At 35.4% G+C, this 138,474-nt stretch overlaps 15 protein-coding genes and 2 pseudogenes across 21 annotated transcripts; 6 read left to right on the top strand and 11 right to left on the bottom strand.

The window, feature by feature from the left end:
- Nucleotides 1–13,426: 13,426 nt before the first annotated feature.
- Nucleotides 13,427–13,813, bottom strand: LOC122313690. The gene has a single exon (XM_043128869.1). The coding sequence runs from the start codon at nucleotides 13,811–13,813 to the stop codon at nucleotides 13,427–13,429; it is 387 nt and encodes a 128-aa protein (XP_042984803.1).
- A 1,002-nt stretch (nucleotides 13,814–14,815) lies between these two features.
- LOC122313688 lies at nucleotides 14,816–17,255 on the bottom strand. Its single transcript, XM_043128867.1, has 3 exons — nucleotides 16,069–17,255; nucleotides 15,482–15,882; nucleotides 14,816–15,015 (listed from the first exon to the last, which is right to left on the bottom strand). Exons 1-3 carry the CDS (start codon nucleotides 17,253–17,255, stop codon nucleotides 14,816–14,818), a joined length of 1,788 nt encoding a protein of 595 aa, XP_042984801.1.
- An 8,067-nt stretch (nucleotides 17,256–25,322) lies between these two features.
- LOC122313687 lies at nucleotides 25,323–27,259 on the top strand (annotated as a pseudogene).
- A 21,003-nt stretch (nucleotides 27,260–48,262) lies between these two features.
- On the top strand, nucleotides 48,263–56,421 carry LOC122313764 (CDP-diacylglycerol--serine O-phosphatidyltransferase 1-like). 3 transcript variants are annotated; one of them, XM_043128978.1, is made up of 13 exons: nucleotides 48,263–48,642; nucleotides 51,646–51,845; nucleotides 52,777–52,842; nucleotides 52,936–52,995; nucleotides 53,074–53,164; nucleotides 53,372–53,426; nucleotides 53,581–53,660; nucleotides 53,791–53,907; nucleotides 54,059–54,143; nucleotides 54,849–54,940; nucleotides 55,324–55,577; nucleotides 55,699–55,787; nucleotides 55,941–56,421. In XM_043128978.1, exons 2-13 carry the CDS (start codon nucleotides 51,679–51,681, stop codon nucleotides 56,066–56,068), a joined length of 1,284 nt encoding a protein of 427 aa, XP_042984912.1. In that variant the 5' UTR covers nucleotides 48,263–48,642; nucleotides 51,646–51,678; the 3' UTR covers nucleotides 56,069–56,421. The 3 variants fall into 3 exon arrangements, with proteins under 3 accessions (XP_042984912.1, XP_042984913.1, XP_042984914.1); XM_043128979.1 differs by having other exon boundaries at nucleotides 48,302–48,405; XM_043128980.1 differs by lacking the exon at nucleotides 48,263–48,642 and adding an exon at nucleotides 50,758–51,050.
- A 795-nt stretch (nucleotides 56,422–57,216) lies between these two features.
- On the bottom strand, nucleotides 57,217–57,969 carry LOC122313686 (dodecanoyl-[acyl-carrier-protein] hydrolase, chloroplastic-like). Its single transcript, XM_043128865.1, has 3 exons — nucleotides 57,814–57,969; nucleotides 57,651–57,719; nucleotides 57,217–57,561 (listed from the first exon to the last, which is right to left on the bottom strand). Exons 1-3 carry the CDS (start codon nucleotides 57,967–57,969, stop codon nucleotides 57,217–57,219), a joined length of 570 nt encoding a protein of 189 aa, XP_042984799.1.
- Nucleotides 57,970–59,067: 1,098 nt separating this feature from the next.
- Nucleotides 59,068–63,412, bottom strand: LOC122313765 (annotated as a pseudogene).
- A 2,469-nt stretch (nucleotides 63,413–65,881) lies between these two features.
- LOC122313763 (protein DETOXIFICATION 12-like) lies at nucleotides 65,882–70,645 on the bottom strand. 2 transcript variants are annotated; one of them, XM_043128977.1, is made up of 8 exons: nucleotides 70,489–70,645; nucleotides 69,173–69,497; nucleotides 67,465–68,009; nucleotides 67,279–67,365; nucleotides 67,078–67,134; nucleotides 66,739–66,977; nucleotides 66,446–66,651; nucleotides 65,882–66,154 (listed from the first exon to the last, which is right to left on the bottom strand). In XM_043128977.1, the coding sequence occupies exons 2-8, from the start codon at nucleotides 69,443–69,445 to the stop codon at nucleotides 66,095–66,097; spliced, it is 1,467 nt and encodes a 488-aa protein (XP_042984911.1). In that variant the 5' UTR covers nucleotides 69,446–69,497; nucleotides 70,489–70,645; the 3' UTR covers nucleotides 65,882–66,094. The 2 variants fall into 2 exon arrangements, with proteins under 2 accessions (XP_042984911.1, XP_042984910.1); XM_043128976.1 differs by lacking the exon at nucleotides 70,489–70,645 and adding an exon at nucleotides 69,847–70,283.
- A 2,671-nt stretch (nucleotides 70,646–73,316) lies between these two features.
- Nucleotides 73,317–75,014, bottom strand: LOC122312460 (histone chaperone ASF1B-like). Its single transcript, XM_043127070.1, has 3 exons — nucleotides 74,715–75,014; nucleotides 74,298–74,413; nucleotides 73,317–74,163 (listed from the first exon to the last, which is right to left on the bottom strand). The coding sequence occupies exons 1-3, from the start codon at nucleotides 74,821–74,823 to the stop codon at nucleotides 73,816–73,818; spliced, it is 573 nt and encodes a 190-aa protein (XP_042983004.1). The 5' UTR covers nucleotides 74,824–75,014; the 3' UTR covers nucleotides 73,317–73,815.
- Nucleotides 75,015–85,369: 10,355 nt separating this feature from the next.
- LOC122314300 (ATP synthase subunit beta, mitochondrial-like) lies at nucleotides 85,370–89,810 on the top strand. The gene is made up of 9 exons (XM_043129803.1): nucleotides 85,370–85,927; nucleotides 87,167–87,242; nucleotides 87,350–87,438; nucleotides 87,555–87,672; nucleotides 87,754–87,857; nucleotides 88,000–88,158; nucleotides 88,272–88,496; nucleotides 88,590–88,901; nucleotides 89,345–89,810. The coding sequence occupies exons 1-9, from the start codon at nucleotides 85,445–85,447 to the stop codon at nucleotides 89,456–89,458; spliced, it is 1,680 nt and encodes a 559-aa protein (XP_042985737.1). The 5' UTR covers nucleotides 85,370–85,444; the 3' UTR covers nucleotides 89,459–89,810.
- Nucleotides 89,811–90,285: 475 nt separating this feature from the next.
- On the top strand, nucleotides 90,286–93,433 carry LOC122314301 (fruit protein pKIWI502-like). Its single transcript, XM_043129804.1, has 5 exons — nucleotides 90,286–90,937; nucleotides 91,369–91,468; nucleotides 91,599–91,694; nucleotides 91,780–91,860; nucleotides 92,917–93,433. The coding sequence occupies exons 1-5, from the start codon at nucleotides 90,393–90,395 to the stop codon at nucleotides 92,977–92,979; spliced, it is 885 nt and encodes a 294-aa protein (XP_042985738.1). The 5' UTR covers nucleotides 90,286–90,392; the 3' UTR covers nucleotides 92,980–93,433.
- Nucleotides 93,434–94,125: 692 nt separating this feature from the next.
- On the bottom strand, nucleotides 94,126–100,746 carry LOC122314299 (pentatricopeptide repeat-containing protein At2g13600-like). 2 transcript variants are annotated; one of them, XM_043129802.1, is made up of 2 exons: nucleotides 100,610–100,746; nucleotides 94,126–98,859 (listed from the first exon to the last, which is right to left on the bottom strand). In XM_043129802.1, exon 2 carries the CDS (start codon nucleotides 98,715–98,717, stop codon nucleotides 96,546–96,548), a length of 2,172 nt encoding a protein of 723 aa, XP_042985736.1. In that variant the 5' UTR covers nucleotides 98,718–98,859; nucleotides 100,610–100,746; the 3' UTR covers nucleotides 94,126–96,545. The 2 variants fall into 2 exon arrangements, with proteins under 2 accessions (XP_042985736.1, XP_042985734.1); XM_043129800.1 differs by lacking the exon at nucleotides 100,610–100,746 and adding an exon at nucleotides 99,610–99,773.
- On the bottom strand, nucleotides 94,291–95,302 carry LOC122313679. Its single transcript, XM_043128853.1, has 2 exons — nucleotides 94,929–95,302; nucleotides 94,291–94,801 (listed from the first exon to the last, which is right to left on the bottom strand). Exons 1-2 carry the CDS (start codon nucleotides 95,300–95,302, stop codon nucleotides 94,291–94,293), a joined length of 885 nt encoding a protein of 294 aa, XP_042984787.1.
- Nucleotides 100,747–100,886: 140 nt separating the features above from the next.
- Nucleotides 100,887–113,285, top strand: LOC122314298 (vacuolar-sorting protein BRO1-like). Of its 2 annotated transcripts, XM_043129798.1 has the most exons (8): nucleotides 100,887–101,570; nucleotides 101,862–102,812; nucleotides 107,034–107,123; nucleotides 108,546–108,614; nucleotides 110,063–110,203; nucleotides 111,005–111,053; nucleotides 112,281–112,384; nucleotides 112,494–113,285. In XM_043129798.1, the coding sequence occupies exons 1-8, from the start codon at nucleotides 100,887–100,889 to the stop codon at nucleotides 113,016–113,018; spliced, it is 2,613 nt and encodes an 870-aa protein (XP_042985732.1). In that variant the 3' UTR covers nucleotides 113,019–113,285. The 2 variants fall into 2 exon arrangements, with proteins under 2 accessions (XP_042985732.1, XP_042985733.1); XM_043129799.1 differs by lacking the exon at nucleotides 107,034–107,123.
- A 385-nt stretch (nucleotides 113,286–113,670) lies between these two features.
- On the bottom strand, nucleotides 113,671–117,574 carry LOC122313678 (loganic acid O-methyltransferase-like). The gene is made up of 4 exons (XM_043128852.1): nucleotides 117,467–117,574; nucleotides 117,001–117,248; nucleotides 114,326–114,923; nucleotides 113,671–114,206 (listed from the first exon to the last, which is right to left on the bottom strand). Exons 1-4 carry the CDS (start codon nucleotides 117,572–117,574, stop codon nucleotides 114,033–114,035), a joined length of 1,128 nt encoding a protein of 375 aa, XP_042984786.1. The 3' UTR covers nucleotides 113,671–114,032.
- A 20-nt stretch (nucleotides 117,575–117,594) lies between these two features.
- LOC122313677 (loganic acid O-methyltransferase-like) lies at nucleotides 117,595–118,739 on the bottom strand. Its single transcript, XM_043128851.1, has 3 exons — nucleotides 118,665–118,739; nucleotides 117,886–118,125; nucleotides 117,595–117,732 (listed from the first exon to the last, which is right to left on the bottom strand). Exons 1-3 carry the CDS (start codon nucleotides 118,737–118,739, stop codon nucleotides 117,595–117,597), a joined length of 453 nt encoding a protein of 150 aa, XP_042984785.1.
- A 3,412-nt stretch (nucleotides 118,740–122,151) lies between these two features.
- On the top strand, nucleotides 122,152–122,715 carry LOC122313676. The gene has a single exon (XM_043128850.1). It carries the CDS (start codon nucleotides 122,152–122,154, stop codon nucleotides 122,713–122,715), a length of 564 nt encoding a protein of 187 aa, XP_042984784.1.
- Nucleotides 122,716–128,134: 5,419 nt separating this feature from the next.
- LOC122314352 (repressor of RNA polymerase III transcription MAF1 homolog) lies at nucleotides 128,135–133,158 on the bottom strand. Of its 2 annotated transcripts, none has more exons than XM_043129875.1 (11): nucleotides 132,973–133,158; nucleotides 131,218–131,344; nucleotides 131,031–131,101; nucleotides 130,889–130,938; nucleotides 130,499–130,572; nucleotides 130,351–130,413; nucleotides 129,906–129,993; nucleotides 129,238–129,300; nucleotides 128,856–128,935; nucleotides 128,706–128,777; nucleotides 128,135–128,624 (listed from the first exon to the last, which is right to left on the bottom strand). In XM_043129875.1, exons 2-11 carry the CDS (start codon nucleotides 131,247–131,249, stop codon nucleotides 128,525–128,527), a joined length of 693 nt encoding a protein of 230 aa, XP_042985809.1. In that variant the 5' UTR covers nucleotides 131,250–131,344; nucleotides 132,973–133,158; the 3' UTR covers nucleotides 128,135–128,524. The 2 variants fall into 2 exon arrangements, with proteins under 2 accessions (XP_042985809.1, XP_042985807.1); XM_043129873.1 differs by having other exon boundaries at nucleotides 131,218–131,326; nucleotides 132,973–133,157.
- Nucleotides 133,159–138,474: the final 5,316 nt, after the last annotated feature.

Below are 138,474 nucleotides of genomic sequence, written 5' to 3'. Positions count from 1 at the left end.
TGAGTAATATTACTCTTTTCGATTATTCATTAATTTAAAGAGATATTGGGATGTAGGGTTTTCTCCAAAATTTATTAAGTTTTTTACAAAATTTTTGAAACAGGGTTTCTTGGAGTTTTGTACAAGTGAAGACACATATAAAAACATTTTGCTATAATTACTGAAACATTACTGTTGAACTCAAGATTTCAAGTTTTGTGTAATTATATATTTACACATGGATTTTGATGATAACAAATGAATTCAAAGAATAAAGGAGTCTCAAGTTCAAGTTATCTACACAATGAAGTCAAGCACATCAAGGAAACAAACATGAGCAAGAAGGGAACAAGTTCACATTAAAGTCATAGAGTAATGTTGTAAATATCTTAAAAATTCGAAATTATGATTAAGGCTCAAAATTAATATTTTATCATAAAGCATTAAAATATATTTTCCACATGTGCATGAATATTTTGAAAATTAAATTTAAAAATTTTGAAAGATGATTGATAGTCATCTTTCACATGTGCATGTCTTGATTAAAGGGTTGAACTTTGAAAATATTAAAGATGATTGATTGTCATCTTTCACATATGCATGTTTTATTTGAATATTTTCAAAAGTGATTGATGTTTTTTTTGACTTATGCAAAAGGTAGATGTTTTTGTTTGAAATATTTGAGAAGTAAAGTATGCTCCTTTTATCATATGCAAAAAGTAAAAGCTTAGGTTTGATTTTTTTTAAAAGTAAAGTGTGTTCATTTTGTCATATGTCAAAAGTAAAAGATTAGATTTGATTTTTTTGAAAAAGTGAATGATGTTGTCTTTGACATGTGAATCTTTTTAAATTTGAATATGAAGTCTCATATGCCTATAAATAGATCATTTGAGAGCTTCACATTTACAACATCCAGAGCATACAACATTCATTCAAATATTTCATTCTCTCTTCTCTAAGTATTGAGCCTTAATCCTTATTCATTTTGAGAGATATAGTTTGCGCTGTATTGTTCTTATTTCACTCATTGAGGAGTGTTTTCTGATAACCTACCCACTATCAGCTCTTGTATCAGTAAAAGGGTGTGTATAACCCTTGTGCGTGTAGAAAATATTCTACACAGGGAATAGTTGAATCACCACATGTAAGGTGATTGCAAGTGTAGAGGGTGTTCTACATGGATCCTTTGTAGCGGTGTTGTTCAAAGGTGTAATAGGTTTCTATCTCCACCTGAATGAGGTTGAATAGTGAATTTGGGAATCCTCGAGGGGTAGCTTGAGGCGAGGACGTAGGCAGTAGGACCGAACCTCGTTAACATACTGAGTTTGCTTTTCTCTTACCCTTACTCTTTATATTTATTGCTACTTCGTATTTTGTTTATATTTTATATTGTATATTTAATTTATAATTGTTATTTTTTTTAATATAACTCAATTCACCCCCCCTCTTGTGTTAGTCATCTGGGCAGGAATTGGTATCAGAACTAAGAGCTCTATTATAAGATTAACTATCTTTTGAGTTAAGATCTTATGGCTAACATTACAGCTTCATTTGGTGAAGGTCAATCTAGCAGTCGACCTCCACTCTTTTGTGGAGACAATTACTCATTCTGGAAAGTTAGAATGAGAATATTCCTTCAGACTCAAGGTCGAGAAATCTGGAAATGCATTGTAAATGGACCATATATTTCAACAAAAGTGATTGATGGAGTAAAGGTCAAAAAGGAAGAAGAAGAGTTTGATCGTGAAGACGATAGACTTTATACTTTGAATTTAACTGCTATGAATTTATTATTTAATGCTCTCAATGGAAATGAATTTAATAGAATAATGACTTATGCTACGGCAAAAGAAATTTAAGATAACTTTGAAGTTACTTATGAAGGAATGTCGCAAGTTAAGAAATCAAAAATTTATATTCTTACTTATGAATATGAAATGTTTAAGATGAATGATGATGAATCTATTTCTAGTATGCACACTCGTTTTACTAACATCATAAATAGCTTGACAGCTCTTAGCAAAGTTTATTCTAAGGTGGAAATAGGAAGAAAACTTCTCAACTCTCTACCAAAACGCTGGGAATCAAAAGTGACAGCAATTCTTGAAGCTAAAGACCTCAAGAAGCTCGAAGTAAATGAACTCCTCGGGTCACTTATCACCCATGAGTACACATTGAAAAGAGGAGAAAAATAAGGAAAGCCAAAGAAGAGCTTGGCACTTAAAACTGTTCCTCATGAAAATGAAAGTGATGAAGATGAGGACAATAAAGACAAAGATGAAGAAGTTGCGATGATAACAAGAAGAATTCAGAGGTTCTTAAAAAACATAAAACTCTTCCGAGGAAATCCTTCAAAAAGTTTTCCAAGAAAGATTCAGGTAAAAATGACAGTTTAATTTGTTATAAATGCAATAAGCCTAGTCATATCAAGCTAGATTGTCCTCTGCTAAAGAAAGATCGAAACAAGGGCAAGAAAGCAATGAAAGTTACATGGGATGATGATTCAAGTAACTCAAATAGTGAAGCAAATAATAGAGAATCAGCAAATCTTTGTCTTATGGCTAAAGATGACATCGAGGTAACAAATCTTGATAATATTGAAGATCCTTCATATGAAGAATTGCAAAATGTTTTAGAAGAGATACATGAGGAATTTGAAAAATTGGGTATTAAGTATACTGCTTTGAAAAAGAAAAATTCTTCTTTAACAAACGAAATTGATATTTTAAGAAAAAAAAAGTATCATTTTGAAAAATGAAAATCTTGAGTTGAATAAAAAGAAAACTGATTTAGAAAATATTGTTGAAAACTTTACAAATGGAAAAAGAAATTTTGAAAAACTTCTTGGTAGTCAAAGATGTGTTTTTGACAAAGCAGACTTGAGATATATGCCAAAACAAAAATATGAACTTTATAAAAAAAATTTTGATAATCATTCTTCATCAAAAACCAATATTCAAAATTCTTTTCATAAAAATAATTTTGTCAAAAAGAGATATTATTATAATCATTCAAGTTCTTCATATATGTCACATGCTATTTGCAATTTACGTAATAGAAATGGTCATAATTATCATGCTTGTCCTATTAGAAGAAATCATACAATGACTATTAGGGCTATATGGATACGTAAAAATCTTGTTTCTTCTAATACTAATAAATAAAGGATCCAAAGAACTTAGGTACCAAGAAAAATTATTTTAATTGTTTTTATAGGTATGCATGAAGTCATCCACAAGCAAAAATAAATGGTTTTTAGATAGTGGATGTTCAAGACACATGACAGGAAACAAAACTAAGTTCTTTGATCTTAGATCTAAAGAAGAAATACACGTGACATTTGGAGACAACTCGAAAGGGAAGATCGTGGGAATAGGTAAAATTGGTAATGAATCTTCTCTCATAATTGAAGATGTTCTACTTGTTGAAGGTCTAAAACATAATCTTTTGAGCATAAATCAATTATGTGATAAAGGATTTACAGTTACTTTCAAAATGGATAAGTGCATTATTTTGAATGATCATGATTGTAATATTTGTTTTATTGCTTTTAGAAGTAACAATGTTTATACAATCGATTTTGAAGAAATTACCTCACAAAATGCAATTTGTTTTTCAGCTCAAAATGAAACTAGTTGGTTATGGCATAGAAGATTAGGTCATGCCAACATGGAACTTATTTCCAAACTTTCAAAAAATGATCTTGTGAGATGTTTACCAAAAACAAATTTTCTTAAAGACAAAATTTGTGATGCATGCCAATTTGGTAAACAAATAAAAACTTCTTTTAAAACCAAGAAACATATTTTCACAACTAGACCATTGCAACTGATACACATGGATCTTTTTGGACCAAATAGAGTTGCAAGTCTAGGAGGAAAATATTATACATTTGTTATTGTTGATGATTTCTCTAGATATACTTGGGTCATCTTTCTTGCTCATAAAGATGAGGCATATAATGCCTTTACCAAGTTATGCAAGAGAATTCAAAATGAAAATGGCTATACTATTTCAAGTATCCAAAGTGATAGGGGAAAAGAGTTTGTTAATAAAAATATTGAAACATTTTGTGATGAAAATGGTTTTGTACATAATTTTTCTGCTCCTCGAACTCCTCAACAAAATGGGGTAGTAGAGAGGAAAAATAGATCTCTTCAAGAGATGGCAAGAACAATGCTCAATGAGAACAATTTGCCTAGTTATTTTTGGGCCGAAACGGTAAGTGCTGCATGTTATATTATAAATAGAGTTATACTAAGGTCTAAGTCAGATAAAACCCCCTATGAGCTTTGGAATGAGAAAAAGTCCAACATTAGTTACTTTCATGTATTTGGATGCAAATGTTTTATTTTGAATGACAGAGATAATTTAAGCAAATTTGATGTAAAATCTGATGAAGGTATTTTTCTCGGGTATTCTATTAATAGTAAAGCTTATAGAGTATTCAATAAAAAAACTTTAACTGTACAAGAATCTATGCATGTAGTATTTGATGAATCTAATTCTCCACTCTCAAAGAAATATATTGATGAAGAAACAGGAGGTATAAATAACACGGAAAGTCTCAATCTCAACAAAGAGAACACAATAGAAGAAGTTCAACATGAAACTATCAGGAAAGATCATAAAAATTTAATACAAGATGTAACCAAACAGTGAAAATTTGTGAAAGATCATCCAGTAGAACAAATTTTGGGAGAACCTTCATGAGGTGTAAGTACTCGATCATCTCTTAGAAATATTTGCAATCATACTGCTTTTCTATCTCAGATTGAACTCAAAAATATTGATGAAGCACTTCTTGATGAATCTTAGATTTTAGCTATGCAATAAGAGTTGAATCAATTTGAAAGAAATGATGGACACTTATTCCTAGACCAAAAAATCATACTATTATTGAAACAAAATGGGTTTTTAGAAATAAGAAAGATGAGTCCGGAATCATTATTAGAAATAAGGCTCGACTTGTAGCCCAAGGTTTTAATCAAGAAGAAGGAATCGATTATAATGAGACATATGCACCAGTCGCAAGATTAGAAGCTATTCGAATGCTACTTGCATATGCTTGTTATAAAGATTTCAAACTTTTTCAAATGGATGTTAAAAGTGATTTCTTAAATGGTTTTATAAATGAATAGGTATATGTTGAGCAACCTCCAGGTTTTGAAAATCATATTTCCCCAAATCATGTTTTTAAACTCACAAAAGCTATATTTGGACTCAAACAAGCTCCTAGAGCTGGGTATGAGAGACTCAGTGGTTTCTTGATTGAAAAAGATTTTTTAAGAGGAAAAATCGACACAACTCTTTTCATTAAATATGAAAATGATGATATTCTTTTGATTCAGATTTATGTTGATGATATAATATTCGGTGCTACTAATGAAAATATGTGTCAAGTTTTTGCTAAAACTATGCAGGAAGAATTTGATATGGGCGTGATGGGAGAACTCACATTCTTTCTCGGATTGCAAATTAAACAAGTAAAAAGTTGGACATTCATCAAACAATTAAAATATATTAAGGAATTACTGAAAAAGTTTGGGATGGAATGTGCTAAGGAAATTGGAACACCAATGAGCCCATCAACTAAACTTGATAAAGATGAATCTGGTAAGCCAGTTGACTCGAAGATATATCGAAGTATGATTGGTAGCTTATTATATTTAATAGCCAGTAGACCAGATATTATGTTTAGTATATGTTTATGTGCACACTTTCAATCATCTCCAAAAGAATCACATTTAATTGCAGTTAAACACATTCTTAGATATCTTAGTGGTACAATTAACTTAGGGTTATGGTACCCTAAGCACACATATTTTGATCTAATCAGTTACACAGATGCAGATTATGCTGGCTGTAAAATAGATCGAAAAAGCACTAGTGGAGCATGTCATTTCTTAGGCCATGCACTAGTTTCCTGGTTTAGCAAAAAACAAAATTCTGTTGTACTATCTACTGCTGAGGCAGAATATGTTGCTGCGGGTAGTTGTTGTGCTCAAGTTCTCTACATGAAGTAACAACTTGAAGATTTTAAACTCATGTATAATCACATTCCAATCAAATGTGATAATACAAGTGCTATAAATCTTTCAAAGAACCCAATACAACATTTTAGAACTAAGCATATTGAAATAAGATATCATTTTCTTCGAGATCATGTGAAAAAATGCGATATAGTACTAGAGTTCACAAACACACACGATCAGTTAGCAGATATTTTCACAAAACCTTTACCAAAAGATAGATTATGTATGATCAGAAGATAAATAGGTATGATGCATGTTATGAATATTTCTTAAAAGATAGACCAGAGTCAATAAAATAAAGAGAGATTTTTTAAATACTTTTATATAAACTTAAGATTCTTAGCCTCATGTTTGAGACGTTCATTCTCTTTATACAATATCATATCATTCTTATCCATGGGAACTGGCAAGCGGAATGAAAAATCTAATAAAGATTTCAACTGTTTATTCTTCTTCCGAATGATTCATTCCCTTGTCTGAGACTCTTGAACAATTTGTTGAAGTACAATAATTTGTTATTTGAGCTTTTCAACTTCATGATTTCTGACTTGTAGCCGCTGAGAGAAAGCACAAATAGAGGAAAAGTAGCGAGTCCCAAGACTCACCAAGTCGTAAATTGCATCGGAATCTGACTTATTAGCCAAATTATTATTTTCTTGCTGCACCATGACACCAATAGCAGCTACAGAAAGGACAGGAGGTTGAGGTGCAGAATACCTCATGGATGGATCTAGAGAAATGTTAGAAGAATGAGCCATTGAGAAAAGAATTGAAAGCTTAAAGCAAGAATGTTGAAGGAATGCAGATGAGTTATAGAGATGAGAAGAAAACTTGATGCGGATTGGATGAATTTTAAGACTGATTTTATAGAGATAGCATAAAGAACAAGACGAGCTATCATCCAAGTCAAAGAGCAATGTGATTTTTTTTTTACCGATCGGTGAAAATGACATTTTTTTTAGAAACTCGGAACCCTCAATCTCGTTTGTTAACAACATCAGACGATTTTTTTTTCTAATCTCCAGCCACACTTGTCGAGTCACAGATGGATAACTTTTTCAACTATCTATAATTTCTACTAACGCACCGTTTTCTTCAGTCCATTTACTTGTTGCGGATCCTTTTTAATGATGCCAAAAAGGGGAGAAGTGTTAGACTAGAACATTACCATTGTTTGAATTGCTAAACTTGTTATATATGCTTGGAATTATATTCATATTTTTGCTTGAAAAACTAACGCACATTCTCAGGAGAAGTTTAAGTATTAATACAGGCTTCAGGTTCTATCAAGTATTTGTCATCATCAAAAAGGGGGAGATTGTTGAACCCAAGGTTTCAAGTTTTGTATAATTATATATTTACACATAGATTTTGATGATAATAAATGAATTCAAAGAATAAAGGAGTCTCAAGTTCAAGTTATCTACACAATGAAGTCAAGCACATCAAGAAAACAAGCATGAGCAAGAAGGAAACAAGTTCACATTAAAGTCATAGAGTAATGTTGTAAATCTCTTAAAAATTAGAAATTATGATTAAGGTTCAAAATTAATATTTTATCATAAAGCATTAAAATACATTTTCCACATGTGCATGAATATTTTGAAAATTAAATTTGAAAATTTTGAAAGATGATTGATAGTCATCTTTCACATGTGCATGCCTTGATTAAAGGGTTGAACTTTGAAAATATTAAAGATGATTGATTGTTATCTTTCACATGTGCATGTTTTATTTGAATATTTTCAAAAGTGATTGATACTTTTTTTGACTTATGCAAAGGTAGATGTTTTTGTTTGAAATATTTGAAAAGTAAAGTATACTCCTTTTGTCATATACAAAAAGTAAAATATTAGGTTTGAATTTTTTGAAAAGTAAAGTGTGATCCTTTTGTCATATGGAAAAAGTAAAAGATTAGGTTTGATTTTTTTTTTAAAGTAAAGTGTGCTCATTTTGTCATATGTCAAAAGTAAAAGATTAGGTTTGATTTTTTTGAAAAAGTGAATGATGTTGTCTTTGACATGTGAATCTTTTTAAATTTGAATATGAAGTCTCATATGCCTATAAATAGATCATTTGAGAGCTTCACATTTACAACATCCAGAGCATATAATATTCATTCAAAACTTTCATTCTCTCTTCTCTAAGTATTGAGCCTTAATCCTTATTCATTTTGAGAGATATAGTTTGCGCTGTATTGTTCTTATTTCACTCAATGAGGAGTATTTTCTAATAACCTACCCACTATCAGCTCTTGTATCAGTAAAAGGGTGTGTATAACTCTTGTGCGTGTAGAAAGTGTTCTACACAGGGAATAGTTGAATCACCACGTATAAGGTGATTGTAAGTGTAGAGAGTGTTCTACATGGATCCTTTGTAGCGGTGTTGTTCAAAGGTGTAATAGGTTTTTATCTCCACCTGAATGAGGTTGAATAGTGAATTTTTGAGAATTCTCAAGAGGTAGCTTGAGACGAGGACGTAGGCAGTGGGGCCGAACCTCGTTAACATACTGAGTTTGTTTCTCTCTTACTCTTACTCTTTATATTTATTGTTATTTCGTATTTTGTTTATATTGTATATTGTATATTTGATTTATAATTGTTATTTTTTTTAATACAACTCAATTCACACTCCTCTTGTATTAGTCATTTGGGCAACAATTACATTTAAAAAAAATTGGAAAAAGTCAATTGTATTTTTCAAATTTTTGACAATGAGACTTTGAAGTTTAATATTAAAAATTAAAAAATTAAAACAAAAATTATCTTAAAAATTTGTATTTAAATTTATGTTGAACTCTACCCATCTAGTATCTAATTTTTTATTTCAATAGACCATATATATTAAAACATTTCTCAAATACTTTGAAAATTTATCATGACCAAATATATCTCTAATGTCTGTGATATTAAATATAATTATAGATTATGTAAATATTATTTAAATATTTTATGATTATAAATATTATTTATATATTTTATAACTACAAATATATATATATATATATATATATTAAAAGTCAACATGATGATTGGGTTGCAATTTGAAGGACAACTTGATAATCACAACGTGCCAGTAAGGACTGTTTGGTAACACTACATGTTCCTTGTCGCATTGCCACGGCGACTCCCTCGGGCCCCAACTGCGAATTCTCCGAGAAAAGCTGGCAGTTCTTTCTCGTACCCTTTATAACTCAAGCTCCCACCCACCAACCCAGACTGAGAGTTCTCGCAAACCGCTGCCTTTATTCGGAAACCAACAGACCCCAACTCGATTTTTCACTCTTGGTCAATCAATGGCCTGCGCGAGCTTTGAGAAGCTAAATGCGTCGTCGTCTCAGTGGATAGGACAGTAGTCCTTCACCCAATGCCACGGATCGTCAACTCGCTGAGTCTCCGTCCCGATCCGCTCCAAGGCTTACACAGACGAACTCGCCTAACGAACTGTTGTGAGTCATATAATTTATTTGAGCCGCCCTCTCAACCCTTGGGGTTTTGACTTTTAACCCTTGCCTTTCTGACATCTATTTCTGATTTGCATACTTAGCGTTTGGATCAGTCTACTGTGATGCTTGTAAATATATCGCCATGTTGAATTCTTTCATCATCAAATTTACAAACACGTACGAGGCTTGGTCATCTTTTTATGTGTATTTGTTCATTTGACTTGGATCTTTTTGAATAACACACATATACGTAAATTCTAAATGGATTATATTATTTATCTTGTTATCTACCCCTTTAAGAGTTGCTTATGGGTTTATAATCTCAGTTCAAGCCCGTACGTGGGATGCTGAGATGATTTTTGCATATCTATGTATGTCACGTATGTGTATATATATGTATTACTTTAAACCATATCATCCTCTGTCAAACTGGAGGAAGTTATACTTAATTGGTCAAACTTGGTTCTACAACCTTTGTTTAGGACGCAAACAGTATACGATTTTCCATACAAGTCCTATTGTTCTCTTATTGAAGGTGCTGCTGATTTCTAAGTTTTATTGTTCTATATGGTATACTTCTTGTCATCCTTTATCGTTTTTACCAAAATTATCTATGTTAGAAAGCTTTGAAACAATTTGGATATTTAAATTATTTTCTGAAGATGCTATTCCTGCGTTGACACGGTTGCATACTCGAGCTCAAGAGTAACAATTGATTAACAAAGAATGAGATTAATGGTAGTTTATTATGTTTGACTTCTTTTGGTTTCTTTATTGATGGTGTAGAAATCAATTGCCTCTCCTGGTCGTGGGATCCTTGCCATTGATGAATCTAACGCAACCTGTGGGAAAAGGCTAGCCTCTATTGGCTTGGATAATACCAAGGTCAACCAACAGGCATACAAACAACTTTTGCTCACCACTCTTGGCCGAGGTGAATTCATTTCCGGGGCCATTCTTTTTGAGGAAACACTGTACCAGTCAACTTATAACACCCCATTCCTGTAGGATAGAAACGTACTAACAAACATGATAAAATGTCCGGTAAAAAGACTAATTACTCTTAAATACCTCATTTATTGGAAAAAAAAAAAACTTAATTGAAAGGATATAAATAGTCTTGAAACTTGAAACTGAATAAAGCAAAACATGAGCTAGTCTTAAACAAGACTAGTTATTGAAATGACATAAAATAAACTTAATCCTTGTGTAAATGACACTTATTCATCTCTAAGTCCTTATACTAAATCTAATCCTGGCCATCCAGCTCTACATCATCATACTCACCATCTGTGGCAATCAACATAGAAGAAAACAAAAAGACAAACAACAAAAATGAGTCGAATACTCAGTAAATAATACATCATACAGAAAAATACTATCTAGCTTAGCATAAATTTGATTTTTAAAGCCTTATCATAACTTTCATATAACATTCATGGATTAACATGAGCGGAAACATTCATAATCATGGCAAACATGAAGCCTGAATGCATGAGTAACTTGTTTATCTTGAATTGTACTTATTTCATGGTGAACCACGTTTGAATCCATGGCACCACATAACTTGTCATGTAGTGAAACACGCTTGAATCCATGTTTCACTTAACTTGCATAACATGAAGTGAAATACGTTTGAATCCGTGTTTCACTTATCTTGCTTGACGTGGAGTGAAACATGCTCGAGTCCGTGTTTCACTTATCTTGCTTGACATGGAGTGAAACACGCTTGGGTCCGTGTTTCACTTATCTTGCTTGACATGAAGTGAAACATGCTTGGGTCCATATTCACTTAACTTGCATGACATGGAGTGAAACACGCTTGAGTCCGTGTTTCACTTAACTTGTGGTAACCACACTTGAGTCTGTAGTACCGTCTTAGCATAATTGTGGTAAACACGCTTGGGTCCGTGTTACCTTAAAATGTTTATTTTTCTTGATGCATGATAATTTTCTTGGACTTCTTAGACTTTTCTAGCATGGCATATTCTTGTACATGGCATGGCATAACATGATATATTCTTGTACATGGTATAGTATAGCATGACATGGCCTAACATGATTTAATCATTTTATGACATTTCATGGCATGCATGATCTGAGAACTAATGAACATGTCATACATGATCTGGCTATTTATTACATGGCATGCTTGACTTAAGTTATTGCATGAACAATACATGGCATATATGGTCTAAGTACTACATGAATGAAGAATGCATGATCTGGCTATTTTAATTCATAGAATACCTATCTTAAATTATTATGTGATCATATCATGACTTCCATGTAATTTTAGTAACATTCAATCCATCAATCAACAATCCATAAAAGCATAACATATATATAGGCTTACTTTCATGTAAATCATCGTAATTCATAGAAGTTTGTGAAAACGATCTAACCTTGACTTGGCTCTTAGCGCAACGTAGATAACCATCAAAACCATATCATATTATCATACCCACTTATAATATTTACATTACGCGTACATTTATATGATCATACTATTTACCTCTTAGCGCTGCTTCCGAAATCTCACACCGTAGCTCATGACCTATACGAGACACTAGACGTTACTAATCTTTCTAGAAAACGTGTAGTAGCAATCTAATTACTTAAAATCTTACCATAGAGATAATTTAATAAATATTCAAATATAAAAAAGATTACCTAAAATAATATTATTCCAAAGCTCATATCATAATTTTAATAATTTTATAAAACTTAGTTAAAGGTCAATTGAAATATTAGCTAAGATAATAAGCTAAAACAATATAAAAGAATTCTTTAAAATATGCTTAAAAGCCTTTCAATATATTGTATAAAAGAATGAGTCTAAGACTAATATATTTATTTAAGTAAAACTTTAGTTTGATTTAAGTTTCAGCCCAGCCCCAATTACAGAAAACATTTAAGGTTACTAGAACCGTTTCTGTAAATACAACCAGCCCAATAAAATAATCAAGCTCACAAGAAATCAACTCACTTAACTATTAAAATAAATTTCTGAAATATACTAGAATCAAGCCCAATTTAAAACAAAAGTCCATATTAATGAAACATGTCTAATAAACCTCAAGCCCAGCCCACAAGGAAAAATAGCCTGCATATATGATCAGGTTTAAAACAAAAAGTCTGCCTAGTTACTAGAGGGTAAAGAGGTAACTTCACCAAAAGTTCCTTTATGAGGCAGTTTACGGAAAGGTTAGGTGCAGCGGGTTGAAGGGCATTTGTGTAATAACCAAAACTTGTATGTGCTTTTCAGTAAAGTAAAAGAAATAAAAGGATATGAACAAAGCAAATAATCATTTGCTGGAGAAAGAAGGCCAGCGATGGGATCTAAGGCTTGCTAAGGAAAGGTAACGTGTGACAAGAGAGAGAGAAAAAAAGGTGGCAGACTGCAGTGGCTTACCAGATAGTGGGGTGTTCAACGAAGTGGTTGACTGGCAGTGTCTGTGCATATCTGAAGGTGCTCTGATAAGGTGGCTGGGAAAAAAAAAAGGGGGTTGTGCAAGTGCTATCTTTTTTCTTTTCCCTCTTTGTCGACTAAAATTTCTGAATGATTAATCTGAGGGTCTGGTGAGATTTTATAAAGGTGAGGGAAAGGGTTTTACGTGAGTTTTCAGAAGATTAGCTAGAGTTTTTAGGGGATTAGCTAGATCTGATTTGGTTTTGATCTTAGAATCTTTTCAAAAAATTTTAAACCTATTCGATAATAACAGAGAATACAAGATAAAAGGAAACCACCTTAAAACTCTAATTAATCTGGTTCATTATCTTATTTAACAAATAAATAATTATAAGCATATGAAGATAAATAAATAAATAAATAAGTAATTAATAAAAAGAATAAATATAATCATAACATAACTAAATAATTTATAACTGAATTAATCTAAATTCTAGGTTCGTATGTTACAATCTCCCCTCCTTAAGAAAAATCTCATCCTCGAGATTACGTACCTCAATCAAACAAGTATGGGTACTTGTTCTTCATGTCCTCCTCTAGTTCCCATGTAGCCTCTTTTTCCGTGTGGTTACTCCAAAGTACTTTGACCATCGGAATGGTCTTCTTACTGAGGACTTGAGTCTTTTGTGCTAGGATCCCAACTGGAAACTCCTCGTAGGTGAGATCCTCGCGAACTTGGAGAGGTTCATATTCTAAAATGTGTGTCGGATCTGGTATATACTCCCGAAGCATAGAGATGTGAAAAACATCATGAATGGCAGACAACTGCGGTGGAAGATCCAACCTATAAGCTGCAGCTCCAATCCTCTCCAGTACATCAAAGGTTCCTAAATATCTCGGACTCAACTTGCCCTTCTTTCCAAACCTCATGATTCCCTTCATCGGCGCAATTTTCAAGAATACTTTGCTTCCTACCTCAAATTGCAGCTCTCGACGCCTCTAATCTGCATACTTTTTTTGTCGTTCTTGCGCAATGGCGAGCCTTTTCCAAATGACAGCTATCTTTTCACACATATCTTGAATAATTTCCTGCCCAAGGATTCTACGTTCTCCAACCTCATCCTAATAAAGGGGTGACCGACACTTACGACCATAAAGAACCTCATATGGGGCCACCTAAATGCTCTCTTGGTAACTGTTATTGTATGCAAACTCGATCAGGGGTAAGTATTTAATCCAACTGCCCTTGAAGTCCATCACGCAAGCTCTAAGCATATCCTCCAAAATTTGCACTGTCCTCTCTGACTGCCCATCTGTTTGCAGATGAAAGGCTGTACTATAGGTCAATTCTATCCCTAACTCTTTCTGTACACTTCTCCAGAACACTGAAGTGAAACGAGTATCCCTGTCTGATACAATCTTTGAAGGGATTCCATGCAACCTGACAATTTTGCGCACATACAACTCTACCAATTTGTCTGTAGAATACGTCATCTGAACTCGTATGAAATGAGCTAACTTTGACAATCTGTCAATAATCACCCATGCCGCATCCTGACCCCCTAGTGCCTTAGGAAATCCTAAAACAAAATCCATACCAATTTCATCCCAGGTCCAAACCGGTATAGGGAGTGGTTGTAATCAATGTTTTGAATACCGTACTGGATGTCGTACCGGTCAAGGCACTGGAACGAAATATTTCGGTACCGGTATCGTTTCAGAATAATATTTCGGTACCGATACCGTTTCGGTACCAGTACTGTTTCGTGTACCGTTTCGGAATAGTTTATACCTGAATAAATTATATATATATATATATATATAAGCATTTACTGTATTCCAAAATAATAACAAAATAAGTCATAAACTCAATACTTCTCAATACAAGTCTTAAGTTTTAAGTTACAAACTAAATAAGTTATTAATCCAACCATTAAAATAAAATTACTCATCCTCATCAAAAAGACAATAAGGATCAAGATTCAACATGTTAATCAAAATATTTTCATCAATGTCACCACCATCATCAGCATCAACACCAACATTATCAACGTCTTCCTCATTTAGTGAGATTAATGGCTCCTCAATACTTGCCCAATCCAAATTTTCTCCATCAAGAAGCTCAGATTCTTCACTCACCCATTCTTCCATCAAGTCAATATTTTCAAGATTAATTGGATTTAAAGCATTTCTTCCCTTTTTTATGCTCCTGTCAAAATAAAATCAAACATAATTGAAAATATTATATATATTTTCAAAAGTAAAAGACATTAATATTAAAAAAATTTACCTCTCTCGCAGCTTCAAGTTATAACGAACAAATACTAAGTCATTCAAATGTTTATGTACTAATCTATTTCTCTTCTTCGAATGAATAAAATCAAATGTACTCCAATTTCTCTCACATCCAGTTGCACTACAACATTGACTTAGTACTCGAACAGCAAACCTTTAAAGCATTGAAACTTCGCAACCAAATTGGGTCCACCATGCAACTATAACAATAATGCAATTATAAATTATTGATTAAATGCAAGTAAAATAAAATAAGATAAAATTTAAAGTACAAAATCACACTATTTAACAAATGATATTGATAAATGATAATACCTGGATTAAGCTTATCACGCTGGCAGATTGCTAAAGAATGTCCAAACTCACCTACTGCATTATTATACAAGTCAAGTTCTGCAATGATCTTGTCTTGATCATCAGGATCAAGTTCTATCTTCATAACACAACTGTTAAAGCCTCTTACAACATCATTTTTTTTTAAAGCTGGGCTATAGAAAATTCCAGGGTTAAGAAGACAACCAGCTGCATGTAATGGACTGTGAAGCTGCTTATCCCATCTAGAATCAATGATCCTGGTGAATGGACTGAATATACTAACTTGGTTATTACATCTTGCTTTTATGTTCTCTTTGGCTATTTCCATTGCATCATACAAGTATCCCATTGCAAGCTTCTCATCCCCGTCAACAAGTCGTAGAACACGAACCAAAGGCTCACTAATTTTAATAATAAATTGACATTGAGTCCAAAACTCTTTATCTTCTAAAACAATCACAGTTATCTCTTTCCCTATGATGCTTTTAGAATGACTTGATGCAATCTATTTATCACAAGTAAACATTTGTCTCAGTTCTTTCTTAAACAAGAGCAAGCATTGGATACTTAAAAAATTTGTCGCAAACCTTGTAATTGCAGGACGACACAAATCATGACCTTTGGTGAACTCTTGTCTCATCAATGCCAAAACCCAACCATGGTTATAGATGAACTTTGTTATCTTTTTTACCTTTTTTATAGTATCATCAATAAGGGGAAAATATCTTGGATCAGAAAAATTTTCCAACATCAAGTCTATGCAATAAGCTGCACAAGGGGACCAGTAGAAAGAGCCATACTTTTGTTGTAACTTTTTTCCTGCAGCTTTATAACTTGCATCATTGTCCGTTATGAACTGCACAAGATTCTCAGCTCCAATTTCTTGAACAACCTCATTAAAGATATTAAACAATGTTTCAGCATCTTTTCTAAGGCCAGATGTATCAACAGACTTCAAGAACATTGTACCTTTCGAACGATAAACTAAAAAGTTGATTATTGATTGTTGCTTCTGATTTGTCCAACCATCTACCATTAGTGTACAACCGGTGTCATTCCAAATCTTCTTAATTTGTTGCAAATAATCTTGAACCTCATTCACAGTCATTTTTAACAAATTTCCTCTCAACTCATATAAAGAAGGGCCCTTAAATCCTGGCCCGATAGCAGTCATGGCATCGATAACTGATTGATAAAACTTGGATTGAGCCGTATTGAAAGGCAGATTAGAATCAGACCACGAGCGTGCTACAACCATCTTTGCTTGTACAAGCATCTCATTCGAACACATAGAATTCTTAATTGAAGGTTGGGCCCCAGGAGTTGTTCTTGGAGCAAAAAATCTACTTAATCCCCCCACTGACTTTCCAGTTCCAGATTCTCCCGACTTCCCCTTACCTTTTGAAAGCTGAGACTGTCCCTCCATATTATTACTATCATCAATATCATCAGATGTTAAATCTATATCGCCTCCAATCTCTGAGCTTATTTTTCTTTTCTTCTCTTTGCTTCTTTTCATTTCATCAAGCAACTCCTTCATTTGCCATTTTACATCTTCAGAGACCTTTTTACATGCCTCTACATTACCTGGAATCCCAACTAGATGATACTTCAATCGAGTGATCCTGCCACCTCTAATTACTTTATTACAGTATAAACATTCAGTATTATTTCTTGCCCCTGGCACTACACGTGCATGGGCCCATGCTGGATCTTCTGATCTTACAGGAGCAAGTGTTGTAGATGTAGCACTGGTTGATTGACAACTAGACATTTTTATACTCCTATAAAACAACCTCATAATTCAACACTTATTCAAATTTAAGTGTTCAACACTTAATAGACTGAAACTTAACATAATTTATTAAATGGATTAAAAAATACTGCTGTCATTTGTAAATTAATTAGCCTCAATAAATTCAAGTTTCTATACATGCATGCATGCGTATATATATATAGATATATATATATATATATATATAGAGAGAGAGAGAGAGAGAGAGAGAGAGAGAGAGAGAGAGAGAGAGAGAGATCCAACCTTTTCAAGGTCTAAGATCCTTTCATAAACTATGCTGACAGAAGAAACGCCAGAATCATGACTGTGATCATGAGAGTGGTGATGATCATGATTTCTATATATGAATACCAATATAACTGTTATAACTTATATATTTATATAGTTATAAAACCTAAAAGAGTAACAATAATTTTTTTTTGTACGTGAGTAACGATAACTTTTTATATTAATTGATGACCATGATGCTAAAAACAAGTAATTAGACACATGTCCACAGATTAAAGTAGGAGATTTTTAAAGAGGAATGACATATGATAAATATTAAACAACTGTTGAACAACATATATCCATTGTTGATACACACACCTCAATAATAATAAAGAAAAAAGCATTTTATGTACGACACAAAAAAAATTACCGTGCTTATGGTCGTGATCATGATGATCATGGTTGTGGTAATATCCTTTAAAAAAAAATCATGGTGTTACTTTTACTTGTACTAAATTTTCATTTTCAGTGTTGAGCTCCTAATGAGTGGCTAATAAATCTCTATTCTCTTTTAGGCAATTGAAGGAAAAAAAAAAAAAAACAATATTCTGTATGGGAGTAGATACTAGATAATAGATCAGATAGCTAATTCTTATTGCTAAATCATGAAATGTTATTTTTTTTTTATTTCTTATAAAGATTAAAAAAAAAAAGAATTCAAGAAGTTAAAACTTGAAAATTAAAATACCTTCATCATCAAATCCGAATGGCCAACCAAAACAATAGCAAATCAGCAAGTAAAATGGGACAAGCAAACCAGCAAGTGTACTGCATAGGCCAAGAAGAGAAGGAAAAAAAAATATTACAGTGCCGGCAACAAGATCAGATCATCAGAGAAGAGAAAAAAAAAATAAAAAAGAGAAATGGGCCAAAATATAAAAAGCAACTAATCAATTTAATGAGTAGTAATTATTAATTTATTATCTTTTTATCTATGCTACCTGTAGTGGAGAATTGGAGATTATGGACTCCACTGCACGGTGCAAAGGAGAAAGCAATTCACGCATAGGGAAGAGGAGAAAGTAGAAGTAAACCTAAAGATTAAATGCCTAAATGACATAAATGACCTTGACCTTTCACATAAATTACAAAATTGCCATAATAGTAAACCGGCTGAAACTTTTTTTTAGAATTTCAAATTACGTATCGGCCGAAACACATATTCCGGCCGAAATCCAGAATACTAGCCGGTACAGTCCTGTACCGGCCGGTACACCCGATATTTTTACCGGTACGAAATACATATATTTCTGTACCGGTCTAGATACTGGTACGACATGTACCGGCCATACCGGCTGGTATGGTACGGTATCAAAAACACTGGTTGTAATAGCCCGGATGGCCTCTGATGCTCTGCTTTGACCTGTTGACAAGTTAGACACTGGGCCACATAATTAGCTATCTCACGTTTCATACCGCTCCACTAGAACTGTTGCTTCAAATCTCTATACATCTTAGTGCTACCAGGGTGAACTGTATAGAGTGAGCAGTGAGCCTTTTTCAAAATCACATCTCTAATCTCTCTAACATTCGGAACACAAATTCTTCCTTTAAACCTTAGAGTGCCATCCCCAGATATTGAAAATTCAGGCCTTTTGTCTTCTGGTACCTCTCCTTTGATCTTCACTAAGCCTGGATCACTATTTTGGGCAACCTTTATCCAATCTATTAATGATGATCCCAAAGTCAGATTGCTCAACTGAGCCTGTGTGTCCATAATCATCTCTATCCCTGCTCTTTCCATATCCAAAAGAATGTGCTTCTGAGGGGTGTACATAGAAGCGAGGGTACTAGAGGACGATTTTCGACTCAAGGCATCTGCCACTATATTAGCTTTACCCGAATGATAGTTAATGTTACAGTCATAATCCTTTAAAAGTTCTAACCATATGCGCTGTCTCATATTCAAGTCTTTCTGAGTAAAGAAATACTTTAAGCTCTTATGGTCGGTATAAATCTCGCATTTCTCTGCCATAGAGATAGTGTCTCCATAACTTCAAGGCAAACACAATAGCTGCAAGCTCTAGGTCATGCGTCGGATAATTCTCTTCGTAACTCTTGAGTTGTCGAGAAGCGTAGGCAATAACCTTCCCATGCTGCATTAAGACACATCCCAAACCCTTAAGAGAAGCATCACTATAAATGATAAATCCTGTAGTGCCCGAGGGAACAGTGAGTACAGGTGCTGTGACTAGTCTCTTCTTCAGCTCCTGAAAGCTTCTTTCACAATCTTCAGTCCATATAAATTTCTTATTTTTCCTCATCAGCTTAGTCATCGGGGCTGCGATACTGGAGAACCCCTCGACGAACCTCCTGTAGTACCCTGCAAGACCTAAGAAGTTTTTGACTTCATTAACATTGGTTGGTGTGACCCAGTTCACAACTGCTTCAATTTTCATCGAGTCTACTGATATTCCTTCTTTTGACACGACATGCCCCAAAAAGGTAATCTCTTTCAACCAGAAATCACACTTCTTGAATTTTGCGAACAACTGTTGCTTCCTTAATATTTGTAACACAACCGTCAAATGTCCTTCATGATCTGCTGGGCTTTTAGAGTAGATTAGAATGTCATCAATAAACACAACAACAAACTGATCTACATACTCCCTAAACACTCTATTCATCATGTCCATGAAGGCTGCTGGAGCATTCGTCAAACTGAATGGCATGACTAAAAACTCATAGTGTCTGCAACGAGTTCTGAACGCCATCTTGGAAACATCTTCTGACTTGATCTTGAGCTAGTGGTAGCCTGATCGTAGATCAATCTTGGAGAAAACTTGGGCCCCTTGTAACTGGTCAAACAAATCATCAATTCTTGGTAAGGGGTATTTGTTCTTCACTGTCACCCGATTCAATTCTCGATAATCAATGCAGAATCTCATTGAACCGTCCTTCTTTTTCACAAAAAGAACCGGTGCGCCCCATGGTGACACACTAGGGCGGATGTAACTCTTCTCCAACAGCTCCTTCAACTGCTCCTTAAGCTCTTTTAGCTCCACCGGAGCCATACGATAAGGTGCCTTCAATATAGGTGCCATCCCAGGTAGGAGGTCAATTGAAAAGTCAACCTCCAGGTCCGGGGGCAACCCCGGAAGATCCTCCGAAAACACATCCGGAAATTCCCTGACAACGGGGATATCTTCAAGCTTGGGTCCCTCTACAGGTGGTGCTAAGACACTAGTCAGAAACCCAAAGCATCCTTGTCTTAGTAATCTGGTTGCTTGCAAAACTGAGATCAATCAAGGTGGGGAGTTTCCTCTCTTTGCACAAAAGTTGAATTCTTCTTTGCCCGGGGTTTTGAAAACTACTTCCTTTTTAAAACAGTCTACACAGGCGTGATTTCGGGATAACCAATCCATTCCCAAAATTACATCAAACCCCATCATATCAAAAACTACCAAGTCTGCTAGAAGGTGCCTCCCACTAATATCTATAGGGCAATTCTTAAGTATGGTGTCGCAAACTACGTGCTCACCGGTAGGTGTCGCAATGAATAGGGGACAGTCAAGCCTCTCAGGTACTTTCACATCCAAGCATGCATAAGCACTTGCTATAAACGAGTGCATGGCACCCGGGTCAAACAAAACAGTAGCAAAACAAGAGAATAGTGGAAGGGTACATGTAACCACGTCGTTAGATGCCTCAGCATCTCCTGGTGTAAGGGCAAAAACTCTGGCTAGTGTCGTAGCCCTCTAGCCACTCCCTACAGCTAGAGGTGACACAATCTTCCTTGGACAATCTCGAGCCATATGGTTTGGTTGCCCGCATCTGAAGCAAGCGTTCTGACCCACTAAGCAATTTCCTTGATGCCTTTTCTCGCAAATCTTGCAGACGGGGTTTGCTAGAATAGTCTGACGTGACTGTGGCCGATGGCTGGGAGCAGGCTTCTTGTTCTTATTGGGCTCGGGAAGTGGTTGTTGGCGTTTCCTTTGATTGAAGATCTTTGCATTCGCCCTCATGTCTTCTTCAACTAAAGTGGCCCATGTAACTAAGTCGGTGAAGTTACGAATCCTCAGGGGTATCAGACGACTTCAGATCCTTGGATGCAAGCCTCGCTCAAACTTTTCACACATCTTTTCCTCATCAGGAATCAGATAACTTGCAAACCTCGATAATGCCACGAAAGTGGCGGCATAGCGCTCCACCGTCATGGTTCCCTGAGCTATGTTAATAAACTGCCTAGCTCTTGCCTCCCGGAGTGCAGGAGAAAAGAATCGGTCCAAAAAGACCTTTTTGAAGCAGTCCCAAGTGATGGGTACCCCTTCACCAAGTTCAAGCTGCAGTAGCTCCCGGGTAGAGGTCCACCACTCATCTACCTCATCAGCCAGCACATAAGTGGCATACTCTACCTTCTGTTCGTCAGTACAGAACAGAGCTCTGAAAATCTTTTCCATTCTTTTTATCCAACTCTCTGCATCAAGTGCTTCTGCTTTGCCGTCAAAAGTCAGAGGGTGCTATTGCGTAAACTGGTTTAGGGTGCAACCGACCCGGGGATTCCTCACTCCTAAACCCTGATCATCAGCAAGGTACCAAAGAAGTCTGGTAGTAGCAGCAGCCAATACCTCAGGATCATTTGGTGATGGTTCTGTGGAGCCTTCAGGGTGCTCATTACGCCTAGTAACCGGTGTCATTCTAATAACATCGTTCATGCAATGAGTATAACTAATACAATCAATCAACAATGAAGCACTAAAACAATAATTAAAACATAATCATAAAGATCCTCGTGAACCTCGAGCTGGCCAGTAGTCGTCCTAGGTAATTTCTATCCTAACTTTTTTTTTTTATATATATAAACAAAAAGAGTCTACAGAATCTCTCGACCTGAGTTCTGATACCAATTGTAACACCCTGTTCCTGTAAGATAGAGACGTTACTAACAAACATGATAAAATGCCCGGTAAAGAGACTTATTATTCTGAAATACCTCATTTATTGAAAAAAAAAACTTAATTGAAAGGATATAAATAGTCTTGAAACTTGAAACTGAATAAAGCAAAACATGAGCTAGTCTTAAACAAGACTAGTTATTGAAATGACATAAAAGAAACTTAATCCTTGTGTAAATGACACTTATTCATCTCTAAGTCCTTATACTAAATCTACTCCTGGCCATCCAACTCTGCATCATCATAATCACCATCTGTGGCAATCAACATAGAAGAAAACAAAAAGACAAACAACAAAAATGAGTCGAATACTCAGTAAATAATACATCATACCGTAAAATACTATCTAGCTTAGCATAAATTTGATTTTTAAAACCTTATCATAACTTTCATATAACATTCATGGATTAACATGAGCGGAAACATTCATAATCATGGCAAACATGAAGCGTGAATGCATGAGTAACTTGGTTATCTTGAATTGTACTTATTTCATGGTGAACCACGCTTGAGTCCATGGTACCACATAATTTGTCATGTAGTGAAACACGCTTGAGTCCGTGTTTCACTTAACTTGTATAACATGAAGTGAAATGCGCTTGAGTCTGTGTTTCACTTATCTTGCTTGACGTGGAGTAAAACACGCTTGAGTCCGTGTTTCACTTATCTTGCTTGACATGTAGTGAAACACGCTTGGGTCCGTGTTTCACTTATCTTGCTTGACATGAAGTGAAACATGCTTGGGTCCATGTTCACTTAACTTGCATGACATGGAGTGAAACACGCTTGAGTCCGTGTTTCACTTAACTTGTGGTAACCACGCTTGAGTCTGTAGTATCGTCTTAGCATAACTGTGGTAAACACGCTTGAGTCCGTGTTACCTTAAAATGTTTATCTTTCTTGATGCATGATAATTTTCTTGGACTTCTTAGACTTTTCTAGCATGGCATATTCTTGTACATGGCATGGCATAACATGATATATTCTTGTACATAGTATAGTATAGCATGACATGGCCTAACATGATTTAATCATTTTATGACATTTCATGGCATGCATGATCTGAGAACTAATGAACATGTCATACATGATCTGGCTATTTATTACATGACATGCTTGACTTAAGTTATTGCATGAATAATACATGGCATATATGGTCTAAGTACTACATGAATGAAGCATGATCTGGCTATTTTAATTCATAGAATACCTATCTTAAATTATTATGTGATCATATCATGACTTCCATGTGATTTTAGTAACATTCAATCCATCAATCAACAATCCATAAAAGCATAACATATATATAGGCTTACTTTCATGTAAATCATCGTAATTCATAGAAGTTTGTGAAAACGATCTAACCTTGACTTGGCTCTTAGCGCAATGTAGATAACCATCAAAACCATATCATATTATCATACCCACTTATAATATTTACATTACGCATACATTTATATGATCATACTATTTACCTCTTAGCGCTCCTTATGAAATCTCACATCGTAGCTCGTGACCTATACGAGGCACTAGACTTTACTAATCTTTCTAGAAAACGTGTAGTAGCAATCTAATTACTTAAAATCTTACCATAGAGATAATTTAATAAATATTCAAATATAAAAAAGATTACCTAAAATAATATTATTCCAAAGCTCATATCATAATCTTAATAATTTTATAAAACTCAGTTAAAGGTCAATTGAAATATTAACTAAGATAATAAGCTGAAACAATATAAAAGAATTCTTTAAAATATGCTTAAAAGCCTTTCAATATATTATATAAAAGAATGAGTCTAAGACTAATATATTTATTTAAGTGAAACTTTGGTCTGATTTAAGTTTCAGCCCAGCCCCAATTACAGAAAACATTTAAGGTTACTAGAACAATTTCTGTAAATACAACCAGCCCAATGAAATAATCAAGCCCACAAGAAATCAACTCACTTAACTATTAAAATAAATTTCTGAAATATACTCTAATCAAGCCCAATTTAAAACAAATATTAATGAAACATGTCTAATAAATCTCAAGCCCAGCCCACAAGGAAAAATAGCCCACGTATATGATCAGGTTTAAAACATAAAGTCTGCCTAGTTATTAGAGGGTAAAGAGGTAACTTCACCAAAAGTTCCTTTATGAGGCTGTTTACGGAAAGGTTAGGTGCAGCGGGTTGAAGGGCATTTTTGTAATAACCAAAACTTGCATGTGCTTTTCAGTAAAGTAAAAGAAATAAAAGGATATGAACAAAGCAAATAATCATTTGCTGGAGAAAGAAGGCCAGCGATGGGATCTAAGGCTTGCTAAGGAAAGGTAACGTGTGACAAGAGAGAGAGAAAAAAAAGGTGGCAGACTGCAGTGGCTTACCAGATAGTGGGGTGTTCAACGAAGTGGTTGACTGGCAGTGTTTGTGCGGATCTGAAGATGCTCTGATGAGGTGGCTGGGAAAAAAAAAAGAAGGGGTTGTGCGAGTGCTATCTTTTTTCTTTTTCCTCTTTGTCGACTAAAATTTCTGAATGATTAATCTGAGGGTCTGGTGAGATTTTATAAAGGTGAGGGAAAGGGTTTTATGTGAGTTTTAAGGAGATTAGCTAGAGTTTTCAGGGGATTAGTTAGATCTGATTTGGTTTTGATCTTAAAATCTTTTCAAAAATTTTTAAACCTATCCGATAATAACAGAGAATACAAGATAAAAGGAAACCACCTTAAAACTCTAATTAATCTGGTTCATTATCTTATTTAACAAATAAATAATTATAAGCATCTGAAGATAAATAAATAAGTAATTAATAAAAAGAATAAATATAATCATAACATAACTAAATAATTTCTAACTGAATTAATCTAAATTCTAAGTTCGTATGTTACACAACTACATATGGGAAGAAATTTGTTGAGTGCTTGCGTGATGAGAAAATTGTTCCAGGCATTAAAGTTGATAAGGTTTTATGTCTATAGTGTGCCATACACATTTATTACGTGCTTTATTTAACATTGTGTTATTGGTAATCTACTTGTTTGGTTCCCATTTTTTAACTTATTGGGTATCAGGGTTTGGTTCCCCTACCAGGATCAAACAATGAGTCATGATGCCAAGGTTTAGATGGATTGGCTTCAAGATCTGCGGAATACTACAAACTAGGTGCTTGTTTTGCTAAGTGGTAAGTCTATGACTATTCTTGGTCAATATTTGTTTAATGAGTCATATGTGAAGCTTTCTATTCGGTTCAGGGTGGCTAAGAAGTTTGTCTCAATATTGTCTTGTTGAAATATCCAGGCGGACAGTTGTTAGCATTCCTTGTGGCCCTTCTGCTTTAGCTTTTAAGGAAGCTGCATGGGGACTTGCACATTATGCTGCCATTTCTCAGGTATGTCTTAATTTTTAAAGAGTTATTTTTTGTGTGTTCATATAAATGTTTGTACTGGAGTTAGTAATGGAGGAAATTGTTAGAAGACAGTGTGGGTGATTGGGGTAGTAGCCTCATTGTACTAATCACAAATAAAACCATTTTTCACTTTGTCAGTCTCTATATCTCATGCTTGCAAGGCATTGGAAATAAGATATGATGTGTGTGTGTGTGACCTTTTCTATCATCATGGGCCTTACATGTGATTTTTAGCGATTACAAGATTCCAAATTGTATAACCTTTGTTTCTTTTATCATTACTTTTTTACCCTTTCTTTGTTTCATTATTCTTTTATAATGAATAGGACAATGGTCTTGTGCCAATTGTGGAACCTGAGATTCTTCTTGATGGGGACCACCCAATTGAGAAGACACTTGAAGTGGCGAAAAAGGTCTGGGCTGAAGTCTTCTACTACTTGGCTGAAAACAATGTAGTTTTCGAGGTAATCCTACTTAAGCCCAACATGGTAACCCCAGGGGCTGAACACAAGGCAAAGGCTTCTCCAGAGACCATTGCCTAACATACACTCACAGTGCTTAAAAGGAGAGTTCCTCCAGCAGTTCCAAGAATCATGGTAAGAATGCCATCACCCTTTTTGATGATTTCAAAGTTATACATCTTCCCTCACATTAGTGTTTAAAATATTCTTAAAATGGACTTGGATTTAGGACTTTTCATGGTTTATATGGTTTTGCAAAATTCAAATTAGCCTCGTGTCCTAGCCATTGAGGCAAGAAAGTTGTCTTTTTTTTTTTTTTTTCTTTTTTTTTTCTTTTTTTTACTAAGATTACAAGTGTTTTTTGTGTGTTGACATTATATGTTGTTATTGACTTCTAGTTGCAGACCTACATGCATTTGATTTCCTCACCAAACTAGTTGATTTTTTTGCTATGTTTACTTCTTCGTTTTTATCGGGAGGACAATCTGAAGTGGAAGCGACCCTGAACCTCAATGCAATGAACCAAAGCCCAAACCCATGGCATGTTTCCTTTCTCATATGCTCGTGCACTGCAGAACACTGTGCTTAAGACATGGCAAGGACGTCCTGAGAATGTCACGGCTGCACAAAAAGCACTTTTGGTGTGTGCAAAGGCAAACTCCCTGGCTCAGCTAGGAAAATACTCTGTTGAGGATGAAAGTGAGGAAGCCAACAAAGGAATGTTTGTTAAGGGCTTGAGCCAAAGCCTATAGTAACTCATGCATCTTGGCCATGGAGCATGTACTTTCTGTTTTTGCAATTTTTTCCTTCTTAGCTATGTATGCTGAGAAGAATTCCGAGCATATCAACTTTTGCGTTTCTTACTCCCCTCAATTAAGACTTGAGAGCTGAATAATACTTATGAAAAAGATCTCGTTTTTTAAGTAGGAAGTTGGGGTTAGTGAAAGCAAGAATACATGAGTTTGTCACTTTGTCTGTCTGAAGTTATGGTCTTGAAATTCCATGTATCTTCAGATTTTTTTCTTGTTTGATTCCATTTTGACTTGGAACGTTTCTGTTTTCACCGTTTTGAAAGTTAGGGGTTACATTTCACGATAAAGGTTGAATTCGAATCGAGTTTGTCTTGTGTGGAATAAGGAAGTACAAAGTTATGAAGTTTTGTGCATTTCATTTTTTCACTGGTTCTTTTGTTTTCTTTTAGTTGAGTAGATGAATTCCATCAAAATATATATCGAATTCAACCTTTATGGTTTTCTGATGATAGAAGAAAAGCCATGCTCATGCTATTGCTCTATACAACGTGTACAAATCCAGACCTTCGGCATTAAAAGTGACAGCTCTCTCTCTCTCTCTCTCGAGTCTTCAATTCTATATGGGCTCTTAGTTTGTTTACAGTTTATAGTTATACTCTCCCAAACCCCTTCAACTGCCTTGGTTAGTCTCCCAAATCTGAATAAACCATAAGATCCGGGCCTTAGAACCAGTTTTTGCCTAAAATATTCTGCCACTTGGTTTACCTCTAGGTAGACATGCCTTACCTGCTAGGGGTGATACCCACATGGTGCGGACATCCCATATACCCCACCCCCCACCCCTATTACCACCTACAAGATCAAAAATTTGCTAACATGCAAAATTCCCTCTCAAGAGTCAAAACTCTACAACAAACCAGTGCACGCTTGCTTCCACCTACAATAAGCCAATTCATAGAATATGTAAATCAAATTCAGACCCAACATTAACATAATTCTATTCAAACACATTTATATCCATCCAAGCCTTGCTCGTACGTATCTTGACAGAAGTATCTGTTCCAACCCCAAACTGATGAGACAAAACTCCATGCATGTATAAGTAATTATTTTTCTAAATGGTGAATTTTGTTCGGGCAAGGCTCGAGTTTTTCTTAGAGCTAGACTTTCTGAGGGCGGGACGTGTCCCAAACACACATCCCTTGTGTTTGGGACGCGTGTTCCACACTGATGGGTCTAGTTTCTAGAAATAGAACCAAGCCAAACCCAAGTCTATGGAGAATTAAAGCCCTCTGCCTTTGAATTGACATCCTTGGCCACTAGGCATCCTCTCCTATGGTTTGCCGAGGGGGCCAATTTCTTACCCTGACCACAATCAACGCTACTCGACCTGTCTTGACAATATTGTATTCCTTGTAACTTTATGACTGAACCTCAAAATATGACATATATTTGGCTGTACTCGAACATGTACACCTGTGCCTGATAGATGAGGTAAATAATGTTGGAACCAATAGAAAGGAACCTGACCCATATGAGATAATATTAGACAGGCCAGCTGGGAAGTTTGGCCCTCCATGTCCACGAATCCTAACCCATAAATTTTGGACCTCATTAAATTAAGCATTTGCTGGGTATTAGAAAGCGAAATTGCAAGTCAGAACTAACTGCAAAAGGTGTTTTTATGTCTCAAAACTTTATGTTCCTCACAAGTGCTTTTATTCCGATTTTGTGATCTGTTGGATTAATGACCCAAAATGTGGCCCCAAAACATGTGACACTGCGTCCTCGTCATCCTGTTGTATGGTTGCCATTTGCCGGGGGAGATAATTTAAGAGGCAACGAGTTTTTTTTTTTTTTAATTATTATAAAATATACTGCATTCATTAATAATATATATTATAACTTTGACCTGAATATATTACAAACCAATTATAACATTAATAACTCCCCAGTATACAACTGTGACTAACATGATCTAGTTCATGTTGTAAAACTCTACAAACCACCATCTGAGAGACAGTACAAATTTTGTCTAAGACAAAGTTAACAAATCTCATACTCTGTTTAAAGATGGAGTATGAGACATACTCTATAGATAAAAGTCCAAGAAACTATGTGTTTTTTTTTTTGTTTTTGTTTTTTTTTTTGGTTTTCTAAAACAAAAGACATAAAATAAATTAAAGACTCAAGGGAAAAAATGAATTACATTTTGGAAAGATATAGATCCGTATTTTTAATTTTAGAGGAAAAAATACAAGCAAAGAGACTGTGATGGCATGTGAGAGTATCATGAGAGTATGGCGTCAATCAGGTCTGAAGTAACCGGTGGCCTTGGACCCAGTAATTGTGGCGGCAAAAGAGCACCCTTAGTGGTAGCGTGTGGATTTCACATGCCCACTTTGGACAGTGCGTGTGGCTCACACGCAACTCTGTTCATTGAAATTTTTCGCATGTTTGAAGGATCAGTGCTTTAGAAAACTTGCTGTAGGGTGTGTGGTGGTCACCAGAGAACAGCAGATCGGCCCTCCGCCATACTTAACCCTAAAAAAGAACAAAAAAAAATGAAAAATGAAAGAAGAAAACTAGCTAGAGAGGAGAGTGAGGAAGGATGAAGGAAGCGGGAGGAGCGAAACTCTCTACGCAGGTTTTGATTTTGTAGTAGTTTTTAGAGAGAAAGATGACTCATTCTCTCTAAACTAGAGCCGGCTCTTAGAGGCAATGAGTTGAGATAAATAAATAAATAAAAATATTAGGGGAGCCTTTCATTCTTATATTGATATATTATAATTTTTTTATTTAATAATTAAGTAAGTAATTATTAATAAAATTATATTTTTTAATAACTAAAAATGTTAAAATTATCTTTAAAAAAATATATATTTATATTTGTGATCAGTGCTTGGCGGCCAGCCAATCACCGTCCAAAAAATGAAAACTGGAGGTATGGGTCATATCTGTAGTGATCAGATAATTTAAGTTAAAAGGGGAAAGTGTGGAGCTTGTCAGCAGGGAAAGATACAGTATTTGATTAAACAGGTTTGGTCTATATGGGGGTAAGTTTGTGATTTGCTCATCCTAGCCGAAGATCATGAATATATAAATGATTGCATGAGGTCAGTCCCCTTAGGCCTTATCCTCAGCACAAACAGAAGATAAGAAAATAAAATGATTGCATCCGGATTGATTCCTGACACTACATGCCTGCCTTGGATGGGATCCAAGACTAACAATATTAGCTAAAGTAACTTGTTATAACCTATGATCACATGCAAAGGGAATTGATCTTTTAATGGGATATAAACCAACTAACAAAAAGTTATCTCAATCTCAAATATACTTTTGACTTTGATCCCATCATGAAGTAGATAGCTAGGACTTAGGATCAATCATCACATGCAATGAGAAATTTCAAAATTTTGTTAGGTATAAGTACACTTCATACATCGAATCGTGTATCGATAATATTTTTTATTTAAAAAAATCTTTAAAAGAGGAAGAAAATCTTTTATCTTATAAGAATTATTTTCATCTTTAATTTATATTATTTCTTTAAATATATACCTTACATATTAATATCAATACACAAATTAATACATAAAATGTGCTTATAAGAAGATTTTTTTTTTAAATTTAATTGACTAGACAATTAATAATTAATTATAAGCCTATACATAAAGGGGCGGGAGGTAAAGGTTGCTACGTCCACAGAGAAATTTTACAAATAATTTTTACGGATCACTTTAAAAAAAAATTATCTTTCACCATTTTTAAAAATTATTTAGATATTTTTTAAAAATAAAAAAAATTATATATTCATTTAAAAATGTTTACTTAATTACTAAGTAAAAATAAAAAATTAAAAAAAATTGCGATAGATGATTTCGATATATCATCTTATTAAATATATACCTTATATATTAATATTAATACAAGAATTAATGCGTGATTGTAAAAATATTTTTTTAAAATTAAATTAACTGAATAATTAATAATTAATTATAAGCCTATCCATAAAGGGCGGGGGTAAATGCATGGGTGATATTGATGATTTGAACACTTCAGTAGACATATATGCATGCGTAAAGACCAGATCACATCATTACATGCTTATTAATTCAATGATGAAGTGGGGTCCAACAACGTCTCAAAGTAATAACATATATTTCTGTAATAAAAATTTTATATATAACCATTTGATGTATTTTTTATATATTTTATTAATATAATTAATTACATCATTTATTTAATATAAAATAATTATTTTATCTAATCAAGTTAATAATATTTCTAAATAATACACAATAATAAAATGCAAAAACATATCCATACACGCACATGATCAAACAGATCACATATATATGACACTATATGAATGAATGAATTATTTTCTTTAAGTCGAATGATATTAAAATTTAAAAAAAAAAAAATCAAATATTGAGACAAATTAAATAAAATCCGATGATTGTGCATGCAGATTTGTTCATTCTTTGAAAAAAAAAATATATAAAATTTACATAAAAAAAATTTAATCTTTTAATAATAAATTTCTTTTTCTAAAAGAAAATTATGCGAAACTTGCTCGATAGAGCACTTCTCGACATACGTAATAACAAAATGTTGCACCGCTTGCAATCTTTTTCTAAAAATATTGGTCCCACCAAACTACAAGACATGATCATTAATTAATAATATTCCTACCCAAAAACAAAATAAACTAAACACGTGTTGCTTGACTGCCTTGTGACAAGTGCTCGTGCATGGCGGCTCCTTCCACCTTATTCGTATCCTTTCGATCTCTGTGTTTTACATATTCGTTCGTGGGTAGGTTTGGATAATGACATAATGTGTTGTGTTTGTAAAACGAGAAATGTTATATATATATATATATGTATATGAAAAAATTTATTTATTATTTTAATTTTTATTATTTTTTTATCATCTTATAATAATATATTAAATGATAGATTCATAAATAAAATATAATAAATTATTTATAATCATCTAATACTACATTATAAAATGATAGGAAAATAATAAGAATTAAAATAATGAGTAGTATTACTATATATATTCTTTATTTAGAGACTATAATATAGATATAAGTAATTTTATTTTTAAAATATCTTAAAATTATAAAAATATTTCTTTCAAAATATTGTTTTCATTTAATAAAAGGTTTATACATATCGTCTCTACTTGAAGACTACAAATAAATTTTCTTAAACTAAAATCAGTATATATCTTATTGGATACGTCACTTTTGGGCCTTTGATTTCGTGCCTGTTCAAACGCACGCGAATCATCTTGATTTATATATAAATTCTTTATAATTATGTCAATTTTATATGATAATTTATTTTATAATAAAAATAATTTTATAATTCAAAACATTTCTCAACAAATGAAAAGTGCACATGTGAGAGGGAAAGAAGATCATCAAGGGGGGCTATCACCGGCCAATACTATAAGAAAATGGAAAAAACCACCAAAAGGTTTCATAAAGGCCAATTAGAATGCTGCACTACATGAACGAGCCAAGAAAATGCATTGGTGTTATAGTCCAAAACTGTAAAGGGAAAATATTGACTTTACTTTTTGTTAAAAATAAGTTTAATTCAAAACCAGTGTTAGCTGAGTGCTTTGCTTTATATAGAGCAATGGTATTGTGTCAAGAACTAAATCTTTGTAATGTATTCTTTGAAAGTGATGCACAGAATATTGTGAAAGCAGACAATAATAATGAAGAAAACTAGTTTTAGTTTGGACAACAGTGGATAGTGGATGATATTAAAGAGTTACTTAACAGAATAAAGGATTTAAAGGTAGTATAGATACTATCTATACTACATTAGATACCTAGATCAAGAAATGGTGTTGCACACCAACTTGCTAAACTAAGTTTTCATTATGGTAATGAGATTGTAATAATCGAGGAGGATTTTATGATTATCTTAAGTAATGTCTTGTTGAACAAATTCTGTATAATTGATCTTTTATTACCAATGAGATATTCATTTCAAAAAATAACTGGATTCGAACCTTCTCTTATGAATAAATAAATAAAAACAACATGAAGATAACCTCTTAATTTCTTAACCATGGGTTGAGATAAATATGGAAACAAAATCATTAATTTTTATTACCATTTTATTTATATATTATATTTAATAAGATGAGTCTACAACTCTACGCCCACTGCTCCTAACTTCTACTGGGAGTCACTGTCAGTTCTAAATAAATTTTTTTTTCCTTATATATATATTTTAATATTTTTAATTTTATTTAAAAAAAATATAATATTATTAAAAAAAATTTAATCACTAAATAAAAATAAATAAAAAAATTTGAACGAGCGCCTGTTTTTTATTTAATAAAAAATTATAATAGAAAATAGCATTTTTCTATTTAATAAGAGCGCCTGTATTTTATTGGGTCAATTGAATTGCTGACAGGGGGGAGGATTAGGATACAAAATTCCATAATAATTGCAGAATTGACACCTAAGTGTTTAGTAAAATCAGAAACGGTATTTACGAAAGCAGCCGACCATTACTGCGTTCGTACAATAACAATGACTCATCACTTATAGAAGCGGGTGCTTGCAGCCTTTGCCCAACAACAACAAAAAAAATATGTATATATATATATTAAATAAATAATATTGGGTCGTAGGTTCAAAGCCTACAAAAAGCATTCCATTGGCCATCATTCATCGCCTTTGAAAAGCACATCAGAATCATAGAAAAAGAAAGAAAAGAGGATTCCCCAAATCATGTTAAAGACAATTGGAAAATCTGTTTGATTTTTTTTTCTTATCTTGTTTGCATGTAAAAGAAAAGGGGATTTATCACCCATGATTTGCACGAAGTTAACTTTACGGAGCAATATGAGACATGTGGAAGTCATTTTCCTTTCAAAAATATGAGCTCACAATTTTTATGTAATTTAATAATAAAAAATTGATTTTTAAGAAATTTGTTTGATTTTTAATCTAGACACTATTTAAATAATGAATAGAGATGAAACTTAAAATTTAAATAAAATATTATTTTTAAATATTATTATTATTTTAAAAGAAAATAAGTGTGAACCATTTGTAAATCTATCAATACTCTTTTCTATAATTGGGATGCAATAATAATGATTGAAATTTACCTCGTGTTAATTATTTATTTAAAAAGAAAAAACTTTCATGATTTCAAGATTGCAAGTAATCTCTTTTTTTCAAAAAATAAATAATTTTCTTTTCACATATATATATATATATATATATATCTATATATCTATATATATATATATAGAAAATTTGCTCAACAAAATAACCTCCATTTTCACTCCTTTGTATAAATGCAACTAGCAAGTAAACAAACAAACAACTCCACTATGAATAAATTAAGAACTCACTAATTATGACTTGATTAGAAAATTGAATCCATTGACAAAAGTTTTCAAACTATCAATCATAACTTTATGAGAAATCAAAGTTGAGTAATCATTACATAGTTTTGAAGGATGGGTAATGCTAGCGTACCGCCTAACTTTGACCGCTGGCTTGTCTTTTACCACAAATCTAATTTTTATTTTTATTTTTATAGTTTTTTAACATATTTAAATATTTTTAAAAAGTAAAAAAATGCTAATACATTATAAATCAATTTCTTAATCATTAAGTATAAAAATTTTAAAAAAATTAAATATATAAGTGGTCAAAATGATAGGCAAACTCAAGCAATATATTAACATTTTCCTTTGAAGGATAGATCTATAGTTCTCTAATCTTTTATAGAATTTTATAGCATTACGCAAATAATTTTAATTACATGACATTTTGTAATAGGATAAAAATATTTCGTCATTCATATTTCATAAAATTTTAATAATCTTCAATCAAAATTAAGGTTAAAAGAGCACAAATATAGAGACACATTTCAAAAAATGTTATCCTTGATCAAATTAAGATTTGCTAAAGTCTATGTCCGTATTTTATAAGGTCTTTTAAAAATGTTAGATACAAGCTAGAACTATCATCTATTTCTCTCTAATTATAGATCTTAAACTCCCAACAATAATCAAATTAAATATCCCTGAAGGCATGGATATTGAATCTACAAGCTGGGTTCTGCCCTCCCAAAGGTTTTTTTTTTTAAAAAAAAACTTTTAAAATATTTGAAATAATTCTTTTTCTATATTTTAGATTTTATGGATTAAACAAATGAAATTTAAAAAAGGAATTTAATTTGATTTTCATTTTTTATCTATATTTTATTATTATTATCTAGATTTCTATAAATTGAAATATAAATGATAAAGACTGAAATCTTATATACTTATATATATATATATATATATATATATATATATATATATAAATAATAAAGATAAAAACTGAAATCTTAACGCAAATAGTATTCAACAAAGCATACAAACTTTTATACCATAACGTCTTAAATATTGACTCATAAATTAATCACTAAAACTTATTTTCTAAATTTATTTAAAAGTATATCTTTAATTTTGTCCATATTTTCAGATAAATTAATTTTTATTAAAAGAAGTGCTATATATATACAAAGAGATTATATAAAAATAAATCCATAAACTGACATAGTTTTATGTAATCCGTTGCAATAAAAATAATTTTACAATCTGACGTACCGCATTAAACTATATCAGTTTATTATTTTACTTTTATATAATCACTTTATGACTAAAATATTTCTTTTCGGCTAATATTATTTTTTTTAGAAAAATACTATAGTCACAAAAAATTATACAAAAATAATTCTACAAACTAATATAGTTTAATATAATTCGTTAAATTATAAAATTATTTTTATTATAAAATAAATATAACTAATTACATAAAATCATATCAGTTCATAAAATTATTATGTAATTTGGCTCTAGCACTCATCTCTTTTTTATGCAATTAAGGAAGGTCGCAAGGTGTAGGGGTGTTATTGGTCTACTTTAGTCCGGTTTTAGACATATTTTAGAACTGAATTAGTATAAACCGGTTTTGACATTTAAAGAACCGACCCCACACTGGTTATATCCCTAAATTAGTACTTCTGATTTTACCGATTCTTGTCCGATTCAATTTGATTTTTCTAGTATATGATATAGTATATATATTATAGTATATAATAATATGGTGATAATATATTGCAGTATATTATAATATATATTATAATTGTGTATTATATGTAACAGCCCACTAGAAATTCAATTGTGAAATTTCTATTGACTTTATGAACCTCGTGAAAACTCTATAAGCTTTCATGAATCCATTAATCATATAGGTTTTAGTCTAACTACATAGTTAGTGTTATTACTCATTATGGTATCAGAAGTGTGTTTTTGATTATTGGAGATAGTTAGAAGTGTCTAAATGTATTATGGTTTGTACCATTAGATTCGGATGGTTAATTAAGGTCTTATGGTGCAATAACACTTTTTCATGTTCTCGGACGAAAAGTCTGTTCAAAACTGTAGATATTATTGGATAAAAATATCTTGAGCTAATTTTTGTAGATATTATTAGATAAAAATATTTTAAACTAATTTTGTGGATATTATTGGATAAAAATATTTTAAACTAATTTTGTGGATATTATTGGATAAAAATATTTTAAGCTAATTTCGTGGATATTATTGGGTAAGAGAGTCCTACACTTAACTCTCATTTCGGGTAAGAGAGTTCTACACTTAACTCTCACTTCGGGTAAGAGAGTCTTACACTTAACTCTCATTTCGGGTAAGAGAGTCCTACACTTAACTCTCACTTCGGGTAAGAGAGTCCTACACTGAACTCTCACTCCAGCCTCATCTCTTCCATATCTCATCCATAAGTATCTCCAGTCACCCCTCCCCACGAAATTATCTCATTTACATTTTCCATTAAAAGAATACCAAACACTCTCACTCGGACAACTTTTAGGATTTCTTTTGCACACCTATTTTGAAGCTTTTATAAGTGTTTTATCATAAAGTATCCTTCATATAAGTTGTTCCTTTTTTAATCTAGTTTACGTGGATATCTTATTTGTCTCATTTGCAGATCATTTGGTCAGTAAAATATTATGTAAACTATAGAAAGGTCATTCTAGGAGATAAACTGGAGAATATGTTATAGTTTGGAGTTTTTGACCAAGCTAATGGATAGATATTGGTCCGAAATTTTTATGGAGTATTGTTAACATGTGTATATGATTATTGGTTGAGGATGTTTACATGATTAAAGGTTTTGATGAAAGATTTTCTTAGATTTAGAAACTTAGAAACTGGAAGAGGAAAAACAGTTTCTGTTTTGAGAAAGTTTAACTCTTTGGTGGTTTAAACCTATTCCAATGACTTTGATAATTTTATTGGAGGATCCTAAGCATCTTATATACATGTTATATTATTATTTTGAAGATATTTTGTTACCCAGATGACTAACACAAGAGGGGGGGTGAATTGAGTTATATTAAAAAAATAACAATTATAAATCAAATATATAATATAAAATATAAACAAAATATGAAATAACAATAAATATAAAGAGTAAGGGTAAGAGAGAAACAAACTCAGTATGTCAACGAGATTCGGCCCCACTGCCTACGTCCTCGCCTCAAGCTACCCCTTGAGGATTCCCAAATTCACTATTCAACCTTCTTCAGGTGGAGATAGAAACTTATTACACCTTTGAACAACACCGCTACAAAGGATCCGTGTAGAACACCCTCTATACTTGCAATCACCTTACACGTGGTGATTCAACTATTCCCCGTGTAGAATACTTTCTACACACACAAGGGTTATACACACCCTTTTTCTGATACAAGAGCTGATAGTGGGTAGGTTATCAGAAAACACTCCTCAATGAGTGAAATAAGAACAATACAGCGTAAACTATATCTCTCAAAATGAACAAGGATTAAGACTCAATACTTAGAGAAGAGAGAATGAAAGTTTTGAATGAATGTTGTATGCTCTTGGTGTTGTAAATGTGAAGTTCTCAAATGATCTATGTATAGGCATATGAGACTTCATATTCAAATTTAAAAAGATTCACATGTCAAAGACAACATCATTCACTTTTTCAAAAAATTCAAATAAAAGATTCTTCTTTTTCAATTGTCAAAGACAACATCATTCATTTTTTTCAAAAAAATCAAATCAAATCTTTTACTTTTGGCATATGACAAAATGAGCACACTTTACTTTTCAAAATTTTCAAACAAAATCATCTACCTTTTATATAAGTCTAAAAAAGCATCAATCACTTTTGAAAATATTCAAATAAAACATGCACATGTGAAAGATGACAATCAATCATCTTTAATATTTTCAAAATTCAACCCTTTAATCAAGGCATGCACATGCAAAAGATGACAATCAATCATCTTTCAAAATTTTCAAATTTAATTTTCAAAAATATTCATGCACATGTGGAAAATGTATTTTAATGCTTTATGATAAAATATTAATTTTGAGCATTAATCCTAATTTCGATTTTTAAGAGACTTACAACATTACTCTATGACTTTAATGTGAACTTGTTTCCTTCTTGCTCATGCTTGGTTCTTTGATGTGCTTGATTCCATTGTATGAACAACTTGAGCTTGAAACTCCTTTATTCTTTGAATTCATTTGTTATCATTAAAATCCATGTGTAGATTTATAATCACATGAAATTTGAAACCTTGGGTTCAACAATCTCCCCCTTTTTGATGATGACAAATACTTGATAGAACTTGAAACCTGTATTAATACTTAAGCTCCCCCTGAAAATATGCGTTAGTTTTTCAAGCAAAAGTATAAATATAATTCCAAGCATATATAACAAGTTTAACAATTTAAACAATGTTAATGTTCTAGTCTAAAACTTCTCCCCCTTTTGGCATCATTAAAAAGGATCGGCAGCAAGTAAATGGACTGAAAAAAAATGATGCGTTTAATAGTCACTATAGATAGTTGAAAAAGGAACCGTCTGTGACCCGACAAATGCTGCAAAGTCTCGAGGCCTAACTCTATAAATTTAGTGCGGCTAGAGATTTAACAATCGCCTGATGTTGTTGACAAACGTGATTGAAGGCTCTGAGTTGCTATAAAAAAATGATCATTTTCATCTATCGGATGCCAAAAAAATAATTGCTTTTTGACCTGAGTTCTGTTTTACCACAACAATAGAATGGCTGAGCAATTCTCTTCAACTAATGTTCCAGACTTGAATCAGGAACCCTTGATGCATCAATCATCAATCTTCTCTCCTGAGGCCGTCAATACCATGATAGGAGCAGTGAACCGTTTTTCTAGTAAGGCTGATTCTGAGATTATTGCAGAATCAAGAATGCTCAGTAGTCAATATGCTGTCTCTGTTACGATCATGTCTCGAAAGTTAATGGCGAGGGTGAGTGAGATTGATCATCTTAACATGCAAATATCTGAGTTACGATAGAAGCTTGCTAATAAGGATAGTGAGGATAAAAGGCTAAAACAAGAAAACCAAGAGTTGAAAAAATTTACAGATTGGTATGCTCATGATCTGCAACCACGAATAGAGGAGTTGGAATGAGAAAGGGTTTAGATACAAGGTCAACATCCGCAGATAACAATAGAGATTCATCGTTTACTAGAAAAATAGGAACAATCTACTGTTAATCTCGCTGGGTTAGCAAGAAAACTTTTAACAATGTGTGTCCAGCATATCTTGTATTTCTTTTGACTAAATAAGATTTGAAGAGACAATAGTTTGTCTTATTCTTTATGCTATCTCTATAAAATCAGTCCTGAAGTTCATCTAATCCGCATTAAGTTTTCTTCTCATCTCTATAACTCATCTGCATTCCTTCAATATTCTCGTTTTAAGCCTTCTATTCTTTTCTCAATGGCTCATTCTTCTAACATTTCTCTAGATCCATCCATGAGGCATTCTGCATCTCAACCTCCTGTCCTTTCTGCAGCTGCCATTGGTGCCATGTTGCAGCAAGAAAATAATAATCTAACTAATAAGTCAGATTCTGATGCTATTTATGACTTGGTGAGTCTTGGGACTCGCTACTCTTCCTCTATTGTTGCTTTTTCTCAGCAGCTACAAGCCAAAAATCACGAAATTGAAAAGCTCAAAGAACAAATTGTTGTACTTCAACGAATTGTTCAAGAGTCTCACACAAGGGAAGGAATCATTCGGCAGAAGAATAAATAGTTGAAATCTTTATTAGATTCTTCATTCCGCTTGTCGGTTCCCATGGATAAGAATGACATGATATTGTATGAAGAGAATGAGCGTCTCAAACATGAGGCTAAGAATCTCAAGTTTATGTAAAAGTATTTAAAAAATCTATCTCTATTTTTATTGACTCTGGTCTATCTTTTAAGAGATATTCATAGAATGTATCATACCTATTTCTCTTCTGATCATACATAATCTATCTTTTGGTAAAGGTTTTGTGAAAATATCTGCTAACTGATCGTGTGTGTTTGTGAACTCTAATATTATATCGCCTTTCTGTACATGATCTCGAAGAAAATGATACCTTATTTCAATATGCTTAGTTCTTGAATGTTGTATTGGGTTCTTTGAAAGATTTATAGCACTTGTATTATCACATTTGATTGGAATGTGATTATACATGAGTTTAAAATCTTCAAGTTTTTGCTTCATGTAGAGAACTTGAGCACAACAACTACCCGCAGCAACATATTCTGCTTCAGCAGTAGATAGTGCAACCGAATTTTATTTTTTACTAAATCAGGAAACTAGTGCATGACCTAAGAAATGACATGCTCCACTAGTGCTTTTTTGATCTATTTTATAGCCAGCATAATCTGCATCTGTGTAACTGATTAGATCGAAAGATGTGTGCTTAGGGTACCATAAACTTAGGTTAATTGTACCACTAAGATATCTAAGAATGCGCTTAACTGCAATTAAATGTGATTCTTTTGGAGATGATTGAAAGCGTGCACATAAGCACACACTAAACATAATATCTGGTCTACTGGCTGTTAAATATAATAAGCTACCAATCATACCTCGATATATCTTCGAGTCAACTAGCTTACCGGATTCATCTTTATCAAGTTTAGTTGATGGGCTCATTGGTATTCCAATTTCCTTAGCATTTTCCATCCCAAACTTCTTCAGTAATTTCTTAATATATTTTGATTGATTGATGAATGTCCCACTTTTTGCTTGCTTAATTTGCAATCCGAGAAAGAATGTAAGTTCTCCCATCATGCTCATCTCAAATTCTTCCTGCATAGTCTTAGCAAAAACTTGACACATATTTTCATTAGTAGCACCGAATATTATATCATCAACATAAACCTGAATCAAAAGAATATCATCATTTTCATATTTAATGAAAAGAGTTGTGTCGATTTTTCCTCTTGAAAAACCTTTTTCAATCAAGAAACCACTAAGTCTTTTGTACCAAGCTCTAGGAGCTTGTTTAAGTCCATATAGTGCTTTTGTGAGTTTGAAAACATGATTTGGGGAAATATGATTTTCAAAACCTTGAGGTTGCTCAACATATACCTCTTCATTTATAAAACCATTTAAGAAAGCATTTTTAACATCCATTTGAAAAAGTTTGAAATCTTTATAACAAGCATATGCAAGTAGCATTCGAATAACTTCTAATCTTGCGACAGGTGCATATGTCTCATCATAATCGATTCCTTCTTCTTAATTAAAACCTTGGACTACAAGTCGAACCTTATTTCTAGTAATGACTCTGGACTCATCTTTTTTGTTTCTAAAAACTCATTTTGTTCCAATAATAGTATGATTTTTGGGTCTAGGAACAAGTGTCCAAACATCATTTCTTTCAAATTGATTCAACTCTTCTTGCATAGTTAGAATCCAAGATTCATCAAGAAGTGCGTCATCAATATTTTTGAGTTCAATTTGAGATAGGAAAGCAGTATGATTGCAAATATTTCTAAGAGATGATCAAGTACTTACACCTTGTGAAGGTTCTCCCAAAATTTGTTCCACTGGATGATCTTTCACAAATTTCCACTATTTGGTTGCATCTTGTATTAAATTTTGATGATCTTTCCTGATGGCTCCATGTTGAACTTCATCTATTGTTTTCTCTTTGTTGAGATTGAGATTTTCCGTATTATTTATACTTCCTATTTCTCCATCAATAGATTTATTGGAGAGTGAAGAATTAGATTCATCAAATACTACATGCATAGATTCTTGTACAGTCAAAGTCTTTTTATTGAATACTCTATAAGCTTTACTATTAGTAGAATACCCGAAAAAGATACCTTCATCAGATTTTGTATCAAATTTGCATAAATTATCCATGTCATTCAAAATAAAACATTTGCATCCAAATACATTGAAAGTAATCAATGTTGGGATTTTTCTCATTCCAAAGCTCATAGGGAGTTTTATCTAACTTAGACCTTAGCATAACTCTATTTATAACATAACATGCAGTACGTACCGCTTCGGCCCAAAAATAACTAGGCAAGTTGTTCTCATTGAGCATTGTTCTTGCCATCTCTTGAATAGATCTATTTTTCCTCTCTACTACCCCATTTTGTTGAGGAGTTCGAGGAGCAGAAAAATTATGCACAAAATCGTTTTCATCATAAAATGTTTCAATATTTTTATTAACAAACTCTTTTCCCCTATCACTTCGGATACTTGAAATAGTATAACCCTTTTCATTTTGAATTCTCTTGCATAACTTGGTAAAAGCATTATGTGCCTCATCTTTATGAGCAAGAAAGATGACCTAAGTATATCTAGAGAAATCATCAACAATAACAAATGCATAATATTTTCCTCCTAGATTTGCAACTCTATTTGGTCCAAAAAGATCCCTGTGTATCAGTTGCAATGGTCTAGTAGTGGAAATATGTTTCTTAGTTTTAAAAGAAGTTTTTGTTTGTTTACCAAATTGACATGCATCACAAATTTTGTCTTTAAAAAAATATGTTTTTGGTAAACCTCTCACAAGATCATTTTTTGAAAGTTTGGAGATAAGTTCCATGTTGGCATGACCTAATCTTCTATGCCATAACCAATTAGTTTCATTTTGAGCTGAAAAGCAAATAGCATCTTGTGAGATAATTTCTTCAAAATCAATTATATAAACATTATTGTTTTTAAAAGTAATAAAACAAATATTACAATCATGATCATTCAAAATAATGCACTTATCCATTTTGAAAGTAACTGTAAATCCTTTATCACATAATTGACTTATGCTCAAAAGATTATGTTTTATACCTTCAACAAGTAGAACATATTCAATTATGAGAGAAGATTCATTACCAATTTTACCTATTCCCACGATCTTCCCTTTCGAGTTGTCTCCAAATGTCACGTGTCCTTCTTCTTTAGATCTAAGATCAAAGAACTTAGTCTTGTCTACTGTCATGTGTCTTGAACATCCACTATCTAAAAACCATTTGTTTTTGCTTGTGGAAGACTTCATGCATACCTCAATGTCATCTTTAGCCATAAGACAAAGATTTGCTGATTCTCCATTATTTGCTTCACTATCTGAACTACTTGAATCATCATCCCATGTAGCTTTCATTGTTTTCTTGCCGTTGTTTCGATCTTTCTTTAGCAGAGGACAATCTGGTTTGATATGACCAGGTTTATTGCATTTATAATAAATTAAAGTGTCATTTTTACCTGAATTTTTCTTGGAAAACTTTTTGAAAGATTTCCTTGGAGGAGTTCTATTTTTCTTCAAAAACCTCTGAATTCTTCTTGTTATCATCGTAACTTCTTCATCTTTATCTTTATTTTCCTCATCTTCATCACTTTCACTTTCATGAGGAACAGCTTTAAGTGCTAAGCTCTTCTTTGACTTTTCTTCTTCTTCTCCTCTTTTCAATGTGTACTCATGGGTGATAAGTGACCCGATGAGTTCATTGACTTCGAGCTTCTTGAGGTCTCTAGCTTCAAGAATCGCTGTCACTTTTGATTCCCAACGTTTTGGTAGAGAGTTGAGAATTTTTCTTACTATCTCCACCTTGGAATAAATTTTGTCCAAAGCTGTCAAGTTGTTTATGATGTTAGTAAAACGAGTGTGCATACTAGAAATAGATTCATCATCATTCATCTTAAACATTTCGTATTCATGAGTAAGAATATAAATTTTTGATTCCTTGACTTGCGAAGTTCCTTCATAAGTAACTTCCAAGTTATCCCAAATTTCTTTTGCCGTAGCACAAGTCATTATTCTATTAAACTCATTTCCATTGAGAGCATTAAATAATAAATTTATAACAGTTAAACTCAAAGTATAAAGTCTATCGTCTTCACGATCAAACTCTTCTTCTTCCTTTTTGACCTCTACTCCATCAACCACTTTTGTTGGAATATAAGGTCCATTTACAATACATTTCCAGATTTCTCGACCTTGAGCCTGAAGGAATATTTTCATTCTAACTTTCCAGAATGAGTAATTATCTCCACAAAAGAGTGGAGGCCGACTGCTAAATTGACCTTCACCAAACGAAACTGAAATGTTAGCCATAAGATCTTAACTCAAAAGATAATTAGTCTTATAATAGAGCTCTTAGCTCTGATACCAATTGTTGCCCAGATGACTAACACAAGAGGGGGGTGAATTGAGTTGTATTAAAAAAATAACAATTATAAATCAAATATATAATATAAAATATAAACAAAATATGAAATAACAATAAATATAAAGAGTAAGGGTAAAAGAGAAGCAAATTCAATATGTTAACGAGGTTCGGCCCCACTGCCTACGTCCTCGCCTCAAGCTACCCCTTGAGGATTCCCAAATTCACTATTCAACCTCCTTCAGGTGGAGATAGAAACCTATTACACCTTTGAACAACACCGCTACAAAGGATCCGTGTAAAACACCCTCTACACTTGCAATCATCTTACACGTGGTGATTCAACTATTTCTCGTGTAGAATACTTTCTACACACACAAGGGTTATACACATCCTTTTTCTGATACAAGAGCTGATAGTGGGTAGGTTATCAGAAAACACTCCTCAATGAGTGAAATAAGAACAATACAGCGTAAACTATATCTCTCAAAATGAACAAGGATTAAGGCTCAATGCTTAGAGAAGAGAGAATGAAAGTTTTGAATGAATGTTGTATGCTCTTGGTGTTGTAAATGTGAAGCTCTCAAATGATCTATTTATAGGCATATGAGACTTCATATTCAAATTTAAAAAGATTCACATGTCAAAGACAACATCATTCACTTTTTCAAAAAATTCAAATAAAAGGTTATTCTTTTTCAATTGTCAAAGACGACATTCATTTTTTTTTCAAAAAAATCAAACCTAATCTTTTACTTTTGGCATATGACAAAATGAGCACACTTTACTTTTCAAATTTTTCAAATAAAATCATCTACCTTTTATATAAGTCTAAAAAAGCATCAATCACTTTTGAAAATATTCAAATAAAATATGCACATGTGAAAGATGACAATCAATCATCTTTCAAAATTTTCAAATTTAATTTTCAAAAATATTCATGCACATGTGGAAAATGTATTTTAATGCTTTATGATAAAATATTAATTTTGAGTATTAATCCTAATTTCGAATTTTAAGATATTTACAACATTACTCTATGACTTTAATGTGAACTTGTTTCCTTCTTGCTCATGCTTGGTTCTTTGATGTGCTTGATTCTATTGTGTGAACAACTTGAGCTTGAAACTCCTTTATTCTTTGAATTCATTTGTTATCATCAAAATTCATGTGTAAATTTATAATCACATGAAACTTGAAACCTTAGGTTCAACATATTTGATGTTAGTTTCAAAGATATGAAATTTTATGCAAAGAGATATTCAAATAAACCGAAGTGTGGATGTTCTTGGCTAAATTTATGTTTTGGTTAATTTTTAACCATGTGATCTTGAATTAGAAGCTTATATATGTTTTAGGACATCTTTTTAAACCATGTGATGGTTTGGTTTGAAGATCACATATTTATAAGTCATAGATCAAAATGTTGATCAAAACAAGTTGAAACAAAAATCAATAGAAATAGCATATGAGAATTTCGGTCCTATGGAGTTTTAATAGTTGTGATTAGTTTTAAATTTTTCTAAATTGATATTTGAGTTGAGGATAAAATTTATATCAGGCATGTAAATTTTGGTGACTTTTGGAATTAGTATGCAAAATCCTTAAGTTATGGGTAAAACGGTCATTTTCCTACATGTAGAGAGTAAAATAGAAATTTTACTCTTTAAGTTAGTATTTTCCATATTTCAAGTTATTAGTGATTTAGTGCTAACTTTTAGAATCACTAATTACAGTTCCTCGTGATCGCGCTTGAGGTTTTATAAGAAATGCGGAGATCGAGGTAAGTTAGCTTTTAACTTACTAGCAGTCTACTGTGTATGTGTGCTAAGTAAAAGAACTACAGTGTATGTATGTATGTTATCATATATGTCATGCCATGCCAAGTTATCACGTAATTGTCTATTATACAAAATTTATTCTGTCATCAATTTTTATATGTTACATAATATATTCTGTCATGTATTACTGTACATTACAAGTATGTCATGTTAAATATGTTGTCTATTATATGTTATGCCATGTTACGAAATGTTTCTATCTCAAGTTGGTCATGTATTTCAAATTATGTTCAAGTCACGTTATGTTACGTTAGGGCTTCAGTCATTTCGTATTCCAGTCACGTTTCATCTTGAGTACATTCAGTTTCGTGGGGTCCACAACATCTGTGGCACACGAAGTATGGGGTCACAGCAATTGTGACGCATACACTACATGAGATACAACAATTGTGATGTGTAAAATACATGGGGCCATAACAACTGTGGAGTATGTATTTACACGTAGAGTACATGGGGCCACAACAACTGTGGAGTATGTATTTAACTGCATTGTGATGTGTAGAATACATGGGGCCACAACAACTGTGAAGTATGTATTTACACGTAGAATATATGGGACCACAACAACTGTGGAGTATGTATTTTTCATGTTAAGTTAAGTTTCAGAACAAGTTCATGATAAGTCAAGTTTCATATCACGTTCATGTTAAGTCAAGTTTCAGAACAAGTTCATGATAAGTCAAGTTTCATATCATGTTCATGTCAAGTCAAGTTCAGTTCACGTTTCAATTTAAGTTATGTCAATTTTACTATATTGTACGTCAAGTTATGCTTCAATTACTTATGAATTTGATTATGCATTCATGCTTTTACTGTCATCCATGCATCATTAGTCTGTGTGGAAGTTTGTTTGTTAACTTACTGAGATTTGATTACAAATCTCACTTTGGTAGTCCCAACTACCATTCCCCCCGAATGGTAGACCTTGTTACAGGACCTGAAAGAAAATCAGGAGCTGATCAACTAGACAAAGTTGACTAAGCGACGATGCGACGTCAATGTTAATATAGTAGTTAACGTAAATTACTACTTGTACTATGGAGTTGCATCTCCAGTACTTTTTGGATCATAAGCATTTTGAACTAGTGTTGTGATCTTAGTTGTTCAATGGGTCTTTATATATGAAGTATGTTTTAAGCATTCGGGATATTTTCAGTTTGGTGCATAGTATTGCTAAAGAAAAAATTTATCCGCTGTGAATATTGCATAATGTTAGATGCATGTTAGAAATATTACATCTTATATGTCATGAATGGGGGCATGTAACCTTGTGTTGCATGTCTCGACGCTTCAAATGTCCGTCCGATCTCAAACAGAATTTGGAGGCGTCACATTATACACTATAGTGATATATAATAATATATAATATAATGATATATTATAATATATTATAATATATAATGATATAGTATTAGTATAACTATTAATATAATAGACTATATATATTTATTTATATAGCATTTTAAAATTTAAAATTATATTAATGAGTAATTAATCATATAATATAAAATTATTTTATATATTAAAATTATATATAAAATTTATATAATATTATATAATATAAAAAATTAAAATATTATATAAATCCATCCTATTCGGTATTTAAAAAAATAAAACTGAAACGAGACCGATTTTAAGTTTTTAACTGATTTAAAAAATAAATAAAAATAGAACCGATACGATATTGCTCCAAACTCATTATCAGATCAAATCCACCCATTTAACCCGATTTACGGTGTCACCTACCCGGCGACTTGCAAGGTTCCCAATAAGATGGGGGTAATATAGGGAGAAGGAAGGGAGCATGCTCTGTTTTTCGACCGTCATACTTTTTATCTGTCTTATTATTTTATTGTATTTTCACCAATGACTCTGATTCATCATTATAATGATCATCATAATCAAAATCCCTCGTTACCTTTTCGCCGCTGTTGCAGAGATTCTCTCTCTCTCAGATACACTGTGAGTCTTTCCTCCTCTTTCTTTTTCGCCACTGACACAAAAAGTCTATTATTAGTTCTTCTTCCCCCTATCATGGTATCCTCCTCCTCCTTTTGCCTCTCCGATTTCGAGAACTCCCTCCCTCGTTTTTCAACTACTCCTCTCTCCCTCCCTGCTTTCTACCTGATCCGACGGCCATCATCGCCTTCTTCTCCAATCTCACGCCTGGGGTCGGGGATTCCTCACCAGCTTTTCTACGTAAGTAACTCCCCTTACCCACCCCCCCGCTTTTTTCGGCTCACTGTTTTCTCTGTAGCACTCTCTTCTCCTCCCCCTTTCTTCTTAATCATTTTTCCTTTATCTCTCTCTGTCTCTCAGTTCTTATATATAGATGTATGTATACACACATATATGTATAGATGTATATACAAACCCACTTGTGTACGTATCTTTATCGTATTAAACATGATGCTTTAATAGTTCCGAGCCTTCATTTCCAGTCTTTATTCGTAATTGCTATATATATATATTTGTATATTTAAATGCTTGTAATTGTGTTTTCATTTGCTTTTTCTTATTTCCATGCAAATCATTCATTAGGATTGATTTTAAATAAATTTGTTTTTTTTTTTTCAATTTTATTAGGACAATATTTGAGATGTGTATTTTGCTTTATTGTTTTCCTTTTGAATTTATAATGCTTGTTTCAGATCATATGCAATGATTCGATTCTTTGATTTATATGATATCCAAATTTCAGCATTGATGGGGATCACACAATTTTTTTGTTAGAGTTGTAAAGCGCCTCACGTTGTTCTTGATGGGGATCTGCGTGGGGTATACCAGAGATAGCGAAGTTCAAAACAGTTACTTTCTTTTCCGAGTTTATAAAACTTTAAACAGTCTTTTTACCTTTTTCCTCATGAACAGTGTTTTTACTTGATTATATTAAAATACTATTTTGAGCACGTCCCTTCAGTCTGTTAAATTAATTAGATATTTTATGTTTTTGTTGTTAATTAACAGCCCAGCTCTTTTTTTTCTTTTTTTTTTTTTTTTCATTTTCTAAAGATTTTTCCTATTGACTCTTATATTGTCATTCTCTTTTAGTATAATGAAATAAGTTGTAATTCTCTTTAATTTATTCAATGATTTCCGTAGCGTATTTATTTTATGGTTAATACTGATATATTAAGTTTACAAATTTTACTGTTCTGATATTGATTAATTTGACTTTTAAGCTGGAGTAAATATGTGGTCTACTTGGAGGTTTGAGTACGTTTAATTCCACCTTCAATCAAGTTTTAATGAAGATGGTTGAAATGTTGTCTGAAGGTGGCTACTAGAAGTTAATTATTTACTGCCCATTTCGATAGGTTCAAAAATTCCGCCAAATTAACTTACCCTAACATTTGGATCAGATAGGATCTAAATTGATATCTTTAGCAAAACGTGGATTGGTTGTTGTTATCGTTATCGTTATCGTTATCATTATGAATATCATTATCATTATCATTATTATTATTATTATTATTATTATTATTATGATTTATCGATCTCGTAGGGAATAATTTATTTCTTTATCTTTGTGGTGCAAATCGTCTTAGAGTTGGGATCCTTCTTCTTTCTTTTTGTTTTTTTGAAATATTTTACTGTCCTTAGATGACAGAAGTAATTATTATGAGCTAGCTTACATTTCTTATAATAAATAAATAAATAAACGGAAGTAAGGTTGCGTTTTGTATTGAGTTTTGTGAAAGTAGGTAGATCAAGCTTAGTTAATGTGTTATAGGTTTCTATTTTTTGCTTAGAAAAAGGTAGTTGCGTGTAGATCAATGACATGAGAAGTTGTTTGGATAAAATTTTTATGAGGTGCTTTTTTTTTATTAAATTTTTGTAATAGCTATTTTTTATCTTTTATTTGTTTTCCCACATAAAACTGGGTATGCAATGCTTATATGAATTTGTTTTTAGAAATAGAAATTTTTTGACGTCTAAAAGATATTTAAATTAAATTAAAGAAAATTTTAAAAAAGATATGTTTAGATTAAACATATGAAAGTTACCATATGCATCCATCTCTTTCAGTATTGCGGGATCGAATTGCTTCTCTCGGGTAATGATGAAATGAATTTATCAATTATAGTGGGGCCACGGAAGCTGTTGACCAACCTCATTGCATTGTGTGGCTTTTGCAGTTTTGATCAGATCTATGTGAACTTTTTTCAATTTCAAAATTTTTTGCTATCATTATCTTTAATGGCTCCTTTTATGATGGATTTATACACAAAATTATATATATATATATATATATATATATATATAAATGACATCTAGCATGCATTTATAACTCGAGTGATATTTCTTGTTTGTTATGTATTTGACTATTGATGTTGAGTAAATATTGTTAGTCATTCACTTCATAGTATAAAGCTTAATATTAAAGTTTTATATATGCTTTACCTTAATTTTCTGTTAATGTTCTGGTAATCTTAGATTTGTATGAATTTCTGCGGCATGGTGTTCATGAGATTCTTCTTGGATTGTTTGGATCATTTATATATGTAAGGAACTCCAGGCGAGCAATTTGATCTTCTGACCTTATTGAAAGGCCAGCTGTTGCATACTCGAAGTACTCGGCAAGTTGCCTTTTATCTAAAATTCCGGTATAGTCTAGTTGAATGACTTATAAGGTTTTCTGATATGTACCTCATGTTTTATTGCTTAGATATATATATATATATATATATCTATCTGCGATCCACTGCACGTCATGGCAGTAATGGGACGTTCAATATTGCATGGTGAACTGGCCTTTCTGGCTTTGCTTTTTGTTTTCATTTATTTTTATTTTTCACTTTTGGGTTTGGACATTCAACCACATACTACGATGGCAACACTTCTATAGATCGATAAAGAGTCTTTCATTTTAATCTGGTTTGGTGTTGATCAGGCTGACTTAACATCGAGTTATTTATGGTTTAGTGATAGATATATAGTATATTTGTGTGTGTGTGTGGTTTCTTGAATAACCTGTGTATCCATGATATAAATATCTCATTATTGTAGAGTAGTTGTAGGCTATATGCTCACATACATGTACTGGCATTATATTTATTAGATTTATATTAGCTTTTATCGTCTCTTTTATTTGTTTTTTTATTTTTATTTATCAAGGATTACTGGCAAGTTCGGAATTTATTAATTTCTTGCCTCGAATACCCGCCTTATTTTCTTTTCTTTTTTATGGTTTGTGGGCAGTAAGTAAGTTGCATCTGTTCGTTGAACATATATATGGAGCCTAACGGGCATATGAGACTAAGGAGAAAGGATCATCATACACAGGAAAATGGCGGTGGGATCAGTCTATTGAGTATTGGTGAAGAATTTGATCCATGGACTGCATGGGCATACAAACCTCGTACTGTGTCCTTCCTACTTATTGGTGCCTGTTTTCTTATGTGAGTGCTCCACTCAACAAGGGTTTCTCGTCTATAATGTTCTGACTCATTTTCCAAAGTATCGATCAATCATTTTCCAGTTAATTCTGTGGTTCAATAATTATATATTCCCTTTTTATGATAAGTATATGCTGGTTATCGTGGATCCCTTTATATTGTGAGCCTAATTTTTTCACTATTACCGTTAGTAGCCAGTACCAGATAGATCTTACTGTGATAGATCTTGCTGCTCTGATTGTCGTAGCTTATCTAATCATGAGTTCCATTTACACTGGGAGATGCATCAATGCTGGTTGGTGTCTCTAATATTTCAGAATAGGACTCGCATGAATAGGTTTGTGGAAATATTGAACATGCTTTTTTCCTTGTTAGAAGAGAAATTCTAGGCTTTTTATTCTCTGTTTCGGCTTGTCTAATGCAATACTTCTAGCCGAAATAAGCCTTCGATCTTCTCTCCCTTCAATTTAATATATTTACCAGTGAATGAGATAAGACTTTAGCATCCCTAGTGTTACAAATTGGACTCTTTATCGCTCCATATATACTTTTGACAAGGAGAGAAGCAAAGAACGATCTCCAGCCCCTCGTTTGTGAGCTTTTGCATCCATCTTAATGGATTTATTTTTTAGAGTAGTCTGTGTTTTGATTAAGCGGTTTTTGTGCTTTCTTCTTATACGTCTTTCGCCTGTGGGTTCTAATAAAACAGCAGAGATCAGAAATGGTTCTCGGTCTAATTTTCCTACAAGCAGAGGGTTGGTTTTCATTAAAAAGTAGCATGCCTTGGGGTGTGCTTTTTTGTTGCTGCTGCACTTTCAACACAATGCAGTGTTTGTATCATATGTAACATCTTCGTTGTGGATCTTTGATTGGACGCAATCTAACTGTTATTGTTTCTTTTTGTTTGAATGCTTGTTTGATATTGTACAAACAGTTGGGCAAGCGGAGCCCTTGATCCTGAAGGTGGTGCACTTGGTGATCTTGTTACGTCTGTGAAAAGGTTTGTGTTGTACGTATTTCTTAATTTAGGGAAGTCTATATAAAATTTTCTTTCTTTTGCAATTAAGATTTCCAAATGATTTGTACTTTGTAGGGGTGTATGGGCTATGATTGCAGTTTTTCTTGCTTACTGCTTGCTACAAGCTCCTTCTACGTAAGTTAATTCAGACTTCGATCTGCTATCTTGTTTATTAATGAACCTGTCACATGACAGTCAGAATCCTTATTACAGGGTCCTAATAAGGCCACATCCTGCAATTTGGCGCCTAGTACATGGAATGGCTGTTGTGTACCTTGTCGCCCTCACATTTTTGCTTTTTCAGGTTGATTTCTTTTCTGAACCAAGCTTTTCTTATAGTTTGTGTAAAACGAACCTGATTTAACCATGTGCATATATATGTTACGAGGTCAAATTATTGGGGGCATTCTTGATATGCAAACTCAGTCTGTTTTTTTTTCCTTCTCCCTCGGTCAATTTCCTACTTAATGAGTGGCCACTGATGTTAAATCTTCACCTTCTCACTTTCCAGAAGCGTGATGATTCTCGGCAATTTATGAAGTTTCTCCATCCTGATCTCGGTGTTGGTAATCCACAGCTTTTCAACTTTTAATTTTGATAGTCATTAGGAGGATTTGCTGACCATTGGATTTGTGATGTATTGTGATATTTCCGAAGTATTTAACAAATCTTTTTTGGTTGTTTTAGTAACTCTAATTTTATTTGCATGACTTCATGCAGAACTTCCAGAAAGATCATATGGTGCTGACTGCCGCATATATGTACCTGAGAATCCCACAAGCAGGTTTAAAAATGTTTATGTATGATTTCTTCTTTCACCGTATCTTAAGTCTAGTTGATTCCCCTAAATCTTTTTTTGTTGTTGCCGTACATCGGTATAATATCACGGTGCTGCAGGATTCTGATTTCTTTTTTCTTGACCTTTTTTAGGAAACACTTTTCGATGAATTTGTGCTAGCTCATATTATTGGATGGTGGGGTAAAGCTATATTGATTCGTAACCAGCCCCTTCTGTGGGCGTTATCAATAGGATTTGAGATGATGGAGGTTTGTTCCTTTATCTGTGACATGCCACTCTTGTGGTTCGCATTTTCGGTTTGGATTCATTGTCTGAATTTATGTGCCTGAAGTTTAATTATCCTTGTATGCTCAAGCTGGCTATTTGATTATAGTCTTATTTTTCTGTTGGAATTTTCAGTTTACATTCCGCCACATGTTGCCAAATTTCAACGAGTGCTGGTGGGACAGCATAATTCTTGACGTTTTGATCTGCAATTGGTTTGGTGAGATTCTCAACCATTTTTTCTACCCTGGTTTATTATCGCTTTGGTTGGTGTACCTTTAAAGAATGATATCTTTGATGATGTGATTTTAAGTCATTTTGTCTTAAATACTCGCCTCTAGTTTTTCTTATTTATAAACTAGTTTTCCATTAATGAATACATGAATTTTTGCGATGTCACGATGCCCCTAAATAGTTATGAAAACAGCAGGGTCAAGCCACTTGTAATCTTTTTGCTATCTTGGATGTATGGTTCTGTTTAAAGGAGCTAGTAAAAAGTATAAATATTTAGTTCTTTAAGAATTTGAGACCATGATTATGAACCTTATAATATGTTGTATATCAACCCTGTGAAACTCTTTCTGCCATATTCCCTGTCTTTTTCCCTTCCAACCCATTTCTAGTTGAGCTTACCTTCTGAAATTCTAACTAAAAAATTTGAATATATCCCTCATATCACATTTACTTCTCTAATTTTGCACTTAGTTTGTCATGGCTTTCATTGTTACCTAAATTACCTATTACTTGGATCAACAATGCTACAAAGTGGAGCACGAGCCATGATATAGCAAGATTGATGGAGCAAGTCTTTCATTTTTGACAACTTAAATTTTCTTTTTAAAAAATCTTTTATATCTAGATTGGCATTTTTCGGAAATAACTCCATTATGACAAGCTCTGTTTGGTTTACACTGCCCTACTGCAGGCATCTGGGCAGGGATGCATACCGTCAGGTACTTCGATGGAAAAACATACAACTGGGTTGGCCTAAGCCGTCAGCCTAATATAATTGAAAAAGTATGTTTAAGAACTATATTTCATCTTACTTCTGTTGTTTGCATACTCATTATAATAACTCATTATTGATAGCTACAAACTTTTCTTTCCTTATGGAAAGAGATTCTAATGAGACATTGGGTAGTTGTATCTAAATTTCTGGAGAGATTAAACTGATTCTGATGCTTGATATTACACATTAGATTTCTGCGACAAAGATTGTGTATAGGTTGATCTTGTGGTGGGTAATTGCAATGCCAATGATTCGTGAATACAATTCCGGACAGATTAAACTGATTCTGATGCTTGATATTACACATTAGATCTTCCATGTTCTTTCTCAGTATATATTCTTGTTTTCTACTAGTTTTGTTTATAGACGTGTGTCCTTCACTTTTTTTCAGTTCAAGCGAACATTAGGACAGTTTACCCCAGCACAGTGGGACAAAGATGAGTGGCACCCTCTGCTTGGTCCATGGCGGTTCATTCAAGTTCTCAGTCTTTGCGTTGTGTTTTTGACTGTGGAGTTGAACACATTCTTTTTGAAGTTTTGTCTTTGGATTCCTCCGCGAAACCCGGTGATTGTGTATAGGTTGATCTTGTGGTGGGTAATTGCAATACCAACGATTCGTGAATACAATTCATATCTTCAAGACCGGTACAGATACTCTCTCTGCCGCAGCATATTTACATGAAAAAAATGCTATATTTTAAAAGAATATATTTACTAAGAAAGAATTTTCATTTATTCCTGATTAATTACCATGTCTTTTTTCCAGAAAACCGGTGAAAAAAGTTGGAGCATTTTGTTGGCTCTCACTTGCTATCTGCATTGTTGAGCTTCTCATTTGCATCAAGTTTGGTCATGGTATGTTAGTCTAGATCAATCATCTTGAAGCAGTTATAAGTTTTTGGCTGTTTATTGTTAACCAACCAAGTTTTTAACATTGGTGATACGCACATTTAACTATTCTCATTATTGATTATTGATTTTAATTACCTTTTTCTCGACTTCCATCAGGATTATATCCTAATCCAATGCCTTCGTGGTTGGCCATTTTCTGGATGTCTGTTGGAGGGGCCCTCCTCATGTTTCTCCTAGTTTGGTCTTGGCAACTGCATCAGAGTTTAGGTAGAAAGAGGCGATGATATTGCTATTGAGATACATCATTCTTTGATGCTTCCTTTCTTTGAGGATATGCATCCATTTCTGTAAATATCCAACACCTTCACATCTGTAAATGCCATCTCTAAGGTTAGAGGATCACATGTTTGAGAAGAGAGAAATTTTTCTTACATTATAGGTACTGGGAAATGCTTCTAATCCAAGGCTCCTGAGTGGTTTGCTGCTGTAACAAACTCCTTTTTTTTTTTTCTTTTTTTTGTTGTTGAGCCTTTATGGACATCCCAAGTTTTCGTGTTGTAGTTCAGTTTTTTTGGATAATTTTGTTGTGACATCTGCAAATGGATTAATTTTTTATTCATCCAGAGCATTTTTGTCATCTGCAATTGGATAATGTAGAAAAAGTGAACGGGCCTAGGCTCCAGTCATCTAATCGAGGGGTTATTCTCTTAGCAGACCCTTGTCCTTTTCATTTCTTCCAGAAATTAGGTACCATATGTGAAATGAAAGGAACTAAACAGAATAATGTGGGCAGCTTAGCCTGGAAGAAAAGAGAGAGGAGAGCTGGTTGGATTCCCCTCTCAATCCTCCCATTTATATAAGTTTGCTTCTTGATGACATTATAAATTTTGAGTCGGATGGATTGGATTCTATGTCAAGGAGGCTCGTTGAAGGAAAATGATCCGATTTGAATGTATGAAGAAGAGATAAATGTTTGACCGAAGTAGAATTATAAAATGAAAGCTTATAAACTAACATGACATGATGTGATGCGTCAGATTTACTTTACACTAAAAATGAGTTTTATAATCTGATGTATCACTTCAAATTAAGTAGGTTTATAAAGTTGATTTTGTAATTTTTTTTTCAAATAATGTCAACCTAAGATCTTTACAATAATCACCACACAACTTATATCACTTATTTCACTCAGCTCGATCTGTGATTTTAATTACTCTGGTGGCACCCTTGAATTACTCTGCATCAAACTTCGGGCACGATTAATAGGATCTTCATTCAGCTTCCCCCAAAGCATATTCATGCATAGAAAGAAATCTCTGGGACACTTGGAATCTGCACACTACTTGATAAGATCTTTTTGAGCTGAGATATTTGAATTTATGTTCACAGGGGATAAGTTTCTTAAACCCTTTCAATTGCCTAGTTTATTTTACTAAGTGGAGAAAGGCATGGTACTGGACATCTTTCTCTTCCATGTGGTTCTACCTCTGACAATCTCTTTACTTCCTCTCTCACCTTGAGTTTGCAGAAGGTGTGTATACCTTAATGGTGCCTTTTCATAGGAGCCCAGGAGTCCACCACCTTCAAGAATTTCTGATACAAGTGAAAACCCATTGAGCAGACTAATATCATTGTTTTGTTTCAATCCATCTTTCAGAATTCCATCTTCGTCTGGATGGCAAAGTGATTGAACTATGTCAGAACTCCCGCACTCTCTTCTATATTCTAGTATGATACTGCATAGTTGGTGAGACTCCAAAATCTCATCTAGGATGGTCTGTGGAAAAAGAAATGAAGTAACTCAAAAGAGTTAAGAAATGGGTAAAAAATGATAGGCCGAAGATTGACTGCAGATTGGTGCTTTACCTCAAGCATCCATCTTAGGTACTTCACATTGTTTACATGTTGGTTCATATCCAAATCGCTTCTCTTGGGCTACCAATTGGAAAAATTGCAATAGTCAGCGTATGCTTCTTTTTTAGCTGTTGGAATGAGTAGAATGAGGCACTGAAGCTGTGTTGTCTTTTACCTTCAAATTGGAGTTCATATATTTTGCTTTACTTTCCAACTTAATGATTTTCTCGGAAGAATCTTCCTTGATTGCTTGGTTATCTATGAACCAGGGTGAGATCTCATCCCTCACCTCTTCTGGCATTTTGGAGAGGCGCCTTGTTTGCTGGTTCATCATCACCCAAGTGTTGTTTCATGTTTTTAAGGTAAGCATATGTGGGAGAGGAGCAGACTCCAATCAGTCACTCTTTGGATGAAGGCATTACCTGGTGGCACATGCAAAAACATGACCTGTGGCTTGACTTTGGACTAGCCAATCTCGCCGCATTCTGTTTTTCCCTGATGCTCCAACCCATGTGTCAATCAATCTCCATTACCTCTCCCCTGTATGCAAAGAAGTGCCAATGAATAAGTCTTGCTAACGTCGTGTTTTGTACACCCTTGGGCTAGGTTCTAAGGACTCAAATTTTTAGTAATGAGCCTCCGGCAGTGGTTCAGAGTGTCTGTATGGCGTCGGCACATACATTCATGATGATGAACAGTATTTAAATACAGATGAGTAATAGACATGACACAGAGACTTTACGTGGTTCGGCACTAGGCCTATGTCCACGAGGGGTTTGGGGAGAGGAGTTTCTACTATAATAACCTTGTCTACAGTCTCTTGTAACCTCTCATCCTCACTGTACAATAGAGTTATTTTCTCTCATTTTTCTCTCGACACTGGAGTCTTTCTCTCATCAGGTCGAAGAAGATGAAGATTACCCCTCTAAAATCTAGCCAAAAGTCCCAATTGTCAAAACATCCCCCAATTCGTAGGTCTCCCTCCTTTTTATCTCTTCTCCTCCTTACTTTAAGTCACGTCTCCCATTTTTCTCTCATAACACCCTACATCAAATTAGGGGTGGGCAGAGGGGCCTCACACCTCGCTACCCAGTCCTCGCATGGCGGGATGGGCAACCCCACCCCCAATTTCCCCCGCCCCACCCCTCCTTATACATATATATTATATATATAAATAAATAAATAAATAAATATTTATATATATACAGTAACGTAAATATATATTTATATTTTACAAATTGTGTATATATAAATATGTATATTATAATTTGTTAGATTTGTTCACAAAGTATGAACTAGCAAATTTAAAAACTACATAATTTTTAAATTATAGTCATATCTACAAATTTAAATTTATAATTTGGATCTAAAAATATATTTTTGATCACTTTTAGATATAGAAATAATTTTTAAACCTAGTGAAATGTAGTCCATATTTTGAGTAAACATGAGGCGGGCCAGATTAGGAATCTGCCCCGCGCAGGTGTGAAAATTCCACCCCCCGCCCTAGGGTGCAAGGAGGGGGCTACATCAAATCACCCATTTTGCCTCTCTCACTCTCCTGACACCACCACCCCCTAGTCCCTTTTTGTCCCCTCTCATTCTCTTCATATCTTGTCTATCAGTGACACAACCTCTCTCCTATTGCTCCCTTCTCCTAGTGGGTCCACCCTCCCCCAAGAGGCTGGGCCTGGGAAAAATCTCCTCACAAGCCTACTTTAAAAGTTGAAAACTAATTGATCAAGTTCAGAGTGAACATCAGTCACTTGTAGAAGTTGTGTAATTGCATAACTTTATCAAGTGCACAACTATTCTATGTTTAGAAGTCTATAAGTAAGTTATCATCTTAAAGAAGTGCACAACTTTTAACTGGCTTTCTGACTTGGGAGATCAAGTTTTATTGGTTATGGGCAGTTATAACTTACAGAGATTATTATATTGATTGCTTTACTATTTCTCCAGCAGCAAAACCTTGGAAGTGGAGTGAATATATACATCATGAAGAAAAGAAAAATAGATTGGTGCTTCCAATGGATGGAGGGCAAATAGAATTGAATATGGAGAGAAATCCTATGAACGGCCTTTTCCTAGTTTGGATTGATTTTCTGTCTTAACTCCAGACAACTTATCTTATATTTTTATTTAAAGTCCAACGAAGACGTCTTTATCAGAAAGCTCTAAGCTTGTTGAGGGCCACGAGGCGGGTGAGAAATACATAATTGGAACTATTTGACAGTTTAGGTCATCAAAACATGAGGAGGAACATGATGGGGCTAACCAGATTAGGAAGTTATCGACTTGAACCTGCATCCTTGAGAAAACCCATATGAGATTATTCCTTACCATTCCATGTGTGGCACCAAAACCATTAGTTTTGCCTCCTCCCGGGCTTCTCTGCCAGCTTGTGTTGAAGGAAGGCTGTTCCTCTCAAGTCTCTCCTAATATCCTTTCGAATCTAAACCAAGTTCATGTAGGTTACAAAGTTGCTCGGTTGTACTGATTTGGGGTATTCCACCCAAAAACTGAAGAAACAAAAACAAAAAGAAGACAATTAGACAAAGATGAAAAAGAGATTGTAAGCTCACTAAAATAAATGATGTCTCCTTACAACTTCAAGATTATGAAACTTTAGCTCCACCAAAATTTTCTGCTGATTTATGTCATTATCTATTGGAAGTCGCCAGCAAATATCCTCTCCCTTGCCTTGCTGGCCTGCAATATCAAGAATCCAATGGAGCTTTAACAAGAATTGAAGACTACAACGGTTTTTAAAACAATCCAAATTCTCCTCTTTCCTTCCAAGCATCTTGGCAACAAATTAAAACAAAAGGGACTCTTGGATCAGACTTGGATCAAAAGCATCACAAGTTAAAAGTGGAGGACAGACCCGTTTTTCCCAGTTTGTGCAACTTGTAATAATGGAGAGTAGAACTGTCTGGACAAAAGAACCGGTTTGTATAAAAATCCAAAGTCCAAAGTCCCCTTCCTCTGAACTGTACCCAGAAACCCAGAAATGCAGAAACTGGAAGTCCACAAAGATAGAATGCCCCCAGGTTGACACAAGCCCCTATATGCTGCCCCCCAGATCCTCTAGCAATACCTGAGTCAAACAAACTCTTTATAGAACAGTGCAAAACTTGAACTCTTATTTAAAGTTAATGACAAAAGAGAGAGATTTTCAACCTGAGAGTACCCCTCGTAAGCTGTCTGGAATAATTGACAGAGAAATTAGGGGAGCCATGGCTGTTACGTAGTCTACAATTTCCCTGTTATTGCTAAAACTGTAACCAAAAAAACGGCGGCTGGCAAGAATAGTTGTGCTTACTATACTTGTCTCTGTGACCGCAAGAAACAACGCAGCAAAGAGAGCAACAGGAGAAGCTTCTGGGTTCCCCGCTCCTAATTCATTTGAAACTCTAGTACTAAACCAAAAACAAGAGAAAAATTCTTAGAGATGTGCACTTTCAGTCTCTACAGTAGACACCAGTAGTATTCATAAATAAATGTCTTATGTGCGATTGATCAAACCTTGCTGCAGCACCAAGTCCATATGGTATCGCATACAGTGTTGATATGGTTGCGAGACTGCATGTCGAGAGAAGTTGACAATAAGGATCAATACCCGGTGTTGGAGAGTGGGATTAGAATCATCAGATTGTTAAGAGGATCAGATATTACTGGTAAATATTAGAAATTCTTAGAAGATCCAAAGTGCTCTTTATCTAAAATACTACTAGAAAACTTACCAAACAGAAACCAAAGAAGTTTCAAGCTGTGGATTTGGTAGAAGTCTAGAAAGTAATATAAGAAGCCCAAAAGACCACCACTCAAGGCTGCGATTTTCAAAAATGATGAATTACTTTAAAGAATAATGGTATTTTGCACGGAATATATAAGCTCTTCTTTCAACTGAAGCAAGTGAATAAATTTACCATAACATTGATGCAGAAGGGACAGCAAAGTGAAAGAACTCCTCAATTCCTTGGAACAGCTCCATAGAAATTGGAACGCGAGTGTTTGCGCAGGCAGGAGAGTACTTCATGTATAATCCGAGTAAAATCACATTTAACCAATATGAAATGCTAATAGCTAAGGCTGCTCAAGGTTTCCCAGTCCAGACTTGAACACAAAAGCCCAGCATAGGGGTATGTGAAATAAAAGAGTAGCACCAGAGCAGAAAAGTATTGGCATGGCCTGACTCTGAGCTTAAAAGAATCTAAGGAGTGGTTGAAGCGTCGCGTATCCAAAAAGTGCAGGAACAAGCCAAATTGTAAATTTTCCAGCTTCATGTGAAATTTGAGGGTCTTGGCCTATCAAGATTAGTAACTTTCCAAGTTGGATCCATAACAAAGTCAGAGGAAGACAGACTAGAATCATAGAAAATATAGCAGTGTAAGTTTGAACTCCAAGTTCTCGATATTGTTCAGCTCCATAAGCTTGCCCACATAAAGTTTCAAGTGCACTTGCCATTCCTGACTGTCCGAGAAGTACAAATACACTCAGTTTTTCAAAATAGATCAGTTCAAACTTCACGCACATAACTAGGTCCCAAAATTCAATTTGAATGCTTCTTTAGAACCACTACAATTTGACATGGTGCTCGCTGCTCAATTTATATGTCCTCCTCCATATACAAATAACAAAAGGAAGGGTCAAGTTGTCGATTCTAATCTCTACAGGCGTATCTCTCTCTGCAATAATAAAGTAGAGAGAAACGTGCATGCCACCTTAGCAAAACGTTGTACATTGTCAAGCTACGTGAAACAGATTTCTGAAAGTCTACAGAAAAGTTACTGATAATTGTGAGAATGTTCTTCAGTGCTATTATCATGACTTTGAAAGTCATGTACGGTAGCATTACCAAACCAAAATGACTAGTAGGTTTCTGAGTTAAGCCTTGTTTCAGAAACATTATATTTATATTGTAAATATGCAAACCAAATGGGGTAAAAAAACAGCTTGGTGAACCGAGAAGAATTAGGAGTATTACTATATCGTAAGAATAGGCTACAATTTGCATCTTACATATGATACTAACGCCCTAGTACTATTGAAAAGGCATGCATTTATTGGTCACTCTTAATGATTGGAAGTGAAAAGTCTTTACGTACGCTTTTCACGTCTACTTTCTTCTTTTGAAAGATGAAAGCATCTTAAACAATTTAGGGGGGGAAAGGATGATTGAAATACAATCTAAGAAATGATGAGAGACAAACCAAAAATAAATTATATATAGAAAATGGCATCAAAGGCTTACAAGAAGACTGAAGTCGGTGACCCCAGAAACAAAGATGGCAATAGCAGTGCAATAGAGAGCAAGTTCATCACCCAGATGGCCCACCATCACCACTGAAATGACTTGCAACAAGGACTGTGATAGAGTCACAGCCACCACAGGACCTGCCAAGAAACCCAACCTCTTGAGCTCCTCAATAAGAGCACCCCATGTTGAAGGTAGAGTTTCTGATCTTTTATCTTGATCTCTTCCTTTTTGTAGCAACCTCTCTTCCAAGTCCTTCTCTACGGCTTCCATTAAGTCTGTGGTCTTGGCCGCTGATCACTCGCTCAACTTTGGAATCTCAGGAAAGAGAAGAGTGCTGTAAGGAACTTCTTTTGGTTTTTTCGACTTAATTATGGCATTTCATGGGCTATATATATGCTGAGGATTTTACTTCATTAGTAGGCCAGCAAAGGGTCACCCATCGAAGTTTGGCAAATCGACAAGTTATCAGACTACACGGTAATGAAATATAGTTTCCTCTTCTTTACTTGCTCTACTTTTTTTTTTTTTTTTGTACTTGCTCTACTTGAACAATGAATGTACTAATCATTTCACATTTTATTCAATTGCTTAATAACTTATAAATCCTTCCATTTACAAACAATAAAAGTGATCACCAGTAATTGGAATTTGCTCAAATTACGGATGGTTTGATTTAAGGAGATAAACCAAGCAAGTCTACAGAAACAAAAGTAAATTAGCCAAGAAAAAGGTCAGTCGAGATTCTCCCTTATTAATAACAAGATCTTCCTACTTAAAATTTAAGGAAAAAAAGTTCCTACTTTACAACCAGTTGGTCCAATTAATGATCATGTTGATCTTATCAAGATTATGTAAGTGGGGAGGCTTCAAAGGATATTAAGTATTAATCTTAATTCGTTTTCTCCTTTTATTGTATTTGTGTAAATATAATATATATACTTGAGAATGTACAAATAAATGCGTTTATGTTGAAAACTCCAGAGGAACAACCCCCACAGTGCCAAACATGATATTATACCATATATATATGCATAAGAATGTTTTATATGCGAAGCATTAAAAAAGAGGATCAAAGGCATATTCAAATGATAGCCAAAAGTATTACTCTTGTGTTGTATCAAATGCTTTCCATTGATTTAATGCAGCTCAACAATACCAACAAAAGGCTTGAACAATAGAGGTATGAACAGAGAAGAGGCGAAATGGGAAAAGCCGCTGAGGGGGGGCTAAAAGCAAATTGGTATCATGCTGTTGTGGATTCTCAGGCCAAGAGAGTGGGTATTGGAGTTCCCATCAGTGACTCAAATAGTGATATGTTGGCATGCTTGTGTTCAACTGTTGATTATCAAACGAAGTCAATTGTAGCAGAAGCCCTGACTTTAAGAAGAGCAGCAGTTTTATGTCTAGAGCTATGACCATCAAAGGTGGTGCTGGAGGGGGATTCTCAGCTTGTAGTGAAGGCATTAAGAGTGGTGAAGAAGTGTGGGCAGATCAGGCTAATGTTACGTGTAGTCACTTTTACATATTTTTTGTGTACTCTACTGATATAATTGGCTTTATTAATTTTTTTAATACACAACTAATTATATCAATGAAGTACACAAAATAATACATAAAAGTAATTGTACATAAAATTTTTAATTCAATAAAGGAAATATTTTTTGACTAAAAAAAAAAAATGCTATCCATCCTTAGAACAACCACCTGTTCCACCACTCACCCCAAATGACAACCCCATATCTTATTTCTACATCTACCTAAGGTTCACACGCTGTCCCACAAAAAACTATAAAATTATCAGTCATATTTGATGATGCGGTACGTTTTAAGTGGTTGTTATTTAAATAGTTCATGGTATTTTGATTGCTTCATCAATAGCTATTTCATAAATACTTTTGTGAACAGTAATGAAATAATTTGTAAATAGAAAAGAATTAGTATGAGAATATCCAAGAACAATTATGTTCCCAATCAGACCCAAAACTTAGGCTAGACCTATTTATCAGCTCTATTTTTCAACTATTTATGGGTTGTAACAATCATAACATGGAATTCCTAAGCATCTCAATCTCAACCTTTCCTTTTATACCTTTCACATACATTGTCACTAAGGAACATTGATGTAAATATAGAATAATGTTATTGTATCCCATAATTTATACTATTCATTTTATCATTTATGTTGTCGCGTGATTTATTAAAAAAATTTAAAATAAAATAGTGTTTGAAAATATTACAGAAAAAAGGAATACTTAAACCCTAAATTCCTTCCACCATTTCATGTTTGTATTCTTAAATTTTTTTTAATAAGCCACGTAGCTTATTAAAAAAATTATATATATATATATATGTGTGTGTGTGTGTGTCAATGTATATATACATATAATTATAGCGCGTGTATTTTTTAGCGTCCGTGCATGTTAAAGAGAGCCGATGGCCAGATTGCATGTACATCCAAAGGAATTCCATTGATTCCAAGTCCCCACAACTCAAGCCTTTAAAATAGACTTGATTGGCAGCCTCATCTTCTGTCTCATAACGTGTCTCATTACATGTTTATAATTCAAAATAAGCCTGCCAACTTCCTTATTTAGCACATTCGATGACAAGAAGACAGGCGGGTTGCTATCGGGACGTCCAATCATTTTTTTTTTTTTTTTTTTACAAGTCATTAATTGTACTAATCTAAAACCATTAAATTACATTATGCTGTCTATATATTATAATTTCTATTAAAATAAGCAATGGGTTACAATCATTACTCATCATCCTTCCTCTATGTCATCATCCCACAAATTCTACAGAGGAAGAAGGATCGGTAATTTGAACTTCATTAATTTTATGAGAAATATAATCTAAACCAAGTTCAAGTAGGCTAAATCATTAGTTGTAATGACATGGAAGTATTGACCTAATTTCATAGAGTCATTCGGTCTGAATGTTCCATGAAGAACATAAGTCAGATGAAGAAACAAGAAGATTGATCTAGGATGTATAGATTGTAGAAGATCATAAGATTATTGATTCGGCATATTTGAATTCCTATATATTACTCACGTGGTACTTCATTATACGAAATAAAAGCAGAAAGAAACATATGAAAAAGAGATACTAAGCTCACTAGTATTAATAATGTTTCTCCTTGAAACATTTAAGGGTATGAAACTTTAGCTCACAAAAATTCTCTGATGATTTATCTCATTATCTCTTGGATCTCTCTACCAGCAAATATCCTCTCCCTGGCCTTGCTAGCCTGCAATATCAAAAAATAGAGATTTAAGTTGTGATTGACTATTATTAAAATGGGGTTCACAGTTCAAATGTCTTCAGTTAATTGACAAGAATATAAAGAACAGATCCTACCAACACATGGAAGAAAGTGTAAAAATTTTGTATTTAATAAGCATTTAGAAACTATAAAGGTTTTCAAAACAATCCCAAACTTTCTACTATTTTCCCCCAAATATCTTGGCAACAGGGCAGAACAAATAGCAATCTTGGACTAGACTAAGATAAAAAGCAAGATAAAAAGTGGAGAACAGACCTGTTTTTCCCAGTTAGTGCAAATTGTTATTGTAAAGAGCAGAAGTGTCTGAACAAAAGAACCGGTCTGTATTCCAATCCAAAGGCCCCTTCCTCTCAACTGTACCCAGAAACCAAGAACTGCAGCAACTGGAATTCCACAAAGATAGAATGCCCCCAGGTTGACATAAGCCCCTATGTGCTGCCACCCAGATCCTCTAGCAACACCTGAGTTAACAACTCTTGATCAACAGTGTCAAACATACATTCTTAGTGGTAGTCAAATAAAAAAAAAGAGAGAGAGAGATTTTCAACCTGAGAGTACCCCTTGTATGCTGTCCAGTATAATTGACAGAGAAATTAAAGGAGCCATGGTTGTTACATAGTCTACAACTTCCTTCACATTGCTGAAAGTGTAACCAAAAACATGTCGGCTGGCAAGAATGGTTGTGCTTACTATACTTGTCTCTATGATTGCAAGAAACAACACAGCAAAGAGAGCAACACGAGCGGCTTGTGGGTTCCCTGCTCCTAATTCATTTGAAACTCTAGTACTAAACCAAAAACAAGAAAAAATTATCATTTGTGCAATTTAAACAACAATAGACACGTACAAAATGCATTAATAAATGGCTTATGTGTCATTGATCAAACCTTGCCGCAGCACCAAGTCCATATGGTATTGCATACAGAGTTGAGATGGTTGTGAGACTATCCAGAGAAGTTGACAATAAGGATCATTTCCAAGCGTTGAAGTGAGGGTTTATGAGGAATAGGTATTAGTTGCGCATAAAGATTAGAAATTCTCAGAAAATCAAAAGTGCTTTTGATCTGAAATACTGCAAGAAAACTCACCATACTGAAAGCACAGAAGTTTCAAGCTGTGGATTTGGTAGAAGTCCAGAAAGTAATATAAGAAGCTCAAAAGACCACCACTCAAGGCTGCAATTATCAAAATGAATATATACATCAGACAAGAATAGTATATTACAACAGGACATACAAGCTCTTCTTTCAACTGAAGACAAATAAAAAATTTACCAAATCATTACTGCAGAAGGGATTGCAAAGTGAAAGAACTCCCCAATTCCTTGGAACAGCTCCATAGAAATTGGAATGCGAGTTTTGGCACAGGCAGGTGAGTACTTCATGTATAATCCGAGCAAAATCACATTTAACCAATACGAAATGCTAATAGCTGAGGCTGCTCCAAGGTTTCCCAGCCCAGACTTGAATACTAAAGCCCAACATAGGGGTATGTGGAAAGAAAGAGTAACACAAGAGCAGATAAGCATTGGCATGACTAGACTCTGCGTCTGAAAGTATCTAACGAGGGGTTGAAGTGTCGCATATCCAAAGAGTGCAGGAACAAGCCAAACTGTAAATTTACCAGCTTCATGTGAAATTAGAGGGTCTTGGCCTATCAAGATTAGTAGCTTTCCAATGTTGATCCATATCAAAGACACAGGAATACAGACTAATATCATAGAAAATATAGCACTGTAAGTTTGAACTCCGAGTTTTCGATATTGCTTAGCTCCATAAGCTTGCCCACATAAGGTTTCCAGGGCACTTGCCATTCCTAACTGTTCATGGCACACAAAATACAAATCCACTTGGTTATATGAAATGGATAATTTCAAACTCTATTATTATAAATAGGTCCCAAAATTTAATTTGAATTCTTCTTTAGAACATTTTACTTGCTCGTATTGTCTACCAGCTCTGATTTAATAAAACCCACATATATTGGTAGCAATTCGAAGTAACTGTCATTGTTAAATTTCATCCATCCTAAGCAAATGTTTTTAAACACTAGCATTCATAAAGTTAAGCCATATCACAAGTCCAAGTAATATTATGGAACTGCATCAGCATATTGCTAGTTCCATACCTCCATGTATATGATCAACCTAATAAACTAGGTGGTTACACCTGAAATATTATTAGGAAAAAAGCAGTGCTTTTGAACAATGTCTCAGTTGTATTAACTGATGACTGATCTTAAGCGGACTGAAGCTTATTACCTTACCTCATCGCCTCCGAATCCTTCCTTTAAGGGTCATACTCATGTGTACCAAACAATTTGTTCAAGAACAAAAGAAAGGAGTACTTAAGGACAAGTTATTTAGTTTCTTAGAGAATGTGCGGAGTTTTCCTGTAGCATATTTTTCCTGAGAGATTGCTATAAAGAGCACATGATTTCCTCATGCAATATATAATTCTTTCAGAGCTTTATAAGAATTATTTAGTGGCTACAGCATTTCCTTCGTGTTTAAGTTTTTATGTGTTTTCTGGAACATTTTTCAGGCTCTTATAATATCTTTTTCTAGTTTTGTGAACTTTTTGCTTTTAAGACCGTCCGAATATTTTGTAAGGTGGCAAATCCAGCTAAATTACCACAGTAATTGAGCGTTATCTGCTCAAAGGCAGCTTGTTGAACCGAGAAGAATTAGGGTGTATCGTAAAAAGTAGGCTACATACATCTTATGAAAAGTCATGCATCTATCCGTGACTCCCAATGCACCAAATTTCTACGCAACCAAGGCAAACATAACTGCAATAGAAAAGTTTTTTCTTGTCCCCTTGTTCTTCATTTTTTTTTTTCTTTTTTCTTTTTGGAAAGGTAAGATTAGAATCTATAACAAATTTTTCAACAAAACGAAGATTGAACAACAATCTAAGATATGTACGTAATCAAGACAGAAAACAAATTAAGAAAAAAGAATAGATGATGAGATAGGCTTACAAGAAGACTGAAGCCGGTGACCCCAGAAAGAGAGATGGCTATAGCGGTGCTAGAGAGAGCAAGTTCACCCAGATGACCCACCATCATCATTGAAATCACCTGCAACAGGTACTGTGATAGGGTCACCGCCACCATAGGACCTGCCAAGAAACCCAACCTTTTGAGCTCCTCTTTGAGCACACCCCATGTTAGAGGTGAAGCTTCTGATCTTTTCTCTTCTCTTCCTTTTTGTAATAAACTCTCTTCCATCGTGTCCTTCTCTTTGTCTCCCATGGAAGTCGGTGCTCTGAGCCCCACGCTCAACTTTGGGACCTCAGAAAGACACCTGTGAAGAGGTTTTTTCTGAACTTTATTAAAGTACTTCACGGGATCCATACATATATGTATGTATGTGTGTGTTGTGTGTGTATATATATATATATATATATAATAGAGTTATTCTATATGTGTGTGTGTAATATGTATGCCGAGGATCAATATATTATATATGTGGGCAAGAAAGGGGTGAACTTCTGAAGTTTGGAAAATCATAAGCTTATCAATGTACAGACTACACGGTGATATAATGTATTGATCATGGAATATATTGATCGTTTTCACATATCTTCAATTACTTAATAACTCATAATTTCTTCCGTTTACAAACAAATAAATGTTCCATAATGGGAATTTACTCAAATATCAGATGGTTTGATCCAAGTAGATCAACCAAACAAGTCTCCATGGCAACGAAAGTAAATCATCCAAGAAGAAGGTCGATCGATCGTATAATATTGCCAGTCAAGGTTCTGTTCTCACAGACAGCTGTTATAAATGCATGAGATTTGCAGACAACTGGCTGCACAATCTGCACGGGGAGCATGGCATGGTGTGTCTTCCCTGAATCCCCTCGCTGGGGCCCCGTATACATGAGTCACTCCGACTAGGTGTTGATTGCTTCCTGTCCTTTTCAAGATCTTTTTCTTTTTCTGTTTGGTCTGAAACTTCGGTAAAAGATTGAAAACGATATGTGACAAGACTTGCGTGCATTGCAAGGAGCCCCACCGATGAGGAGCTATATATGATCCATCAGCCAAGTTCACTTGAAAGAAAAGTACCTTGTCTCTTTTATCTCCCATAAAAAGTACAAAAACGTTATATAATTGAAAACGATATGGGACAAACGAACACGTGAAAACTGTACATAGAAGAGAATCAATGTCCTTGCATGCGATATGGGGCTTCAACACATCACCTATCTTAAAAAATTAATCATAGGAAGTGGCTGGGAATGGGAAAAAATCATGTGGGTTTCAATCAAACAGCATGCCACCTACCATTAGCCTTATTATTTTAACGAGAACGTCCAACCCCTTGATCAGCATTAACGCACCTCGACCTGTTAGAGCCTAGAGGTAATGGAGTTTCTGATTTTTATCTTATGATCAAACTCCTTTAAATAGACTCTTTTCCAAGTCTTTCTCTTTGTCTCCTGTAGGAGTGGGGGTACGTAGTCTTTGCTTCTTACTCGCTCAACTTTGAGAATAAATGACCTGACTTATAATTCGTTGAACATTTAAAAAATAAGTAAATAAATACTAGGTACAAGTTCAAGGTAGGCAAGTTGCATATAAGTCTTTCGAAAAAATGAGACCTATCATTAAAAAATAAGTTTTTTGAATGAATCCCACATTTCTTCAAAAGCTTAAACGATTTGCACGTGCTAAACCAAAGTTGTATATGCCTGAGATAGATTTTGTTAAAGGACTACTCCAAAATCAGCAAAGTCTTTAAGATTTGTTGTAATTCTCTTTGGTTATGTAATCCATTGATTCACTCGAGCTAATTCAATAGAAAAATCTTAAAACTTTTATAGTGAAAACTTTGGTGTGCATGACCTATGGTCCATGGAAAGGGCCAGGACACATGCACGCCCCTCCACAGAGAGGAAGCACACCCATTGATCTCTCCGTCCCTACTCTTTTCTTCCCGGTTCGGCAGCAAAAAATCCCCCTGATCTCCCATGTGCGACCTAGTCCATATATTTTCATAAACACAAACAAAAACTTTTGTATAGCAGATTGTCGTGGAGTCCCTAAACGAGTCCCCGAGTACGTGACAAGACTTGCTTGCGTTGCAATGCCCATTCGACATGTGAGGAGGCTACTTCACTTCAAAGAAAAATTTAAAAAGTCTCTTTCATCTCCCAAAAAGTCCAAAATCTTTAACATGATCGAAAACGATATGTGAGAAATTAACAGGTGAAAACAATATATAAAAGAGAGAATCTATATATGTCCTTGGCGTGCACGTTATTGCATCCATCTCAACATCGGTCCCTCCTTGTTTGCGGTACTACAATATAATCAAGGCGCATAAACTTGATGGACAAGAAAAAAGTGTAGGAATTAAAGAATCGGCAGCATGATCTCCATTGCCTATGTGTTTTTAACTCAGGCAGCCTGTCCATGATCTGTTTTGGTTTTTTTAATTCTTTTTTCTTTCTTTTGAAATGGTGTATAGACCTAGCTGATCAATGGATCAGATCTCCTAGGATGATTCGTAGTCCGGAGGTGGTTGGATGTGGATAGATGGTCAAGGCTAAAAGATTGGGCACTCCATTTCCAACGACGTGTGACGTACTCACACGTTGTCTTAAACATCATTGAAAAACTGATTTTTTTTTTGGTGGTGTGGGGGGGGGGGGGCGGGCGGCGGGGTTGACATTTCTACTTCCTTATTCAAGAAAGAGGATGTGAAGTTTTCAGACCAACTCCTCACATCAATCTCTAACAGACACGTCCTCTCCTGTCATAATACCGCATTATATGTATAATAGTCAACCCTAAAACAGAGCTGATTATCACATTTTTATTAGGGATTCCAATAAAAAAAAAAAAAGAGAGGAAAAAAGGATTTGATAAATGTCGGAAAGAAAAAGAAAGAAAGAAAGAAAATTAATGGGATAGCAGTGTTAACCTACAGCTAGCTTTCTCCGTGAGGACATACAGATACAATTGGCCATGATCCTTGCGTACCTACCTGTGGATCAAGCGAATTAATTAGTACCCTTTTCACAGCTATAAAAGGCTATAGCAACGTGATTTTACCAGGAGATACATAATTTAAAATCTAACGATTAAGATCATGTGCTATATTCTGTACATAAACGGATGAGATTGATTATAACAAATAAATGAATAGATGTCACTACTTTACAGAATACATCTGATAATTCATGCCCTGCCTACGATGCAACCAACCTGCCAATGCCAATATTAAGCATACTAGAGTATAGAATTGGGTCTGCACGTCTGTCTTGACATGATTTCATAATCCCAATGGGCTCCTAATTCTGGATTAAAATTGAGTAGGCCTGCCTAATGCTTTTTACTCGCTTCCGAAGTCCATTTATTAGGAATGGGTCTTGAGATGAATCGAAGAAAGTTATCCAAATACTTCCTTTTACTTTAATCTGTCTTGTGATAATTTGTGATTTGATAGATGCAACTATGCCCGTAACACTTTTAGATCAAGATGCAGGTGTTTTGGAACTTTTGTGCGCGCCGGCTTTGGTCTGAATTTTGTCTTAAGAGTTTGATCACCCAGATAAAGCATTGCCTTTTAAATGCATCATCTCCACTCTTTATAGTTCGTCATAAATCAGCATGTTGGTGCAAGACTGCCATCTCCATCATGTTAGCTTCAAAGATAAATACTTGCTTCATACAAAAAACAGCTTTACGGACTGACTTGTCTTTGCAGTGATACTTCTATTTCAAAAATGTCTTATGAATATCTATGGGAAGCGCCTAAGAGCATAACAATTATAGTGACCTTTTCAGAGGGCGCAATTGTAGGAGTTACTACAATCTTGGCGTGGGGCGTACAAGGAAAGCTGCATGGTATGCTAATATATGAACCTTTGTGCGAGGAAAGCTCTATAACAAATGAAGAAGTGATCTTGTACGATTCTTTCAAATAATGCCTCTTATTTCTTTCTTCAGGCAATGAAAGCTGTGTTTGGTATTCATAAAATTGGCAAAAATTTTCTTATGCATGACCACGTATTGGGTTTTCACAAATCCAAGAAAACATGCAGAACCATATATTGGATTTTAAAAGTAAACCAGGAACACAAATGGAACCTACAGTATGAAACAAATGCCAAGAAAAGGTAAGCAAATCGTTCATATCTAGTTCTCGAGAGAGAAGGCTTTCAGCGTTTGACACAAGGTTTCCAAATAGTGCAGCTAAATGACTAGGAAACATGGACATACCCAAACTTATAGAAGGAATCCGTGTGAGTATGTTGAAATAAATCATTCCAAGATCTATTTTATCCTCGTTGTGCCAACGTTTTTTGTTTTATTGGCACCTGACATCCAAGAACTTAAACCAGACTAATCCCAGAGCTGCACAGCCCTCGGCAAGAAAATCAATGTGCCAACTGTGGAGAGAGGAAGATTTATAGATTGTAACAACACTGGCATACAAAAAATGGTACAACACATTCCAACTGACACTTCACAACACATCAGTTTGCGACATTATCAAGGATGGAGATCTTCAATATTTGGAAGATCAAGCTCACCCAAAATGATCAGTTCGTCAAAATTGGAAGAGGGGATGTCCCGAATGTCAGCAGCTACTTCGATGTACAACTACTGTTCCCCGGGCGGTTGATCCGGTGAAGGGGGTGGCTCCTCTCCATTCTCATTGGTTTCAATAGCATCAGGCAAAGGGGCTTCTTCAACTTGCTCGTTGTTCTCAGGATGGAAATTGATTGGGAACTTTGTGACCCTGGGTTTGTCAGCCAAAATATTTCTTTGAACCCTATCAATCAACACCTTAGGGGGAGGTTCCTCCCGTAGCTGTTCATCATCATAATCATTGTTCACATAGTATCCAACTCGAACGAATTCTTGTCCTAGATAAGAACATGTCAAGAGCAGTACCGTGACCCCAATGATATCTTCTTCACGGATTTTTGATGGGTCTGGAGGGTCTGCCTGCCAGCCAGGGCTCGAAAAAGAAACAGTTGAGTATTTTTTTGATAAGTAAGAAACAGTTGAGTATTATTCTCATACAGGCAAATTGGCACTTTTATGGGAGTTCTGGACAAAACGCAGCAATAAAAACTAACCTGAAGGACAAATCGATAGTTGCCAATGTTGACGGGCCCAACAAGCACGCTTTCGAGAAGTTGGTCATAAGTCTCGTCCTCGGCAGACCCCACGTATATGAGTTTCCATTCCAAATCTGCAAAGTTATATTGAGTTACAACATTGAAATGGGGAAAAACGGAACTCAAAAGATGAAAAAAAAAAAAATCAACTTTGTAGATGCCTCAAGTTACAATTTCTCTCCTCTCTTGACACCTCACAACACACAAAGAACAAATTAGAACTTATGTTCTTTTCAAATACCCAAACAAGTTTATATCTCTATGATTCAACACCAGAAAGGCGATATAAAGTTCCTAATTTCAGAAACCCTAGACGAAGCTCAAGAACAAGAATCACAGCATACGACTCGGAAATGAAGGTTCCGTCAAGAATACCGTCTTTAAGTGGGGCCAAGCACTCGTAGGAGATCTCGAACTGGAAGGGATTAAGGAACGCAGCGGGGTTGTCCAAAACGGCGACGTTGGTGAGGTTGACAGCGCTCATCGTCTCGAATTGGAACCGGACGACTCTGCTGCTTTCGGATTAGAGTCAATTCTAAGACTGTACTGGATTACCCACATCGAGGAGATGAAGAGACTGCAACAGCTTCCGATGGAGAACCAGCAACAGAGAAATAGGCCGATGACGTTGGCGAGGAGGAGGAGAAGATATAGAGTTGGGCGGCGTTATGTTTATATACGGCTATGTGGTAGCTTTGTTTCGACTCTCGACTTCGATTGGGCAGCGCGGGATTACCGGCTGTAGCCGGTAGTGAATGTGGAGGGAAAGGAAATTTACGTTTTGGCGGGAGCTTATAACCATTTTCTTTATACTTATTATTTAAATTTTTTATCGTCTAAAAGACTTTAAAATTATCCAATTATGTTTTATTTTACGCCTTTATTCTACCTTCATAGTTGACAATCTCGTTTAGATTTTAATATGTTTCTTCTCATCTCAACATTTAAACATCATAAAAATTATAAATTTTTTTATTTTTTATTTTTTATTTTTTTCATTTAATCGTTATCTCTTTATTATAATTTTTCAAAACTTTTAAACAAAACACAAAAAATAATTCAATTTTTTCAAATCATGAAATAAAAATAATATTTTAACAATATTTTAACTTTATAATATTTTTATTCAATTTTTTTACATTTTCTTTTCTAAAATCTCATAAAACATCTTAAACCGAATCACTATTATTCAAAAACTATTTGAATACTATCTACAAATTTCTCATCTCATCTCAGTATTCAAACGACTCTATGGCTTGTTTGATTAGCAAGAGTCTCACATCTTATCTCAATATCCAAACACTACAAACATTAAAAAAAAAAAAAAAAAAAAAAAAAAAAAAAAAAAATTAATTAATTAATTTCAAATTTTTACCTTTTTCATCTAATTATTACCTAATAATTACAATTTTCTCAAACTTCCAAACAAAATAAAAAAACAATTCAACTTTTTTAAATATTAAAACAAAAATAATATAAAAAAATTATATTCTAATAATATTTTAATTTATAATATTTTTATTCAATTTTTTCTCTTTCCTTTTTTATAACTTTATAGAATATCTTAATTAAAACTATTTTACTATTATTCATAAATTATTTACAAATTATCTCATTTCATCAAACTATCCAAACAAGACTTTATTCTTGTCTGATGATAAAAAAATTGAGAAAATATTAAGACAAATAAATATATCGGAAAAAATAAGGAAATAAGCACAACGGAGGATTTGGTTTTTTTTTTTTTTTTTTGTTTTACTTCGAGGATCAGATGAATTTGGGAGAAATGGATGGCATCCTAATAGTAATAGTTTGGTTTAGTAAAATAATACTATCACCACTAAATCCAATCATTAAATGTGCACTCATATATTTTTATTTACTTTTTTCTTAATAGTTAAGAAAGTGATAATTAGTGAATTTATATTTTTTCTTAATGGTTAATGATGTTTAAAAAATTATTAAAGAAAAATAAAAATAAATAAAAAGCTCATTCATACTAGCGAGTACATTTAATAATCATCCTAACATTGTGCTTTTCATTTAGTGGCATTTGCATCGTTGGAGATTATTAGTGGGCATGTGGGCTTTGAATATTTGATTTAAGGTTAAGACAAATTCAAATTTTCAATTTTCAATTTGATTCTAGTTTGATTCTGGCAATGGCATTGGAGTTAGATTTTTTTTTTTTTTTTAAATTTTCATTTGGAGTCGGAGTTAGAGTTGCCCTCCAAATTCGACATCAAATCTGACTTTGCCCTTCGAATTTGACATCAAATCTGACTATGATATTTTACATATGTTATAAAAATATGTATTTATTTATATATTTATCATACATACTTAGTATATTTATATAGCTATATAACTAGAATTTATATAATTAGATTCTCAATAATATACTAGTATGAGTTAATTATTTTAAACTAATATACTAATATAAATAAACTAATAATAATTTAGTGTATATATATATATATGTAAATATGATAATAATACTACCACATATAATCAAGTATAGAAATAAGTTAGATACTAATATTGAAATAAGCCTAGTATAATAAGTTAGTAACACATAGTACTAATTTACTAAAATTACTAAAATATAATAATATATACTTAGACACTAGGAAGTCGTTATAAATAAGTTAGATATTAGTATAATAATATGTAATACTAATATATAATAACATGTAATCACGCACTATAATATAAGTCTTGTATAGAAATAAATTAGATACTAGTATAGAAATAACTAATAAGTCTAGTATAATAAGTTAATAAAACATAATACTAATTTACTAATATATAATAACATGTAATTAGACACTATAAATAAGTCTAGTGCATAAATAAGTTAGATACTAATATAATATAATAACATCTAATAGTATAGTATAATAATATGTAATTAGACACTATAAATAATATGTAATACTATAGAATAATATATTATTAGACACCATGGTATGAGTATAATATAAAAAAAAAATTAGATATTAGTATAGAAGTAAATCAACAATGAGTAATTTAGTTTTAGTTTTTCATTTTTGGAAAACACTAAAATTTAAAATCCCACAACAAATTCCTTTTAAAAAAAGGACTAAATATGAAGATAAAAAAAAAGCTAAATTTTCGACTCTGGTTTGACAAATTAGAATTTGATCAAAGTCTACACAAATTGAAGTTGGAGTTGGATTTATGAGAATCCAACTTCGGCCATGTCAATGCTCACCCCTAATTCTGCATGTGAGCAAGGGCTACTCTACTAAGAGGGAGGGATCTTTAAAGGTGGCAATTTGTGTTTAGATATTTTGTTTATATTATATCAAGTTATAAACATTCGACTACATAAGTCAACTAGAACATGATTTGTTAAGCTAAGTGGATAAGCTATTCAAAACCTAACACGACTTACCTAAATAATGGATGACATGATCAAATCAATTTTGACCTGTTTAATATTTATTATAAATGGGTCACGATCAATTTGAACCTATTTTATATAAATAAATTGAATTGTCCCGCATACATCATGTGACCTGATAACTTCACATAAAAGTTAAAATCTATATTTATAAGTAGTCACAATATCTAGAAAAAATAATAAGACTACCTAATAACAAAAAATATCAATATTTGTAAGCTTTTAAACATATAATAAAATCAATATTATAAACCCAACAATAACAGATATAAGTATATGTCCAAAATTATAATTCCAATAATAAAAACATTAGCATATTGAGAAAGAAAAATTATACTCATCATCTTTACACTACACTTGATGTTTTACTTTTATTTATTTTTTCTTTAAAAAATGTGTAGTGTATGAATGATAAATATAATAATCTCTTTAGTTTAGCAAAAAGCAAAAAAAATAAAAAATAAAATAAAATCAAGTATGATGCATAGTGTCACGGACTTAGAATTTCTTCACTCGACCCGTGCGGTCTTAGGAGGCTTTCTCTCCCTAAAGCTCCTAAGTAAGTCTTCTAAAGGACTCAAGACAATAGAGAACAAAGCTAGAGAGAGAAGATAGAGAGAGATGCTCTAGAGAACTTGTTTCTCTTATTACTTGATGATTTACACAAATGAGAGCCTCTCTATTTATAGGGAACTCTTGGTACAAAGAATGGTTAGGATTATGACACTTGTCATCAATCTAAGGGTAAAGAACTTTCTAGATTTTTACTTTAGAATTGTCTATAACGCCCCTTCTAGATTACTACTCTAGAATTGTCTATAACGCCCCTTCTAGATCACTCTACACAATTCCACAAGATTACAAAGGACTATAAGGCTTCTAGAAGGTTAGGAAATTCTCTAGAAAAATCTAGGTGGTGACATTCTCCCCCACCAAGCTTCGCGACGTCCTCGACGCAGTGTCTTCATGGAACCTTTGGATGTGATTTTCAAACTGTCACAATGACTCCTTTGGTTCCCAAGTTGTCTCACTTTCGGGCAATTCCTTCCACTTGATCAAGTATTCTTAGCGTGGCTTATGACTCTTTCGCCTGATGACACGGTCCGCCAAGATTTCTTCTACTTCTTTGTCGAAAGTGGTAGTTATGCCCAATGGTGCACGCTTAGACTCTCCTCGTGTTGGCTCCTCTTCATCACCATGGTAAGGCTTCAAACAGCTGACATGGAAGACTGGATGAAGTTTGAACTTGGAGGGTAAGTCTAGCTTGTAGGATACCTTCCCTATTTTCTTGATGATTGGGAATGGTCCCTCACAACGTCGTACAAGCCCCTTGTGTAGCTTCCTTGTGAACTTGTGTTGGCTCGACAAGATCTTTACTAACACCAAGTTGCCTATACGATATTCCGCGTGCCTTCTCTTCTGATCAGCCCACTTCTTCATTTTCTTGGTTGCTTTGTCTAAGTAGGAGCGGGTCACATCCAGTTGTTCGTTCCAAGACTTAGCAACCTTAAAGGTTGTTGGACAATTCCCCGCATAGCTTGTCTCCAATGACTGGGGAGTAAGTGGTTGCTGTCCCATTACAATCTCAAATGAGCTTTTATTTGTGGATTCGCTCCTTTGTAAATTATAGGAGAATTGAGCGACATCCAATAACTTAGCCCAATCGGATTGGTTGCCACTTACAAAGTGCCTCAAGTACAACTCCAACAAGGCATTCACCCTCTCAGTTTGCCCATCTGTCTGAGGGTGAAAGCTGGTAGAGAAATGTAGGGCAGACCCCATAAGCTTGAATAGTCCTGACCAGAACTTTCCTATGAAGCGAGGATCCCGATCACTAATGATGCTCCGTGGTAAGCCTCAATACTTCACCACTTGTTTGAAGAATAACTTTGCAGTTTCTTCAGCTGAGCAATCCTTAGGAGCCGCGATAAAGGTGGCATACTTGGAGAATCGATCTACCACTACAATGAGGGTACCGCACCCCTCGGATTTAGGTAGAGCCACTATAAAATCTATGCTCACACTTTCCCATGGGTGAGAAGGAATGGGTAGTGGTTCTAGCAATCTTGCAGGACTTTGATTCTCCACCTTGTCTTGTTGACACACAAGACAAGTCTTCACGTAGAGTTCCACCTCATCTTTCAATTGAGGCCAATAGTAGGAAACTTCCAGCAAAGCTCGAGTACGTCGTTGGCCCGGATGTCCAGCCCACAAGGAATCATGGCATTCCTTGATAAGGTTCCTCCGTAGGTTTCCCCACTTTGGAACATAGATTCGCCGCCTTATGGTGTAGAGAAGACCGTCCTCTACCTAGAATCTTTTAGTTTTCCTCTCCTTGGCCATACTTACCAAGTTCTTGGCTAAGGGATCATGCTCCATGCCTTCACGGATCACATCAAGTAGCTCTCCTTGAGCTTGAGTGATAGCAGAAAATTCTCCCTTCCTACTCAGTGCATCAGCAACGAGGTTGGCCTTCCCGGGTTTGTACTCCAAGACAAAATCAAATTCTGCCAAGAAGTCTTGCCACCTAGCTTGCTTTGGGCTTAGTTTCTTCTGACTTTGGAAGTAACTAGTGGCAATATTTTCTGTCTTGACCACAAAACGGGAGCCAAGCAAATAGTGTCGCCAAACTCTGAGGCAGTGAATGATAGCCGTCATCTCCTTCTCTTGTACGATGTATCTTCTTTCAGTCTCGTTGAGTTTGTGACTCTCATATGCAATGGGATGTCCTTCTTGCATAAGAACTCCCCCTATGGCAAAATCTGATGCATCTGATTGTACCTCAAAAGGCTTGGTACAATCTGGTAGGGCCAAGACCAGTTCCTCCGTGATGGCTGTCTTCAGATCGTCAAAGGCTTCCTGACACCTTGATGACCACTCCCATGTCCTGTTTTTCTTGAGCAAGTCGGTGAGGGGGATGCTCTTGTGGAGTATCCTTTTATAAATCTCCTGTAATAGTTGACAAGCCCAAGGAAAGATCGAAGCTCGGTAACCTTAGTGGGAGGCTCCCACTTCTTGATTGCCTCAATTTTTCCCTCTTCCATGCTGAGTTTTCCACCTTGGATTTTGTGGCCAAGGAAATGGACTTCGTTTAGAGCAAATGAGCACTTCTCCTTCTTGACGTAGAGTTGGTTTTCCTTTAAGACACGGAAAACAACCCTTAAATGCTCCACATGTTCCTCAAGAGTAGAACTATAGATGACGATATCATCTAGATAGACTACCACGAATTGATCAAGATAGGGATGGAAGATCTTGTTCATGAGCGTACAGAAGGTGGCTGGAGCATTTGTGAGGCCAAATGACATCACTAGGAACTCGTATGCTCCATAGCGAGTTACACAAGTTGTCTTTGCTTCATCCCCTTCCGCAATCCTCACTTGATAATATCCCGATCTTAGATCAAGTTTGGAGAAGTACTTTGCATGGCCCAATTGATCAAACAAATCAGCAATTAAAGGAATAGGGTACTTGTTTTTTATGGTTACCTTGTTTAGAGCCCGATAGTCAATGCATAGCCGCAAAGACCCATCATGCTTCCTTTGAAACAACACAGGTGCCCCATATGGTGCCTTGGAGGGTTGGATGAATCCGGCATCAAGTAGCTCCTTAAGTTGCCTCCTTAGTTCCTCAAGTTCTGGAGGTGACATGCGATAAGGTGCTTTGGCGGGTGGTTTGGCGCCGGGTTCCAACTCGATCTGATGGTCCACCTCTCTCCTAGGTGGTAGTTGCTTGGGCAACTCTGGTGGCATGACATCCTCATAGTCCCTGAGGACCTTTTGGATCTCCTTGGGTGGAGGGGAGGAAATCTTCACTTCACCTTCCTCCATAGAAGCCAAGTAAGACACCTCGCCCTTCTTCCATCCTTTCTTGAATTGCATGGTAGATAGAAGTTGGGTGGTGTTTGGCTTGGACACGGTGGGTATCATGCATGGACCGCCCTCCAAGATACACACCGAGTTGTAGTGGGGAAGAGACACTACATTGAATTGTCTCAAGAATTCCATCCCCAATACGATGTTGAAGTCATCCATGGGAGCGACAGAGAAATCCACCGTATCTCTCCACGTGCCAAGTTGTAGCTCCACTCCGTAAGCTACGCCATCAAGGGGTTTGGCCTCAGAATTCACGGTCTTCAGCCATCCTTGACCCTTCTTAAGAGGAATCCCTAGCCGTGCGGCCTCTTCCTTCTTAATGAAGTTATGAGAAGCTCCTGAGTCGACCATGGCGTGACTCTTCTTCCCATTGACGAGTACCTCTACAAACATCAAAGATCCATCCTTAGTGGTTGGCTTTGTGCTTGCCTTGAGGGAGTTGAGAAGTTGTAGACACCCCAGGTGCGACTTCTCTTGAACTTCCTTCTCTTCCAACATAGCGTTGAGGGCCTTCCTCTCAGGACAATCTCTAGCCCAATGTGGTCCGTTACAAAGGAAGCAAGCATCCTTTGGCTTCTTGTCTTTAGAGTAGTCCTTCTTGCCCTCCTTTGATGTTGAAGGCTTGTCACCTCGATCTTTATATTGTGGAGGCTTGAACCCCTTTGCTCCCCCACCCTTAGTGTGATTATCCTTTGAAGACTTGGGTTTTGAAGAGTTGTCACTCTTATGATACTTAAATTCTTCTAAAGTTTCTGCCACGGTCAGGGCGGTGGAGATGTCGTTGACTCCACGACGCTTGAGTTCTTGAGCCACCCAAGACTTGAGACCATCGGTGAAGTTGAAGAGGAGATCTTTTTCACTCATATTTGTAATTTGAAGCATGAGGACAGAAAATTCCTCAACATAGTTGGGGATAGAAGAAGTGTGCTTCAACTCCTTCATTCTCTTCTGCGCATAGATAGCTACATTCTCAGGATAGAATTGCTTCTTGAGTTCACGCTTGAACTCTTCCCAAGAATCAATAGTGCAAGTACCCTTCTCTATCTCACTATGCTTACGACGCCACCAAGTACCAGCAAGATTAGTAAGGTAGAGAGAGGCAGTACGTACCTTGACATGCTCGTCTTGCATGTTCAATGCTTCGAAGTAGCGTTCCATGTGCCACATATAGTTGTCTAGTTCTTTGGCATCCCGTTTGCCATCGAACTCTTTTGGTTTGGGGGTATCCACCCTTGGTGTCGCCATCATTCCAGCTCCGACGGCGCCCCCATTGGCCACTGCACGCTTGCACATAGCCCAATCCACCTTGGTCTCCTCCAGACCGACGCGGTGTTCCTCTATTTGCTCTTGGAGTTTTGTTAGCTTCCCCAAGACCCGGTCTTGGAAAGCAACGTTCTCAACACGTTGTGCCTCGATGGTGGGGTGGATGGTGCTCAGAATGGACTCCTTGAGCGATTCGGATTGTCCCTCCAATCCTAGCTCCTCCAAACCTTGCTCCACGATGTCAAGTCGGTCCCTGACATCCGCTACCGCCACCTCCATCCTCGTCACAGTGTTGTCAAGGGTGCTCACCTCCCTGTGAGACTGATCACATTCTTCGATCTTGACCAATATCTTGGCCATGACCCTCTCAATGCCATCAAGACGAGACTCCATAGATGAGCTTGAGTCCTTCGACCTTTTGCTCTTTCGTGTCTCCTGGTGCTCCATGGTGATCTCGCTTGGATCTGCCATCCCAACTTAGATAGCTCTGATACCAACTGTCACGGACTTAGAATTTCTTCACTCGACCCGTGCGGCCTTATGAGGCTTTCTCTCCCTAAAGCTCCTAAGTAAGCCTTCTAAAGGACTCAAGACAATAGAGAACAAAGCTAGAGAGAGAAGATAGAGAGAGATGCTCTCGAGAACTTGTTTCTCTTATTGCTTAGTGATTTACACAAATGAGAGCCCCTCTATTTATAGGGAACTCTTGGTACAAAGAATGGTTAGGATTGTGACACTTGTCATCAATCTAAGGGTAAAGAACTTTCTAGATTTCTACTTTAGAATTGTTTATAACGTCCCTTCTAGATTACTACTCTAGAATTGTCTATAACGCCCCTTCTAGATCACTCTACACAATTCCACAAGATTATAAAGGACTAAAAGGCTTCTAGAAGGTTAGGAAATTCTCTAGAAAAATCTAGGTGGTGACAATAGTATAAGGATAATATGTAGAAGAGCTCGTTAAAAAATATCAATATTACAACCAAATAATAATAAAGTTATACTTTTGAAATAAAACTTAATCGTATTCTTGTGGGTTGATTTCGGATTAAGGGAGTTAACTCATTATTGACTGATTTATTATCATGTCTTAATGAATCAATTCGTTTTGATTCAAATCTATTTATATCAAAATCAAAATTACTAATTTTATATCGTATTGGTTCACTCATGTCAAATATTGTCATTGAATCTTATAATATTGCCGTTGCCCATCCTCGCGAAAGGTTTATAAAATGTGCTTATTGGGAAAAATTGTTCTTCATGAAACTTTTGAGTTTTGACCATTTATAGTGATCGACTCTTTCACAACGGATAAAAAAAATTCTTGATGATTTAAATAGAAGATTTTATTAAGATCATTATAATTTATAGAAAAAAAATTGTACTCGGCATCTTCACATATTACATACTATATATATTTTTTAATTTTTTTCTTATCAAATATATGGTATATGGATTACGAGTATAAAAATTTAATCAGTTTAAGAAGAATAAAATTATTTTTTTAAATAAAATAAAATAAAAGAATAAAAATAGTGTGATATATGATATGCATAGATGATGCGTAGTAAAAATCTTAATAGAAACATCCCTCTTAGACTTAATGTGTGATTTTTTTTTAATTTTTTGTTTTTCTATAAAATAAAATATCCAATGTTGCCTATTTCAAATTTACAAACTTAAAAGGTTTAGATAACAAACTAGAGCATCCTTAGTGGATTAGGCAAAGTTAAAGGACATTTTGATGAATATGAGATGAATTTAACTTTTGATTATTTCATTCACATAAGTTTTTACATTGAAATTGCTATTTTTCTTTATATAATAATAAAATAATATAAGATAAATTTATTTTGATTATTATTCTTAGTTTTGTTATTTAAATAATCCGATAAGAGTGTTCTAATACACTACAATCCCAATCTTTCTCATTTAAATTATTCTTAGTTTTGTTATTTCAATTAGAGATGCTAATATCTAGAATAAAGAGTAATATTATTTATTATTTTAATAAAAATAACGTAAATATGATACATTAACTAATATAATTAAAGATGAAAAATTGATATAGATAACAATATTTTTCTTTCATAAATTTGAGAAGAATTCGGTGACTTAAAAACTAATGTACGGATATACCATTTGTTTTGAGATAAGTGAATAAGTTTTACATCTTAGTAATTAATTTATAGCATTTGTCTTGAGACTTATTATTATTATAAATAAAATTAAAAACTTATTAATAAGTTAATAAGTTTTATATATTAGTAACTAAAATTAACTGTATATATCTTCAATAAATATAAAGATATTTATAAAATAAATTTATAAATTAACGTAATTTTATAAAATTTATTAGATTTATTTTATAATAATTACTTCAATTTATAAATTTATTTTTAATATATTTTCCATATTTATCGGAAAAAGAAAAGCAAGAATATTCCTATTTGGCTACTGTAGCCGTAGTTTATAGCACCGCCCAAAAGTTCACAAACCCTAGCCCTTCTCCCACTGACTGAAGCTCCTCCGCCATGGCTTCCCGAAGGATTTTATCATCTCTTCTCCGATCGTCCACTCGGCGATCTTCTTCCAGATCGCCCCTCTCGAGCCCCAGCCCTAGACTCGCGTCCCCAGCACCCCCAAGCCGCGCGTCTCCATACGGCTATCTCCTCTCGCGTGTGGCGGAATACTCGACCTCGGCCGCTGCGGCCGCTCCGCCTTCCCCACCGGCTCCACCGAAGGACTCCGGTAAGGGAGGGAAGATCACCGACGAGTTCACCGGAGCCGGAGCAATCGGGCAGGTGTGCCAGGTGATCGGTGCCGTCGTGGACGTGAGGTTCGCGGAGGGGCTTCCGCCGATCCTAACAGCTTTGGAGGTTCTTGACAACTCGATCCGGCTGGTGCTGGAAGTGGCGCAGCACTTGGGGGAGAACGTGGTTCGTACTATCGCTATGGACGGTACCGAAGGATTGGTCCGAGGGCAGCGAGTGCTCAACACCGGTTCTCCTATAACTGTGAGCTATATTTCTTTGGTTTCTTTAGCTGACTGTTTTTGATTGACGAGACTTGATTATAAAAGTTGGGGATTTTGATGTTTATAATGTGGGAATAACAGAGATTTGGTTGCTCTTGTGATTTATAGATCTGGGTGTTATTTCTCATTGTGTGTTGAGAAAATGTGGGAAGTTAAAATATTATCTTTTCGATTGTTTCACTTATAAAAAGTATCTTTTCAATTGTTTAAGACTTTCCAAAGTGAAACCCTCTGGTCAACGAGTCCTAAACGAGCTTTTTTTAATATTATCTTTTCGATTGTTTCACTTATAAAAAGTATATTTTCAATTGTTTGAGACTTTCCAAAGTGAAACCCTCTGGTCAACGAGTCCTAAACGAGCTTTTTTTATTTTCGAAATTGGTTGCACCCTTTTCCCTGTAACAGAATCAATGTGGTAACTTTTTTTGGTTTTTCTCATCTGTTCTCTCTGCGCAACCAGGGAGAGTGTTTTTCGTTGTCATAAGGGGAGATCTCCTCTATAGTGTTCGAGTCATTGTTTTGATAGGGATCAAGAAGATGCCTAAGTTTTGTTCTGACATGGGTCGAGGGGTTAAGAAGATGCATGAATGTTTGAAATGGTAATCATGATGCTGATTGATGTGAAAAGTGGACATGTTTTTAACTTACTCCGTTTGACACGTTGCTACTTGCTAGTGTGTTACGAATCAATATTCTGTTTCTACAACTAGGGTCGGCGGCTGAATTCCACCAAAAGCTCAGTCCTACGACGTTGCATTTTCTCAATATTTTGCAATTCATATTTTCTGAGTTTTATTTTTTATTGTAGAAGTCTTCTCTTTATTTTTTCTTCGATTTTGGCAATCTGTTCTCCGTTTATCAGCATGTTTGTTTTTTTTGCGCATAAGTGTGTTGTCATTGATAGACACCACATAACACAAAGGAATGGGAGATGTTTTGAAGACAGAGCGGTTTTTTGAAGATCTTTGAAATTTATTCTTTTCTACTTTGAGTTTGTGGCCTCAGATCTTTGTAAGGAATGGTGATAACGTATTGAATCTGTTTCTGTTTTAGTTTTCCTGCTTTCTAGAATGTAGTAGGTATTTCCTTTGTATACATTCATTTGTATACATTTTGGTAATAAAATTCTTATTAATTACAAAAAAAAAAAATTAAAAATTGTGTTGTCATTGATAACTTTTTATTTCTTTTTGCTGAGTTACTTTTTGTGTTCCTTTAGGTGCCTGTTGGTAGAGCTACTCTCGGCCGTATCATGAATGTTATTGGGGAGCCCATTGACGAGAGGGGTGAAATCAGTAAGAAATATACACCTTGACTGTCTAGTTGTAAATGGGTCACCCTTTTTGGTCATTATTCCCATGATGTAAGTTTGCTGACGATTTTACTGGTGATATGCCAACAGAAACCGATCACTATTTGCCAATCCATAGAGAAGCTCCATCATTTGTTGAGCAGGCAACTGAACAACAAATCCTTGTTACGGGAATTAAGGTACTTTTTGGCCGACCCTTCTACTGTAGAACTTGGATTCTCATGTGATCTAGAGTGGGATCGAGTGTGGTGTAATAGCTGTTACAAAATTAGTTATTTATTTATTTTTTCTACAGGTTGTTGATCTTCTTGCACCATACCAAAGGGGTGGTAAGATTGGTCTGTTTGGTGGTGCTGGTGTAGGAAAAACTGTGCTTATCATGGAACTTATCAACAATGTTGCAAAAGCTCATGGTTGGTTTACTCAAATATGTACTGCATGCACTGTTATCATTTTTTTAGCTAAATTTATTTACCAATTAATTTATTTTTCAGGTGGTTTCTCTGTGTTTGCGGGAGTTGGAGAACGTACTCGAGAGGGTAATGACTTGTACAGGGAAATGATGGAGAGTGGTGTCATTAAGCTGGGTGAAAAGCAGGTTAGTAGAATGCAGTTCACATTTTTTGGATTTTATTTTTTATTGGTATATTGATTGTTTAAGTAACTGAAGATTTAGTAATAAACTTGAAGGATGTAAAAACACCTAGTTAGAATTTAATTGCATCGTTTCCTTTTTTCAGGCTGAAAGCAAATGTGCTCTTGTATATGGTCAAATGAATGAGCCACCTGGTGCTCGTGCTCGTGTTGGTCTCACTGGTCTGACTGTGGCTGAACACTTTCGTGATGCCGAGGGTCAGGATGTGCTCCTCTTTATTGACAACATTTTCCGCTTTACCCAAGTAAGCATACTTTCCAAGGAGCCTTTTCTGTACCTGAAGATTTCCTTGTATCTTTTGATTCATCTTCCTAAATGTTGCGCCATCCTCTCTGTTCTTTCTGGGGCATCCTGCAGGCTAACTCTGAGGTGTCTGCTTTGCTTGGACGTATTCCATCTGCTGTTGGTTACCAGCCAACTCTGGCAACTGATCTTGGAGGCCTTCAAGAGCGTATTACAACTACCAAGAAAGGGTCTATTACGTCTGTGCAAGCTATTTATGTGCCCGCTGATGACTTGACAGATCCTGCTCCTGCCACAACCTTTGCTCACTTGGATGCGACAACTGTGTTGTCTCGACAGGTTTCTCTATGTTTCATGCTGTACTAGTGGCTTTTTGAATAATTATTGCCATGTTATCATCTACTTATATCTCTGTTGCTTTAATTTAAACAGATTTCTGAGCTTGGTATCTATCCTGCCGTCGATCCTTTAGATTCTACATCTCGAATGCTTTCCCCCCACATTTTGGGTGAGGAACACTACAATACTGCTCGTGGGGTACAAAAGGTTCTCCAGAACTACAAAAATCTGCAAGATATTATTGCTATTTTGGGAATGGATGAGCTCAGTGAAGATGACAAGCTGACTGTTGCTCGTGCACGTAAAATTCAGAGGTTTTTGAGCCAGCCTTTCCATGTTGCGGAAGTGTTCACTGGTGCTCCTGGCAAGTACGTGGAATTAAAAGAGAGTATTACTAGCTTCCAGGTACCTACTTTGTCTATCTTTCTTGGTTAAATTGATGGTGAATAAGCTTGGAATTCTGTTCTTGATAAAGTATTCTTAGAGCTCCAATGAAAAGGCTTTTGTTTTCCCTTTCTTTTCTGGAGAAGCTCATATATTGAAAAAATAACAATCCTACTTGTGGTTCTGAGGCACATTGTATATTACATGGCCATTTCATTTGGTTAGTATGGCTGTGGTGATTGTACTTGCTGCTGTTGAAGTATTATGGGTTCGTTTGTGTTTTTTGTTTTGCAAAATGATTGTGCAAACATACACAAGGCATTAGGCATCCACTGGCAAATACCATGCGGATAGCGGCAGACACATACATATGTGCATGGACAATGTTGGCATAGGAATTTTGGTGTTTAGCTTTTGCGGAAGTGTGCGAGTTTTGCTCATTGATGTTCTGTTTTGGTTGGCAGGGAGTGTTGGATGGAAAATACGATGACCTTTCAGAACAGTCGTTTTACATGGTTGGAGGTATTGATGAGGTCATTGCTAAGGCAGAGAAGATTGCCAGGGAATCTGCATCGTAGACAAATCTCTTCCCTTCCCTCAAGGCTCCTTGTTACCTTTCTTGATAATCGCGAAATCCAATAATTTAGGAGTTGCTGGCAGAGTGCCAGGCAATGGGATTGTTCATTTTTTGAGATCGAATGTATGAGGATTTTTCCATTTCTGTTTTTAATCGTATTATTGTAGAGTGTGAAAGTGAAATGGAGCGGACAGTCTGCCCCTTTTTTCTTGGTGTTTAAATAAGGGGGAAAAGAAAGCGGACATGTATATTTTTACCTTTTGCGTGTTGGGAACATTGAAATCTGTTGATTATATCTTCTTGCCTTGTGTTAAGGACTTGCTAACATTGAAATGTTGCTCGTCTCTTCCAAACTTTGGCCTCAAAAGTTGTAGCATGACTGTTTAATTGGCAAATCGACAGTGTCCAGAGTGGATGATTGTAATCCTTGAACTGATGCACGTCCCATTTACATGGCATTGCTACAGTAGTTGTATTAGCAATGATGCTGAATTTTAGCCACATTTACCCGTTTTGGAGGAGAAAAGATATTAATAATCGTGAATTGTGTAAATATTGTATAATTGTTTTGAAAAAGTAAATATAATATGAAATTTATATGAAAATATAAAAAATTTTATTTTTTTCAAAATGATACCGTGATATTTACATATTTCATAGAATTATTCTTGGTGTTATTATGATCTTTGTAGCCGCTTTATCCTCTAGGTTCCCCGGATCACTCGGAAAGAAGACACGTGTGGTCACCTGGATCAACCAATCTAGCACGCGTCGGATTTTATATAACAGTCCACGTTCCAGCTACGTACCTCACCGCCGGCAGTCCCTCCCACCCTCCCTCCCCAGTTACGAAGACTTGAAAGTTCAAAGGTATCGTCTTACCCTACTCCTTTGACTAACAGTTCTTAAAAAAAAAAAAAAAAAAAAAAAAATTGATGGCCGTTACTCTTTCTCCCAGCCGCCTCTCCCTAACTCCGTCTCTTCCCCATGCCCACCTTAGCCCTCCCATGTCTGTCCTACGCCGCCTCTCTCTCCCCCAATTGAGGCCCCACCCCCATCGCCGCTTCTCCATTGCTGCTGCTGTACGTCAGGACACCACCGTTTGGACCCCAGCGCCTCTCTCCCTAGTCGAGCCTGCCGCCGAGTCCATTTTCCACGTCTCCATCGACATCTCCGACTCACCTGACCTAGCCGCCTCCCACACCTGCGCCGGCCAGTACCTCCAGCTCCGAGTTCCTGTCTCCGACAAGCCCTCCTTCCTTGCCATCGCGTCCCCGCCCTCTTTTGCCGCCGCAAGTGGCAACTTCGAGTTCCTGGTGAAGAGCATCGCCGGCTCCACTGCCGAGCTTCTCTGTGGCTTGAGGAAAGGAGATGTGGTTGAACTCAGCCCGGTCATGGGGAGAGGCTTCGGGATCGACCGGATTGAGCCGCCCGATGCTTATCCTACGGTTCTTATTTTCGCCACCGGATCGGGGATCAGGTCAGATTTCTGATTGATTTTTAAGCTTATTTTCCTGTTCTGTCCCTGGAAAGAACTTAATGGTCGAAAGGACCGTTTACGAAATGAAATTGAAGTTGTGGTTTTTTCCATTTGAATATTTTCTTTCGCCAGAATGAAAGTTGAAAATTTGATCAAATGTATTTCGTTCTCTTAAATTCTCCTCCATTTTATTGTAATTTGTTGTATTTTGCTTAACTGCAGTCCATAACTGATAATTAGGCTTCTTGCCTAAAATAAATAAATCTTCGTTTTTAATCTATGAAGGCAAGTGTTTGCTGCACGGTGCACCCATGTGTTCACAATGTAACATTTCTCAACGGATCGTTCAGCTAGCATGTTATTGCTTGCGGTTATTCTTCCATCTGCATTTCCACATCAGTTACTAATGCTCTTGACTTTCTCATCTGCAGTCCAATTCGGTCTCTCATTGAGTCAGGTTTTGGTGCTTCTAAGAGATCTGATGTGAGGCTTTATTATGGGGCTAGAAACCTTAAGCGAATGGCTTATCAGGTTTGCCCGATGTCCTTTTTTTTTTTTTTTTTTTTTTTTTTTCCAGTTTTACATACCTTTTCTGTAGAATCAGCACAGCTAGTCCACTATTTGGAAGCTGATTTTAAATTTGTGCTACTTCCTTTTATAGGATAGATTTAGAGATTGGGAATCTTCTGGGGTTAAGATTGTGCCTGTGTTATCCCAACCGGATGACAGTTGGACGGGCGAAAGTGGCTATGTACAGGTAGAGTGTGTGTGAGCAATTGGGTTTTTGATCTTATTTGTCCCTAGAATCAATTCAGCATTTCCACACATGATTGCTGTTGCAGGCTGCTTTCAGTAGAGCGAAGCAAATTTACAGCCCTCAGTCTGTTGGTGCTGTACTCTGTGGGCAGAAACAGATGACTGAGGTTTGCCACTTTTCTAGTCTAATTATTTTATGTTTTACTTCTTGCTTCTCAAAATAGAAGATGGCCCATCATTTTGAGTTCCATCAAATGTATGGAACCTTTCAAAATTAGAAGGTCATACTTCTCCAGTTTTCTATATTACCTTCACTTTTTCTTTTCCAACTACCAAACAAAATTATTGTCAAAAGTTGTGCCACTTCGATAAGATAAAAGGTATTTTAGGAAGATCTCTATACATTTTAGCTTTCCACATAATCTTGTCACTGCAAAATCACGTCATCTATTTTGAGATGAAGTACCTGTTACAGTTTTTTGGAAATCTTGCTGTCTCTGTGGTCTCTCTCCTTCTCCTCTTTCTTGTTTGTGGGAGGGAGGGGGTGGTTGCAGACGGACAGTAAATGGAGTTCCCATTGATATTCATGTTGTTACTTAAAAAAAGGATCAGTTTGGAAATATGGATGCAGTTTCCCATCATCTCTGCAAGAAACTTAGTAATAGTTGCATTTTTTCTCAGATTGATTTCAACAATTAGCTCAGAGAAGTCTTGGATAGCAGCAATTTTGTGTTGGCTACATAATTTGTTGTTTCTACTGTTTGTATCTGCCACTGTTCAGGGTCCTTTCCTTGTGACTAATGTTATAACTTATTTTCTTTGCTCATGGCCGTGAATAATCACTGTTCTTGTTGGTCCATCTTTTGTCTGCAAGAAGTGATATGCTCATCTTTTTATTGATATTGGTGCATGAATGTATCGGCATATTACTTATAAAAAAGAAGAAGAATGCATTGGCATATTAAAGAGAGCATAATATTTTCGATGCTTTTGGACATCCTAGTGAAATAGCAAGAACAATGGCACATAAAAATTATGAAACCATTTTTAATTGTAGATAGATTACAGCAGCGTGTTATCTGCATCTTAATGTTTGTATAAATCTCGTTTTTATACGTGATAGCCCCATGGCAGAAGGCGTTACCTCCCAATTCAAACATCATGTCATGGTCATTAAAGTTCAATTGTTTGATGGTAAGATAATTTGTCTATTTTTTTTGCAGGAGATTACCTCAATTCTTGTAGCAGATGGGGTGTCAAGTGAGAAGATACTAAAGAACTTTTGACAAACCAGATGGAGGCTGTATTATTGTAATATTGTTGAGCAACCGTTAGTGATTTATTTGTTCCAATCGCTGAAGATATTCTCAGCTTGGCATAGAAAATAAAATAATTTTAGGGTTTGTGAGCATCCTTTTAGGACCAATACAGAATGAAAACTGCCTCTCAAGCAAGCTAGGTTGCAGGATTCATACTAAAGTTTTGACAAGGAGTGAACGAACTCGCTGAATTCATGGCAATCCACTTTGTGCCTAATACTTCGTTGTAGCATACAAAAGTCGGAGGTAATTCCATTCCGAATAATGAAATTGAGCCATTGTGTTGAAGTGACCAAAGTGGTTGCTCTTTATTGAATAAGAGATAAAACTCTTTTGTCTCGTTGGGCAGGAATCAGCTATGCGGGATAGGCTTGTTATCCCATAGATTTGTATTTGGGTTAATTATACCTATATTTAAGCATGTTGTTATCACTGTCGGAGGGATTTGAAGGATTCTCTCAAAAATCTTAAAAGAGGTCAACGTTTAACGACACTTCGATGCTCAGAGGAAAACTGAACCCCTAATTTGGAGAACCCATGCTTCGACGTTCACATAAACCATTTTTTAGAAACCTAGTCCACTCACTGAAGAACAAGCACCAAGCATCTCGTCCCAGCTCCACAGTTCAAAAAACGTACAATACTTGACAAAGCGGCTGCAGATTGCACCACGAAGAAAATGGGGGAGGAGAGGTCAGTCAAGAAGTCGTAGGAGATCATGCTCAACCAATTTGGAAGCTAAACTCAAACATCAAGTAGCCGTATCAACTCTATAAACCAATTTGAAAGTTCTCCTCCCCACGAAGCATGGGGAGGAGAACCCATGCTTCGACGTTCACATAAACCATATTTTAGAAACTAGTCCACTCACTGAAGAACAAGCACCAAGCATCTCGTCCCAGCTCCACAGTTCAAAATACGTACAATACTTGACAAAGCGGCTGCAGATTGCACCACGAAGAAAATGGGGGAGGAGAGGTCAGTCAAGAAGTCGTAGGAGATCATGCTCAACCAATTTGGAAGCTAAACTCAAACATCAAGTAGCCGTATCAACTCTATAAACCAAGCAAAAAGAGAATCATAGAGAAATACAAAGATCAAATACTAACAGACTGGTTTAACAATAGGTTAGGGATCTTGAATTACTAACCAAGTCCGAATAAGAGCCTTATTTCGAGTACAAATCAAACCCAATCTGTCCGCATTAACGTTTCAACAACTCAACCGCTCGAGCCACAATATAAAGCTAATAAGAATTAATGTGGCATATTAATCAACTCATACACAAAAAGTCACCCTACTTGTCACCATCGTGAGCAGCAATTTTTGTTCCCAATGTTGCTCCGCATCCTCTGTACCCTTCCAATCATGTTCTGCTTTGAGCCAACGGTTTCTATCATCATAATGAGTGATGGTGTCAATGCTTGTGGTGGTGATGGCCAAAAATCTTGTCCGTTGGTCTTTAGCTTCTTCATGATTGTCATCTGATGACTTTCCTATAGATTCACTCCTTTGATGGCGTCTGTGGCCATCTGAATCAGATGACTTTGACCCCACCCTATGCGATCGTCTATGATGTTTATGGTGCTTCACATGGATTTTCCTCCTAACTACACCATTTTCCTCATCACTTGAAGAATCTGAAGCACTACACTCCAACTGGTGATGGCGATTGTGGAGCTTTGGATGACTTCTCCTTTGAATTGTTCCATCATGTCTCACTATGAAAATCTGAACCACTAGATCCCAGTAGCCTATGGTGTTTGTGACACTTAGCATAGCCTCTCCTCTTTATTGGATCATCATCATCATCATCATCACTTGAAGAGCCATCAGCACTAGAATCAGATCTTGAATTGTGATGCCGGCGCCTTCTGTGGTTTCGCTTCTTTCTCTTCCTTTATTCATCAGAGTACCTCTCATACTCATCATCGCTGTCATCATTTGAACTATAGGATTGCCTCCTAGACTTTTTCTTGGATTTCTTCTCCTTGCACTTTTCATTGTCACTGCCCCAGTTAGAGTGGGAATACTTTCTGTGCCTCTTGTGGGCTCTATTATTTGATTTTCTTCCCCCATCACTGCTGTCACCATCACTGTCACTATCGGAATGGGACACAGATTTTCTTTTATGCTTTGCAGCCTTCAGCTTCCGCTCCTTGGCTTCAGCATCAGACTTTGCCTCTGCAGCAGCTTCAAGCTTCTGTTCCCATTTCAAAGGGGCCTCTTTCTTTTCCACAGCTCTCTTCTTTTTCTCCTCGACCAATTGGATGAACCTCTTGGCATCCATTGAAATATAAAAACCAGCTCAATTCCTGCATGTTGGTATGATGATGACCAGAAGTACATCTCACAGAAGTGAAAAAACAATGTTAGTTCTTCCATCATCAAATCATAGCCGTGAAAATGATAAAGAACTTTTAATGAATAATAGAACTGTTGTGCCCAGGACCGCCTAGAAACACACACATATACAGGATAGAAACAATATTTAAGTGGTTCGACAATTTACCTACGTCCACTGGAGCGGAAACTTCGATTTTCAATATGTTTGTACAAAATTACAAACACTCATAACAACCTCTCTATCTCTCAAATGGCCCTCTGTACTGGGTTTCCCCAGTCCCTACATTTCGCTCTCTGCCCTTGATCACTCACCAATGTGAGGATGATTTATTCTTCAGCAAACCTCTCGTATAATAGGAGAGGCTTGCAGCAATGCAGCACAAATGGGTGCAAGAATTCAGCAGATTTTGATGCTGAAAAGGAGGAGTAGCCTTTCGGTGCATTTGGTGGCCATGTAAAGGTGCAGTGCTCATGTGCATTCGGTGCACATGGAAGCTTACATGGAATCAATATTCGGTGCAATGGGGTGAGAGAGCTGAGCTACACATGAGCGGCAATTATTGACTTCACTTGGGTGGTTTCCAACAATCATCCAGCATGCATGATGATTGACCACCATGCAATTGGAAAGTGAAAAAAAAAAAAAAAGACATATTGAAGGTTCCATTTGGAATATTCTGTCACCACGGTGTATGGGCCAGCGTTGAAGAATATGTAACACAAGTTGAGCCCATTCACAAACCTGTTCATAATGCTCAACCGAAGGAAAAGGAATATGACTATATTTGCAAACACAATCAGAACCATTTTAAACAGGTTAAAGCCTATACCTACCCAAGTCAATACTTGCAGAGATTTGCTACAGTGAGCTTAACCCTAAACAAAACAATGTTTGTGGCAAATAACAAAAACACAGGATATTTCCCAGAACTGCATCTACCTATAGTATAGATGTAAAGAGATAATACTGTTATGATAAACTGTAACAAATATGTGAATCATCCATATGGAGGAAGATAACCTAAACCGATAATTTCAGATCAATTATTTTTTAAAAACTCTATCTAATTTGTTAGCATACCAAAATCTAGAAATAAAACCAAAGCCAAGAGGGTGTATGGAGAGAAAAAAAATTAACAAGAAAGAAAAATGACAACTGAAGTGAGATCTTCAATGAGTATGTTGCTTTAAAGTAAACAGCCTCCACTATTGGATGTTAGATGTTGCAAAGTTGTATAAATATCATGGCAATGAGGATGGGTTCTATCTTCTACAAAGAACACATGAACTCTACTGTCCAGCTCAATCCAACTACAACCAGGAGCCTTTTTTATGCCTAAGCCCCTTAATCTCTTCCTCACACTTGACTTCTCCCCCCATTTCCCCAAAATAGAATAGATGTTAGATAGAATAACATAAGCAGATATTGGCTTGGGATCCAAACTGAACACTTTCTCAGCCACTCTCCCACTCAACTCTATGTCCATCCACAACCAACAGGCACTCAGCAAAGCTCCCCAGACAACCCCATCTGGTTCAATAGGCATATTTTTTATAAACTCTTGAGCTTGTTGCAGATGGCCTGAACGACCAAGAAGATCTACCACACATGTGTAGTGTTCTAAATCAGGGGTTACTCCGTAACATTTTTGCATTGAATAGAAAATTCGCATCCCTTCATCAACTAGACCAGCACGACCACACGCAGACAAAATCCCCACAAAGGTAGCTCCATTAGGAAAAACTCCTTGCTTTAACATATCCTCAAATAGTAAAATTGCTTTGCAGCCAATTCCATGATGTGCAAACCCATTAATAAGAGCTGTCCAAGCTGCCACATTGGGTGAAGAGATACCACTAAATGATTTTTGAGCATCAGGGATGCTCCCACATCTGGAGTACATATCTATAAGAGATGTTCCAACATAAGCATTTGATTCAAATGGTGTTTTGATCAGGTGGGCATGAAGTAATTGTCCTAGTTGAAGAGATCCAAGGCATGTACAAGCATGAAATAGAGTAGAGAATGTCGATCTAGTAGAGTTTATTGATAATCTGTGCATGGTCACATATAGTTTGAAAGCCTCTTCATGGTGATGATTTTGAATATAACCCGACATCATTGAATTCCATGTCACTGGATTTCTTTCCCCTTTGGTTTCTTCAAATAGCCTCAAAGCTTTATCAAGTTCACCCTTCCTGGAATACACAGAAATCATAGTATTCAAAGAAATTATAGTTTTTTGGGTCATGCTATTAAAAATCCTCTCTGATTCCTTGACTTGACCGCTCATTGCATAACCTTTAATCATCAAATTACATGAGACTGGATTTTTTTCAAGCAGTCCATTAAAAATAAGTTCAGCATCTTTAATCCTACCCATCAATATAAGTCCGCCAATAAGTGAATTTGAAGCATTTAAACAAGGATTTCCCATTCTATCATACACTATCTTGGCATCCTCAATAGCCTCACATTCACAATACAATTCAATCAATGCACCACCAATCGAGTGATCAAACTCAAATCCATATTTGATCAAAAGTCCGTGGACAGTCCTCCCTCCGCTTAGGCTACCCAATCTTCCACAAGCCCTTAAAATGCAATCCAAAGTAAACTCATTTGGCATTACCTCACAATTCCTTCTCATCCTCCGAAACATCTCCAAAGCCCTTTCACACCCATCCTCACTCCTCACAAATCCAGAAATCAACGTAGTCCATGCCACAACATCTCGGGATGGCATATTTTTAAAAACTTCCATAGCTTCACTCATTAAGTTACATTGCACATAACCTACAAGCATCAAACTCCACAGCAAGTCATTTTCATCATGGAACTCGTCAAACACCCGCTTAGCTTCTTCAATCTTACTACAGCTCGCATAGAAGTACAACAATGAGCTACCCACAAACTCAAATCTTTCAGACCTAGATTTCAAAACCAAACAATGAAGCTCTTTTCCCTCGTATAGCAAACTCGAACGCGCGCACACACTTAGTATAGAGGAAAAAGTAGTCTCATTTAGCTTTATAGTGCTGTGGTGCATGATTGAAGTTAGTTTTAGGGCTTCATCGTATTTTCCCCATTTGGAGTAACCAGAAATCAGGGTGTTCCAAGACACAACAGTTCGTTCGGGCATCTCATCAAACATTTTGCGTGCAATGTCAAGTTGCCCAATCTTGCAGAGCTGGGCTATAGAAATGTTGGTGGAGACTATGTGATCGTGAGTGGCTTGCAGAGGTTGATAAAGCGTTGTGAAAGGCTGGAAGATTTTCTTCCATTGACTGTGCTTCCAGGTTCCTAGAAAAGGTCGCCTCAGCAACATTCTGTGTTCCTGGAACCTAGGCCTGCACATTGGCCCACCCAATCATTTTTTTGGTCCGACCTGACTTGGCCCGCAATCATTTTTTTCCCCGCTGCTTGAAAAGCCCTTCTCTCTCTCTGCCTCCGGTTCCCTGGAACCTTTTGAATGATGCTCCTTCCTCCTCCCACTCCACCTGCAGCAGTAGCATGATAACATAATTAAGTATTAAACCCAAGAAACCAATGACTCTTTAATCGAGTGAAACTATTCAGGAAAAAAACTCAAGAAACCAAGAAAAAAATACGTATGAAAAATTATTTTACCTTTTTTTTTTTTTTTTTTTATCAGTACATATGAAAAAACGAGAAAAATGACATTCAAAGCAAGAGGAAAGAGGGAGGCAAGGCATGGGTAGGTGATTAAGGAGAGGTTAGATAGAAAGGTCTAAAGATAAGAGCCACAGAGTCTTGAAGCTTGAAGGAATATTCTTGTGTAGTGGAAAATCCCTTGCTGCGAGTGTGAAGAAGGAAAGTGCAACTCCAATGTGTGTGTGAATGCATGTGATCAAAGTAATCTTTCAAGTGGTACCATCCCCATTGCTTTTGCCCCGCTTCTTTGCAGAGGGTGTAACATAAGCTTATGAAGTTCGCTTCCGCCAACACTGAGAAGAAGAAAAACACAGGCTTTCCCCTTAAGAGATGCCAGATCAAAAGGCAGATTTTGAAAATCTTGGCAGAAAAGTCAAAGACTCAAATCTGAATGGAGGCCGAACGTACAAGAGTATAAACCTGAAAAATCAACCATGAGCTCGATGGGGGAGCCTAGAAGCCAAGCCGGCAAATTCAGGCTCCTAATCTCATCGACCCAATCTTGCATACGAGAGAAGCAAGAAGAAGAAACACAAAGACACAGATTTTAACAGTTGAGCAAAAGAGAGAGTAACCTGGGCCAGGGAAGCAGAAATGGAAGCAAACCGTAACGGCGAACGTCGACGGAGAACGGCAGTGGCTTGGGTTTCCGCAGTGGGGACTCGGGAGAAGATACGAGAGAGGTATGAAAATCGGTTTCACAGTTTCGACTCTGTTTCAACCCGCAATTATACATTGACCCGATGAACCTGTTTTTTTTCGGGTTGGGCAAGTCGGTTATTCGGATGGATCGGGCCCAAGGCCCTTTATGCACAGCCCTAGAATCAACATTCAGGGCACATGGGGTGGGAGAGCCGAGCTGCACATGGGCAGCAATTATTAACTTCACTTGGGTGGTTTTTCTGGTTAAACCCCAGACTTGTGTAATGCGTCCCCATCACACGGACCAAGTAATTCATCGGCTTTCCACCTGTAGTGTAAAGATGTAATGAACCTCTTTAATTTCTTTTATGTTGCTTTATGTTAGTTTGTTAAGCCATGGCCCACGAGGCCCAGTAGATGGGAGGCGTTTGGGAATTCTTACATAAAGTTGTAGTGGATTATATCGTTCTTCCTTTTCCAGAAATTAATATAATCTTAATCATCTTCATTTCTTCTTCTTCCTTCTAATTTTTGGAGGTTTTCTCACTCTCGATGTGGGATATCTCATTTTATTTACTATCAATCCATGGGTGTGTTACAAATGCAGCGTATAACATTCTTTATAAAAGGCTCAGGACTCCCTTGCTTGCTTATCATATATAAGGCCCTATATATGGAATCTATCACAGTTGAAACTTTTTGACCTATAGAAATGTATGTTCCTAAAGGTTTTAACCCAAAGAACGCCGAATGCAAACAAACTTGATCCGGCTTTCTTACCTTATGTGTAGAAACAGAACCATCTTATTCTCAAATATGCAGAAATAGTTGGACCTTCCACATCATGAATCTTCGGGAAAAAATCAATCAAGTAAACAAAGGCAAACTCAGCAGATCGATAAAACGCAAAACCAAGGATCGAAAATCCCGTACCTATATCCAAGAGTAACGAAGGTGATGGGGCCGAGTTGGTGCTTGTGCTAGGGCTTGACGTTCTCAGGGTTACCCTTCACTTTTCTGCAGAAATTCTCTCTTTAAGGTCCGATGGTTGCGTGTAAATATATATAGATATACACACATACGTAGTTACGGCCCCACCCATCCATAATCGGACTACTCTGCTCTGCTTTGCATCACCCCGAAATAGAAAGACAGTCTCGGATTGACTCGCCCAATTCTTCTTCTTCGATCCAAGTCCGATTCCTCTGCTATGGCTGGATCGGCATCGTCATCATCGGCTACTACCACCAATATAATGCTCGCGATCTTCGAGAAGAGGACCAATTCCGTCGACCTCTACCGCCCGCTCCGGAACTTTATCGCCTTCAATTACTCGGACCGCGAGGCCCAGAACCTCGAGGACGACCTCCAAACTCTTAACCAACTTCGCTCCGATATCGAGCGCCTATCCGACCCTACACCTACCGCCCGTCGAGATCTCCTTCAGAATTACTTCAAGGCCCTCTGCCTCGTCGAGACTCGCTTCCCCATCTCCCCCGACAAGGACCACATAAACACTGTCACCTTCATCTGGCAGGACGCTTTTAAGCAGAAGCAGAAGGCCTCGCAGCAGAACATTCATTTGGAGAAGGCCGCCGTGCTCTTCAATCTCGGCGCGGTGTACAGCCGGATTGGGCTCTCCTACGATCGGGCCACGGTAGATGGAAGAAGGCAGGCGTCACACGCGTTCATGGGGGCGGCTGGGGCGTTCGCGTTTCTGAGAGATAATGCGTCTACAAAAGCGTCTATCGGGAGCTCCTCCACCGTGGACATATCCATCGAGTGTGCCGGCATGCTCGAGCGCCTGATGCTGGCTCAGGCGCAGGAATGCGTGTTCGAGAATACCATCGCCAAAGGGAGCACCCCGGGAGTCTGCGCCAAGATCTCCAGGCAGGTCTGTGTACAAAAATTTCTTTGGTAACAACTAAACGAATTAGATAAGTGATCAAATTTGGTCAAATAGATAGGATTGGTAATTTGGCTCATTCGTAAAAAACTTGAAACTGGGATTTTTGCAATAGAGATAACGTGCTGCTATAGTGAACTAAATTGTAATTTGGAATTCTCGAGTTCATATTTGTAACCCACATGTAGAATAAAGTTTGATGTATCATTATGTCGGGTTTGTTCAGTCATCGATATTCTTTTTGTCTTAAGTTGCTTAGAGATATGGACGTCATTACAGGTGGGGGTTTACTATGAGGAGGCTTTGGCAGCCCTGAACGTTCCACCTTTGAACCAGCATTTTGACAAGGGCTGGCTATCTCACGTGCAACTGAAGACAGCTCTGTTTTATTCAGAAGCATGCTATAGGTACAGTTTAGAGCTTCACGAGAAAGAAGAGATTGCGGAAGAAATCTCACGGTTGAGGAGTGGGGTTAGTGCTTTAACCGAGGTAAAGAAATCCTCAAAGGGTGCTGCAGCACAACTTCTGGATGCAATTCACAAGTTGGAGGCTAATCTAAATCGAAACCTAGAGAGGGCCATCAAGGAGAATGATAGGGTTTACCTCATGAGGGTTCCTTCCCCAAGTTCTTTACCACCTCTTCCTGCATTCTCCTTGGTTAAGTCAATGGCAATGAATGACGTATTGGATGCAAGCAAGGAGAAGATGTTTGCAAGTCTTGTTCCGGACAGTAGTGCTAAGGCTCTTTCCAGGTACACTGAAATGGTGGATGACATTATCCGAACACAAGCTGAAAAATTACAACAAGCCAGTGAGTTGACCCGGGTAAGGCTCAAGGAGATGGATCAACCGGAATCTATATTTGCCTTAGAAGGCAATTTTACTCTCCCTACAGATCTTAAAGAAGATGTGGAGGCAGTCCAGATAAGTGGGGGCCCAGCTGGTTTGGAAGCAGAGTTGGAGCAGCTTAGGGATCTGAGGAGGGTAAACCAGGAAGTGCTGGTCCAGATAGAGGAACTCCTGCAGAAAGAGGAAGGAGAAGATGCTCAATTTAGAAGCCAATTTGGAACGCGTTGGACTAGACCTCAGTCCAGCACTCTAACAAAGAACTTACTGGATAGGTTGAATAGATTTGCGGCCAACTTGAAGCAAGCAGCTGAAAGTGATGGCCGTATCGAGCGATCAGTCAGGGAACATTCAGCATTGATGTCAATCCTTGATTGCCGTCCTGTATGTTTGTTCAATGGTTTTAATTATTTTTTTGTTTTTTTAAGTCAATAAGAGATTTTATTCCAAGTAAATAGGCACAGCCTAAGGACGCAGGATGCAGTATACAAGTGAGTATGCCTAAACACAAGCTAAAGCAAAACAGTACTAAAATAAAACATTACAAATATTCCCATCCCTTACAAAATTCTTCACCCAAAAATATAAAGTGCTAAAGAAAAAATCCCTAAACTCCCCCATAGAACGTTCACAATCTTCAAAACACCTCCCATTTCTTTCCAGCCGTAAGCACCAAAACAAACATAAGGGAATCATCCTCCACACTGCTGCACTGCCTCTACATCCCACTGAACCTTGCCAGCAAGCCAAAAAATCCACCACATGCATAGGCATCACCCAAGCAATGCCTACTCTTGCTAGAATCTCATTCCACAATATTGTCGCCACCTCACAGTGAAGAAAAAGATGGTTAACAGATTCACCATCATTCTTTTTTGATAGGTAAACGATAATATTAATACGAATAGGCAAAGCCCAAGTATACAGATTCACCATCATTCTTACACATAAAACTCCAATCAACCACAAATAAACCTCTATTCCTCAAATTATCCGTGGTTAATATTTTCCCAAGAGACACCAACCAACAGAAAAAAGCAACCTTGCTAGGCACCTTTGCCCTTCAAATACAATTCAGGGCATTTCAGGGATAGTCTTTAACTCCCTGACTAAGTAATGCCTTATAAAAAGATTTTACAGTAAATCTGGAGTTATTTGTTTGCAACCACATCAGGCTGTCCTCTCTATTCTGATCAATTTTCATGTCATATAATCTTCCCAAAAAGTCAGGTACCTCACCCACTTCCCAGTCCTGCACATCTCTGTCGAAATCCACATTCCACTGAAGCATGTTATTAGAAATCTTATAAGACTCAGCCATTGCAGCCCCTTTATCTCTAGCAATCCTAAATAAATTAGGATAAATGTACTTAAGAGCTGAATCCCCGCACCAAGTATCATGCCAAAAATAAATATTTGCCCCATCCCCCACATAAAAAGCCCACCATACTAACCAATGGACTTCCACAAGCCACCCCATACAGCCCTTTAACTTTATTTGTGCACCAGCTCCCCCACATCCTCGGGGTTAGGTTTGGATGTTGAGATGAAAATTTTTAGTTTGAGATGAAAGTTGAAAATTGAATAAAATATTATTTTTTAATATTATTATTGTTTTGGGATTTGCAAAAGTTGAATTGAGATTTGAAAAAATTAAATTGTTTATTATATTTTATGTGGGAATCTGAAAAAGTTGTAATGATGAGATGAGATGATATGAGAATTTTGTGTTTGAAAAGACTTCCAAACCTAACCCAATATCCACAATTTTTTTCCATAATTCTTACTCTTAAAATGGTATCTCCAAAGCCATTTCCCAAGTAGAGCTTTATTGAAAAGCTTTAAATTTCTCACACCCAAACCTCCATATGAAACTGGTTGACAAATCTTGTTCGAAACTCCCAAAATTAAATTTTCTTTCCTCCCCATTACCATCCTACAAGAAAATTTGAAAAATCCTCTCTATTTTTTTTTTTTTTTGCAACCTCCACAGGTAAAGGAAAAAGAGAAAGGAAATATGTGGGGAGATTAGACAAAGTACTCTTAATCAATGTAGCTCTTCCCCCCCACCCCCCCCCCCCCCCCCCCCCCCCCTTTTTTTTAATAAGTAAGAGAAAAATATTATTGATCTGAAAGAAATAGGCATAGCCCGCGTACACAGGAAGTATACAAAAAACAAATAGCCACCTCCCAATCTTCTCAATAACCCCATCCCATATAGAAAGTGTTTTTTGAGGAGCACCCAAAGGTAATCCAAGATATTTCAAAGGTAAAGATCTAGCTGCCTTACATCCCAAGATATTAGCCAAATAAAAAATAGTCCTGACCATACCCTCTGGAATAATTTCAGACGTAGATAAGTTAATTCTAAGTCCTGAAACAGCTTCAAAGCATAGCAATAAGGCTCTCAAAGCACGGAGATGATCTTGACTTGAATCACTAAGGATTAAAGTATTGTGTGCAAAAAAAGTAAATCTGAAACTGTAATGCTGCCCTGTTAGTCATCTCCCACCATAAATCCCGACAAAAAATTCCTCTTCATAGCTACTTCAATGATACGACTCAAATCATCCATAACTAATACAAAAAGATAAGGATATAAAGGGTCTCCTTGCCTTAGTCCATGGGAGCTATTAAAAAAACCCACTGAAGTGCCATTCACCAATAAAGAAAATCTGGCTGTCGAAATACAATGTTTTATACACAAACACCACTTCTCTCCAAAACCAAATCTCCCAACTAAATAAAGAAGAAAGTCCCAATTGACGTGGTCCAAAGCCTTTCCATGTCCAATTTAACTAAGATTCCAGATATACCCATTCTAATTCTGCTTTCCAAGCATTCATTAGCAATTAAAACCGAGTCCAGGATTTGTTGTACCCTCACAAATGCATTCTGAGACTTCGAATTAATCTTGTCCATGACCGCACTCATGCGGTTAGCTAGCACCTTAGAAATGATCTTATACACCCCATTCACCAAGCTAATAGTGCGAAAATCCCTCATATCTCCAGCGCCTGCCTTTTTAGGAATAAGTAGTATTAAAACTCTTCTCAAATTTTAAGAATGAATTAAATTCTCCAAAAACTTTCATATGTCTTCCTTCGCAATATCCCAGCATGCTTGAAAAAATGCCATAAAAAAACCATCTGGACTCGTGCCTTATCTTGTTTTGATAGTTAATAAGAGTTTTATTACCGTAAATAGGCATAGCCCAAGTACATAGGAAGTATACAAGAAGAAATACCTACATACAACAGCTAAGAAGAAAGAAAAAAAACTAGAAAAACTCCAACAATTCATCACTATTCAATACAAAAGCCTTAGCCCAAAGATATAGCGTTTTAAGAAAAAAATCCCTAATTTCTTCCAACAAACCTCTCCAACCAATCTGCACTAAGATGATCAATGGACTCAAAAGACAGCCCATCTAACTTAGGTCTCCAAGAATATTCTTCCCGAAAAAGCTTCTCATAATAATTCACAAAAAGATCTCCAATCTCCCCATTATCAGTAATTAGATTATCACCTACATGAAGAACCTCAATAGCATCATGTCTACGGTGTGAATTAGCCATTTTGTGAAAGAATTTCGTGCATTTGTCACCTATTAAAAAAAAGGAAAATCTGGTTAATATAATATAGTTCTTGTGGGATCCATCAGTCATGCACTTAAGCAAATTGACTATATGGAAAATGCATTAGTAAGAGTTTCAAAGGCATTCCTTTATCCATTGTTTTGTCTTTTGCATTTTTAGTTTTTTTGGGACAAAATTTGTAGCACTTTAAGTTTAGTCTGTGTTTGTTTTAGTGGAAAGTTTATTTTATTTGGTAATGATATCTTGAAAAGATATTTATTACTAAAACATGTGGTTTCCAATTTTCAACTGGTTTAGGATTGAGTTATTTTTATTAGAATGGAGAAATGGAAAGAACCTCAGACAATGAAGGTATTGATACTTTCAGTTTATGAGGACTTTGCTTTCTGAAATATCTCTAAAATAAACTCAGCACCTCAAAAGTTTAGCTTTCTTCTTCTTTTTTATTTTTTATTTTTTATTTTTTTTAATTTTATTTAATTTTATTTTTTATTTTTATTTTTTAAATACGTTCTGCAATAGAATTCTGGATGCATTTTCCTACCATATAAGACTTTAGTTTTTCCAAATTTTTTAGAATAATTCCCTGTGTACTTGGGCCACGTGTATTCCTATCAATAAAGTTTTACTTTACTTGTCAAAAAAAAAAAAAAATCTTTAGAAGTTGTTAGGATTTTATTTCTTTGTTCTTCATTTTTAGTGAAACAAATATAGCCCAAGTTTTCATTCACCTTTTCTCACACCAATAATGAAAGCATTTTGCAGTGCCCACTTCTAATTTTTTTTGGGATAATCAGAATTCACAAACTACCGACAAACTGTTTCATTTAGTTGCTTCATTTTGTTTTTATCCTGTATCTGTCTTGTTTAGATTAGCAATCTGGGTATAGCTTTTGACGCTATGGATTGGCCAGCGTTGTTTACCTTAGCATGTTTTTAAATAATTTACTGCTGTCTATTGGTTCAACATGCCATGAAATCCTATATGTGGATTTTCTTTCGTCAGATTGAATCGGCCCTCCCATCTTTAGCAAGACCCATAATGTCCCTAGATTCCAATGAAGATGCTGTCGTCGGTGCCCTGAAGCAGAGCTTGGTAAATATTTTCTTTAATATTTTTGATAAGGAAATGTTAATTTTATTGATGACAATAGGCAGACCTCAAGAACACAGATCAGATTTTCCCCTTCTTTAATTTATATGAGCCAAAGATGTCTTTTCCACATTTTTCCAATGCTTGATTATGCCTTTTTTTTTATTTTTATCATTCACTCCTCCCCCTGGCCCAGCAACCCCCCCCCCCACACCCAAAAAAAAAAAATACAAGTTTTTTGGCAGAGTATTATGTACATTCATATATTTTCATCCTCTCATTTGTTTGGAGAATACTTTCTTGATCTGTAAAATATAGTAATGATAAAGCACGTGTCAAGTAGGGGCTGAACTTGTTTGGAGAATGTTTTGAAGCTTTAGACAAGATGTAAACAATCTAGTCACATCATACTGGTTGTTTCAAATAACTTACCGTGTAGATGTCATGCTGTTTTAATAGTTAAAAATGGTATGATGTTATTCCATTTTTATCGAATATATGATTTTAACATTTTTTACTTAAATATAATTGGTATCATATATTTATATTGATTTGTTTTCTGTGGTTGGACTTTACTTTTGGCATCGCTATTCTAGGTTTGGAAAGTCTGACTTTTAATGCTTAGAATTGGTAGAAGGATAGGTTTCTCATGAACTCCTAGCTATTCGTAGAAAGATTGGAGAAAGAAGTGTTTCTGCACTGCATGCGCCACATAAGTTGTTAAGAGTTGCGAATATAAGTTGCATGTGACACATAAGTTTTTTACTTTCTGCTTTTTGGGCTGCGGTTATTGTTTTGAATGGGTCAAGTTCCATGATTTCGTTGTATATATCTCTAGCTCCTAATTGTAACTAGGTGTTCTTAGTTGTATACTTTCTATGTACTTGGGCTATGCCTAATTCTTGCTTTACTAATTGTAACTAGGTGTTCTTAGTTGTATACTTTCTATGTACTTGGGCTATGCCTAATTCTTGCTTTAATAAAAAATCACTTTTGCTTGTGAATAATTACAAGGAAAGAAGTTAAGCATTGACCAGTTGCACTGATGTTTTGGACTTGTGCTTGATGACTGGCATGTGGTACATTGGCATGCAATGTATCTATATATCTGTATAAATACATACATACAAGCATGCGTGCATCTCCAACTTATCCACTTCTTGTGTCAACATGTTCTCAAAACCTACATCTTGGTGTACATGGTATATTGGGAACTGGAAACATTGGTGTAAACTGGAATACATAATTTTTCTTACTTCCAAAGGCCTCTTAGGTAAAGTGTCCCAGAAATAAGATCTATCCATCAAGTATTTTGCTTTGAGATTAGATCTAAAGGTCCTATTCCTAATCTCAAAGGTGTTTTAAGGTTTGTATGTACTACTTTTGTGTTTGACTATTTTTAACTTTGCATGCTTAATGATACAGAGGCAATTGGAAACTCTTGGTGCACAACGGGCTGGTCTTGAAGACATGCTTAAAGAGATGAAAAGGAAGGTGTGTTTTATTATCAATAATTGATAGATTTTCATTGAAAGAAAAGAGTGCACCCTTGTACAGAAGAAGTGCAGAGTTATGCCTTGTTTGACTTCTTTATTGCATGCATATGGTTATTTAGCGGCCAGGTCTTATGTCTTTATTTATTTATTTTTTGAGGTGACATTGGTATTTGTATTTCCCCTCAATCCCACCAAAAATGCCAATGAAATTCAAATGGCATTTTCTCCTATAAAAATAAAGTGTAGGTGAGGTCTTGAGTTCATGACCCATCGGGTGCGTAACTTACCAATAAATGAAAAAGAGGCAAACTGACCCAGAAGAAAATTGTGGACTGATATGTTCTCTGGTTTCAACTAGGGGTTTTTTTTTTGGTTCAACATGTATACTTGCTTGGGCTCTTTGTCTTGAGCTAAACGCGGAACTAATGGTTATTCTTCACTTGTTTTTTAATCTTAAGTCATTTCTAATAAAATGACTCTTAACCATAAGATGCAGATATCGTTTTGGATTGTTTTGAGGTCCTTATTATTGCATGTATTTTCATCAATATGAAAAGGATTAGATGGGTTAAAGTTACGTATAATTGTTGCAAAACGATCTTCAAGCATTAGTCGTTTGCTGCATTTGCCTAATTAGAAGAAAATGTTTAAAATCTGTGTTGTTAAGGTTATATCTTGTACTTTTTGTTGTTCATTATATCAAAAAAGTTTTATCTTTAATAGCTGCATTATGATAATGTCCAATGAATATTAGGTCCTATCTCTTTAATGGCCTAGATTTTCATGGCTTTCTTGTTTTCATTACTGCGAACTGGATAGGTCCTATATCTTGTATACCATCTTGTGTACTTGGGCTATGCCTATCATCATTAATAAAATCGTTTACTTATATAAAAAAATGTCCAGTGAATATTAGAAACTATTAAATCCAGCTGAATAATTTTGGTTTTGAATATTCCATACAAGTAAGAACGGAGTTAAAATTTGCAATTGCTACTCTTGTTTTTAAGATATGAACCAAACAAAGATAAGTGCAAAACAAGGATAACACAAAAAAAAATTTGCGTTATTCTTCTTTTGCACTTGTCTTTGTTTTTGGCATTTTCTGCACAAGCATAATCTGATGTGTGTTTTCCAAAGAGCATGTTGTATTATAGTTCGTGTCTTTTGCATGTAGAAATCAATAAGTTGGATGTTTGCTTTCTACAAATGTGGCTGCCTATTACTGTGATCAAATTGTATAATGATCAAGTGTTCCTTCTATGCAGTTTGTTGTTCCCGTAATTGGTAGTTTTACAGTGATACATTATGACATACTCGATTGTGCTTATACTCTCTCTCTCTCTCTCTCTCTCTCTCTCTCTCTCTCTCTCTCTCTATATATATATATATATATATGTATGTATATATATTTAGTAAGTGTTTATGCTCTACATATGGCTTCAGGATGATATACTACCTAAGCTGATGACATCAACTGGCTCCTACGAGGATCTTTTCAGGAAGGAGATATCAAAGTATGATCACATTTGTGAAGAAATTGCCCAAAATATTGAGGCGCAAGAACAATTATTGCTGCAAATCCAGGTCTAATTCTTTAGGGAAAAATACAAAACCCCATTCAAACTATCACTTAATTTACAATTAACCCCATGCTATCAATTTGGCAATGATGAATCACGACTCCACACTAGGAAAAACTTTCGGTACCCTATTTTCCCTTAAAAGACAGTCACCTCTGAAAGTTCTCGATCCAAAGGACAAAGTATCCTGTTAATTAGAGAAATTTTATAGAAAATATTTAAAAATATAAATGTTTTCTAAAATGTTTCATAAAAAAAATAAAAGGATTAAACTTTAATTAAGGAAAAAATGATTATTTTATTTTTTGTGCTTTTAGTTTTTCTTGATTGAAAAAAATTACTTATGCCTTTTTTTTAAATTGTTCTTAAAAAAATAAATTTCATTTTTTATGTTTTTATTTTATTTGAATATTTTTTTAAAAAAATTATTTTTTTTATTTTCCCTTTTTTACTTTTTATTTTTCAATTTTTTATTAAGTTTATTGATGTCAAACTTTTCATGGAGGTTGTGGATTGCCATTTTTTGGTAGTTTAGGATGGTAATTGTTAAAATTGACGGTTTGAGAGTGGTGAGTGGTGATTGCAAATTGGGTGCTTCACAATTATTTTTTTTTAATTTTTAATTTTCCCAGCTTTTCATTTTTTCTCTTAATGGCATCTTTGTATTTTTTTCCCTGCTATGCATCAACTTGACATTTTTACCCATATAAGTTATAACTGTTAGATTCTGATATTCATGAGGTTAAAAAGGAGATTTGGATGAAGCATTTTCAGCATCTTAATAACATTGTTATTTTTGTTACAGGCTCAAAATAATGAGTTTTCAGCGATCTTTAACCTTGAAGATTATAAAGGTTGGTTTTTTGGTTGGGTCATTTCTTTTTTAAGGACACATTCAATTTTTTTTCTTTACTCTTTATTGTTAAATGTGTGAAAGATCTTCATGCATTCTAAGCATTTTACAGCCCAATGCCATTTAAAACTTTTCACATTTACGTTATGCTTCAGGCATATCAGTTTCTATTAGCTAGTCTGACTTAGGTGTTTTTTCAAATGGACATGGAATACTAATCAATATGACCATGATTTAGTAGTTCATCTATGACATGGTTTATGAGACCTTTTTTTTTTTATAAGTAATAATCAAATTTTGTTGAAGGGAATGAAAATAGGCATAGCCTATGTACACAGGGAGTATACAGAAGAAACGCCTAAAAACTTTCTAAACATGCTAAAAGATAAGAAGTCATGAACATTGGTTCCGGGAAGCACAATAGCTGAAAACCAGAGCATTAACATGTGTAAGAAAAAATTCTGAAGCTCCGCCATAGTGTGCTACGTATCTTCAAAACACCATGCATTCCTTTCCGAACAAATACACCACATAATGCACAACGTTACCATCTTCCAAAGTGCCCCCACCTGAGGACAGCCGTGAATGTCCTTCCAACAAGCAAGTAGATCAACCACCTCCAATGGCATTGCATTACCCAAGGAGCATCAATTCTTCTAAAGATCTCATTCCACAAAGTTCTTGACACCTCACAATGCAAAGTTCTTGACATCTCATTCCACCCTCAATGGTTTATGAGACCTACCTGTTTCTCAAGTATGTTAATCAACTCATGGGTGTGTACCTTGGTTTCTGAAAACTTTTAGGAGCAAGGATCCGTGTCCAATCTGTTTCTAACAAATAAACCTGAATCCCGGGACTTGCATGTATAGGGGTCTGTTTCTGTGCTGGGCCATCCAATACTACTCTACCATTCGTGTTTCTCCGAGGTTATCATTCTGGTGGTCAAATGACATCACATTCTCGGATTATCTTATTATTCATTTTCTTCTTTTTTTTTTTTTTTTTTTTTAATTAAAAAAAAAATGTGATTATACCTTTCCTCTATTGTCCCTTCTTTCTAATGATGCTTATTTTTGCTTAAGTAGGTCCTTGCGTTCTTTCTAAACATTCTACTATAACTTTTTGCTTTGATGATGCTTATAGGCTGCATTTTACAATTCAAAGGAGTATGGTATTCTCTTTTCATATATTTTGATTTGATCTTTTTGCCCCTCAATATTTCCAGCATCGCGTGAAAAATGTTACAAGCAGATTCAAGCTGCCATTGCAAAGTTTCGTGAGATTAAGGAGAATATAAATGAAGGATTGAAGTTCTATGTTACTTTTCAGGTAATAAGTTGATCAGTTGTTGCTTTATAAACTTGGCCTATTTTTATGTTGAGAAAAGGGGTATATTTTCACACAATTAGCTGATATATGAGGTGTGTTTTTCCAATAGGATGCAATCACAAATGTAAAGCAGCAATGCAGTGATTTTATCATGACCAGAGGCATCCAGTGCCGGGAAATGATTGAAGATGTGCAAAGACAAATGGCCGGCCTAAGTTTCCAAGATGGCAAAAACACAGTTGCGAACAATTACCCTTCAGTAGGATATCAAAATCAGAGATCCAATTTACATCAGCAGGCAGATCCTCGTTTACAAACACCTTACTACCATACCCGTGAGCAGCCAACAATGGCAGGATACGGTCACCCGCCTGCCCCTTACAGCTCCCCACAGCCGCCGCCGCCGCTTCATCCATACCAAGTTCCACCTGCTTCTGCTGCTCCATATCCACCTCCTCAGGCCCAACAGCAGCTACCTGCAAGCCACGAGTATGGCCAACCTGCTTATCCGGGGTGGCGAGGCCCATACTACAATGCTCACGCACAACAACCTGGATCTCTTCCTCGGCCTCCTTATAACATTCCAGCTCCCTATCCTCCTCCTCACCAAAGTGGCTACTATAATCAACAATAGCGTATCTGGGTAGCTTCTGACCCTTTTGACTATATAATTTGTTTTTGCTTGTGTTGTATTTATTATCTGTCATGTTGTTCCGTCCTTCATTAAATGGATAGGATTAAAACTAAATCTCATTTATGATTGTGTAGATTATCATCTTGATGATCCCTCTGTTGGTCTGCGTAATGTGCTTTATATGTGAATAAATAGCATACACGATGATTTTCCTATGTATAGCTTTTAATGAATGATGAGAAATATAGAATGGCGTTAATTATTGTACATGTTTGATAGACAATCTTCCATCTACTAGGGAGGCATTCTTCTCGTGAAACGTTGAAGATGAGAATTTCCTGTCAAGTCTCTCTTTCCCCTGTATTTTTTTTATTTTTTATTTTAAATTTTCCCGTGACTTCAGTATTTTTGTTTAATCTGTGTGGAACGGAACAAAGTGAACGTATGATCTCTCTTTCCCCTGTATTTTTTTTATTTTTTATTTTAAATTTTCCCGTGACTTCAGTATTTTTGTTTAATCTGTGTGGAACGGAACAAAGTGAACGTATGATCTCAAGATTGAAACACAAGTTTAACTGATCTTTTTTTTAGATTTATCCATTAAGATTGTAACGCGACATTTAATTTTTTTTGTTCATCTCAAAGATCAGATCTCGGGGAATCATTGTTCTTGATTGTTCTAAAACTAGATTGAACCATACATGAAACAAAAATGTAAAAGAAAAGAGTCTGTAGTCACATTATTTCCCTCTAGATTATATAAAGAAAATAGATCATTGACCTTGATTACACTAAGAGCTGAAGGAATTGGAATCCCATTATTATTTGGTTTGATGAAACTAAAGTTTAATCCTTGCGTTTTAGAAGTACAAACAATGTAATGTATTTGTAGGTCTCGGGATATAAGAAAAAGGAGGAGCCTGCAACTTTCTCAGAGTAGCGATTAAACAACTCATCCATGATCTCATTTCCAAACTTCTTCACAAATTCTCCTTCCAATTTGGCTCTCATGTATTAAGCACGCATTGAGGGCTTCGGCAAGATAACATGCTTCTTCGGGTTATTCAGATTTTCCATCCTCTCAATGGTGAAATGCTCATTTCTTCCAATCAATTCCTTCAATTCCTTATGGGAAGTGTAGTAAAGGGGCAAATTGAAAGAATCCACCTTTGCTTCACTCACTAATCCCTGCAGTTTGAAAAAAAAAAACCATCATTTACAAAGCACAGTGTATGCCTCATGCAAACAAGAACAGTGCCAATTTCCATCCTAGTGTGATTTTTTGTTTTAAGAAACTATTCACTTACTTCTTTGGCCATGTCCATTAAGCAAGATCCTAGAAGGTCTAGTTCTGTGCCAATAACAGTGTCAGAATTGCTCAAGACATCGGGGACGGCAGGTAGGAAGAGTGCCAACAGCCCTCCAGCCACAAGCTCTTGTGCTCTAGCACTAAGAAAGAACTCCACGTCCTTGGCAAACCGAGTTGCATAGGCCTCCCCAACTTGCTTTGGCGCATTAGTGTAGTGAATCCTGCCTTTATTCCATGCAGGAGAACTCTCATCCATGACCTCTATGGGGACCCTGGACAGCCAGTGTAGCGCATAAGAGGAGTGAATGAAAGGAAGAGATGAGTTTGGAAACAAGCGGGCATGGAAAGAACCCGGCACCCCAGCTGCAAAGTATTGTCTGTTGGGAGGAAGGGACTTGAAGAGAGTGTTGAAATCATTGGAAGAATGGTCATTGAAGAACACTTGAAATTCTGGAATCTGATCAGTGTCAAGTCCTCTTGATCTTGATCTGTATAGGAGTTCAAGGGCCTCTATTATGTTTTGCACAGCGATGAAGGTATTGGTTCCTGTAGAACAACCCAAGTCTGCTATACACAGAACTAACTTTGGAGAAGTACTAGATGAAAGTGTGTTGATGTCGAAGTGATTAGTAACGTAATTTATGATTTTAATTTTGTGAAATGGATAAAAACATTTCTTAAAATAAATAAAAAGTGGTGGACCAGGATCATCAGATTGCGTGCCGACACATCGTAAGAGTAATTGATATGTGATATGGAAAAATACACTACTCTGCTCTACTTAATTAGAAACAAGTGGTAATTGCTTACGTATTCTTGCTTGAATTATTAATTATACGCTATATATATATAGTGGATCCATAAAATATAATTTGGTTTACTTTGTCTTACTCAAAAGTCTTGACCATCAATATCATGTATTAATTTAAATTAAAAAAAAAATCTATTCATTATTTATTTTTACATTATTTTATGATGTGGCATTTGATAATTTATTCATAAATGAGATATAATAAATATTATCTAATTATCTAATATTACATCATGGGATGGCGAGATGAAGATCATAATTGAGATGATGAATAGCGTTAATGCTCCCTTCCCAAACATTAGTTAAAAAAATAAAATATTTTTTAATTTTTCATTTAATTATCACAATTAATTTTTTCAATATGAAAAAAAAAAAACAAAAAAAATTAATACCATTTTTAAAATTTTTAAAATAAAAATTAATATTATTGTAAAAGTTTTATATTTTTTCGAAACGTATGAACATGGCATTGGAAATATTTGAGTCATTTGACTATAAAAAATTAAAAATGAATGAGACTAAGATATGTGAGTCAGTCAAATTGTTTGTCCATATACCAAATCTATCGCTACCACGATTAATGTAGAATGATATTACAGCCTTTTGCCATTGCCAGATTTCTTCCCATGCCCCATTCGCAAGAAGTAAGGCATGGCCACCACGTGGCTTAATTACATGCATGCATTAACTTCGCACAGAAAGCTTTGAATATTATATATGGGCTTCTGGAAACTATTAATATTAAACCTAGAAAAACATAATTGAATATTCCACTGTTCAACTTTAAACGCCAGCATTTTAGGAGTCTTTAAAGTATCGTGGACTCCATCCATTTGATTATTTGGCTATTCAGAAACACTGACTGCTAGTTCTATAGTGTATTCCATGCATTGAACAAAGCTCCCTACCCCCCTCCCACTGACTTTGACCTCAGTAATGAATGATCAGTACTGTAATGACTAATTTTGGTAAGAGTAAAAGTAATATGCGTGTCACAAGGGACAAGGATTACCATGCATCGATCTTGTAGTAGCTAGGTTTCTTGGATATCCTCATCATGTTCATCGCAATAAGCTGCTTATCATGATTGATATAGCTCTTTCCCTTCTTCTCAGTTATCAGCTATGCAGTAGTGAAATAAAGGGGGCATATATCCAAGCATTGAAATATTTCTTTGCAAACTTTTATGTTTGTTTGAGAGGTCTAGATTTAGCCATGCATCAGATTACATCAGTAAATTATACCAATTAAAGAGGTAATTCAATTGTTAGCATTATATATTAAAGGAGTAGGTCTTCCTTTGACTGTGTTCTAATTGTCCTGCATGCTTGCTGCATGCATCATCTATAACACACCATCGGTGCAACGCAAATCATGATTCCGTACTTGTAATTTTTCCTTCTTTTTTCAACCTAGGCAAAATAGAGGAGGATGATCAAAGGATATTGGCTTCTTTGTCTTCTTCTCTAAATGCATTTCTGTAACTATAAATTCTGTTCATGTGGGTCTCAAAGAATTGGAGACAAAACTCCGTTTATTTCTTCTTGACTTGCTCACAGACGTTGGTACATGCGTCATAAACGTAATTACTTAATTTGGTGCAGCTTTTGAATAATCAAATCAAACTGCACCAAATGATTAATACCTATATATGAAAATGCTGAAATTTTCAACAGTCAGTGACAAAACATTTCAGCATCTTTCTGATATTATTCCTTCGGATTGAAATTTGTTGATAGAAGCATGTTCATTAATGGCGGTTCTAGAGCAATCCTAGTTCCAGGAGTAGAAATAAGTTTTCCAACTTCCCAATCCGAGTAAAGGCTGAGGTCTTGGAGAACTGTTCAACCTTGTCTGAGTACCTCTCAAAAAGTTGGTCAAGGAGCTCAGCTCCAAAGTTTTCGCATAAGATGCCTTCCATTACCGCTCTTACATGACCAATGCACAATCGAACATCTTCAAGATTGCTAAGGTTTGGTGGGTAGTTTATTTCCTCTGACTTCTCAATCGTAAGATGCTCGATATTTGAGAGCACTCCTTTTACTTCATTGCCAGTTGGGATAAAAATGGGTAGATTGAATGAGTCCACAAGAGCTTCACTTACCAGCCCCTGCATGCATGTTTTTAAGGAGGCAGAATTAGGAGAACCGTAAATAAAAAAAAAAAAAACAAAAAAACCTACCCAAATATGATAATTATACAAATTTGCCGTTCAGATACTCTCCAATTGCTTGACTGATAAAGATAGTTCAGTGCAGAGAGAGATGGACAGAGATGAACACACACTCATGTGAATTAGTCCACAAGTGGAAGTGATCAAAATCTTACCTCTTTAGCCATATCTGTAAGCGCACATCCCAAAATCTCAAATACTTGCATGATAATTGACTCAGAAGGAAGGGTTCCCTCTGGGAGGCAAGGCATGAGAATTGCCATCAATCCATGGCTGGTCAATTCTACAGCCCTTGCTCTGAAGAAACCCTCCTAACAAATTGTTCTGTGTAAGCCTTCACAACTTCAGAAGAACTACCCACGTAGCTAATTCTCCCCTTATTCCATGCGGAAGAGTTCTCTTCTGTCACTTCCTCAGGAACCTATGTCAGCCAGTGAAGAGCAAAAGAGGAATGCATGAAGTTCATTGAGGCCTTGGGAAACAGTCGCCCATGAAAAGAGCCCGGGACTCCGGCAGCCATGTATTGCCTATCAAATGGAAGCGTTTTGAACAGTGTATTGAAGTCGTTACCGACATGATCATTGAAGAACACATGGAATTCAGGCGGTTTATACTCGAGAATCTGGGTTTTGAAAGTAAGCTCCGTTGCTTCTATTATTGTTTGGACAGAGGCAAAGGTGTTGGGTCCAACTGAACATCCAAGATCCGCAATTCTGAAGACTTGTTGGTTTGCAGTATTCAATTTGTTTTCGACTGTTAGCTTCTCTTGGATGCTATTGCTTAATAAGACCTTTGCACGATATGATCCCTTTCTCTGTGTTCAATTAGTATAATGGAAAGCTTGGTTTTAGAATTCACTTTGATCATAGATTCATAGTAAATTAGCGCGCACACAAAAAAAAAAAGGGAGAGAAGAAGAAGAAAAACTGAATCTAAAAGGGAATCGAATCAAGGAATGAAGAGAGACGAAAGTAGACGACAGTAAGCAATTAAAGAAAAGTCCAAATCAGGTATGAGTTTATATTCCAAAAAAACTACTCCATGTTACAATTGGAGCCCATGAAATCATTATAAACGAAAGAATTTCTCATTCCCATGCAACGTGTAATTCCATTCATCAGTTGAGTACTATCACAGTCTACACGCACAGGTTGGAACTTTGACAAAATTTTCAGCTTTTGTTCATTCTATGATCGATTCAGGTTAACCTAAACATATATATTATGGTGGGCTTCATAAACAGTTATTATGTTAGTTTCATTCACTTGACCACATGAGAGCTGCTTTCATCGAAGCTAGCTTTCACCTCATTTACTTTTTCATCTGCTCATGTAGGAAAAAGAACAGACAGACCTGTTGCTTGGAATTGTGGGTGTAACTGTTGGGGCCCTCTCCACCGTTCATTGCGATTATTGAGTACTCCCCCATCACTTCTCTGTATATCACACTTTCAGTTCTTGCTCGTAGTGGGAGTGTTGGATCCTGATGATCAGTCTTTTGTAAATATATAGTGCGAGCAATCTTTGGGATTCCAAATTGTCAAACAAGGTATAAATTATTTTGTGAGCTTTGAGACCGCAGGGATGGTGACAAAGGGAAAACACACTTTCATGCAAAGACAAAATCAACCCGGCCTGCTTCTTATTACATCATCTGCTTGCATGAGAATGATTCTGATCACCAGTACCATTCACCAACAATATCCAGTAAACATGTATATGGTACGGTGGACCAGAATAAGATCACATGCCGAATCATCCCTGATTAAAGAGCTCATTCATTATGATCAATATGACTAGGTGCGTAATTGATAGGTCGACATCGATATTCGAGCATGCAGCCAAAAACATATGACTTAGGTTGATAGAATATGCATGGTACGGTTGAGGCTAGCTGCCGGTCATGAAGTTATAATTAAATGATCAGGCTCCACCCAATTAGGTCCCAAACCCAAAATTATGAATGACCAAAGTAGCAGATCGACATTGGCCGGTGGCCGGCCGCTTGCAACTAATTAACGTTCCGAGCAATCAATTACTTATCACCTAGCTTTTTCCTTTGCAAAGGTTGGTGTTTAGAATCATTCCAGCTTCAAGAACACGACGCTTGTAAGCCTTGGACTTATATCTAATACTGTTCATTCAAGAGTACAAAATGAACTACCAATAAAACAAATGAGAAATGATATTTGTAGTGGTGAAGAATGTAAATATTGTGTAATCATTTTAAAATAAATAAATAAATAAATATGAGACTTACATAAAAATAATAATTTTTTAATAAAAAATTTTATTATTTTTTAAAATAATTATGTAACATTTACATCTTTTATAAGTGTATATAACATTACATCTCATCTCATTTACGTGATCAAGGAATACATGATATTTGTTATTGGATCTGTTGGCACCTCGATCTGATTTTTTTTATTTTTTATCTTGTAGATTACTGGTTGGATTATATTAAGAAACAATTTTCAACATGTAGATTACTAGTTGGATTATATTCAAAAACAATTTTCAACATTCTCCTCATCGACTCGATCGACCAAGAAATACAAAGTTTAAAATTAATTAACGGAATGTTTGGAAACCGAGATCGTGAGATGAAGATTTTGTAAATAATAATGAGATAGTTTGGATTAAATATTTATTAAGTTTTGAAAAACGGAATTAGATAAATAGTTGAATAAAAAATATTATAAAATTATAAAATTATATTTTAATATTATTTTTATTTTAAAATTTGAAAAAGTTGATTTTTTTTATTTTTTATTTAAAAATTTGAGAAATTCATTAAGATTAGTTTGGAAAAATTATAATGATTAGTTTGGAAGTGTTTGCATTTAAATAATATTTGAGAAAAAAATAAAATAGATTAAAATTAGATAAATTAAGACAAGAAGAAATGAAAATTATTTTTAAATATTTGGATACGTTGCTCACGTTTTTATTTTATATATATATATATATATATATATATATATTTTTGGGCTGTCTCACCTGCAATAATTAAATTGTTATTGGGGCTCCACCCCCACCCCCACCCCCACCACTGCATCCGTATTCTTATATTTAATTTGATGCAATCATTGAATTAAACAAAAATTCTACAAGTGCGCGCGTGCCCCCATCCACCACCATATATTATTATTATTATTATTATTATTATTATTATAATCCTTTAGAAAAATGCCAAAGCCATTGGGCCAAAGCTCCATTAATTCACTGCTTAAACCCATTCATTTGATCAGTTGAATTTTCATTTTTCACTGTTAAATTAAGCACAAGAGCCCACCAAACAGATAGCTAGCTAGCTGTACGTACGTGGCCTCGAACTCTTGTCGATGATTAATGTATAGGACATTGGATCGTCCTTATCGTACACAGGGATTCAAGATTTAAATCGTCTTTATTTTGCCTCATGTCCCAAGTTGCGAGTAGGATCATTTAATTTGCATGTGACATGAATCCCACCGACAACTACGTACAATATTCTTCAAGGCAAACTATATAAGAAAATGTTAAAATAGGAAAATTACATAAGCGACAGGCATCATGTCACTTTTAATCCAAGCATGGTAGCTAGCAGATCATAATTCATGATGAGTAGTAAGCTTTAATTATATGGAGTACTTGGAATATACCCACGAACTTGTGTTTTATATATCCTGGCCTTTTTGTTTGACTTTACATTGAAGTTGCACCTAGGATCGCACTAGTACTTGTTAGTGCCATGAATGATATATGTGGGTTTTAACATTAAAGTAAGGTAAAATTTACATATTATATATATATATATATTTATTTATTTATCTTCAGATTAATTATTATTGTCTAAATTAAAAAAAAAAAAAAGAGTCATAAATAGTATGGATTTGAACATTAAACTTAAAACTTGCTTAATGTATTAATATTGTCCCAAGTCCCAACAATATATATAATGAAGAAAACCATATCACCTTGTCTTTTGTCTTGATTATTGTATGAGTTCTGTTTCACATGAAGGTTTTGCTCCCCCAGGTGATGATGCAATCCACATGCGCATCACAAAGGCCCGTGGAAAGGCACGGAAAGTAGTGTCCGAAACCCCACGATTAATCTTGGTGCCCGTGAAGTTGACGAGGAGGACAGCAAGTCATACCCCCCGTGTACGTCCAAAAATATCAAGAAATTTATAGGGTTTTTTTTTTTTAAAATTTATAAATATAATTTAAATAGGGAGATGAGATGAGATGATTTTAGATAAAAGTGAATAAAATATTATTTTTTTAATATTATTATTTTTAAATTTAAAAATATTAAATTATATATTATAATTTGTATTAAAATTTAAGAAAATAATAAAAATAAAAGGAGATTGAAACACTTTTACTGTTCCAACGAACAAGATGAAAATTCAACCTCTTCTGGTCGGTCACCATTAACAGCTAGCTGGCTTAGCTACGGAGAGATTCCTGATCAGCGGGCCCCACACGCATTCATAGCGAAAATTCGCGTGTCAAAAGCAGGCATCAAACAATGAACATGCACTTTCTCAACCTTTTCCCAACCATTCAATCCCCAGCAGGCAGTACGCGCATTCACAACACATACAGCCCACCACTGACCACTGACCACACCTTTCCCTAGTTTCTATCTATCATGCGACACGCACACGATCTTTTTAATCGCTTCTGCTTTTCTATCTATGTTTTTAGGCTTCCATTGACTTGTTTTTATAAGTCACTCTCTATATAAATTCCCACCCTTAAATCTCCCCCTCCAAGCAGAGTATATACCAGTTTTCTGAGTTAATTCACCTCTCTCTTTCCCAAGAATTTTCTTCCTTTTTTAAGAATATGGGGAACTATATTTCATGCACTCTTGCCACCCCTTTGATCAAGAATAAGAGGGCAGCGAGGGTGATCTTTCCCGGTGGTGAAGTCCGACAGTGCCGCGAACCCGTCAAGGCCGCCGAGCTCATGTTTGAGTGCCCAAACTTCTTCCTCGTCAATTCCCAGTCCCTTCACATTGGCCGGAGATTCTCCGCACTCAGCGCCGACGAGGAGTTAGAGCTTGGCAACGTTTACGTCACGTTTCCTATGAGGAGAGTGAATTCTATAATCACGGCAGCGGATATGGCGATTGTTTTCATGGCGGCCAACTCTGCAGCTAAGCGGATATCCGGTGGAAAAGTCAGGATCTTGCCGGAGTCCGGTACCAGTGGTAAACAAGAGGAGGCCTCCTCGTATGAGGCGGCGGCGGCGGCGGCGGAGGAAAGCGAGGTTCGAGGTTCAAGGCTGAGTTTGGAGGACGGAATTGAGGGGCTTTCTGGGCTAGAGATGAAGTATAGGTTATCGGTATGCAGATCAAGGAAGCCAGTATTGGAAACGATAAAGGAAGAGCAAATAATTTCAAGATAAGATTATAAATATGCATGTATTTAGGTAATTAATTCATAGGGTACGTAGGAATATATCTAATTAATGTTGATGATATAGTGAATATTCATGAATTTGCTCTTAATTATTTTTTGCCTGGAGCGGAGATGATTGCTGTTTTATTTATTTATTTAGGGGTTAATTAGTGCATGGGTAATTACCAATTATGCATGCTGGCAAACTTGTAAAACTTGATGCTGGAATTTGATCGATGCGTACTGGTATGTTATGTTTGGGTTGCTGGTAAACTAATGAGATGATATGAGATGATTTTAGATAAAGTTGAAAGTTACGTAAAATATTATTCGAATGTTGTTTTTTAATATTATTATTATTTTCAGATTTGAAAAAGTTTAATTGAGATTTGAAAAAATTGAATTATTTATTATATTTTATGCAGAAATTTGATAAAATTGTAATAATAAGATGAGAGTGTTTCTCCAACCAAACAACCTCCAAATGTGGCATCAATATATATTTAAGTCTCTCGGCATTGAGTCTTAAGGTTGAATCCTACAACTGGAAGCATTCATAATTATTGGTGATTTATTGGTTCATGGATTGTTAATGCCCTTGTGGTTGGGGTTGAGGTCCGATTATGACTCAAGTCCGACTTGTAGGGTCATTGGCTCATGGATCGTTAATGCCCTTGTGGTCAGGGCTGAGGTCAGACTATGACTCAAGTTCGACTTGTAGGGTACGATTACGGTTCTTGTCGTCTAGGTCCCTCCTATCGGGCTCCCAAGCAGGTTGGGTATTATTATGGTCACGTCATGATATGAAAGCTATATTTGGTCACCTCCTCCAACTTTTTTCACAAAAAAAAAAAAAAAGTGAGACTGAATTTCCCAAAAAAAAGGCATTAATTAATTGGTTCTTTTTTTCCTAAATGTTGGTAAAATTTGTGAAAAGAATTGTTAGCAAGGAATTTAGATTTCTATGTCAATTTTATTTTTGTTTATTGATGTGATTTTTCGTATTCAATTTTATTATTTTAATCACATCGATCGGTTATTTTAACTACTCAAATGGAAACCACTTAAAAATATGTCACATAAAAAATCATAAATATGAATGATAGAAGTAATTAGATGAAAAATAACATTTATTTATTTATTTTATTAAAGTAATACTATTCTTTATGTTACTATTCTTAAATTTTAATTAATAAAAAGTAACTTAAAACTTGATGAATAGATCAATATTGACCCAACCTTCATTAATTATCAACAGTTTTACCAGCAGATATTTTTGACCGGCCGGCCAATCAATTATAGTGTTGACTAATAGTGATAAATTAGTCGGTTCATACGTTTGATTTCCTTTCTCTTCTCTTTATCATTAGATATTTGCATTCGAAGAAGTTGAGGAGTCATGAGGACTACAATAATCGCTATATATAGGTGATAAATTTCTCAATAGGATATTAATTAAGTATAGTACTGAACCGTTGAAATATACCATTAATCAGTTTTGTGTTTAATTCACTTTAATAAACAAATATATATATATATATATATACACACACTACGTTATAACACATTTGTCTAGTGAGTTACACTACACAACCACCCACTGTTCACTCAACCTCCGCACTCCAGCCTACGTGGCTTTTTTTTTTTTAATAAAAACGCGAGTTTTGATCAGAACATTTCAATTTCTCCCCCCCCTCCCCCGGTTCGTCTTCACTTTCTTCAGAACTCTTCCCCGCGTTCTCTCCTCCACGCCCCCAGCTCGTGTCCTTTGCCGGCCTGACCCTCTCCCCGCCCCGGCATCACTAGGGAACTGTGTGGGTTCATCACTCCGTCACGGTGGAACAAAAGTTCCCCTCTGGGTGCACCATTTCTGTACGGGTTCTCCAGCCTCACAGTTTCGGCACGGTTTCAGTCCTCCAGCCTCACAGTTTTGGCACGATTTCAGTCCCCGCCCCGACATCACTACTAAATTTATGCCATTCTCGGATGAGAATATACCCAAACTCAGCAACCATTGAAAGACAAAACATAGATCTAACAAACACAAAACTAAGGAAGGAAAGAGACATTTTGGAAGGTAGAGATTAAAAAGAAAAAGAAAAATAAAGTGCCTTCGGGGATGGCAAGAAGAGGCTGAAGGAAGTGAGTCAGGTGGGTCTTGGAATCCGTCGAGGATGATTTCTTCTAGGGTTCGGAATTGAAGGGGGTGAGAGAAATGGGCATTCGTTCAAGGGAGAGAGACGTGAAGGGCGATGGGTGAGAGAGAAGAGTCTCACAGTAATGGTAGAGGGTAGCTGCATTTAGGGGAGATGAAGAAGGAGAAGAGTCTGAGGTGAGGGCGTCGGATTGAGGGGTGACGGAGAAGAGAGAGTGCGTAGGGAGCAGAGTAAAGGGCAACCCGGTTTATTTTGATAATAAACCGTGACGTGGAAGGAGTGTGGCGTGCGTTAGGCAAACCGGAGGCTGAGTAGCTTTTTTCTTGTCTAGTTGGGTTAAACAGATTTTTTATAAAAATATTATGATTTTTAAAAAGAATTTGATCAATGAATAATTTAATGCATAAAGATAAAAAAGTAAATTTTAGTAAATATCTTTAAATAATGATAAATCGGTAAGTATAATAATTACATATTTAGCTACATTAAAAAATAAAAAGATTAGTTTAAAATTAAAATCAAGATACATTATAATAACATAGACAAACAAAAATAGCATTATTGCCACCATAATAAATACTACCATTACACTTAAAGAACGCATAATATTTGAGATTTTTTAAAGATGTTGGACGATAAATTTAAACCATGTGTTTTGATATAATTTTTTTTAATATCGACATATTTAAACAGATCTTGTTTAGATTTGAATGTTTTTCTTTGTAGAGGGCAGATGTATAGAATTTTTCAACGAGATAGTACTTTTTCAACTCTTTTAAAATGAAATCTATTCCAAACATATAGATGCCATGGTTTCTTTTGAATAGGTTTCTTCAGCTTGAGTTGGGTTAAAAGCACAAAATGTATTTGCACCATCATCATCTTCAAATAAAGTATTTTCTACGATAGCACCATGAATAGCGCATAGCAGAGCAGCACCCAATACACCAACAACCCCCATCATATGAAATAAGTTCAATGTCCAATTATGAAACCCTTGGAAAAAGAGGATGAATTGAAATATAGCTGCTACACCAAAGCTAGGTGCAAAGAGCCAATCTTTTTTTATTTTTTTTTTGGCACTTGTTATTCTTTATTGCCATTTTTTTTCCTACATATCTGAATATTGATACTCAAATTAAGATCTAAGTGTTTTAGATAAATATGTGAGGGAGTGAGTTTGAGAAGGGTAGGTAGAGAGGCAAATATCGAAGAGTGGGAGAGAGCTTCGAGATGAGAAGATAGAAGGAATCGAGAATGAGAAAGAGATTGAAAAAAGTAATTGTATTCTTAAAACAAGAAAATAACAGACTTAACGGAAAAATAAGAAAAATTAACGAATATATATCTATAGTACTTTTTATTATCTGATATTGTTATCATTAAAAGGTCTGATTTTTTTCGATTAATTTGAGTTTTGGATGAGTTTGCAGATCGATCATAGAAATATGTATATATATATATATATAGACACACACACAGAGCAATATATACACGTGAGAAATATGAGATATTGATCCTAAAAATGGAAAAAAAATAAAATAAAGGACGATGGCTCTGATATCTCCAAAAGGCAAAAACTGGTTTACTTTCAGGTCAATTGTATAACGCGTGCATGCGAGCACACCCAAGCTTTACAATTTATGCACGTAAATCGACCGAGTTTGACCCCATCCTCTTTCAAAATAGACGAGAAGTTCATGCAGTACTTGTTCACATTTTTCTAAGAATGCTAATTAAAAGTGATGTGGCATATATTAATCTTCAAACTCTCTATAATTCTATAGTGTTTGGTGGAATTAGTTAAATAGTCATGATTTGCCACATTTCTTTACAATTATATTCCACCATAATGTTCCATAACGTAACTTAAAAATAAGAACAAAATTAATAAAAAAAACAAAGAATATTAAACTTATCACTCCACGACACGACATTCTGAGGATTGCTTCCTTCTTTTTAAAACTTATTCTCTCTTCGAAAAATTATTAGTCATTTTTAGAATAAGATGATCAAGTGGTATTCATGATATCCTATGATCAATTATAGATAACATATAATTAAAATTGTCTATACAAATATTTATTTTATAATGAGACGTTAAAGTATTCATGAAATGAGTTTTATAATATTTATTATTATTTATCTTATAAGACAACGTTAAATAAGTAATAAATATCTACAAAACTCATTTATTTCTCTTTTGCTTGATACTCTTAAATTCGGACAAAACCTCAAAAGAATCTAATCCTTAAAGCAGTTTGTGTCCCAGTAGAAATCTAAGTCGCCATTAGAAACTGTCCAGTAACCAAAGCTAGAGACTTTACAGGAAGGTTATCAAAGACTTAAAATTTTTCTTGGTCAATGAAATAAACTTATAATCGGGGGGGGGGGGGGGAGGAAATGCGTCATCCCAGCAAGTTGTTAAAGTTATCCAATGCGCCTGGGCAAGTACAATGGCATGATGGTTCCGCCGGGACGGTTTTGAGTGCAACCCATTTAGCTTCCCCGCATGCTGGTGAAATTATGTTCCATTGTACCAGTTTATAGTTTCATGTCCGAACAGTTAGTTAATGGGTGCCCCATAGCAGTAGATATGTACCAGTTTTGAACATTTTACTCCTGTAATCCTCCCTTAGGCTTAGTGCATTATGTTATTTATTTTTTGCTGAAAAAGAAAAAGGATTGGAAAACATCGAAAGTGCAAAAAGAATGACAATGACAGAGTAATCATATAAGTTACCACCTTAAACTCCTTTAGTTTGTATTTTAATGCAATTTGGAATGGCTAGTGCCTTTGGATTGATTGCAAGAATGATAATTCTAGCAGTAAAGATAAAGTTGTTGCATAATGAGATATGACAGATCACTAAGCTTGTACAAGTGCGGTCATGATCATCTTGGATGAAGTCAAGTGCTCTAGCATTCAAGATTCATTAAAGATAGTGGTAAGAGTTCCATTACCTCCCATCATTACTTTAACCAAGAGATATTTAATAGCACTTAAGAGCATACTCTATAAAAAGCAATGAAAATCGACCCCCTCATGATTCAATGTCATGTCCATGCTATTTTTTGATGTCTGAATGAAAACTCTTTACAAAACCAAAAACACAAATTAACTGCTTAATGAATTTCGGGCAAGAACAACATGGTCCTCCCAAATTTACTTTCGATAAGTCTTCAAGAGGAACTTTTTCATGTTCATTCCAAAGCATAAATACATGCATATAAAACCACATAAGCGACACGATATGAAACACAAATAAATAAAACAAAAAAACAGATCACTGATACGAACACCATTTGTCAAGAAAGACGAGAGGAGCATCTTTGACAAACTTGGGTCGTCTTATATGTGCAGCTTACAAGCCTGGATTATATAGACAGCATTGTTCCTAACTACACGACACCGGCTACAATATGCTATAAATGCATACAGGAAAGAGGAATGTCTTTGAAAAACTTGGGTTGTTCCATATCAGCTTACAAGCCTGGTTATATTTTTACATACATTCATACAACAGAAATGTTCCCAACTATCTGAGACCAACTACATACAGGAAAGTAGAAAGCCGCCAAAGCCTCAAGAGTGCAGCACTTGTTATTGCACAACTACCTGTGTGAAGAACTTTAACATGTAATCATCATATCAGCAGCTTATTGTACTCTCATGTCCATGTCATCGAAAACATCAAAGATCTCCGAATCTTCCTCACAAGGTAATTCAACCATACGAAATTCATCAGCCACCAAATTACTGCAGAAAATAGCAACAATTGAGCCAAAAACTACCAATGACAATTAAAAGAGAACACGGTATTAAAAAAAAATAGCCTACCTTAAACAGCACAAACGAAAACTCACAACCCGTTTTAGTTTCCTGTTGTAGAAGAAGAAATTGAAAGACCATCTGAAAAGAAAATAAGTGCGCCCAAGTCATATTGCAAATCTGTAGACTAACGCCAATTAAGGATCAATCAAAACGTACATGGCTCCCCTCTCCAAAAAAGGATCAGCATCAGAGTCTGGATTGTAACTGTAAATTTCACATTCTGTTAACTTTACAACCTGCATCACAAGATAACATAAAATTGTCACTAGGTATGAGTTGCATCCACTCCTTTTTTTCTTTCTCTTTTTTGGAAGATGTGGAACTTCACCAAAGTAGGTCTCTTCGGACCCACCCCTTTGGAATAAACTCCAAATACATGAACCCACCCACTAGAAGTCTGGAACTTTGTATCAAGTAATCTAGGGAAACTCTTATAATGGAATCAAACCCAAAATGCTCGAGTCTACAGCTCATCCCAGGCCTGCCTTTTGACCACAAGTTTGTACCCTAAGGGGTCAATTCTCTAAACTAAGCTCACCTCATCCAAAGCCTTGTACAAGGTCTCCAGCAGAGAACTGCTCCCATTGGTCTCAATCCATTCCTGCAATTGAATAGACCAACAAACCAACAATACGGGTCATGCAGCTATTTTTCAAAATAACACTAATCACCTAGTCAAATAAACACTAAGTTATATAAACCACTATAACTATGCATCATCATATCTAGAACATACAAGCAAAAGAAATGAGCAACCACTTTCCTCCAATTCATGCAATAAGTAATCAGAACACTACACATATTTATTTCAGACAATGGCAACCATCTCTAGAAGTAAATCAGTAGCTCCATAGTTCTTTCTAATTCAGGTATTAACCTATCAGACAACCATACCATACTTCAGAAAAAGTATCCAGTCTATATCCCAAAGTATGATAATGGTGCTTAATCATGGGTAAGGTACTAAGGTGATACTTCAACCAAGGAAGAAATAATTAGTAGCGTGAAAAAGATTAGTTGCAGAAGGCACGAAGTGCACCCCAAACTAACATCTATTTAGGATCATAAGTTCATGGGTCATCCAAGAACATGTAGATTGGGGTGCACATGACATTTAATAGGTTGAATAATATTAAAAACTAATATAGCACTAGCTAGACAAAAGTAATATTCATAGAAACCTAACAAACATTATTATGGCAATACCTTTGAGGCTTCAAACATGTAGGTATCAAAAATTTGCTTAAAAATGTCCCAGCTTTCCTCTGTGAAGAATTGGTGAGCTTTCACTGTACTAGAAAACCCCAACGATGTAGGCAACATAATAACATAAGGAAACCATAGAAAAGACCACAGCAAATCATCTATGGTATGCATATGATAGGAATAAGATGAGCAAATAAGCCAACCGTAAGAATGACCACATTATACTTTGGGAAATGGAGAGATTTGAACTCTCAGCTCCTTCCAGAGCAACAGTCCTCTAAACTGTCTGTCAAACCATTTGACAACACTCCCACAGCAATCAAGAGAGGATTATTTAGTGGGTTGCCAAGTCGCCGAATAAGCTGACCATGGCATTACCCGTAATCCTCCTTTCAGGCATATGTTAAATGAAAATGTCTTTATACAACATAACATACAGAGATACCTGAAGTCATAATCTGGATACATGTGATTGAGTGTAAGCACCAGGTAGATCAATGTCTTTCGGCTGGAATGAGCAAAAATAAAAACCAGTCAAAGAAACATAAGAGATAACCTACACTTTCCAAGACAAATATAGCTAACATTTCTACCTGGTTCGGCTCAACAAGAAATCAGATGGCGAGGAAGAGTCAGTGTCTGAAGAATTCCCAAGATAATCAAGGATCTGAAGTAAAAGTCAGAATGTTGAATAAAAAAAAGACATGTAAGACAAAATAATTAAGCAATTTATCTCTTTTTATTCAACAAATAAAGAGGAGAAGAGCTTTTTTTCCCTCCTTTTTGGCCTTCTTCTCTGTAGAAATTAATACTAGGAGAAAAGATACTCAGCTTAGATGGCATATCCAATAGGACAAAGAATCCTAACAGCTGAAAAAAGGGTGGGAAAAATCTAAAAGGACAAGGAAAAAGTAGAAAATGTTTTAAGGAAGTTGTCCAACATAATAATCAAACCTGCAAAATATTTAACATGCCAGATTTACCTCATTCTCCAAGCTGACAGACAGTTTCTTATCCGTTCCAGTGTGTTTGCCTAAAAGAAACAAAAGAGAACTAAGTCAATCTTGAATTAATAGCAAATACTTTTATAATTTTAAAAAAAAAAAGTAGTAAACTTGTTCTTACACGAGTAAGCCTCAAGGCATCCTTTAATGGTACTGTCTCCAAGATTTAAATGAGTCAAGAAATCATTTAATCTGAAAAAAAATATTATAGAGAAATAAATATTAATGCTGAAATCAGAGAAAAAGGTGGACTTATTGTAGTCAAGTAAGTAGAGTTCAATTCTTTGACTTAGATATTAAACAATTACCTATCCAGAGGAGTGTATTCTAAGAACTTCATGGAGAGTATACTGCCAATGATGGCAATGATTTTGATCCAGTAGGTAATATACTAACACTTAAAATCTCCCAGGGATCCTGTTCGATAAACAACAACTATGAACAAATGGAAAAGGTTATACAAAGAAAGAACCATGAAATAGAGCAGTTTAGCTTTTGGAAGCTACTAGATTGCAAAATGTTGGTCCTCAACAGCATGTATTTTTTTTTTTTTTTTTTTTTTTATAAATGTGTAAGATAAATTTTATGAACGATGGAAAAGTTTATTATCCCGAGACACAGGAAGTATACATAAATCCACTCAACATACAACAGCAAGCATATTTTATTTTTGACAACAGCAAGCATATTAAACAGCTATAAGATCTTGAAATCCAAAACAGAAACAGTTCCTGAAATTTATTTATTTATTTATAAGTAAAGTTCGTGAAGATTTGACACAACCAGACCTAATTATTGCCTGCCACTCGGCCAACTTTGTGACTTTGCCAATAATAACAGTAAAAAGGATGACGATAATAATCAAGATAAAAACAAATTATGTAATATGAAAAAATGACTTTAAGAATAAGCATATCTTGATACCTGATTGGACAGACAATTTATCTATCATCAACCTTCATTATACAGTGAAGACCAACATCTAACCCTATCAACTTGATGCAACAAACAATAGAGGAGAAAAATAACAAGGAAAATGGAGAAAGAGGGAAAGTTTCTCCGATCGGGAATCATGACCTCCTACAGGATAATTTTTGTTCCCTTGTCAAATTCGTACCAAATGATTTTTTTCGCAATTAGAAGCCATCTGCTCACCATAAAGACAGACCACCATCAGCTATCATCATCACAACTAATAGAAGACCGACATTATTTCCAGTTGACAATACCCACATCACCACCACCACTATCATCGTCCATTCTTTCCCAACATCATTAAACCCATCTCCACAAAGATCTTCAACCATCCTCACCAACATTTCTTTCTGCAGCCGTCACCATTGACAAAACCCATTTGCCCCTTTGCTTTGTGCTCTCTCATTGCTCATTTGGTAGATATACGATGTGCCAAAATTTCCACCTGAGAACTCCACCCACCCACCCACAACCCATGTCTTTCCAATTTTGTAATTCATGTTCATCGTCATCCATTATTAACCTCCTTTTGAAATAGAATATGGTGGCAACTGGGTATAGGTCAGTGGTTCCAAGGAAGGCCGCAATGCAATGATTCAACCCCCACAATGGCAAATATTTCTACCACTTCAACATTTTCTTCAATTATGAACCCAATATTTTTGTTCTCCCGCAGAACAAAATTTTAATCATTGGGCATAGGTCTCAGATTGCATTTAACTTCGGAGAAACAGACCAACATTATAGAATTCAGTGTTTTGGTAATAATACTGCACTACCAACCTCAAACTGTAAATAAATTCAACAAACAGGAAAAAAAAATATATATACAAGTCCAACCTATAATCCCCTGTCAAACTACATCGTTGACTCTTAAATAACGACGACAAACGATGACCCACAAAAAAAGATAGGTAACTTAGCACTGCAAGTGCTATAATAACGCAATAAACCCGAATATGTTCCACAAATCGGAGATTAATACAAAAAGAGAAAGAAAGAACAAACAGGAATGAAAATACGACAGCGAAGCCGGAAAACAGACCAGATTAAACGAATTGAAAAGCAAAGGGAACAATTGTAAGTACCCGTTGGAGCAGAATTCGGTCAAACTGCTGGAAAGACTTGAGCGGGATTTCGGCGGATTTGGGTTGTGGCACAGCGGTTGATCCAAAAGGTTTTAACGAGCCCTAGATTTGAATATTCTATACTGGTGGATTTTGATTCGGGATAACGAGACAAATGGTTGCTGGGAACGGAGTTTCGTGTGCGAGCGGACTGGCGGCGAGAAACGGCAAGAGGCCAGGTCGGCCTGGCCCATTCAGCCCAATTCGGCCCAACTTTGGAAAAAGGGACGTAATATGAGATAAATAGCCCGTTTTACACCCAAAAGAAGGTTACAACTCGATGTCTAGGCATACGAGTTCTTTCCTCGGTTACCTCCTCCTATTTCTACACCGCACCTGTTGAGGATTTTTTTTGTTTTTTTCCCCTTACTATTAACCTAAACTAAAGACGTGTGTTTTGCCTATTTGAACTCTATTTCAAAATTTTCCCTCCCCCTCTACCCGTATTCTTCCCTCTACCAATCTCACTCATATCTTCTATGTCTGCCACCATCTGGGCCGTTGAGAAAAACGGCTGATTGAAAGCCCTCATTGATCTAGCCCATATTGTATTCAACTTCTCTCCCTCTACTGTTGTCCATAGACGTTGTTTGTAATAGGGTGTTCATTCGGACCAGATTTTTTTCCGATCCGGTCCGGAAATCTGAAATTCGGGTAGTTATCCACTTGGATTACACCCGGGCGGTTAAGGGAAACCTGAATCTGCTTACGGATCTGGTTTTATAACCCGGTTATCTGTAACCGGGTTATATGCTTTTTTTTTCCCCTTCTAAAAATGACACCGTTGCTGCCCTGCTTGATTGATTTCCTCTATCGCCGTCTCTTGATTCTTTTTTCTTTTTTTTTTTTTCTTTTTTTTGACATGGTCTCTTGATTCTTGAATCCTCTTCAGTCTTCACTTCTTCTAATCTTCAGACTCTGTCAACTTTGTCTATCTCTCGTCGCTATCTTGCTCATCTCTCAACTCTAACGTCTCTCGAATCCTATTCTCTCAACTCTCGATTCTCGTCTCTCATCTCAACTCAAGTTTCTTGAATCCAAAACCCTAGCCATGCGATTGCGCAACCTACGGTATGTTAATCTCTCTCTCTCTCTCTCTCTCTCTCTCTCTCTCTCTCTCTCTCTCTCTCTCTCTCTCTCAATTTAGCTAGATTCCTTTTTTCTAGATTTGTGTTTGATTTTCGTTTGGGTCTGTTTAGATTTGTGTTTCATTTTCACTTGGGTTTGTGTTTGATGTTCTGAGTTTAGTATTTTGTGGTTCATATTATGTTTTTTTCTGTTGGTAATGCTCTGTCATGTAATGGGTGATGTGATGCAATGTTGTAATGGGTTCGAGTTTAAAGTTACTTCAGATTGCATTTATTCAATAACCCATTAAAATACCGATAAATGGGAAACCCATGCATCGTATGGATATGTAATTAAATATTTATTTGGTGAGTGCTAAGTAAAATGGAAGAGGCAGAGTCATTCTGGAACATGTGGTGTGCGCTAGATTGTAGCCAAAAAAAAAAGAGAGAGAAAAGATAAAGAGACAAGATTCACAAAGAATAAGGCTTCTTACTTTGTGAATCTAGGTTGTATTCATCGTTTAGCGTTGCTTGTGAGTTTAACTTGCGAAGTAGCATTGGAATGCATGGTGAAATGAGTGTGTGAGAGAGGTTGTTTAGCTTCTAGTTGTATTACTTCTCATTTCTTAATCCTTACTTAATGACCAAGAAAATCATTTTCTAACCTGACTTTTGATGTTGGAAGTCATTTTCTACATCATTTTGGGCTTATTCTATGACTACTAACGGTGTGCTGGATCATTTTCTTTGAAACTAATCCACAATATATTGTGAAATGCTTGAATGATTTCTAGCCTAACTAGCTCAATTAGGTATTGTTGGAGACTTGAAAATATGAAGGCAACGTCATTCCTTAATCCTCCAAACTGTTACTTTAATATCTTTTAAAATGGTGTTTGAAGCATCGTCTGTTGGTATGAATTAGGCATCCATGCCCTGCTTACATGTTGCAAGGGTAAAAGGTGATTGTTTTTCCCACCCTTTAGAGCTATTGCTGATCTAGAATGCTCAATGTTTTGGTGTAAAGAAATCTTGTGGTAAGCAAGAACAAGACACTCCCTTGATTGTAAATTGTACCCCCAAGTATGGTATGAGCTAACTACTTGTGATTAGTATTTATGAATTATTTCTTTTAGCAAATTTAGTTATGCTAGTTTTGGAGTTTTTTTTTTTTTTTATTGAATTGTGATGGTTTGGTCACTCGAAAGGCCTCTTGGGGATATAAATTATAACCTGTCCTTTCTATGTGCAGTTGTCTATTATACCTTCATACATTTGGGATAACTATTCACTTTTCGTTGCATGTCCCGTTTATTTGTTCTTCCCCATGGTGATCTATACTTTTTTAATTAAATATGGGCCTGAATTGTAGTCTTATATGTTTGTATTTTCTTACAACTTTTGCCTTTTTCTTTATTACCTGACGGGGGGTCCTGTGCACAAGAGGTTACATAGTATGATGCTAACATTTATGGTCTCTAAACGATGAAGAAGATTAGTTAGGTGCAAAGAACAATCGATAGATGGTGAACCCAAACTTAAAGCCTTTTATTCCCAACTTTCTACCTTAGTCAGGGTATATGTAGTTTTCATCCATTTTAATGTTATGTGGTATTCAATGTTCGTCAGTAGAGTAAGAACACCCCTTTAAAGGAATACTTTAGCCTTAAATAACAATTTACCTTCATAGAGTAGATGTTAAATATGGATAAAACTAAATATCTTTTTTGAAATATCCATATGTCTATATGATTTGCTTCTTAATTTGTTGATTACAGGCCATCCATTTATCAGATCAAGGTGAAAGAAATCAATTTTTCCCCCAGATTCAAGATTCAAGATGTGAAGAGTTCTGATATTGTATTAGTTTAATTAGTTGTGATGTATTATTATTTATTTTGTTCTTTGTAAATTTATGTATTGCATTGTGATGTAACAACAAATATTATCTAGTTTACATTTTTATTTATTTATTTATTTTTTTTAAAACAAAAAAATCCGGATATCCGATTACAATCCTGATTGAATCCGGTTATTTGACCGAACTGAGTCCGGGTTCAATCCGGGCGGATAACTGCCCGGATTTTGAAATATGGATCTAGATCCGGGTCCGGATGAACACCCCTAGTTTGTAGCCTTCTCCACAGTCGAAACTTTGTGTTGCCCAGATGACTAACACAAGAGGGGGGTGAATTGAGTTGTATTAAAAAAAATTAACAATTATAAATCAAATATATAATATAAAATATAAACAAAATATGAAATAACAATAAATATAAGGAGTAAGGGTAAGAGAGAAGCAAACTCAGTATGTTAACGAGGTTCGGCCCCACTGCCTACGTCCTCGCCTCAAGCTACCCCTTGAGGATTCCCAAATTCACTATTCAACCTCCTTCAGGTGGAGATAGAAACCTATTACACCTTTGAACAACACCGCTACAAAGGATCCGTGTAGAACACCCTCTACACTTGCAATCACCTTACACGTGGTGATTCAACTATTCCCTGTGTAGAATACTTTCTACACACACAAGGGTTATACACACCCTTTTTCTGATACAAAAGCTGATAGTGGGTAGGTTATCAGAAAACACTCCTCAACGAGTGAAATAAAAACAATACAGCTCAAGCTATATCTCTCAAAATGAACAAGGATTAAGGCTCAATGTTTAGAGAAGAGAGAATGAAAGCTTTGAATGAATGTTGTATGCTCTTGGTGTTGTGAATGTGAAGCTCTCAAATGATCTATTTATAGGCATATGAGACTTCATATTCAAATTTAAAAAGATTCACATGTCAAAGACAACATCATTCACTTTTTCAAAAAATTCAAATAAAAGGTTCTTCTTTTTCAATTGTCAAAGACAACATCATTCACTTTTTCAAAGAATTCAAATAAAAGGTTCTTCTTTCTCAATTGTCAAAGACAACATCATTCACTTTTTCAAAAAAATCAAACCTAATCTTTTACTTTTGGCATATGACAAAATGAGCACACTTTCATTTTCAAAAAATTCAAACCTAATCTTTTACTTTTTGTATAAGTCTAAAAAAGCATCAATCACTTTTGAAAATATTCAAATAAAACATGCACATGTGAAAGATGACAATCAATCATCTTTAATATTTTCAAAGTTCAACCCTTTAATCAAGGCATGCACATGCAAAAGATGACAATCAATCATCTTTCAAAATTTTCAAATTTAATTTTCAAAAATATTCATGCACATGTGGAAAATGTATTTTAATGCTTTATGATAAAATATTAATTTTGAGCATTAATCCTAATTTCGAATTTTGAAGAGATTTACAACATTACTCTATAATTTTAATGTGAACTTGTTCCCTTCTTGCTCATGCTTGTTTCCTTGATGTGCTTGACTCCATTGTGTAGACAACTTGAGCTTGAGACTTCTTTATTCTTTGAATTCATTTGTTATCATCAAAATCCATGTGTAGATTTATAATCACATGAAACTTGAAATCTTGAGTTCAACAATCTCCCCCTTTTTGATGATGACAAATATTTGATAGAACTTGAAACCTATATTAATACTTAAGCTCCCCCTGAAAATATGCGTTAGTTTTTCAAGCAAAAGTATAAATATAATTCCAAGCATATATAACAAGTTTAGCAATTTAAACAATGTTAATGTTCTAGTCTAACACTTCTCCCCCTTTTGGCATCATTAAAAAGGATCCGCAACAAGAAAATGGACTGAAGAAAACGATGCGTTTAATAGTCACTGTAGATAGTTGAAAAATGGAGCCGTCCGTGACCCGACAAGTGCTGCAAAGCCTCGAGGCCTAACTCTATGAATTTAATACGGCTGAAGATTTAAACAATCGCCTGATGTTGTTGACAAACGGGATTGAAGGCTCCGAGTTTCTATAAAAAATGATCATTTTCATCTATCGGATGCCAAAAAAATAATCACTTCTTGACCTGAGTTCTGTTTTTCCACAACGATAGAATGGCTGAGCAATTCTCTTCCACTAATGTTCCAGACTTGAATCAGGAACCCTTGACGCATCAATCATCAATCTTCTCTCCTGAGGCCGTCAATACCATGATAGGAGCAGTGAACCGTTTTTCTAGTAAGGCTGATTCTGAGATTATTGCAGAATCAAGAATGCTCAGTAATCAATATGCTGCCTCTGTTACGATCATGTCTCGAAGGTTAATGGCGAGGGTGAGTGAGATTGATCATCTTAACATGCAAATATCTGAGTTACGACAGAAGCTTGCTAATAAGGATAGTGAGAATAAAAGGCTAAAGCAAGAAAACCAAGAGTTGAAAAAATTTGCAGATTGGTATGCTCATGATCTGCAACCACGAATAGAAGAGCTAGAACGAGAAAGGGTTCAGATACAAGGTCAACATCGGCAGAT

The sequence above is a fragment of the Carya illinoinensis genome, chromosome 6 (assembly GCF_018687715.1).
Source record: "Carya illinoinensis cultivar Pawnee chromosome 6, C.illinoinensisPawnee_v1, whole genome shotgun sequence".
Lineage (NCBI taxonomy): Eukaryota > Viridiplantae > Streptophyta > Magnoliopsida > Fagales > Juglandaceae > Carya > Carya illinoinensis.
This window is presented reverse-complemented; position numbering and strand designations above follow the sequence as displayed.

What these genes read in the sequence shown, in the direction of transcription:
- LOC122314298 (XM_043129798.1), top strand. Translation starts at nt 100,887, where the DNA reads ATGGCTGGATCGGCATCGTCATCATCGGCTACTACCACCAATATAATG. An exon ending in GCGCCAAGATCTCCAGGCAG is followed by an intron (nt 101,571 to 101,861) that starts GTCTGTGTACAA and finishes ACGTCATTACAG; the next exon opens with GTGGGGGTTTACTATGAGGA. An exon ending in CAATCCTTGATTGCCGTCCT is followed by an intron (nt 102,813 to 107,033) that starts GTATGTTTGTTC and finishes TTCTTTCGTCAG; the next exon opens with ATTGAATCGGCCCTCCCATC.
- LOC122314299 (XM_043129802.1), bottom strand. Translation starts at nt 98,717, where the DNA reads ATGTGCAGGCCTAGGTTCCAGGAACACAGAATGTTGCTGAGGCGACCT.
- LOC122314300 (XM_043129803.1), top strand. Translation starts at nt 85,445, where the DNA reads ATGGCTTCCCGAAGGATTTTATCATCTCTTCTCCGATCGTCCACTCGG. An exon ending in ACACCGGTTCTCCTATAACT is followed by an intron (nt 85,928 to 87,166) that starts GTGAGCTATATT and finishes GTGTTCCTTTAG; the next exon opens with GTGCCTGTTGGTAGAGCTAC. An exon ending in CAACTGTGTTGTCTCGACAG is followed by an intron (nt 88,497 to 88,589) that starts GTTTCTCTATGT and finishes TAATTTAAACAG; the next exon opens with ATTTCTGAGCTTGGTATCTA.
- LOC122312460 (XM_043127070.1), bottom strand. Translation starts at nt 74,823, where the DNA reads ATGAGCGCTGTCAACCTCACCAACGTCGCCGTTTTGGACAACCCCGCT. An exon ending in CTTGGCCCCACTTAAAGACG is followed by an intron (nt 74,414 to 74,714) that starts GTATTCTTGACG and finishes ATAACTTTGCAG; the next exon opens with ATTTGGAATGGAAACTCATA. An exon ending in ACTATCGATTTGTCCTTCAG is followed by an intron (nt 74,164 to 74,297) that starts GTTAGTTTTTAT and finishes CCTGGCTGGCAG; the next exon opens with GCAGACCCTCCAGACCCATC.
- LOC122313679 (XM_043128853.1), bottom strand. Translation starts at nt 95,302, where the DNA reads ATGGATGCCAAGAGGTTCATCCAATTGGTCGAGGAGAAAAAGAAGAGA. An exon ending in AGCGATGATGAGTATGAGAG is followed by an intron (nt 94,802 to 94,928) that starts GTACTCTGATGA and finishes GATCCAATAAAG; the next exon opens with AGGAGAGGCTATGCTAAGTG.
- LOC122314301 (XM_043129804.1), top strand. Translation starts at nt 90,393, where the DNA reads ATGGCCGTTACTCTTTCTCCCAGCCGCCTCTCCCTAACTCCGTCTCTT. An exon ending in GCCACCGGATCGGGGATCAG is followed by an intron (nt 90,938 to 91,368) that starts GTCAGATTTCTG and finishes TCTCATCTGCAG; the next exon opens with TCCAATTCGGTCTCTCATTG. An exon ending in GGCAGAAACAGATGACTGAG is followed by an intron (nt 91,861 to 92,916) that starts GTTTGCCACTTT and finishes TTTTTTTTGCAG; the next exon opens with GAGATTACCTCAATTCTTGT.
- LOC122313676 (XM_043128850.1), top strand. Translation starts at nt 122,152, where the DNA reads ATGGGGAACTATATTTCATGCACTCTTGCCACCCCTTTGATCAAGAAT.
- LOC122313763 (XM_043128976.1), bottom strand. Translation starts at nt 69,896, where the DNA reads ATGGAGACTTGTTTGGTTGATCTACTTGGATCAAACCATCTGATATTT. An exon ending in TCACCGGCTTCAGTCTTCTT is followed by an intron (nt 68,010 to 69,172) that starts GTAAGCCTATCT and finishes TGCCATGAACAG; the next exon opens with TTAGGAATGGCAAGTGCCCT. An exon ending in CCTTCTGCAGTAATGATTTG is followed by an intron (nt 67,366 to 67,464) that starts GTAAATTTTTTA and finishes TGATAATTGCAG; the next exon opens with CCTTGAGTGGTGGTCTTTTG.
- LOC122313688 (XM_043128867.1), bottom strand. Translation starts at nt 17,255, where the DNA reads ATGTCTAGTTGTCAATCAACCAGTGCTACATCTACAACACTTGCTCCT. An exon ending in TGTCGTCCTGCAATTACAAG is followed by an intron (nt 15,883 to 16,068) that starts GTTTGCGACAAA and finishes TATTAAAATTAG; the next exon opens with TGAGCCTTTGGTTCGTGTTC. An exon ending in GCGTGATAAGCTTAATCCAG is followed by an intron (nt 15,016 to 15,481) that starts GTATTATCATTT and finishes ACTTGATGGAAG; the next exon opens with AATGGGTGAGTGAAGAATCT.
- LOC122313678 (XM_043128852.1), bottom strand. Translation starts at nt 117,574, where the DNA reads ATGGCAATTCTCATGCCTTGCCTCCCAGAGGGAACCCTTCCTTCTGAG. An exon ending in CTTGACCAACTTTTTGAGAG is followed by an intron (nt 114,924 to 117,000) that starts GTACTCAGACAA and finishes ACTTTCATCTAG; the next exon opens with TACTTCTCCAAAGTTAGTTC. An exon ending in TAATGGACATGGCCAAAGAA is followed by an intron (nt 114,207 to 114,325) that starts GTAAGTGAATAG and finishes TTCAAACTGCAG; the next exon opens with GGATTAGTGAGTGAAGCAAA.
- LOC122313764 (XM_043128978.1), top strand. Translation starts at nt 51,679, where the DNA reads ATGGAGCCTAACGGGCATATGAGACTAAGGAGAAAGGATCATCATACA. An exon ending in AGCCTAATATAATTGAAAAA is followed by an intron (nt 54,941 to 55,323) that starts GTATGTTTAAGA and finishes ACTTTTTTTCAG; the next exon opens with TTCAAGCGAACATTAGGACA. An exon ending in TTGCATCAAGTTTGGTCATG is followed by an intron (nt 55,788 to 55,940) that starts GTATGTTAGTCT and finishes GACTTCCATCAG; the next exon opens with GATTATATCCTAATCCAATG.
- LOC122313686 (XM_043128865.1), bottom strand. Translation starts at nt 57,969, where the DNA reads ATGAACCAGCAAACAAGGCGCCTCTCCAAAATGCCAGAAGAGGTGAGG. An exon ending in ATATGAACTCCAATTTGAAG is followed by an intron (nt 57,720 to 57,813) that starts GTAAAAGACAAC and finishes TCCAATTGGTAG; the next exon opens with CCCAAGAGAAGCGATTTGGA. An exon ending in ACCTAAGATGGATGCTTGAG is followed by an intron (nt 57,562 to 57,650) that starts GTAAAGCACCAA and finishes CTTTTTCCACAG; the next exon opens with ACCATCCTAGATGAGATTTT.
- LOC122314352 (XM_043129875.1), bottom strand. Translation starts at nt 131,249, where the DNA reads ATGAAGTTCTTAGAATACACTCCTCTGGATAG. An exon ending in TGTACAAGGCTTTGGATGAG is followed by an intron (nt 128,936 to 129,237) that starts GTGAGCTTAGTT and finishes CTTGTGATGCAG; the next exon opens with GTTGTAAAGTTAACAGAATG. An exon ending in TTTTTGGAGAGGGGAGCCAT is followed by an intron (nt 128,778 to 128,855) that starts GTACGTTTTGAT and finishes TTTTCTTTTCAG; the next exon opens with ATGGTCTTTCAATTTCTTCT.
- LOC122313677 (XM_043128851.1), bottom strand. Translation starts at nt 118,739, where the DNA reads ATGGGGGAGTACTCAATAATCGCAATGAACGGTGGAGAGGGCCCCAAC. An exon ending in CCCACAATTCCAAGCAACAG is followed by an intron (nt 118,126 to 118,664) that starts GTCTGTCTGTTC and finishes AATTGAACACAG; the next exon opens with AGAAAGGGATCATATCGTGC. An exon ending in ATGTGTTCTTCAATGATCAT is followed by an intron (nt 117,733 to 117,885) that starts GTCGGTAACGAC and finishes TGGCTGACATAG; the next exon opens with GTTCCTGAGGAAGTGACAGA.
- LOC122313690 (XM_043128869.1), bottom strand. Translation starts at nt 13,813, where the DNA reads ATGAAGGGAATCATGAGGTTTGGAAAGAAGGGCAAGTTGAGTCCGAGA.